Source organism: Mirounga leonina, unplaced genomic scaffold (genome assembly GCF_011800145.1).
Source record: "Mirounga leonina isolate KUSES-001 unplaced genomic scaffold, KU_Mleo_1.0 Mir_125, whole genome shotgun sequence".
Taxonomy (NCBI): domain Eukaryota; kingdom Metazoa; phylum Chordata; class Mammalia; order Carnivora; family Phocidae; genus Mirounga; species Mirounga leonina.
Genome location: NW_023270305.1, coordinates 26,969,170 through 27,107,901, shown reverse-complemented (window position 1 = coordinate 27,107,901; position 138,732 = coordinate 26,969,170). Strand labels below are relative to the sequence as shown.

Sequence of the window (138,732 nt, the reverse complement as noted above, 5' to 3'; positions counted from 1 at the left end):
GAAGGAAGGAAGGAAGGAAGGAAGGAAGGAAGGAAGGAAGGAAGGAAAGAAAAAGAAAGAAGGAAGGAAATCCCAGCTGTCTAAGGCCTCATGTGTTTTGGAGGATGAGGTCACCCAGCCCTAGAAAATTCTTTTCAGGGGGTGCCTGGGTGGCTCAGTTGTTTAAATGTCTGCCTTCAGGTCATGATCCCAGGACCCTGGGGTCTAGCCCTGCCTTGGGCTCCCTGCTCTGTGGGCAGTCTGCTTCTCCCTCTGCTCCTCCCATGACCCCTCAGAAAACTCGTTTCAGGGAAGAGCAAATAAAGATTTTGGGGCTCCTAGGAGAACTGGCTATATAAGTTTAAGAACTTGAAAGAGGTGGTTATTCAGGCCTGAGACTTCCAGATGATGGGAACTTGCAGATTTTTAAGGACCTAGAATGATCCAAACTTGAGAAATCTGAGGATCTGATGACTGAGGTTGCCCAGGCCTTTGAAAAATTAACTGAAGAGTTACAAATGGCAAACTACAACAATTTTTTAAAAAAGGTAAACAGGGGCACCTGGCTGGCTTAGTCGGTAGAGCATGTGACTCTTGATCTCAGGGTCATGAGTTCAAGCCTTATGTATAGAGATCACTAAATAAATAAATAAGTAAAATTTAAAAATGTAAAGAAGCAACTTGAGAAGAAATGCTGGCTAAGAATTGACCAAAATTTATAGACTCCCAAAGATATGGTCCTCTGTTCCTTCTGCCATCTATCTCTGGCCTTACGTGTCTAAGAAATTAAGGAAAATACTGACTTCCCCCCTAGAAAGCTACAAAATATGAGTGAAAAAAACAAGCTGATTAAAACGCATATGGTACAACTGCATTAAAAAAAACCCCAAGAACAACAAAATTGGGGGTGCCTAGGTGGCTCAGTCAGTTAGGTGTCCAACGCTCGATCTTAGCTCAGGTCTTGATATCAGGGTCCCGAGTTCAAGCCCCATGTTGGAGCCTACTTAAAAAACAAACAAAAAGAACCCCAAATTAGATATATGTAGTGTAAATATATATGCAAAAAAAATGTATTCAAGATTGGCTGGGAAGATCGACATCCAACAGTACTTACCTCTGGCTCTGGGGGCAGGGAGCGGGAGACATGTGAAAAATAACTCAATTTTCTTCTGTGTACTTCCATATTGCTCGAAGTTTTTTTTTTTTACAATGGGAATGTAATACATTTTCATCAAAAACATTTTTTAGGGGTGCCTGGGTGGCTCAGTCGTTGGGTATCTGCCTTCAGCTCAAGTCATGATCCCAGAGTCCTGGGATCAAGCCCCCGCATCGGGCTCCTTGCTCAGCGGGAAGCCTGCTTCTCCCTCTCACACTCCCCCTGCTTCTCCCTCTCACACTCCCCCTGCTTGTGTTCCCTCTCTCGCTGTCTCTCTCTCTGTCAAATAAATAAATAAAAGCTTTAAAAAAATTTTTTTTGGGCACCTGGGTGGCTCAGTCGTTGGGTATCTGCCTTCGGCTCAGGTCATGATCCCAGGGTCCTGGGATTGAGCCCCGCATCAGGCTCCCCGCCCAGCGGGAAGCCTGCTTCTCCCTCTCCCACTCCCCCTGCTTGTGTTCCTTCTCTCGCTGTGTCTCTCTCTGTCAAATGAATAAATAAAATCTTTAAAAGATAAATAAATAAAAATAATAAAAAAATTTTTTTTAATTAAGAGAAAAGAAAAAAATGAATAACATAGACACAAAATGTTAGAGTAGAACTTCTGAAGTCAAGTTTATCTGTCCAGAAATTGTCACTTCTTTTGGGTGTGGGGACTGCACCCCTTTCCCTTGCGTCCATCCAGGAGCCAAGCAGGCTGCTCGGCAGAGAGGTGGGGGAAGACACTGAGCCAGAGGGGAAAGGCAGAAAACCTCCCCAACCTTCCAGGGCACCCCAGATTTCTGTGACTTTCTGAGGTACAGCCTCATTCAACCCCTGGGCTCGTGAGACAATCCTCTCCTTAATAACACATTTCCTTTTTTTTTTTTTCTCTTAAAGTAACTATATTAGCTTACATAAAACAAAAAACAAAAAAACAACCAAAATGAAACCAAACCAAACCAAACCAAAGCAAACCCAAATCAAATAAACAAACAAAACAAAAAAGTAATATAGCTAAGAAGATATCAGATCACAAATGCCTGTGTACACCAGGCTAAGATGAAAATTTTTTTTTAAGATTTTATTTATTTATTTGACAGAGAGAGACACAGCGAGAGAGGGAACACAAGCAGGGGGAGCAGCAGGCTGAGGAAGAAGCAGGCTTTCCACAGAGCAGGGAGCCCAATGCGGGGCTCGATCCCAGAACCCTGGGGTCATGACCTGAGCCGAAGGCACACGCTCAACGACTGAGCCACCCAGGCGCCCCTAAGATGAAACTTTTTTAAAAGATTTTTTTATTCATTTGAGAGAGAGCATGAGTGGAGGGGCAGAGGGAGAGGGAGAAGCAGACTGCCTACTGATCAGAGAGCCCAATGCGGGACCTGATCCCAGGACCCTGGGATCACGACCTGAGCCGAAGGCAGATGCTTAACCAACTGAGCCACCCAGGTGCTCCTAAGATGAAAACTTTTTTCTGTGGAGACCACAGGGAGCCTCTGAAGGTTTTTTTGTTTTGTTTTGTCTTTAAGTTTTATTTATTTAAGTGATCTCTACGCCTAGCGTGGGACTCACACTCAAACCCTGAGATCAAGAGTCTCATGTTTTTCTGACTGAGCCAGCCAGGCGCCCTGTCTCTGAAGGGTTTTAAGCAAGGAAGGGTGTGACAAGCATGTTAGAAATACCTCTCAGGAGGGTGCCTGGGTGGCTCAGTCAGTTAAGCGTCTGCCTTCGGCTCAGGTCATGATCCCAGGGTCCTGGGATCGAGCCCCGCATCGGGCTCCCTGCTCAGTGGGAAGCCTGCTTCTCCCTCTCCTGCTCCCCCTGCTTGTGTTCCCTCTCTCGCTGTGTCTCTCTCTGTCAAATAAATAAATAAAATCTTTAAAAAAAAAAAAGTTAAAAAAAAAAAAAAAGAAATACCTCTCAGGAGCAGCAAGGAGGACAAATCTGAGAAAGACTAATGCAAGCTAGACAGGGAAGCTGAAGGGACTCCGGTTTTGTTTTTATTTATTTATTTTTTAAGATTTTATTTATTTATTTATTTATTTATTTATTTATTTATTTATTTATTTCAGAGAGAGAGAGAGCAGGGGGGAGGGAGGACAAGCAGACTACCTGCTGAGAGGGAGCTCAAAGCGGGGGGGGGGGGGGGGGGGGGGGGGGGGCTTGACCTGACCCTGAGATCGTGACCTGACCCGAAGTCAAGGGTCAGATGCTTAACCGACTGAGTGGTCCAGGTGCCCTGGGACTTCATTTTTAGAAAGGCTCCGTCCCGATTGTTTTTCTGCTAGGCCCCATTTACTCATGTTCTATATTTCACCTTGCATCTGAAGAAACCATATTAGCTATGTTCCCACTCCAAGGGGAAGGCAAGAAGGTTAGTCATTCTCTGAGTTTCAACCTAGGCCCCCAAACACCTGACAACATCTAAAAAAAAAAAAAACTGACTTGGGACGCCTGAGTGGCTCAGTCGTTAAACATCTGCCTTCGGCTCAGGTCATGATCCCAGGACCCTGGGATCCCAGGACCCTGGGATCGAGCCCCACATCGGGCTCCCTGCTCAGCAGGAAGCCTGCTGCTCTCTCTCCCACTCCCCCTGCTTGTGTTCCCTCTCTTGCTGTGTCTCTCTCTGTCAAATAAATAAAATCTTTAAAAAAAAAAACACAAACAAAAACTGACTCTTGGGGCGCCTGGGTGGCTCAGTCGTTAAACGTCTGCCTTCAGCTCAGGTCATGATCCCAGGACCCTGGGATCCCAGGACCCTGGGATCGAACCCCACCTCGGGCTCCCTGCTCTGCGGGAAGCCTGCTTCTCCCTCTCCCACTCCCCGTGCTTGTGTTCCCTCTCTCGCTGTGTCTCTCTCTGTCAAAGAAATAAATAAATTAAAAAAAAAAAAAAAAGAACTGAATCTCAGACATGTTCCAGGACGATAGGCTCAAACAAATCTCAGTGGATGCTGGCATCAATAACCCCCACCTTTGGTAATTTATAGAGTAACACCTGCTGTTCACTTGCTCTTGATCAGACCCTACCCCGGATTCCTGAAGGAACACATACAGTGGACCTCCTTCCAGTATTAATCCCCAGTCCCAAGTGATGAAGAAATTCATTCTCTTCTCCTTTCTGAGTCTCCCAGAGACACTCTGCTATACTCTTATCACTCACACTCTACCATAAACTTTCACTTCCTCCTGGCTCAGGTTTGATTTCTATCCTGTGCAAAGCCAAGGACTCTCTTGGCTGGTCCTGTGGGGTTCCTATGGGTCTTTGGACCTGGCCTGCCTACATCCAGTTACAGAAAGCTTTTTTAATAGTCCAGTTATTACAGAAAGCTTTTTATTTTTTTATTTTTTTATTTTTAAGTGATCTCCATACCCAATGTGGGGTTCAAACTCACCACCCTGAGATCAAGAGTCTCATCCTCTGCTGACTTAGCCAGCTAGGCGCCCCACAGAAAGCTTTTTCAATAGTCCAAGTGAGAGATGGTTTTAAGATAGCCTCTTCTTATTCTGCTCTAAACTTGCTGATTGACTTAGATTCACTTGCTTTCTGAATTATTCATTAATTTACCCAAGAGAGAGAAGGAAGGAATAACCGAATCCCAGAATCCCTACAATGGTACAGGATCCTATACCTCTGATTTATACCTCTGCCTTCTTTCTCTGCTATGTTCTTTTTTCTTCTCTCCCAGCTCACTGGAGCTCAGCCACACTGGTCTCCTGGTCATTCCCTGGCCTTTCCAGACACTCACCAACCTCAGGGCCTTTGTAACACTGCCTCATCCCAAACTTCCTCCCTCACCTGCTAACATCTTAGCTCAAATACTACCTTCTTGGTTCAGCCTTCCCTGCCCATACTATTAAAATTGTAACTTCTGCTCATCTCCCCAGCTCCCCATATTGCCTTCTCCTGCTTTGTTGTCATCTGAAATACCACATATTTCACTTATTTATTATCCATTCCTTCCCTTAAAATGTAAGCTCTTTTTTTTTTTAAGAGTTTATTTGTTTATTTGACAGAGAGAGATAGCGAGAGCAGGAACACAAGCAGGGGGAGTGGGAGAGGGAGAAGCAGGCTTCCCGCTGAGTAGGGAGCCCGATGTGAGGCTAGATCCCAGGACCTTGGGATCATGACCTGAGTCGGAGGCAGATGCTTAACGACTGAGCCACCCAGGCACCCCAAAATGTAAGCTCTTCGAGGACAGGTATGTCCATCTGTCTGTTGAATCGACTGATGTCTCCTCAAGGCCCAAAATAGCACCTGGCAGGCACAAGATAATCTAGAAATACTCATTGATTTAATGAGTGAGTCAAACTTCTCATCCACTATTCCATCAAGGTATCAAAAATAACCACCAGGGGCGCTTGGGTGGCTCATTTGGTTAAGGGCCCGACTCTTGATCTCAGCTCAGGGTGGTGAGTTCAAGCCCTGCATTGGGCTCCACACTGGGCGTGGAGCCTACTTAAAAACCAAAAACCTTCATTAGTTCTTCGGTATCTCTGCAATGAGGTCCAGATTCCTTAGCACAATATTCAACGCTAGTCCTTTAAAATCAGTCCCTGGGGCACCTGGCTGGCTCAGTTGGTAGAGCATGTGACTCTTGATCTTGCGGTTGTTGAGTTCCAGCCCCATATTGGTATAGAGATTACTTAAAAAAAAAAAAAATCCTTTTTAAAAATTAAAAATCTTTAAGAATAAACAAACAAATAAATAAATAAAATCTGTCCCCAGTTTCCCCTTCCCAATCTCATGGCCTACACTTCTTCATGTACCCAACCCACCAGCTCCTTGAGCAAGGCATGGGCTTTGACTCAGTCTTGACCTCCACGCCCACGTTCTCAGGACTTGGCCTTCCCTCTCTTCCGCTGCAGGGCATGAAGCTCACACCATTGTATTACCACGGTTTTTTGGCCTGTCCCTCCACTGTTCCAAAGGTCTCCAAACCTGGCTAATTATCAGAACCACGGGGCAATTTGTTTTCTTGTTGGTTTTCTTTTTTACTGGACTTCCAGGCCCCACCCTAGATCTACAAAATCAGAGTCTCTTTTTGGTTTGACTGGGAAAACAGATAATCAAAGTCTGGTGGCCAGGTTAGACTGCAGGCGGTTGCTACCCCTAGACTTGATTATATACATTTTATTAAAAAACAAAACAAAACAAAACAAAACCCACAGAGGTCCAGGGAAGTGCAGGGTCTTGCTTCAGGTTTCACAAAGCCAAGTAGGAGGGAGGAAGACATTCTAAAGCAGGGCCTACACCGCCAGCAACCCACACAGCCTTCTCCCCCAGTGTGGGACCAGGCCACACCCTCCACTAATCTCCCCGCTGCCTTTGTGAGAGCGGAGCCCCTTCATTAGCATGTAACAATGGAGACATCCAAGGTGTCCTCCTGATTTCCGTTCACAATTTAAGTGCCCGCAATCCCCGGGCGCTTCAATTGTCATTGCTATTAGCTGAACTTAATGGTTTTTTATGAAAACTATAAGGCCTTCCTTCTCTCCCTGCCTCCCTCCCCCCACCAGGTTCTCTGCAGAATGAATTCCGGAATTCACCAATCACCTTCTCAGGAATGGCTCAGGGAAGCTTCTTTTAAGTAGCACGATAATCATTGTGATTAGCAGGATACTCACCCCTTCCTCTCATTTCTTGGAATTTTTCTGGGGAAGCAAGGTCTAGACACTCTGCTTAAAAGAATCTTGATAGGGACGGCTGGGTGGCTCAGTCGTTAAACGTCCGCCTTCAGCTCGGGTCATGATCTCAGGGCCCTGGGATCGAGCCCCGCGTCGGGCTCCCTGCTCCATGGGAAGCCTTCTTCTCCCTTTCTCACTTCCCCTGCTTGTGTTCCCTTTCTCGCTGTGTTTCTCTGTCAAATAAATAGAATCTTAAAAAAAAAAAAAAAGAATTTTGATAACCAGAATTTTTGGTTGGAAGTCCTCCCAACTGCCGTGAGACAGTGAAGACGCAAGGTCTCAGGTCCCAAGGCCTGATCTGGAATCTCAACTCCACCCCCCTCGCTGACTTGGGGAGCTGAAACCCCAGGGCTTCCATCTTCACAGCTGTAAACTATCTGCTCTTGTGTCCCAAACTTCTGAGGATCACATGCAGTCTATTGAAAATGGTTTGTAAACTTTAAACCCTCTGAAAAACCTGCCAGGCACCAGACACAAAGCTTTACGTGTTTTATCTAATAGGCATTATGCTCTAAAATTTTACGCATAAGAATCCTCCTTGACATCCCTCCCTGTGTGCACACGTCCCCACCTCCCCTTTATGAACTCCCAACACGTCGACTGTCTGGGTATCCCCTGCCCTCCCCTCCATCCCAGGAGCAGGGCCTTCATTGCTCAGGTTATCCCCCAGAGTATTTCTCTCCTGAATTAGTGACAAAGCCTGGCATTTTCTTAGGTTCTTTCTACCTTCCGGATGGATCTCTTTGTCCTGCAAATCTCTTGGGAGCCACTCCCCTAACATGCTCTGCTGCCTACCCCCACAGTGTAAACTGGGCTGGAACAACCCCCAGTCCCTGGTCTCCCTCCCTCAACTCTGCAAGCTCTGCTACCTCACAGTGCGATCCTAAACACCATCAAAGCTGCCCCCATGTTCCTTCCATCTCCTAGCCTTTGTATCTGCGGATCCTCACCCCTTTGGCTCCACCTGGCAATTCCTACTTGGGGCTAGAAGTGACTCTTCCCCAAGTGCCGTAGGCTGATGGATACTCCTCTGGGCTCCCTCGGCATGTGCGCATAGCTTCATTACTGCACATTACATTTCTGTTCATGGTTCTGGAATGTACCTTCTGGCAGCTAGGTCGGCAAATACTTGTACTGGGAATGGTGAGAAATTGACATTAATATCGTGCAAGGAGATGAGGTTGTAATGCCTGGTGCCTAATGGGAGATGAAGCTGGACAAGCAAAAACTAGAAAATCAAGAGTCTTGAGTGCCAAGAAACTTTGGGTTTTACTCTGTAGGTGATCCTACTCTGTAGGAGTTTTTATGCAGAGAGCAATAGTGGGTTTATGTTTTTAATGAGGTAGTCTGATTCTAGCATGGAAAATGAACTGGAGGACAGAGAACAAGGAAGGAAGTTAGTGAGGAGGCCACTGCAATTGTCCAGGCAAGACATAACAGTGCTTAACCAAAGGGGGCATTTGTGGGGTTAGAGATACGGGCCAGAGGAGAGCATACACGGAAGCTGGGCAATAGTTAGAGGAAAATGCCATTAAGTGCTTGTTTGGTTGTGTGGTAAACATGAATTTGGAGGGGAAGATGGTTTTTTTTGGTCATAATGAATTTGGAGTATTTATGGCACTGTCTAGCTTGGCTGCAAATAGATACCTAGAACTGAGTGTAGCGGAGAGAGCTGAATAAAGATTTATGAGTCTTTTCAACAGAGGTGACAGTTAAAACTATAGATGTAGAGAGGATCACTAAGGGGAATATTGTAGAATGAGGTAAGAATCTAGCATTTTTTCATATGTGTCTCTTCTTGTTACAATGTCACAAATCCATAAATCAAGTGACATTAGTTAATCCACTTGAGAATTCACTTAAGGATAACTCTTTGGAATTAAAACTCTTGATCACATGACCAAGCTGTTTTCTGCGGTGATCATCACCTCGACCTGGGGTGCTAGAGGCTTCTACTGTCCATGAGACCTAAACAAACCATTATGTTGATCAAAGGATGCGCTGCTCAAGGTTAGATATCAGTTGGTTGTCATCTACGGGCTATTACCAAGTAGCCAGGCAAGAAACAGACAGGGTGATCTTTGGTGTTCAGTATCACTCTCTTCACATTTGAGAATCTGTAACAGAAGTTCTCAAGAAAATTCTAACAACATAAGCCCATGACCCACATTTTCGAAGAATTCACCCACACTCCCACCCCCTGCCCTGCAGAGAGAGCTGGGACCAGGGCCATGTTTGTCATTGACAGGGGAAGAAGGGAAAGACCCCTGACTCAATTACTCAAGAATGTGGGAGTATGACAGGTACTTGTGAGTCTGTAGTTGATCTAGGAGCACACACACATTTTGGAATTTTGGCAGGGGGAGTTCAGCTATCTCTCCTGCGAGCAGAGAGGAAGCTCATCTGCAGAGAAAGCGGAATAAAGCTGGGAACATCAACATAACCCCAAAGAGAGAGACAGACAGAGATAGAGAGAAAACATACACCCCAAAATGGAGAAAATGGCTGCCCTGGCTCCTCATAGCCCTCTGTTTCCAGATTTCCCTCCCAAGGTCTGTTTTTTGGCTTCTGTCTTCCTTTTTACCTAAGCCAATCTGAGCAGGCTGGGGTCATTTACAACCACAGAGGGATCGACAGTAGCCATCCAGGTAAGGGCCTGGAGGGGAGAAGTGGTTAGAACAGGTATTACTGAGAAGACTGGGGAATGCCTAAATCCTATCAAGAGGCTGAAGTATATCCTGAGGACTGAAATGGATTTAGTGAACACTATAAATTTACCAACTGTTACAATGACTGAAGAAAGGATACTGAAGGGTACAGGAGTTTAGTACAAAATGGGTGCTTTGTAGTATTTATCAAATGGCTAAAACTAAAATGCCCACACCAAACTGGGCAGGGGAGATTTCACAATGAAGGGAAAATACTTGTTCTGCTTACATCATTTTCACTTCTCATTTCGGCAAAAGCTTCTACGATGGTAATGCCCACCATTGGCTGTAATGGGCATTCTTTTGTCCATCCCCAGTTGAACTCTTTCTCCTCCTTCACCCCACTCGATCCCTGTGACTGACTGGACAGGACATGTGATGCACGCTGGACCATCCTGAGTCCTTCTCTGGCACTTTTTTTTTTTTTTTAAAGATTTTATTTATTTGACAGAGAGAGACAGAGCGTGAGAGGGAACACAAACAGGGGGAGTGGGAGAGGGAGAAGCAGGCTTCCCGCGGAGCAGGGAGCCCGATGTGGGCTTGATCCCAGGACCCTGGGATCATGAGCTGAGCCGAAGGCAGACACTTAACTGACTGAGCCACCCAGGCGCCCCTTCTCTGGCATTTTAAAATTGCCAGCCAGAGAGAGGAAGTTGTAGCTCTTTTCCAGCGGTAGATGTGAGCTCTGAGGCTGATTGGGCCGGCAAATCCGCAGCGGAGCAGCAAGTCAGGCAGCATGCAGATGATGCAGAAAGAGGGTGGCATTTGAGTGTCTTGAGTCCGGCCGTCCCTGAGGCCCGCTGCCCGTGCCCTTCTTGCAGTTTGGTTACCTGAGCCAATAAAGCCACTGAGTGGGATCCCTGTGCTGTGCTCACATGTGAGGCACGAGGGACCACTACACGAATCATCCGATTGCCAGTGAGGCAGGATTGCCTTTGAGATAGATGGTCTTCGGCCTGTCTCTCTGCATAGACTTGATTTGCTGGTATGCCCTCTCCATTCTGGGGAGGCAGAGGGGGAGATCTTTGGAGGGTTGGGACTCTATATGGCCTTTTATCTATGTGCCCATGCTGGAAACTGCAGGACCATTCTGTGGATCTCTTCAGGATGATGCAATTCATCAACATGTCCCCAAGGGGTACAAATGTGTTGCTTACTCCAGTATTCATTTTCCTCTTCTTAGTGACAGAACCTTGATTTTATTCAAGGCAAGTCACCTTTCTCAAAGGGCATTTCCCATTCTCTCTCTTTTTTAAGTAAGCTCCACACCCAGCGTGGAGCCCAATGCGGGGCAAATCCACGACCCCGAGATCAAGACCTGAATGGAGATCAAGAGTCAGATGCTTAACTGACTGACTCACCCAGGCTCCCCTCCCATTCTCTTTTGAAGTTGGTGTACCATGTGACAGTCTGACTAATGAAATGCAGGTAGAAGTATTGTATGGTACTTTTGAGGAATCTCCCTAAAAAGAAAGAAAAGATCTTATTCCCTCGCCTTTTCACCTTTCTTCTGCCTGGAACTTGGAATTCTAAGAGCCTTCTTGAACCCCGTGACAATAAACCAGAGATAACTCCATTGTCATTCAAGACCTGGGTTCCTTCTTATCTTGCTGCTCTATCTTCATTAGCTCATGGCCTTGTGGTCCAGGAGAGCTGTTAGAAATCCATGTAACACTTCTCATTAGGTTCAGTTACCTATAACAGACTAAGTCCCCCCAAAAGTAGCAAAACAAGCCAGAAGTTTATGTCTCCCCAAAAAACTTTTGTTTTTGCAGTGCCTGGTTGGCTCAGTTAGGAGAGCATGGGACTCTTGATCTTGGGGTCTTGAGTTCAATCCCCAGGTTGTGTGTAGAGATTACTTAAATAAACTTAAAAAAAAATTTTTTTTTTCCTTAAGAAAGAAAGAAAGTTCTGTCTTATTTATACTACTGTTATTTGGGTTTTTTGTCTTACATGCAACTGAACCTAATCATCTATCAACTAACATAGAGTGGGCACTGGTGTATATTGGAGGAGTCAATGATGGGGCCAGTTCCAGCCCATGGTGAGTAAAGGGTACTTTCTCATGGGAATCTGCTCCCCACCTTCGGAATCTTCCCAAACTTGTTAGGGCCTTCCACCAAGCAAACTAGTAGAGTGACTCTATCTGAGCTACTTCTGAGAGGAGGGAGGCTGAGAGGGTGTTACTCTTAACTGTTGCCTCTTCATTGAGGACAAGACTTCAGGTTCCATATGGAAAGTTCCCTGCTTCTTTGTTTCCTCACCTGAGGAGGTCTCTCTAGGGCCTAGAGTCTATTTTTTTTTTTTTTAAGATTTTATTTATTTATTTGACAGAGAGAGACACAGCGAGAGAGGGAACACAAGCAGGGGGAGTGGGAGAGGGAGAAGCAGGCTTCCCGCTGGGCGGGGAGCCTGATGCGGGGCTCAATCCCAGGACCCCGGGATCATGACCTGAGCCGAAGGCAGACACTTAATGACTAAGTCACCAGGCGCCCCATCTAGGGCCTAGAGTCTAGACTACCACAATCCAATAATGTGAGCCACATATGCAATTTATTTATTTATTTATTTTTAAAGATTTTATTTATTTATTTGACAGAGACACAGCGAGAGAGGGAACACAAGCAGGGGGAGTGGGAGAGGGAGAAGCAGGCTCCCTGTGGAGCAGGGAGCCTGATGCAGGGATCGATCCCAGGACCCTGAGATCATGACCTGAGCCGAAGGCAGATGCCTAACGACTGAGCCACCCAGGCGCTCCCACATATGCAATTTAAAATTTTCTAGTAGCCACATTAAATAAAGTAAAAAGAGATTGGTAAAGTTAATTTTTATAATATAGTTTACTTAACCCAAAATATACAAAATATTATCACTTTCAACATAGTCAATGTAACCAATAAAAACAGAATCATTATAAATTGCATTTGATCAAACGTAATCAATATAAAAATTATTAATAAAATGCTTTATACTTGGGGCACCTGGCTGGCTCAGTCATTAGAGCATGTGACTCTTGATCTTGGGCATATGAATTTGAGCCCCACATCGGGCAAAGAGTTTACTTTAAAAAAAAAAAGATTTTTAAAAAGATATTTTACAGTCTTTTTTTGTTCCAAGTCTTTGAAATCCAGTGTATATTTTATACTTACAGTGCATCTCAGTTTGAGCTGGCTATATTTAAGTGTTCCACACGGCTAGTGACTACCATATTGGATGGAGCAATTGGACAGGAATTGCTGGTTGTAATCTCATCATGAGGTTTTTGCCTCTCTGCCCGACTCTTTTGGATTGATGCATTTTTTTTTTTTTTTTAAGATTTTGTTTATTTGACAGAGAGAGACACAGCAAGAGAGGGAACACAAGCAGGGGGAGTGGGAGAGGGAGAAGTAGACTCCCCGCTGAGCAGGGAGTCCGATGTGGGGCTCGATCCCAGGACCTGGGGTCATGACCTGAGCCGAAGGCAGACGCCCAATGACTGAGCCACCCAGGCGCCCCTGGATTGATGCATTTTTTTGGAGTGCTCTTGGATCTTTTAGATCTTTACGTCTTGGTCCGTATAATCATGGTCCGTCCCCATCTCTCTTCTGTACCTAGCCTTGACAACCCCCAGAAGTCTGAAAGGGAGGTTCAGATGTACGAAGTTCCTCTAGTGCTTCTCAGATACATGGCTGATCCCTCACACTGGCAGTCTCACATCACTACTACCCAGATGCCAAGAGTTAAGATCTTGCAAAGGAAACAGAAAGCGTTGGAGGCAGAATCACCTGATAAGTGAGGTTACTCTTGATGTTAATTACTTGGGAAACTGGCAAGTCCTCAGTTTGGAAATAAAAACTGGAGCACAGGGTAAGATCAGGTGCAGAAGAGCTTTCCCTCTTGGCTCTCAGTTGCCCAAAGGGTATATGAGGTCATCATATGGCTCTTGGCACCTAAGGACAGACAAGGACCTGGAGCAGGAGGGATCGAGGCTCGGGGCTGGTACAGTTGTACCAATTCCTGTGGATAGAGCTCTGATTTTCAAACAGCCCTCTCTGAAGCTCCTAGTTTATGGAGATAATCAGGGGGCTGCCTGGACTAGGATGTAAGGGGTGTAGACGGGATGCCTAATGGATAGAACTCTATGCTCCTCAAGCCCCCCTCAACCTGAGCAGGGCCTCTTTTACCTATTCTTACATTAAGATTTTGCCTAGTAATTAATTTTTTAGATGGCTCCACTACTTAAAAAGAAAAAACCAGAAACCTGAAAATGACAGATGATAAAAAAAACTGATGCTCAGAGAGGGTAGGTGATTTTCCTAAGATCACACAGTTAGTCACTGGTAAAGCAAGATTCAAATGACCAGGTCTATCTCATAAAGCTAAGCTCCTTTTACAAGAGAAATAGGTAATTTCCTTGGCTTAGTACAAAGATATGTGCTGCCTGGAAAATCATGAGGCCAAGGAAGAATGAATCTTTAACATGTAGTGATGAGACCAGGGCATAATGAACTCCAGCTGAGAATGTGCCCTAACAAGCAAAGAAGAGGAAGTCTTGGGACTCTACAGAATTCTGACATGTTTATTTATTAAGAAATAATATATAGATATATATTTTTTTATGGAAAAGAAAAATTGGGGAGGGCCCTGGCTGGCTCAGTTGGTTAAGTGTCTGACTCTTTTGGGGCCCCTGGGTGGCTCAGTCGTTAAGCGTCTGCCTTCGGCTCAGGTCATGATCCCAGGGTCCTGGGATCGAGCCCCGCATCTGGCTCCCTGCTCCGCAGGAAGCCTGCTTCCCCCTCCCCCACTCCCCCTGCTTGTGTTCCCTCTCTCTCTGTGTCTCTGTCAAATAAAAAAATAAAAAATCTTAAAAAAAAAAGCGTCTGACTCTTTTGACTTTAGCTCAGGTTATGATCTCAGGGTTGTGAGATCAAGCCCTGTGTTGGGCTCTGTGCTGGGTGTGGGGCCTGCTTAAGATTTTCTCTCTCTCCCTCTGCTCCTCCCCCTGCTCCTCCTGCTCTCTGTCGCTTAAAAAAAAAAAAAAAGGTTTGAAATATGTAAGAATACTGAAGCTTGAGTCAACATGGCTTCCCTGGGCTCTTCAAGCGTGTATTATCTTTGTCTATTTGTAACACCATGGAGGTCAAGAGGACTTACGCCTTACGGGGGGGGCTCATAGCTGCATATAAGCATATTCTCAGGACCACATCCAGCTGTTCTTCTTTTTTTTTTTTTTTAAAGATTTTATTTATTTATTTGACAGAGACAGAGATAGCGAGAGCAGGAACACAAGCAGAGGGAGTGGGAGAGGAAGAAGCAGGCTTCTCACAGAGCCGGGAGCCCGACGCGGGGCTCGATCCCAGGACCCTGGGATCATGACCTGAGCCGAAGGCAGATGCTTAACGACTGAGCCACTCAGGCGACCCTCCAGCTGTTCTTCTAAACTGAACATTCAACATACTTTTTCAGTAAAAAAGAGAAGGAAGAAAGGGAGGGAGAGAGAGAAGAAGGGAGGGAGGAAATGGAATGTCTGACAGGTGACAAAGACACTCAGGCCTCCTCAGTGTTCCTCCAACACACTCAGCATGTTGCTGCCTCAGGGCCTTTGCACTCCTCTTTTCTTCGTCTCCAAAATCCTCACACCTAACCCCTTTCCTTCACTGAGGTCTCTGTTGAATGCAGAGGGCTTCCTTGACCACCCTATCTAAAAGAGCACTCCAACCCTACTTTCTCTTCATAGCATTCTTCGGCACCCAACATATATTTTACCTACTTTTTTTTTTAACTTTTGAAAGTATTTATTTATTTTGTCAGAGAGAGCACAAGCAGGAGGAGCGGCAGGCAGAGGGAGAAGCAGGACCCCGTTGAGCAGGGACCGTGACACTGGGCTCAATCCCAGGACACTGAGATCATGACCTGAGGCGAAGGCAGACGTCCAACAGACTGAGCCACCCAGGTGTCCCATTTTTTAACTTTTCTTAAAGTTTGCTCGTTTATTTACTTATTTATTTATTTACCTCAGAGAGACAGAGAGCACGAATGGGGGGGGAGGGCAGAGGGAGAGGGAGAAGCGGACTCCCTGCCGGACCCTGGGATCATAACCTGAGCAGAAGGCAGATGCTTACTAGGCATCCTTATTATATACCTACTTAAAAAATATATAAATATATCATTAAACTTTATTTCACAGTTTTGAGGAGTACTGGTCAGGTATAGAATGTTTATATTTACTTTTTTTTTTTTAAGTAGGCTCCTTGCCCAATGTGGGGCTTGAACTCACAACCCTGAGATCAAGAGTGGCATGCTCTACCGACTGAGCCAGCCAGGCACCCCTATATTTACTTTTTATGTATCATTTCCATTTCCCCATTAAAATGTAAGCTCCCAAAGCACAGAGACTTCAGTTTTGTTCACTGCTATACTCTCAGATAATAGAACAATGCCTATCACATACGAATTTCTCAGTAAATGTTGAATGGAAGAATAACAAAATAAATCATGGTCCAGACCTAGGGGTTGTTCAGAAACACAGACCATCTTCCAAGGGGTCCAGAGATGAGGGTGAGTCAGCTGCCCTCAGGGTGCCTGTCATTTGTCTGGGTTCACACGGCAGAGCACAGTTGAGTGTTGGCAGGGCCAAGAGAAGTTCCAAGAAAGCATTAATCATCTTGGCAGGACTCTGGAGGCCTAGGGAAGTGCAGGACACAGGCAGAGCCACGAATCGTGGCCTCACCCAAGATTTTTTTTTTTAAAGTAAGCACCTGGGTGGCTCAGTCGTTAAGCGTCTGCCTTCGGCTCAGGTCATGATCACAGGGTCCTGGGATCGAGCCCCGCATCTGGCTCCCTGCTCCACAGGAAGCCTGCTTCTCCCTCCCCCACTCCCCCTGCTTGTGTTCCCTCTTTGGCTGTGTCTCTCTCTGTCAAATAAATAAATAAATATCTTAAAAAAAAAAAGATAGATAGCTTAGTCTAAACACCTGAATAAGGTCTATACTGAATGTGGAGCTTGAACTCTCGACCAGGAGATCAAGAGTCACATGCTCTACCAACTGAGCCAGCCAGGAGCCCCAAGATTTTTTTTTTTTAATCCAGGCACCTGCAATCATTTATTTAATCAGTGCAGTTTTAGCGAGGCCCCACAATTAGCATAACCATGTGCCTGTTGGTTCACCTTCAAAAGAACAGTGTCTTAGGGAGTATTTGAAAAATCCAAGGAGGGGCGCCTGGGTGGCTCAGTTGGTTAAGCGACTGCCTTCGGCTCAGGTCATGATCCTGGAGTCCCAGGATCGAGTCCCGCATCGGGCTCCCTGCTCGGTGGGGAGTCTGCTTCTCCCTCTGACCCTCCTCCCTCTCATGCTCTCTGTCTCATTCTCTCTCTCTCAAATAAATAAATAAAATCTTAAAAAAAAAAAAAAAAGAAAAAGAAAAATCCAAGGAGAGGGCAAACAACCAGCTTCAGAGGCAGATAGCCACCCTTGTACCTGCTTTCCTCTGAGACTGTGTCTGGGTGACAGAGCTCCTGGATAGCAGATTGGTGTTCGTGTTGGTTCTGGGCAATGATTTCTAGGTCTAGATGAGGTGCTATGGACCCTAGGTGGTACTGGAGTCCCTGAGTACCCTGGTTCCCTGGGAGAGCCGTGACAGGGCAGTTCTTTCTCTGTGGCAAAAGAGAGGTTGAAATTGAAATGCATTAGTAACAGGACTAGATGAAGCCATGATGCTTCACCTTCAAGAGACCCACAGGTGCTTCAGGCTTTGGTAACTCAGTATGATGTCATACAGCATTGGTTCTCCCCAAGTTGGCCTTCAGGCCGGGAAGGTGGCCTTACCACAGGTGCCTTTTTTTTTTTTTAATCTTTAAAAAATTTATTTTACATTTTATTTCTGTCTTTCACCAATGCCCAAATACAAGTTGTTTTGTTTTTTAAAGATTTTATTTATTTATTTGAGAGGAAGAGAAAGAGGGAGCAGAGGAGAGGGTGAAGGACAAGCAGACTCTGTGCTTAGCGTGGAACCTGACGAGGGGCTTGATCTCATGACCCTGAGCCAAAATCAAGATTCAGAGGCTTCACTGACTGAGTCACCCAGGCACCCCCCTCCCCAACAAAATACAAGTGTTTAGGGCCTAGTGCTTCCAGATTCTGAGACAAGATAGCACCACCCAAAGATTGGAGACATCCATCTCTAGCATAAATCTAGATCAGGGTATGTGAAGACAGCTACAGGGATGAAGAGGGTTGTAAACTTTCCACAACAATGGCTGCAACCATTTCAGGTGAATATAAAGCTTTTTTTCAGGAGGCCAACCAAAGGGGACTTGTAGGGAAAGCGGAATTAGACTACAGGAATGACCCACAAACCCCAAGAACTGTTCTGTGTCTTTGATGGCTTGAAGAGTTTCAAGTCTAGGACCATGGTCACCTTTATTAGTGTCAGCACGTCCTGGCTGAAGAGATACTCTGGGAGGGCCACCTCAGGCCATAACACAGTGTCCCTGCTTCTGGAGAGGTGATTGTATTCGTTGTGGGGAGAGGTGGTTTCTGAGTTACTGTTCCAAAGAGAATCCCCAAATCCAGTGACTTAAAGAACAAAGAAGCTGATTTCTCTCTTGCATAACATCTGAGATGAGTGTCTAGGCCAATAGGTAACATTGCTTCTTGAGGTTATTTAGGGGCTAGGTTCATTCTTCTTTTTTATTTATTTATTTATTTGAGTGAGAGAGAATGAGAGATAGCATGAGAAGTAAGAGGGTCAGAGGGAGAAGCAGACTCCCTGCTGAGCAGGGAGCCCAATGTGGGACTCGATCCCAGGACTCCAGGATTATGACCTGAGCCGAAGGCAGTCGCCTAACCAACTGAGCCACCCAGGCGCCCTAGGTTCATTCTTCTTATGGCTCCTTCGTCTCCTATGGTCTTCTCTCCTTGGCTAAAGCTGGGCCATCACCTTGTCCAGATTCCAGCAGTGGGGAGGTATGAAGAGACCCTGTGTCAGCCCACATTTAGAAATTTGAGGCCAAGTTCAAGGAATACAGATTGAACGATGAATCCTTTTAGGATAAAGATTGCCTAAAAATTCATCTCTGTGGGGGCACCTGGCTGGCTCTGTTGGTACAGCATGCGACTCTTGATTTTGGGGTTGTGAGTTCGAGCCCCATGTTGGGTGTAGGGATTACATAAAAATAAAATCTTAAAAAAATTTTCACCTTTGCATCTTAAATCCCCAGAACCTAGCACAGTAGCTATACATAAATGTTGCCAATAAATACACGTTGAAGTTTGTGTTAGTTATGTTTCTTTTAGTTGCAAGAAAACGTTATTGAGAGCTTAGCAGGAAGCTTCTCTGGGTGACTCCTAGAATTTACAAAAAGGAGCTAAGTAGGAAGTCTCGGGAAAAACAGGAACTAGCACAGCTGCAGGGAACTCAGCAGCTGGTTCATGGACATTTTCTGTAGGGCAATACTCTGGATTCAGCTCCCAAGACCCTCAGGCTTGGTTGTTATTGATTCATTGAACGCTCCAGATCGACAGGCAAGAGAATGTGACTGTCCCAGGCTGGGCCAGCTGTTATCTCCTATCAGTCAGCCCCAGCCAGGAACAGGGAGGAAAAACACAGACAAGACCCCTGGGTGCCAGCCCTGTGTTTGGACATTTCTAGAGAGGGGAAAATTTCCCATGACTTAACCAAATGCCTGACCACACCCTTGTTCGGGAAGTCTTACAAGCTTTAGTTTGTTAGGTGCTGGAACCCAGCAGGGCAGATGTAGCTGCCAAGGAATAGGACAGGCTATTCAAAGTAGCTGGGCCTTGGAGGTGGTTTTGAAAATGTGTATAGCTTGGAACACACGCTAGGCAGTGGTAATCTTGGCAAGATCCCAGCTTATTTTCAGGCTTTACAAACTTCCTAGGAGACTCTGGCAGGTACCTTGAAGGTCTGATGAACCCCCACCATGAGTGTGGGTCTATGTGCTTCTAGAGAACCTGGATCTTCTGCCTTCCCCTGCCTGTGCTTGGACCCGAGAGATGAGGAGCAGCTCAGTCCAATCTTTATTCTACCACTAAGACCACCCCTTGGCTTCTTGCCCTTCCCTGAACCAGTTCTGCTAAGCAGTTTGCCTAGATGTCTTATTCCAGAGAGGCTGACCACCTGAAAGTGGGTGGAAAGAACAACATTATTCCAGAGCAAACCCCATAGCAAGAGCCACAACTCACCTGTCCCAACCTTCCTGGACATGCCACTGCACTCTGACTATACTCTTGACACGAACTGGAGACACAGATACCTTACATTCTGCAGTGAGTAACCCCACATCATCCTCTCGCATGTCGAAGTGAGGAAGGGAGGAAGGTTGTTAACTGTCTCTCTGTCTCCCCATTTGGGTCTAAAATTAGGAAGACTGCTCAGTCAGCTTCTATCACACAGCTGGAAAGATTAGGAAATTATTTGCATGAGAACTTGGACAGCTTGACTCAGCTGCCTTAGAAGGAATCAGATACAACTATCTGGCAACTAGCCAGCCTAGATTAGCCAGTCTGACAAAGGGACGCCCAAACTGGCTTGAATTAATGAGAAGGAAAGGGTTCTGCCTACTCTTGAGCACCATTCATTCCTTTTGAACTCTCATTCATCTCCCTGCATAATGATACCTGGTTTCCAAGTGGGACATTGGGTTCACCCAGTTTGAGTTACCCACGAAGGTGGTACAAGGGTTTAGGAGGTTTATTGGTTATTGATTGCTGTGTAACAGATTACCCTAAAACTTAGCAAGATAAAACAGCATTTATTATCTCAGTTTCTGTCGTCAGGAATCTGGGCACCGCTTTGCTGGGTATCTCTGGTTCAGGATCTCTCACAAGGCTGCAGTCAGTTTGCCGGCTGGGATTGCAGTCATCCCAAGGCTCAGGGGTAGGATCTGCCTCCAAGTTCACTCATGTGGTTGTGGGCAGGCCTGGGTCCTCTTTATTTGTTGACCACAGACATCATCTCCTTGCCATATGTGCCTCTCTGTAAAGCAGCTCACAACATGGCAGCTGGCTTCCCTCAGAGTGAGCAAACAAGAGAGCTAGAGAGAATGCCCAAGATGGAAGCTGCAGGCTTTTTGTAACCTAATCTTGAAAATGGCATCGTATCACCTTTGCTGTGTTTTATTTGTTAGAAGTGAGTGACTTGGTCCAGTCCATGCGCAAGGGGAGGTGATTATCCAGGAAACCACTGGGGGTCATCTTACAGGCTGCCTACCACAGGAACTCTCAGAGATACGATGCCAGCAAGGGGTTTGTCAGTTCTAGGAGATGCCAGGACAGAGGAGTGAGGTGTTTATCAAAGTCACGGACTTGCGGCCAGAGCTAAGAAGCTGGGATGTTAGAGTAGAAAGTCCAGGCAGAAGAAGAGCCAGGTTGGGGAAGATTGGGGGAAAAAGACCAGAGAGGTAAAGTGCCATTCTCATTACCTCATATCATATCAAAAGGTGCTTACTATTAACATGGTATCATTGGTGAGGTTGACCATTTTGCTCAAATCGTTCCAGTTTTCACCACTGGAAACCCTTTTAGGTGACTTTTCTGTCGGTTTGACATACTGACATCATGGCGGTGGTTTTGTTTTATTAGCACTTGCTAACTTTCTGACACTACAAGATACTCCAAGTTCACTGTGTATATTTCTTGCCTGGTCCTAGACTCAGACATTCCTCCAAGGAGCCTTGGTTCCTTTTACTAGAGAATGGTATTAGAAACCAAGATCTGGGGACATCTGGGTGGCTCAGTCGGTTAGGCATCTGCCTTCATCTCGGGTCATGATCCCAGGTTCCTGGGATGGAGCCCCACATCGGGCTCCCTGCTCAGCGGGGAGTCTGCTTCTCTATCTGCCTGCCGCTCCCCTTGCTTGTGCTCTCTCTCTCTCTGTGACAAATAAATAAAATCTTTAAATTTAAAAAAAAAAAGAGAAAGAGAGAAACACAGATCTGGGCACTGGGTGTGCTCAACTCAACTGTATTTTCAACTTTTATTTTTTCCTCACCTAAGATAAAGTGTGGTATACTTTTGCAAAGGCCTACTTTGGTTTCCATTATGGCTTCCTAATTTCTTTGTAGACTTTGATATGCATTCTCTCTTCTGCTTTCTCTCTACATTTAAAGGTGCTTAAATGGCTGTTTGGACTAATGTCCATGGGTTGTCACTGCTAGATTCCTCAGTCACATTTACTGTTTCAATTCTAGACTTAAGGTCCTGCAGCCATTTCCTTCCTTCCTAATCTAAGGGTATTGATTGCCATTTTGCAAAATAAAACTATAACATTTGCCTTGAGTTTGTAAGCCTGTAAAAATTAGAATTCTGTAAAACCATTGTTGGGGAAGGAGAGAGGGAGTCAGCTGGACACCCAGGGAGCTAGGTTGAGCTGGGACCTTAAACCTGAAAAGGCTTGAGTTTCATGAACACGTGTCCATTTTTTGAGCTTAATAAAAAGCCTGTGGGTGCCCGGGTGGCTCAGCCGTTAATCATCTGCCTTCGGCTCAGGTCATGATCCCAGGGTCCTGGGATCGAGCCCCACATCGGGCTCCCTACTCGGCGGGGAGTCTGCTTCTCCCTCTCCCACTCCCCCTGCTGTGTTCCCTCTCTTGCTGTGTCTCTCTCTGTCAAATAAATAAATAAAATCTTTAAAAAATAAAAAAATAAAAAGCCTGGATCAAAGAAAGAGGGAGGAATATTTATGGTTTTTGTTTTTGTTTTTTTAAGATTTTATTTATTTATTTGACAGAGAGAGAGAGCACAAGCAGGGTGAGTGGCAGGCAGAGGCAGAGGGAGAAGCAGGCTCCCCGCAAAGCAGGGGGAGCCCGACACGGGACTCGATCCCAGGACCCTGGGATCATGACCCGAGCCGAAGGCAGTCGCTTAACCGACTGAGCCACCCAGGCGCCCATGTTTTTGTTTTTTTAAAATAATTTATCTCTGTGGCTACTACCCTGAAACCCAAATATGGCCCCAAATCCCTTTCCCTTCAGTTTAACAAACACAAACCGAACTTTTTCAGAAAGAGCTTTCAAAATAAACACACACATGCATATATAAATGAAAATGTGAAAGTACAGATTTTTTACAAACAGCATAAAAATGGTGAGCTAACAGCACAATTTTCTTGTCTTGAGATAACCATGATTTCCCCAACTTTCATTATTGCAGATCTGGGATTCTTCAAACCCTCACTTCTATCAATGAACCTGAGCGGGGGAGGGAGGAGGCCAGCATTGCTGGTCTGATGGGAGTCTGAGCTCTTTCCCTGGCCTTCCTGGGAATGAGCTCCCATTTGCCTCTCAGACCAGCCTGGGAAGCCTGGCTGTCCTGGCACTTCTCTGGCCCTCTCAGATTCTCCCTGATTCCCAGCTTACTGATTCCAGCACTCATGGTCTGGCCTTCAAGTTAGCTAGGCCTAACTTTCCAAATATCCCTTCTTTTCCTTTTTTTTTTGGGGGGGGAGGGGGTGGTCCCTCTTTATTTGCCCTGGAAATTCTACTCTTTTCTCCATTCAATATGGCTATCCAAAGAACATTCCTGAGGGTCCTGATAAGTCTGGTTATACTCTTTCATGGAGTTCAGTCCCTTGACAGCTTTAGGTGCAGTTAGCTTTGACTAGGTGGTCTCCGGAGGCCACTGCCTCCTTAGCTTAGAGCCCATAGCTTTTCCAGTGTGTGGTCACTGCTCTTTCCCTTCTAGGCCTCCTAGTGATCTTCAGGAAGGTTCTTTTCTTAGCCTCTGAAATGTTCAGTTCTAAGGATGCCTATTAAGCCAAGAAGATTGACCTACTGAAGCTCAATGACTGCAAAATCCTTTCTCAGTCAAATTCTCTACAGGGACCTGATATTCCAAGTAGTTCTCATTTTGTCCTTAAAGTCCCTCTGACCTGCATTGGTTTTTGCCATATAAATCACTACAGTTTAACATCTAAAAAATACCTTAAACATCTACCAAGGTACTTGCTAAGGCAGAGATAAAATGGGGTGCCCCCTGAGGGGGGTAACTGGAGATGCCAGTCTCTCCTATGTGCCTAGTTGATTATTTAGCAGGTTAGAAGTGAGGGCAAAGTGAACATTCCTCTAGGGGATCCCATGGTGACTAAATCAAATGAAATCGCAATGTTACTTGCATACCTTGCATTTTCACAGTTTGGGAGAATTGATTGAGTGGCACCATTCAAACTGGTTTCCTTGAGGGTCCTAGAAGTAAGGGGATGTCTCAGCAATATTTAATCTATATAGTATATAAATATCACTCTTGACTTGGTTACTAGGGAGAAATCACGGTGAACTGGAAATTGAAAGTCCTGACTAATGCTGATTCAATGGAAGTTAAACTCGCATTTTCTCCCTTTCTGTAAGTATCTGTCGCTGTTGAGATAGACCACTGGTATAGTCATTGAGCGTTTTGCTAATCCCTTGACACAAAGTTAAATACACACTACATCTAGAGAAGAGAATGCCTTGGCATCGTCAAAGGAAACTTGGTAAGCCTATTTTCTTCTTTCTTTGGAGATTTACACTTATATTTACTCTAATTGTTCCTGCAGTTTCATCCATCACAATAGAAGCTAGTGGAAGGGTATAAAAAGCTTCTCAGTATTCCTTTGCTACATAGATTTTTATTTGTGATTACTTTCCTCTGGAAAGGAAAAATCCTCCTTGGAAGACTGGAAGTACTAGCAAATGTTAAGCAGAGGGCAAGTTCCCTTGCAGGCATAGGAAGAGCCTATCTGAAGATAGGATCTGATGTCACTTGGCCACGTGGCGTTATAGCTGGCCATTCATTTTAGCATTTTTTGCTGAGCCATAGCCTCTGTTCTCTGACCCAGGCCTTGGACAGGCTTATACCAACCTAATTGCATCTGCTCTAAACCTCCTTTAAAAACTGTAAATCTTCCAGATTGCTGTATTTTGCAGCTTTCCACTAAAAGCACACTTTTTGCTCACCTGTGAGAACATGTGCCTCAGGGATAAACGAGGCTGGGGTTTTGCCACAGAATGGTATGGGATCACACAAACCAGAATTGGATGATTTTTATCTCCAAGTAAGAACTGGAGAAAAATAGTCCATATTTTAAATCCTGTACCTTAGAGAAAAATGCAATTGCTGTTGAGTGTATCAATTATTAAGCGTAGAGCCAATGCTATTTTGGTTGCATCTACAATGAGAAGATCATTTCCAGGAATACCATACACTTCGTTTCAGTCAACCCCAGCCCCAATCTTTCCTCTGAGGCAGAAATAATAGCACTGGGCATGAGGGGGAGGAGGGCTGGGATTGTGGGTCAGGGAAATAAGATTGTTACAGGGACAGAAGGGTAAGAACAGCAGGTGTTTTTCAAAGCAGACTCCTAAACTAGTTAATTTTGGTTCATTAATGTTCATAAAGACAGACCTCTTCTTTGCAGAATGGATAAAACACAGCGGGGAATTTTCATTCATTTTGAAAACGTCTTTGATTTTTCTTGTGTGTAGAATCCTTTCTTGGGCTGTATGAATATGCCCTGTGATGTGGTAAGGGGCAGAGTGGGGGAATCCCTCTTTCTCTGCTTGGCTCCCCCACGTCCTTCCTGTCTGGGCTCAAAGCCTGCTTTGCTGGAAAGCTTCTCTTGCTGATCTGGACCATCCAATCCGGCAGTGGGGTCTCTGAAATGTCAGTCTACCATCAGGGCAATAGCCTTTTACATTTCTTTCCATATTTTCTATAGTTCCCTGAGCCAAGACACATAGAACCTCCTGGATCCACATCCAATCCTTTCTGGACAGTTTTATTTTTTTGGTAACAATTTTGAAGTGTTTAATTCAATCGTGGCCCCTTTTTTTTTTCCTTGAAGCCTCTGGTCTGATTCCACAATATCTCCTTCCTCTAGGGACAGGTACCAGTGGATGATGGCATCTGGACACAAGTAGAGCCGATTCCAAGAATTTTTCTAACGAAAGTACCTGCTAGGGAAGGACTCCGGGGCTAGGGCCTCACCCAGGGTTGGGGCCTGCTAAATGAGTAGGGCTTCTGCAGTGTTTTTAAATGCTAGGAAGCTGGCATACACTATAGGTCCAGGGAAAACCAGGTCAAGATCTTCTCTGCCAGTATGCCAACCATTTAACAAAATTGAAGTGGTTTTTCAGAAAGAGCCTGGGTTTTTCAAGTTGGTCACTTCTTTTTTTTTTTTAAGATTTTATTTATTTATTTGACAGAGACAGAGATAGTGAGAGCAGGAACACAAGCAGCGGGAGTGGGAGAGGGAGAAGCAGGCTTCCCACTGAGCAGGGACCCCGATGCGGGACCCGATCCCAGGACCCCGGGATCATGACCCAAGCCGAAGGCAGACGCCTGACGACTGAGCCACCCAGGCGCCCTCAAGTTGGTCATTTCTAACTTCACTCTTACCTATACATGGATACTTCCAGTTTAGTACTCTATTTAGAACACTATTTTAACCGACAGTAATAGTCATTAATTCCCTCACTCAATAAATAGTTATTGAGCTTCAACAAGGAGCCCGGTACTGTTCTAGATGCTGGGGACATTGCTGTGAACCAGTCCCAGGGTTCCTATTCTCAGAGGGAGTGAGCAGAGTCTGGTGGCGGAGACAGATGATAAACAAGTAACAGGTGGATGAACAAGATGATTTTTTTTTTAATAGTGATAACGGAATTAAAAAGTAGGTTGATATGCTAGCATGGGTGGTCAGGGAAGGCCTCTCCAAGGAAGTGACCTTTGAACTGAGACTTGAGAAACAACGAGTCAGCCACATAATGCTCCAGAGTGTTCCAGGCAGAGGGAGCAGCAGGTGCATGACCCCAGATGTAACTGAGCAGAGGAGGCAGGACACAGCAAGAACTGGCCTGAGGGAAAAGAGAATTTGGTAGGAGGCTATGTGCTGAGATTTTTTTTTAACAAAATTTTTTTTAAACTATAAACATAATCCTTGAACTCAGTTAAAAAAAAAAAAAGACAAGGGGCGCCTGGGTGGCTCAGTTGGTTGGGCGGCTGCCTTCGGCTCGGGTCATGATCCTGGAGTCCCAGGATCGAGTCCCGCATCGGGCTCCCTGCTCGGCGGGGAGCCTGCTTCTCCCTCTGACCCTCCCCCCTCTCATGTGCTCTCTGTCTCTCTCATTCTCTCTGTCTCAAATAAATAAATAAAATCTTTAAAAAAAAAAAAAAAGACAAAAGGTTATAACCAATAACAAATAGGTCTCATATTTACTCTAACCTTCCCAGTTCCTTGAGCAGGAAAGAATCACCCATAACTGTATTTTATGTATCTTTTCAGAAGCCTTATCATCTATCTGTATTTATATCCATGTATCTTACATATAAAGAAGGAATAATTTAACCCATAGTGCAGGACCTAGACTTTGTTTAGCAATTTGACTTAGTAACTTTTTTTCAAAGATTTTTAAAGTATTTTAAGTAAGCTCTACACCCAACGTGGGGTTCAAACTCACAACCCTGAGACCAAGAGTTGTAGGACTGAGCCAGCCAGGGGCCCTGACTCAGTTCCTTAATTATGGACATTTAGATAATTTCTAGACTTTTGCTATTGAAAACAATGCAATAATCCTTAAATGTACATCTTTATGAAATATGTAAATCTATTTGTAGGATAAATTCCTGATGTTAAAATTGTGGGACCATTAGGTGTGTACATTTAAAATTTTAATAGACATGGTCAAATGTGTGCTGAGCTTTTTTATACTCTGGAGAAACGAGAGGGCCTCTTTATGACAGGCATTGTGAAAAAGTGCATTCTGGTCCGGTCTGAAGGAGTAATTGTCAACATTCAAAAATAAGCTTAGGGGCACCTGAGTGGCTCAGTTGGTTAAGCATCTGCCTTCGGCTCAGGTCATGATCCCAGGGTCCTGGGATCGAGTCCCACATCGGGCTCCTGGCTCAGCGGGGAGCCTGCTTCTCCCTCTGACCCTCTCCCCTCATGCTGTTTCTCTCTCGCTCGCTCTCTAAAAAATAAATAAAATCTTTAAAAAAAAAAAAAAAGAAAGAAAGGGCTCTTAGTTACTGTAAGGAGCAAGGGACACAGAGTGGTGGTGGGGAGGAGAGGCCATTACATCACAATCCAACATAGTGCGCGGGAGTGAGGGCTGGGTGGGGATAAAGAAGGGCCATTCTGTAAATGGCACCACAAAGGTTTTTGCTGTTAATGATGAAGGGCAGCAGAATATGCCACCCCAAAATATGCCACTTTGGCATAAGGATTATTTTGAGCTAAAAGCACTTACAGAAACATCAGGTACAAGAAGGATGCTCTGACCCTGCCCCCTTTTCTTCCTAAAAGCAGGAGATGAAACCCCCACATGGAAGATATTCTCCCCATACCAGGAGGTTAAGTACCATTTTTATCATCTCTCAGAAGTTGAGGCTGAGAGAATTCCATACAAGCCGACTTTGTCAAAAGAATTCCTCTCTTCCTTTTGCCTCCCCATATATTTTAGTAACTTTTCTGCAACTGCCTTTCTTTGTTCCACGTAGTATAAAAGCATTTAGGTTCTGCCACTTCTTTCGGTCTTCATTTCCTCAGGAGGGCTCCTGGGTCACATAAAACTTAAATAAATTTGTATGCCTTTCTCTGTTAATCTGTCATATCAACCTAATTCTCAGGCCCAGTTGAAAAACCTAAGAGGTTAGAGGTAAAATTTTGCCTCCCCTGTAATGATTACACAGTGACCCTCTCAAAGCTGGAAATTTAAAGACGATAGTGTTCCTTTTGCTTTCATAAGACTACAAAGTGCCCTGGAGCAGAGAATAAGGCAAAGGCACTGGTGTTCAGATAGGGGTGAATGATCCCTCTGCTGGGTTCTGACTTAAGAATGGGGTCTATTTGGTGGGATGGTTGTGAGGGCAGGTTATTAAAAGTTGCAGCTTTACCTTCTACTTGGGTAATTGTGCATAGTAGGTGAAGTCATTTGAGTCATTTATATAAAATCAGAGACATTGGAAGGCTACATTTCCATTTTTAAAAAAAGCTGACTTTTTAAAGCATCCACTGGTTTTGCAGATGCTGAGAAATAAGCTGGTCTAACCATAAACACTTGGAAATACGAATTAACAGCAGAGTTAGAGCTTTTTATTTTTGTTATTAATTATTTACTTATTTTTAAGTAGGCTCCATACCCAGCGTGGAACCCACTGCGGGGCTTGAACTCACGATCCTGAGATCAAGACCCAAGCTGAAATCAAGAGTTGGACGGCTAACCGACTGAGCCACCCAGGTGCCCCAAGAGTGAGGGCTTTTTAAAGCAGAGTCGATAAGTAAGCAGCAAAGATGGATAGTGCCCACAAGGTATTTCAACTTATAAAGCTTTGGGGCAGGGTGTTCAAGAGTCCCTGAGCTCAACCAGTCGTACAATGCAAAGTAATGGAAGAATGTGTGTTCCATCCAGACTCGGCATTCTGAGGGTCACAACTTTTCACTGAATTTTTTATGCTAATTTAGGTTACTATTTGTGATCGGTCACATTTTCAGATGCATTGATTTGTATTTATTTAGAACCCAGGAATGAGAATGAGCATCGCTTGATTGGGCTAGGGAAAGCACACCCGGAGTATGATTTTGCCAGGATCATGCACTGAGCTGTAGACCTGTCGCATCACCTCATTCAACCCTCATATCATCGTGTGCTATACTTCTGATTACCTCCATTCTATGGATTAGAAAACTGAGGCTCAAAGAATTTGTTCCAGGTCACTTAGCGAGTAAGTTGTGCAGCCAGAATCTGAATCTAGGGAGGGCCCTAATAACCCATTTGGACTCCATTATACAGACAGTTTGTAATTCTACAGTTTTACAGTCCTTTTAGGTTCTGAACTGGGGAACGGCTTGATGAGAATGAACAGAAGGAAGAGCTGCCTGGTGGCTTAGTACAGGATTCACAGAGGGAGGAAAGAACGGGAGTGCCGCCAAGACATCAGATGGAAGGTTGTGGCAGCAAGGCCTGCCCTGGAGATGGAGGGACCAGAGTCTGGAACTAGAAAACTTGGTTCCAGCCTAGTCTCTACCATGATGCTGCTAAGGGGAACCGAACCACCTCTCCCAAGTTACAGCCACATCTCAGTAAGGAAAACTTGTTACTCCTCCCTAAATAAAGCTTGATAAGTTGAGACTAGAAAATCTCTCAGTTCTTTCAAATTCTAAAATTCTGCCTGCTGCCTTTAAATTTTAATGCATTCTAAAGATTTATATATGAAGGCCCCAAATGTCATCCAGAATCCAGAAAAGAATTTAGATGAAATGATTCTCAACATAATCTTCTCAAAGTACAAAGGAATAGAATTTTTAATAATTCTAAGAACGGTTTCTAAGCATACTTTCTAAACCTGATTATATTGAGACAAACCAATCATTTCTGCATCTCACTGTGTAAGAATATGATTTTTTGGGGGAAAAAACATGATTTGGGTATTGCTACTGCAGCAGTGGTTGATGATATTAAAATCAAATAAATATATTACTCTTGAAACAAATGAAGTTATTTAAACCTATCTCTCTAAGAAATTTATGAAAATATACCTAGGAGGCACAAATTATCATCAAATTAATTTGTTTTCTAAGCTCAAATTTAATTTAAAATGTGATATTTCTTCAACTGGTTTAATCAACAGACTTTAAAGGGATTTTAGATAGAGAACACAGGAAATAAATATAATAACGTTGGAGCAAATAATCAATGAAATAGTTGTTCTGTGTTCTGTTACTGTGATGCTTCTAGAAAGTATTTTTAACAACTCCCTGAAGAACTGGCTCTTGCTGGTGTGAAGCCAGGCTCTTCTCTCCGCTCATATCTGCAAACTTTTCTCCATCCTCATATCCAATAACAAATCCATTTTCAAGTCCTGCTGAGTCCTTGGTCTCAGTGTTTCTCAAAACTGACCCTTTCTCAAAAAAAAAAAAAAAAAAGGAGAGAAATAAAGAAAGAACTGACCCTTCCTCATGTACAAAGATTTGGGGGTGGGGTTCCCAGTCCTGCGTTGCAAAAATGGTCTTCTGCATAGAATAAACTAAAGGGCAAAAGAATCTTTCTGATTAGAGCTTTCATCAAGCCATTTCTATTATTAAAATCTCCAGGCATCCCGTTACTTAGTCTTTGAAATCTAAATTCTGCTCTCGAGATCCGGGTCCTCTGAGCCAAGCAAATGCATTAGCTTTCTTGAGAGACTTTAATCCTTTACATCTGAGATTCGGCTATTTGGAATGCTTTCTGCTCTTTCTCTCTGCCAGCTCATGACCATCACCTCCTTCCATTCTATCTTGAAACTCATTTCCTTGAGGATGTTTTCCTGGTTTAGTAGCTACTTTGCAAATAAACAACTTTTGTTTTTGAGCTTTTAATCACATTAAGTGCTTTTAAGATAAGTTATCCAAGTCAAGGGATAAACAACATATAGAGATTTCCATTCTTTAAGAAACCACCCAGAGTGATTTTACTTTGAGAGGAAGGACAGCACTTCAATTTTTAGGTGTCTGCTTTTTAGCTAGGAATCCGCAATAGAATCAAAGCAAAATGACTCTTTATGGTGACCTCTAGTGGGCACGGGACAATCCTACAAAATTATGAAAAGTGAAGGGCAAAGTAAAACCCTCCCCAGTAACCAGCTGGGTTACTCTGAGGTCAGATGACCGCATCCCATCCCACCCCACCCCTATTTTTCCTTCCAGCATTTGTTTTGCATTTAACATAATTTGCCTTACAACTCACCTGTTTCGTCCCTGGCGGGCACCGCGCGGGCTGGGCTGCCGGTGTCGGATGTCGTGTGAATTGATGGTAGCAGTTTAAAATAATCCCTGCCAACGGAACCCACTCCCTGGGCATCGACCGGAGCTCAGGGCAGTTCGCCCTGAGAAGCCTTAAAGGGCTTTTCGAGCTCCGAGAGCCAGTGCTGCAGTCGGCTCTGGGGTGCATCGGGGAAATCAAGACATAATGAAAAGGAGGACGCAGACGAAGGCTACGGGAAAATTCTGTTCTTGCCAGTGGCAGAGCGATTCTCCCCGCTTTCACCCACTCTACAGGAAGCGTCACGGCGGGGGGGGGGGGTCCAGGCGCGCTACACGAAGGCGCCCTTTTAGGACCCGCGCCCCAGAAAGCAGGGGCTGGGGCCGCTCCACCCCCCCGCCCCCGGGAGGACAGGCGGGAGGGCGACACCGAGCCTGGGTGCTGGGGTGTGTGGCCGCCTTCGGAGCACGCGGTACGTGGGTCTCCGCGCCGCGGGAGGAGAAGCAAGTCGGCAAGAAAAGCAATTGCTGGGGTGCCTTCTCTGAGAAATTCCTTAGGGCGGTCTCAGAAACCGAGCTAGGTTCCGGATAGTTTCTGGAAAAAGCTCTCCAAACGCCGTCTGTCCCCGCCCCTCAAATCCTGCACCCCAGTCCTCACCCCTCCTTACTCTTCGGTCGCTTCCCTTTTGGGGGGCTGTTAAATAAAGGGCCCCTGGGAGCTGCCCAAGTCACCCCTGATGGCCCGGGGCGGCACGCGGGAACAGGCACCCTGGCCGCGGGGCTTTGCCCCCGCCCCAGGGCTCCCCATTGCTCCCTTCCCCTCCCCGCGGACCCCTCCTGGCCGCGGCGGGCGGGAGCGGAGGGGGAGGGCGGCGTCACGGGGCGGGGAGCCCGAGGTCCAGGGCGGGGCGCCGGGGAATCCCAGCCGAGCGAGCCCGGGAGGTGCGGGCGCGGGTGGGAAGAGGAGGGCGGCGCGGGGAGGGAGGTGAGCCGTGCGGAGCTGGGCGGCGAGGAGGGGGAACCGCGAGGAGGCCCCGCCCCCGCCTCGCGGAGCCGGCTCTCCGCCGCCTCCGAACCCGCTCACTTTGCCTCTCGCCTCTGGACGGCGGCGGGGCGGTTGCCGGAGCGGCGGCCAGAGGGAGCGCCGGGGACGGGGAGCCATCCCGCACCCGCGCCTCCTCCCGGCGCCCGCGCCCCTCGGGGGGGGGGGCCGCGCCACCGTTTGAAAGGACACCCCGGCCTCACAGGGGGCATCCCCGGGCGCTGACAGCCTCGTTCCCGGCCAGTGGGCGCGCAGCGTTGGCGCCTGAGGGGACTCCCCGGCCACCTGCAGGTGCCACCGCGCCGAGGGAGCGTCGCTAGCAGCAACGCTGGGCCGCCGAGGACGCTAGAGCCGAGGGGGGTCTCCGGGCCAGCGAAGGGCAGGAGCAGAGCCCGCAGCCAGAGCCGGCCCGCCAGCCCGCTGGCCCCGACGGCGCGCTCCCCCATCGGCCAACGGCAGCCAGGCCCCGCGCGGCGGCCGGGGGTGGGGGGCGGCGGCGGCGGCGGCGGCCTCGGGCCTCGGGGCTTCGGGGCGGCCAGCCATGACCTTCGGGCGCAGCGGGGCGGCCTCGGTGGTGCTGAACGTGGGCGGCGCCCGGTACTCGCTGTCCCGGGAGCTGCTGAAGGACTTCCCGCTGCGCCGCGTGAGCCGGCTGCACGGCTGCCGCTCGGAGCGCGACGTGCTCGAGGTGTGCGACGACTACGACCGCGAGCGCAACGAGTACTTCTTCGACCGGCACTCGGAGGCCTTCGGCTTCATCCTGCTCTACGTGCGCGGCCACGGCAAGCTGCGCTTCGCGCCGCGGATGTGCGAGCTCTCCTTCTACAACGAGATGATCTACTGGGGCCTGGAGGGCGCGCACCTAGAGTACTGCTGCCAGCGCCGCCTCGACGACCGCATGTCCGACACCTACACCTTCTACTCGGCCGAGGAGCCGGGCGCGCTGGGCCGCGACGGGGCGCGACCCGGCGGTGCCGAGGCGGCCCCCTCCAGGCGCTGGCTCGAGCGCATGCGGCGGACCTTCGAGGAGCCTACGTCGTCGCTGGCCGCGCAGATCCTGGCCACCGTGTCGGTCGTGTTCGTGATCGTGTCCATGGTGGTGCTGTGCGCCAGCACGCTGCCCGACTGGCGAGCCGCGGCGGCCGACAACCGCAGCCTGGATGACCGGAGCAGGTACTCCGCCGGCCCTGGGAGGGAGCCCTCCGGGTAGGACGCACTGCTTCTCTGCCCGTCCCGTCCGTCCTGTCGCGTCTGTCCGTTCCGTCCGTCGGTCGCGTCTCCGTCCTGTTTGCCTCCGGGCTGCCGGGCCAGGCCGGGTTCCGGGCCCAGCGAGGCCAGCCAGGGGACGGGTTGGCCCTCACTTCGCACTCCTATTTTCCTGGCACCAGGCGGCTGGGGTCGGTACAGTAGGCTCTCCTCTTGAGGGCGAATCGCCAGGCATGGGGAGGGGCAGGTAGAGAGAAACGAGCCTCCCATCTTTTAGTTTACTTTTGAGCAAATAGAAACCAGTTAACTAGATGTCCCTAAACTTTTATTGTTCGTATTCAACAATTTAACCTTGGGCTAAGAGCAGCTTGAATTGTTTGCCAATTTTTGGTGGTGTTTGAAAAGATGAAGTTGGTTATAGTGAAATATGGCCTACTATATGCAGGCCACACATTGTATACACTTTGCATAATATGCACTTTAATGGAATTATTAGATTCTAAAGGAGATTAACTTAACGATAGACTCTAAATAATGGATGTCTGTGCCCTTTTCTCTTTTCTTTTCCAATGGAGTTAGCAAAGCACCTGTCCATCGTTTGGTACGAAAGATACACACTGTGACTTTCAGAAGGATCTTCAGTATGGGGAGGGAAAAAATCACTACCTTGGAAAAGAAGAAACATTTAAACTGCCTCAAATCCTGAAACAGTATTAGTTAATAGTTTTTTCTTTTCAGTTTATTTAGGATGAAAGGAAAATATTTTATTTTTTTTATTTTTATTATTATTTTTTAAAGGTTTTATTTATGTATTTGACAGAGCGAGACAGAGAGAGAGGGGACACAAACAGGGGGAGTGGGAGAGGAAGAAGCAGGCCTCCCGCAGAGCAGGGAGCCCGATGCGGGGCTGGATCCCAGGACCCTGGGATCATGACCTGGGCCACCCAGGCGCCCCGAAAGGAAAATATTTTAATCTTTACTTCTATTGTGTTTACCCTTCGATAGAGATAATATACTTCTGTTTTTAGTACTGGTGAGTTTATTTTGCATGTTTGGTAGGAAGAATAAACAGTAAAGTTGGATTTCAAGGGAGACAGTCTCTTTGAGCCCAAACACAAAATTGTATATTGTTTTACTTTTGATGCTGTTTTTTAAATTTTTTATTCACTTAAAAATTTTTTTATTTATCTGAGGGAGAGAGAGAGCACAAGTGTGGGGAGAGGCAGAGGGAGAGGGACAAGCAGATTCTCGGCTGAGCAGGGAGCCCCATGTGGGCCTCCATCCCACAACACTGAGATACCACGACCTGAGCCGAAGGCAGACACTTAACCAACAGAGCCACCCAGGTGCCCCTTGGATACTGTTTTAAGAGGCCCCCCTCCATTCATTTTTATTGGTTTTATTTATTTATTTTTCCTCCATTCATTTTTTTTTTAAGATTTTTTATTTATTCATTTGAGACAGAGAGAGAGAGAGAGAGAGTAGGAGCAGTGGGGAGAGGTGGAGGGAGAGGGAGAAGCAGACTCCCCACTGAGCAGGGAGCCTGATGCGGGGCTCGATCCCAGGACCTGGAGATCATGACCTGAGCTGAAGGCAGACGCTTAACGACTGAGCCACCCAGGCGCCCCTCCTCCATTCATTTTTAAAATTAGGTTGTGCCTGATAATCTTTTCCTGATAGACATGTGCATCTTTCCAATGATACTATGTGTCTTGAGGTTGCAGTGCATTACTTACACATAATATTCTTCCTTTGGAGAGTGAAGATTGTTTTTTAATCTAAGAGGTAAATAAAATTGTCTAGTTCCACAGAGTCCATTACTAATATATTGATATCTTGGCATGAAATCCAAGATACATGCTTTAAAAGGAAATTCATTAGTAAAGTAATTTTGTTTAATGTATTATGTTCTGAGTTTTTGATTTACAGATAAGAATTACTTATTTAGTATTCCATCAGTACAATGAAATGAATTTATTTATCTAAATACATAAGTGCCCTTGATTCTTTTAGAGGACCATAGGAAAATGAGCCATAACTCGCCTTGAAATGATTCACTAGTAATTGTGGAATTCTAAGGTTAGTGAAAGTTCAAGCTACATTAGCAAAGGAAACAGGAGAATTGAGTTAGACTTCCCGGGACTGCAAAAGAAGTGAAGGAAGAAGAGGAATGCTTGATTTGTGTGTATGTATTTTACATATGCATGTAATTATCCAAGTCAGAACTGTTTCCTAGATACCCAGATATTTCAGGCAAAAGCACATTTTTCTTGGCTTAAAGGTCCTGTTTTAAGGTTTACTCTCCAAGTGTAGGTATATGAAAACCAACCTCTGTAATCCCAAACAGATAAGATGGATGGGTGAGCAGCTGAGGAGGCTGGAAGTCACAGAGGGAGCCTCCCGTAGGCCTCCTCCAGCTGATAGGGCCTCTGCACTGGCACTTTGGCAATAGTCTCTCAAACCCTGCTTGCTTGTGGTTGCTGAAATTAGTCTTTTTAAAACATCATTCTGATCATCTGACCATATTTGGCATCTACCAGATAAAGCCAAAACTTTTTTCTTGGCTTTTAAGGCTCTTTATGGTTTCCCCCCAGTCTGCCTTTCTTTTTTTCCCTCTTTTCTTTTTTAAAAAAGATTTTATTTATTTATTTGACACACAGAGAGAGAACAAGCAGAGGGAGCAGCAGAGGGAAAGGGAGAAGCAGGCTCCATGTTGAGCAGGGAGCCAGATGTGGGCTCGATCCCAGGACCCTGGGATCATGAGCTGAGCTGAAGGCAGACGCTTAACTGACTGAGCCACCCAGGTGCCCCCACAATCTGCCTTTCTTGACTTATCCTGTCATCATTTGCAAGCATCTTTTTTGAGTATCTGCTGTGTTCAAGGCACTGTTGGTATTCCAAATACTGTAACTTTTTTTTTTTTTAAATAAAGAAATGGTGTTAAGTTGGTGATACAGGAATCAGAGGCACAACTGATCAACAAATGAGTTGTTCTGGGACACAATTTGGCCTTGAAAGTGGAGGAGGAGGCGGATGGAAACAAGTCATCTTTGGAAGGTTGCAGAGGTTGTATACTGCCCAACAGTGGTGGTGGTGGGGTGTCATTTATATGAACTGTAGTGTTCACAATCTTTACAACTATGTGTGCCCCGCCTGAGAACATAATAAGGAATATTTTCCAGGTAAAAGGAAGAGCAAGGGCATAGGCATGAAATTAGCATATTAGAGAGCGTGAGTCCAGTGATGGAGTGAGAGGTGGATAGAGAGCAGATGTTAGAAGGCCTCGAATGAGAAAGAGAATGATTTTATTTGTAGGCAGTAGTTAGCTGTTGGCACATTTGAGGTGAGTGGGTTATGCATATAAAATAACAAATGTCATGAGTTCTGTACTGTGAATTGGGATGGTGAAGATGGGAAACAGGAGGATGAGTTTGGAGATCTTTGCAGAGGGAGGGAATGAGGGTGTGGGTTGTATTGAGGTGGTTAGAATGGAGAAGAAATGACCACTCTGGGAAATATTAGGAAGACTCATAATTAATCCAGGGCATTGGAAGGATACAGGCAGGCGTCAGGGACTGATTACCTGGGCTTCCAGGAGCTAGGAACACTGCCGACCACTTGCAGCCTCTGTTTGTCCAGACTGGTCTGCTCATTTGTTCCTGAACCACTCCAGTGTTCCTTACTGTGCAGTCCCTTGCCTATTGAAATTGGATCATCCATCAAGCCCAACTGAGATTCTGTTTCTTTTTTGAAGCTTTTCCTGCCTACCTTAGTAGATGTGATGTTTTCTTTGAATTTCTTGAGGGATTGCTTATTTGTACTATGTATTTACTGTCTATAATATCCTTCCTAGCATGATAGTTATTTTTTCATATAAACATGTCCTAGCTCCTAAACTAGATGAGACGAAAAGCCCTAGAAGGCAGCTAAATTCTCCTATACTATTTATTATGACAGCATCTTTTAGAAAAAAATTATTATTCTGGCACAATAAATTGTACTGTTTATATTACAATTTAGAATATAACCTTCCAGGAATATATCTTCTGTTGCATAAATTGAAGAGCTGTGTGACGTAAGGCCTTGGACTTCAGCTGGTGGAACTCTTAGTTGAGGAGGATGGGATCTTGTGCTAGAAATGAGGAAAAAAAGTCTTTTAAATCAAAGAATGATTATCAGGTACTGATTGTGGAAAAGGAATAAAGACAAGCATAGCATTTTTTTCATTAAACTTTGAAATTTTAGAATAGCACAGAATCTCAAGTTTGGAAGAAATCTTGAGAGGTCTTCCAGATCAATAATTTGAAAGCTTTTTGTGTAGGAATATGACCCTTTTAAATTGGTATGTTCTGAGGGTTAATAATCATATAAATAACGGTTTAAAGTCCAAAAGCTACACAAGCAAGCCTTTCTCCATCTCCTGCGTATTTAGTTCTTTTCCCTAGATGTAACCAAAGTTGTTTGTATTTTGTGTGTCATTTTAGAGACATGCAATGTATTTGCAAGCATATCATATATATTTACAGAACCACAACAACAAAACCAGTGTAATAATACTGTCCTGAAACTGGCTTTTAAACTAACCAACATGCCATGGAGCTTGTTCTGTATGAGTCTATAAAGAGCTACCAAATTCTTTTATGCAGCTGCATAATAGTCCACTGTATGAATGTCCCATAGCTTTTGGACATTTATGTTGTCTCATCTATAGAAATGCTTTAGTGAATATCCTGTATGTGTACATTATTTTTGCCTTTGCCCATAGGATAAATTCCTGAAAGTTAAGACATAGGCTCAAAGGGCTTGTGCATTTGTAATTTGCATAGATAATTCCAAATTGTTCTCCAAAAAGATGTCATTTTATGCTCCTGCCAGCAATGTGTGGGAGGACATGCTTTTTCAAATGCCATAAGTGTTGTGATACTTCTGATTTTTTTTTTTTTTTTTGATACTTCTGATCTTTACCATGCCATACTGGAGAAATATCTATCTAGTAGCTTTAATTTATTTTTGCCTTACTATTTTTTAAACATATACTGGAATGGAATATAAACACACAATCCTGTAATATTTGATGTCAGAAAATACGTTAGGGACAACTTTCAAGTCATCCCAGCTTTTGTACATTTGGACCTTCTACCATAAGCAGATTTTAGTTATTTTTTTATTCTGGTGACTGTGCCCAGCAGTGTGGCTGCAGGGGCACATGAGATGAGGTTCCTCCTCATGCAGTCGGTGGGCTGGTGGTGATAGTAGGAAGGGAGGACAGACCGCAAAGGAAGCAAATAAACAAGAATTTCAGATCGTGAAGGGAAATCAAATAGGGTATACAGGTATAGAATGCAGCAGGAGTGTCGTTTGCATAGGATGTGAGGAGGTGACATGAGTGGAGACCTGAATGATGAGGAAGACCCAGCCTTGGAGGAAGGAGGGAAGAATGTTCTTGACAGAGGGAACAGCAGAAACTCTGGGATGACAGTGAGCTTGGCTTGTCACCAGAATGGAAGGAAAGCCCATGTGGGCTAGCAGTTAGTCCAAGGGCAAGAGAGGGTTAGATGAGATTCCAGGCGAGGCAGAGACCTATCAGGCTCGGCCTGTGTGCCACGGGAAGGAGTTTGGATTTTCTTCCAAGTGGGGCAGGAAAGCCTTTGGAAGGTTTTAAAGCAGAGGAAAGATATGATCTGATGTGGTTTCAAAGCACCAGCGACCACTGGGTGGAGAATGAAGCAGGGGCAACAGCAGATGCAGCAAGACCTGACAGGTCAGAGAATATGGGGCTTGATTAGGGGAGTAGCAGTGGAGATGGTGAGAAGTCATTGGATTCAGGTAGATATGTGGGTCTTTATCATGTTCCTAATGGTGATTCGTCCACTGGTACTAGGAGAAGTGTGAGATCTTAATGAAGCAGTTAGAGCTACTGGCCGTTGGGGTCTCTCCTGCGTAACTGGCTTGGCCCACATGTCATGAACTAGGAATCCAGTTGTTTTCTACAGGGTCTGCTTCTCATTTTGGGGGGTATTGTGAGGAGAAGGATCTGGAGAAGGGATCTTTCGAGAGTCAGTGGGAGAGGAGAGGGCTCATTTGCCATTTTCCTTTCTGTACAACCCAAACCATCTCATCAAGAGGACTTCTGGTAAAGATCTTTGGTAAATGCATTCACAACCTCCACTAATGAACAGTTCTGGTAATCTTAGAATGCTGATGGTCTTACTGTTTTATCTGACTGGTAAGACAAACTACAGATTTTTCAGGCAGTTCGCCTTCCAGGACCATTGAGTATCATTCTGACACTGCCAAGGAGATGAATGTTGTTTTGGCATTTTAACATACAGGCATACTCATCTTTTTTTTTTTAACTTTATTTATTTATTTATTTATTTATTCATTCATTCATTCATTCATTCATTCATTCATTCATTTATTTTCTCTACACCCAGCAGTGGGGCTTGAACTCAAAACCCCCGAGATCAAGTCGCACGCTCTTGTGACTGAGCCAGCCAGGCACCCCGACATACTCATCTTTTAAAATCACTCAGTACTGCTAGCCTGTATCATAAAAAGAGGCTCTTTGCTAGTCAAAACTTTGAGAAAGATGGGTCAGATACAAAGTACTTATCCCTTTTACTTTTTGGTCCCTTTTGCCTCTGAACTTCTGTCCCCTCAGCCAGTCTCAGCTGTAGTGTTCTCTTTTGAGTTTTAAATCTCTTTATTGTGCAAAGTCCTGCTGTAACTTTAATTTGTTCTTTAGAAATTCTAGAAGTTGCTTCATGTTGGAATTTTGATCTTTAATTTGTATTGCTTTGTGTTGTGGTAGTGAGACTCTGAGATGTAAAGATGTTCAAGTTTTTTGCAGTGTTATTTTTAGCCCAAGTTTAAAAAATGAAATACATAATCAAAATGAAACACCAGGTGATGGCAATTTAAAAATCAGTTGTATTACTTCTGTTGCCTATTAGGTCAATATTAAATAAATTCAGTAGGTTTTTAAGTACTTTAAAAAGCAATATTTGAAACCGAAGGTGAAAGTCTCAGTGCTTTTACTTTGCAGATAAGGTGGATATTTTCAGAAGCTGGTAATTAATAGATCTCTGATAGGATTGAACATAACCGTGAATCTCAGTTAAATTCTGTTCTTACACAGTGGACTGTTTCTTTTAATATGTGTACAGGGTTTTTCTATCTGCTGCCAATTTTAGAATTCAGTGGAAACTTTCGTCAGTACCCCTTTTTTTAATCAAGGTGCCTTTTTTCTCCCTTAGTAAGCAAGTAATTTTCAATGTTATTCTTTTTTTTTTTTTTATGAAAACTTTGCTCACTGGAAAAAAGTATGGTTCTAAGTATTATGAAGTGAAGAGTAAATATGCCCTTTTCTCCTCAATCCCATTACCCCATTTCTGGGTATTCTTTCCAGAAATGCACATATAAACATACACACACACACATTTGTGTGTGTATAAATTATATATACATATTATATAGAACTTTTTAAAGATTTATTTATTTTAGAGAGAGAGAGCGCGCGGGTGTGCACAAGCAGGGGGAGGGGCATAGGGAGAGGGAGAAGGAGCCGGGAAGCAGATTCCCCGCTGAGCAGGGAGCCCATAGCAGGCCGATCTCAACACCCTGAGATCATGACCCTCGTGGAACCAAGAGTCCAAGGCTCAACTGACTTGAGCCACCCAGGCTCCCCTTATATTATATAAATATTTTTAAAAATTTATAACTGGGATTGTTCTATAATCTTGTTTAACAATTTGCTTTTTTCTCAACATCTTGGAACTCTTTATCAGTTGATACCAATCTTCCTCATTCTTTTGAAAATCTGTAGAGTGTTCCATTGTATGGATGGGCCACAATTCAGTTCAACAAGCATCTGTCCTGTCAATAACAGTGATGGCTTTCATAGTAGTATTTATTTAATACTTAATATATGCTAGCCGCTTGTTAAGTTTTTGCATGTATTTTGTCATCTGAGTCTCCTAACAATCCTGTGAGGCGGCACTGTTACTATCCCCATTTTATGACTGAGATTTGGGTAGGTGGGGGGCTACGTCAGTTCACAGAGTGGGTAAGTGGTGACCTGGTGTTTGATTTCCACATCCTTGCTCCACACTGCTGTGCAATGTTTGGTTTGACTCCTGCTTTTCAAAAATGCAAACAATGGGGGCACCTGGGTGTCTCAGTTGTTAAGGGTCTGCCTTTGGCTCAGGTCATGATCCCAGGGTCCTGTGTTCGAGCCCTGCGCTGGACTCCCTGCTCAGCAGGGAGTCTGCATCTCCCTCTGCCTCTCCCCCTGCTTGTGTTCCCTCTCTCACTGTCAAATAAATAAATAAATAAATCTTTAAAAAATATATATACAGTGGTACAGAACTATCTTTTTCATATATCTTTGCAAATTGGTGTGAGTATATATGTTTGATAAACTCTAAGGTGGAAAAATAGCTGGATCAAGAGGATTGTGTTTAAAGAAATTTTTTTGACAGATATTACCCAATTTCCCCCTAAACTATGAAATTCAGCATTACTCTTTATTCATAATAGTGACTATAATAATAAGCAATTAGTAATCAATAGAATGCTATAATTAATAACATTTAATAGCAAAGATTTGGAAATCACTGCCTTTTAAAAATATAATGGCTTTATCGAGATATAACTCAGATACTGTTGAACTCTCCTTTAAAGGGTACAGTTCAGTGAACTTTAGTATATTCACAGGATGGTACAAGTATCATCATCGATACCACTTTAAGCATTATGTCTTTTTTTTTTTAAGATTTTATTTATTTATTTGAGAGAGAATGAGAAAGAGAGCACATGAGAGGGGGGAGGGTCAGAGGGAGAAGCAGACTCCCCGCTGAGCAGGGAGCCCGATGCGGGACTCGATCCCGGGACTCCAGGATCATGACCTGAGCCGAAGGCAGTCGCTCAACCAACTGAGCCACCCAGGCGCCCCTAAGCATTATGTCTTGATGGTGTGTTTGAAGGAGTATAAAATGTGTTAGAAAGCTGGAGCCCGTAAATGGCTAAGAAAGAAACCCAGGCATTTTGGCTGAGCAGATGAATCAGATGAAGCAATAGGCAAGACATTTCTGTTTGAATGAATTCATTCATTCATGAACTGGTGGGTTCTTTTGGAGTGTTTGGAAAAGTTATACATACTTAAGTGATTTTCTTAGCCTGTGAGCAAGGACTCCTCAGCTTTTACTCCACTGGTGAAGAGAAGTGTGTAATTGAGGCAATCATCTGACTTTCTCAGGCAAAAAAAAAAAATGTCAAAAGGAAAACATTATGGTGGAAAGAATCCAGGACTCCCAAGTCAGGAGGCCTCCCTTGAGTTAATTCATTACCTTTCTCTGGGCCTGTACCCTCATCAAGGAAGAGTCAATGAGAGAATGAAGACCGAGCCCTCAGCAGGAATCCAAACTTCCTTAGTTCTTTATCTTTCCCTGTACTGGGCCTCTTCTCACCGTCTCTCTTTACTTGAGGTTGCTTGTGAATGTCTTAGCTCCTTTTTAGTCTACAAGTTCTTTGAGAACAGAAATTCTGTGCTTCACCACATGTAGTTCAATGCCTTGCACATGGGTAGTCACTCAGCATGTATTTTAAATGAATTATACATGTGGAAGAACCATGCAAATATAATAACATTTAATTTATTTTATTTTAAGATTTTATTTATTTATTTGAGAGAGAGAATGACAGCATTCCTGTTGACAGCAGGGAGCCCGATGCGGGACTCGATCCTGGGACTCCAGGATCATGACCTGAGCCGAAGGCAGTCGCTTAACCAACTGAGCCACCCAGGCGCCCCGCGTTTTATTTTTTTTTTTAAGATTTTATTTTCACGTAATCTCTACACCCAACATAGGGCTTCAGCTCACAATCCCGAGATCAAGAGCTGCACACTCTACTGACTGAGCCAGCCAGGTGCCCCACATTTTCATTTTTGATTGGAAAGTGTGTATTTATAAGTTGCCTTCAACCTATGAGCAGGTTATATTTTAAGAAATCAATTGCAAAATGGTTTTATGGCATCCCATTCATTGATTCATTAAATTCGACAAATATTTATTGATACCCATTTATTATTATTCTGGGTGCTGGGGATAAGGCAGGGAGCAAAACAGAGTCCCTGTCCTCAAGAACCATCTACTCTCATAAATAAATATATAGCAGATAGTGATAAGTGCTATGAAGAAACAAAGCAGAATGAGGGGTTTATAGAGTGTGAGCCATGGGTCCTGAAAGTTCTGTTTGATCAGGTGATGGATGTCTGAACGAGGCCTGGGAGGGATGCAGGAGGCAGCCATGAAAGTATCTGGCCGAGAGAGTTCCAAGCATAGGGCATGTAAGTGTAAACCTTTGAGGCGGGTGTGCCCTTGGTCTCCTGGAGGAACAGCAAGGAAGCAGAGTGGTAGGGAATTGGGGGTGATGGTGACAGTGACAATGGGAGAATGTAGTTCATTCATTCGTTTATTTACTTGTTTATTTATTTATTTAAAAGAGAGAGAGATAGCAAGAGAGAGCGAGCACAAGCAGGGGGAGCGGCAGTCAGAGGGAGAAGCAGGCTACCTGCTGAGCAAGGAGGCTGATTTGGGGCTCAATCCCAGGACCCTGGGATCATGACCCATGCCAAAGGCAAGATGCTTAACTGACTGAGCCACCCATAAGAATGTAGTTCTTGTAGAGCCTTACAGGTACACCAGCTAAAAGAATTGGGGCACCTGGGTGGCTCAGTCGGTTAAGCGTCTGCCTTCCGCTCAGGTCATGATCCCAGGGTCCTGGGATCGAGCCCCGCATCGGGCTCCCTGCTTGGCGAGGAGCCTGCTTCTCCCTCTCCCACTCCCCCTGCCTGTGTTCCCTCTCTCACTATCTCTCTCTCTGTCAAATAAATAAATAAAATCTTAAAAAAAAAAAAAAAAAGAATGTATTTATTTATTTATTTTTAGAGAGAGAAGGAGAGGTGTGGGGAGGGGCAGAGGGAGAGTGAGAGAGAATCTTAAGCAGGCTCCATGCCCAGCTTGGAGCCCAACGTGGGGCTTGATCTCACGACACTGAGATCATGACCTGAGCCGAAATCAAGAGTTGGATGCTTAACCTACGGAGCCACCCAGGCGCCCTAGGCACCCCTGATTTAATTTTAGATTTTAAAAGCTCACTCTGGCTCCTCTAGGAGGCAGGGGGGGAGCCAGTGAGGCCAGTTAGGACCACCATTACACCTAATACTCAAAGCGCTGCCTAGAGTCCTGCATCCAGGCTGCTAGCTGCCATGTTGATCTGGGTTGTGGTGGCAGGGTTTCCTTTTTCATTTTCTGGGTAAATAAATTATTGTAATCGGTCCGGTTTGCCTCTGACATCATCATAGGACCAGGGTGTCTGCTGTCCCTCACACTCCGTGGCAGGACTGGTGGTCTGGAGCGATGGTGAGCAGACTGAGGCCCGCAGACGGCTCAGGCCCACTGCCTGTTTTGTACAGCCCCTGAGCTAAGAATGGTTTTTACACTTTCACCTTTTATTTTTATTACTATTTTTAAAGATTTCATTTTTAAGTGATCGCCACACCCAATGTGGGGCTCGAACCCATAACCCGGAGATCAAGAGTTGCATGCTCTTCTGACTGAGCCTGCCAGGTGCCCCGCTTGTTACACCTTTAAAATGGTGGAAAAATAATCAAAGGAAGCATACTGTTTTATGACTCGTGAAAAGTACCTGACATGCGAATTTCAGTGTCCATAAGTAGAGTTTTATTGGAGCACAGCCACGCTCATTTGTTTACATGTTATCCGTGCGGCCTTCTTGCTGCTTCCCGTGGAGTTGAAGGGTTGCAGCAGAGACAGTGTGGCCTGCAAAGCCTGAAACAGTTACTCTCTGGCTCTTTACAGGAAAGGCTTGCCAATCCTTGGTCTAGAATGGTCTTGTCATGGGTTTGGGCCTGTCCAGCTGTATGCCCTCAAGCACATTCCTTCTCTGAGCCTTGGTGCATCCCCCTTTGTAAAGTAAGGGTAGCAGATAGAGAGGGTCGAGGGTGGGTTCCTCTAAACCAGCTGGATGCCAGATGCTGCCCTCGGATCTCAGGGAGGCCCACCCTGACTCACGGATTATTCTGTTTCCCCAAGATACTTCCCCCAACCAGAGCTCATTATTCCATCATAAGAGCTCTGTACAGCAGGGACTTTTATGAGTATTTACGGCTGGTGTGGGAAATCAAGTATTTAGAAGTTAGGGACTGTGTGTGAATTTCAGGTTAAAGATCTAGATTTACCAGCGTACTCTGCACTGATGCATGTGAGAAGCGGCTGGGGATGGGCGGATGACCAAAACTGGGATTCGCAAGGTGTAGGTCCTATTAAATCAGGGACTGTGTTGGTGTAACAGATTAAAAGGTTACGATTGTGTAGGAAATAGAATGGGAAAGACATTTCAAAAAAGGAAGTGAGTCATATCCGTTAATACTCAGTTGGCCTTGAGGCCTAATCAGCTCGGTGTTCAGTAGCTTCCTGTATAGTGAGGTGAGGCCAGAAGGTGAAACGGTCCTGCTATAGAAGGGACACTGATTTGGCAGCAGAACCAGAGCTGCCTGGGGTGTCGTGCAAGGGCCTCCGGTGCAGCGTCATTGAAGTCTAGGGAAGACCGTGTTCCCCGAATGCCAGGCGCAAGAACACGGTGGAGGGGGGCATTGGCACCAAATATTCTCCGCCACCATGTACTCACAGCTAAAAAAAAAAAGTTAACCAGGAATGCCTTTGACGTTGCAGTCAAAATTATTGCTTTTATCACAGCTGATCCTTAAGTGTGTATTTTTAAGTATCTTACGGGATGAAATGGGAAGTTGCAGAAGGCAATTCTGCCGCATACGGAAATACTGGCTGTCTTGAGGGAGAGTACATGTACAGTTGGATGAGTTGCAAGCTGTACTAGCAGCTTTTTTCAAGAAACAACATTTTTATTTGAAAGAACGACTGACAAACGGTGGCTATTCAGGCTTGAGTATATAGTGTACCAGACATTTTCTCATACCTGAGCAAGGTGAGTCTTTCACTTCAAGGAAAACAACAGGACAGTATTTGTTGCCAATGATAAAATTTAGAGCTTTTTTTTTTTTTAAAGATTTTATTTGGGGCGCCTCGGTGGCTCAGTCATTAAACATCTGCCTTCGGCTCAGGTCATGATCCTGGGGTCCTGGGATGGAGCCCCGTATCGGGCTCCCTGCTCAGCCAGGAGCCTGTTTCTCCCTCTCCCACTCCCCCTGCTTGTGTTCCCTCTCTCACTGTGCCTCTCTCTGTCAAATAAATAAATAAAATCTTAAAAAAAAAGATTTTATTTATTTATTAGAGAGAGAGAGAGAGCTAGGGGAGGAGGGAGGGACAGAGGCAGAGGGAGAAGCAGACGCCCTGCTGAGCGTGGAGCCCAACTCGGGCCTCCATTCCAGGACCCTGAGATCATGACCTGAGCCGAAGTTGGGGGCTTAACCAACTGAGCTGCCCAGGTGCCCTTAAAATTAGAGCTTTCAAGTAAAAATTAGGCACTCGGAAAGCTCGGATTTGCCACTGTGCACTTGCTGGCTTCCTGGCTCATAACTTTTCTGATGAGATTGGTAGTGATATTAATAACTGTGACTTTTAAAATATAGAATGAGATGTGTTAACATTTGGAAGATCTGCATAATTCAGTAACCAATACATCCTAAATGACCCAACACCTGATGTTACAACACCATGCAAAAGATCCATCCCGGGTATCTGAGGGACAAGGGGTTTTGATGTTACTGAATACCAAAAGTTCAGTGACAAGAGTTGTTTCCATGTTGCAGCTAACCTTGAAAAAACTCCCACTTTTCTCGAGTTTTGGGGTGGTATCAAAGAAGCATATTATAATTATCAGAAAAGGTTATTAAAATACTCTTTCTTTTTCCAACGACATATTTTTGTAAGGCTAAATTCTCTTTATATTCTTTAAAACAACATAGCACAACATATTGAATGCAGAAACAGATACGAAAATTTAGCTGTCCTATATATATTTTTCAATTCTCTCTCTCCTTCCTTCTCTCTCTTCCTTCTTTTTCCTTTCTTTTTGTCTTAGAATTCAAAAGTGGAGAAGGTTGTCAATGCATTTACATATAATTTGAATTGAAAAAAATAAATCCATCTGTTCCTTAAGAAAGTACATCTGATTTGAATGATTGGTTTAACAGTGAAGATTGACTTTGTGGATTCAATTACATGATGGGCATGTTCCAAAAGCTGAATGAGACAAGTTTGCAGTTCCTAGGTTTTGATGAAAATATACTTAAAGCACATAAGATATAAATATTTAATTTAAAGTGTTGTATTGTCGGGGTGCCTGGCTGGCTCAGTTGGAAAAGCATGCAACTTTTGATCTCTGGGGTCATGAGTTTGAGTCCCACATTGGGAGTAGAGAGTACTAAAATAAATAAATAAATAAAAATAAAATAAAATGTTGTATTGACAAAGATGTATTGAAATATTTTAATATCCCAACCTTCTCTGATATTACCAGATTTAGGGCTGGTTTCTGAAAGTAGAGGAGTAATTGCTATATTTGGCATAAGTCTTGGTCTAAGTGCTTTTTTTAATGCAGTACCTCCCAGGAAGTAAGTAAGTGAGTGAGTGATTCTAATGATGGGCAACAAATCCTTTTGCAGGTTAAGTGGTTGTCAATTTTGCTTTCAGCAAATTTGAAGAACATAATTGATTCCATAGTAGATTATTATTATTATTATTATTTTTTAAAGATTTTTATTTATTTATTTGACAGAGAGAGAGAGAGCGAGAGCAGGAATACAAGCAGGGGGAGTGGGAGAGGGAGAAGCAGGCCTCCCACCGAGCAGGGAGCCCGATGTGGGACTCGATCCCAGGACCCTGGGATCATGACCTGAGCCGAAGGCAGACGCTTAACAACTGAGCCACCCAGGCGACCTATTATTATTATTTTTTAAAGATTTTATTTACTTATTAGAGAGAGAGAATGAGAGAGAGAGAAGAGCACAAGAGGGGGGAGGGTCAGAGGGAGAAGCAGACTCCCAGCTGATCAGGGAGCCTGATGCGGGACTCGATCCTGGGACTCCAGGATCATGACCTGAGCCGAAGGCCGTCACTTAACCTACTGAGCCACCCAGGCACCCTATTACTATTATTTTTAAAAATTTTATTTATTTATTTGACAGAAAGAGACACAGCAAGAAAGGGAACACAAGAAGGGGGAGTGGGAGAGGGAGAAGCAGGCTTCCCGCAGAGCAGGGAGCCCGATGTGTGGGGCTCTATCCCAGGACCCTGGGATCCTGACCTGAGCCGAAGGCAGACACTTAACGACTGAGCCACCCAGGCACCCCCACAGTAGATTATTAAAAACAGTTTTTTCCAGGGGCGCCTGGGTGGCTCAGTTGGTTAAGCGACTGCCTTCGGCTCAGGTCATGATTCCGGGGTCCTGGGATCGAGTCCCGCATCGGGCTCCCTGCTCTGCGGGGAGCCTGCTTCTCCCCTCTCCCACTCGCCCTGCTTGTGTTCCCTCTCTCGCTGTGTCTCTCTCTGTCAAATAAATAAATAAAATCTTAAAAAAAAAAAAAAAATAAATAAATAAAAATAAAAATAAAAACAGTTTTTTCCAATTTTTAATTTTACAAATATCAAACCTACAGGAAAGTTGCAAGAATAAGACAAAGATCAGCCTCTCTCTATCTATAATTACTATTAATTTGAGAGTTGGTTGCAAACATCTTGACACTTCGTCCTTAAATACTTAAGCATGTATCTTCTAAAAACAAGGACAGGTGCCTGGGTGCCTTAGTTGGTTAAGCGACTGCCTTCAGCTCAGGTTATGATCCTGGAGTCCCGGGATCAAGTCCCATGTCGGGCTTCCTGCTTGGCGGGGAGTCTGCTTCTCCCTCTGACCCTCCCCCCTCTCATGCTCTCTCTCTCTCTCATTCTCTCTCTCTAATAAATAAATATTTTAAAAAATAATAAAAATAAAAAAATAAAAACAAGAACATTTTCCCATCTAACAATACAGTGATCACACAGGATATTATTATTTTTTTTAAAGATTTTATTTATTTATTTATTTGAGAGAGAGAGAGAAACAGCATGAGAGGGGATAGGATAGGGTCAGAGGGAGAAGCAGGCTCCCCGCTGAGCCGGGAGCCTGATGTGGGACTCGATCCCAGGACTCTGGGATCATGACCTGAGCTGAAGGCAGTCGCTTAACCGACTGAGCCACCCAGGCGCCCACACTCAGGATATTATTTAACATTGAAGTTTTTGGAGACTCTAGGCCAGTTATTTTATAGATGTCCCTTAATTTGAACTTGCCTGACGGTCTCATAATTTTTTTTAAGATTTTTTTTTTTTAAGATTTTATTTATTTGACAGAGAGAGACACAGCGAAGAGAGGGAACACAAGCAGGGGGAATGGGAGAGGGAGAAGCAGGCTTCCTGCTGAGCAGGGAGCCCGACACTGGGCTCGATCCCAGGACCCTGGGATCATGACCTGAGCCGAAGGCAAACGCTTAACGACTGAGCCACCCAGGTGCCCTAAAGGTCTTATTTATTAGAGAGAGATAGTGCACACGCTAGCATGAGTGCATGCACTCTCGCGCAAGTGGGGGTTAGGGCAGAGGGACAAGCAGACTCCCTACTGAGCCTGGGGCCCAACTTGGGACTTCATTCCAGGACCCTGAGATCATGACCTGAACTGAGCCACCCAGATGCCCCTGATGGTCTCATAATTATATTCAAGTCAAACCTTCCCTCTAGAAATACTATGTAGATGTAAAAATAATTTTTTTTTAAAGATTTCATTTTTAAGTCATCTCTATAGCCAGCGTGGGGCTTGAACTCACAACCCTGAGATCAAGAATTGCATGCTCTGCCGACTGAGCCAGCCAGATGCCCCTGTAAAAAGAATTTTTGGTGATAGATGATAATAGATCAAAATGTGATATTTTTTGCATACACTTGGAAGGAGGTAAAAGAATCAAATAACATTCCTATAATACAACTTTTTCCATTTTCCTCTACTTGTTTAAATAAGAATCCTCAGGGGCACCTGAGTGGCTCAGTTAAGCGTCTGCCTTCGGCTTGGGTCATAATCCCAGGGTTCCGGGATCAGGCCCCATGTTGGTCTTCCTGCTCAGCGGGGAGTCGGCTTCTCCCTCTCCCTCTGCCCCTCTCCATGCTCATGCTCACTCTCGCTCACTCTCTCTCAAGTAAATAAATAAAATCTTAAAAAAAAAAAAAGAATTCTCAGCCCGTTTATGTGTAAAAACAAAAATAGGAACAGAAATGATGCTGATTCTGGGCGCCTGGGTGGCTCAGTTGGTTAAGCGACTGCCTTCGGCTCAGGTCATGATCCTGGAGTCCCTGGATCGAGTCCCGCATCGGGCTCCCTGCTCGGCAGGGAGTCTGCTTCTCCCTCTGGCCCTCCCCCCTCTCATGTACTCTCTCTCATTCTCTCTCTCTCAAATAAATAAATAAAATCTTTAAAAAAAAAAAAAGAAATGATGCTGATCTGTCATTCTACCATGACATGATTAGAAATACTCATTTATTAATTTGGATTAAATTATCCACCTGCTACAAAGACATGAACTAAGTGAAAAGAAACCTATCAATTTCATTAAAAGATACAGTTCAAATAAAATTTTACTTTTTGTTATATGTTGAACTTTGTATTGACAATGAAAAAAATTAACACAAATTACAGGAAATTAAATTACAGATTCAATAGAAATTAAGAAAATTAAGATATAAGCATTTTTTGTTATCTCAGAGATGTATGATATGATGTTTAAATTTTTTTCAAGCATTAGAAATATCATCAGAGCAAAATTATGTGAGAGAAGGAGAATGGAAATATAAGTTTTATGAGAAAAAGTAACAATGTAAACTTTCTGTTAAAGGAGAGCTTGTTAGTGTATTTTTTTAATGAGAGTTGGTGGGTTGTATCAAAACACTACAGTATTTAGATTCATTGGATAATTTTTTAAAGTGAGGTAACCATTTCATTTTAAAAATGACAGTATTTGCAACATGCCAGAATTTGCATGCTTTGTAACTATTTTAACTTAAAAATTATTGTGTCAACATAAAAATGTCCCAGGAAGATAATATAGGTTTTCTAAATTCTTTCCGGAGTCACATGAGCAAAAGATTTAGGAACCCCTGTGCTCGAGTGAGTTAGAGGCAGGGTGAGAGCTGCCGGGATGGTTTTGGGGGACCACGTTGCTAGAGGTCAGTAAGTCAAGACAGCATCATGAAGTGTCAGGAAATGAGGGTGGTTGCAGATGGGGCATCATGTTAAGTAACTTTATAGGAAGGGGACAGGATGCCAAGGAGCATTTAAATCTTAAATAACAGGGGTGCCTGGGTGGCTCAGTCGTTAAGCGTCTGTCTGCCTTCGGCTCAGGTCATGATCCCAGGGTCCTGGGATCGAGCCCCGCATCGGGCTACCTGCTTCTCCCTCTTCCCCTCCCTCTGCTTGTGTTCCCTCTCTCACTGTGTCTCTCTCTGTCGAATAAATAAAGTTTAAAAAAAAAAAATTATTTTTTATTTTTTATTTTTTATTTTTTTAAAGATTTTATTTATTTATTTGACAGAGAGAGATAGAGCAGGAACACAAGCAGGGGGAGTGGGAGAGGGAGAAGCAGGCTTCCCACTGAGCAGGGAGCCCGATGCGGGGCTCGATCCCAGGACCCTGGGATCCTGACCTGAGCCGAAGGCAGACGCTTAACGACTGAGCCACCCAGGCGCCCCAAAATAAATAAATTTTAAATAACAATACTGAAACACCTGGAAGACAACACTAAGCTTTTGGATTTTATATAATCCCTCTTCATAGAACACTTCATGACAGGGTTTTACCTACCCCTTTACTCATTTGCTAACAATGTGCATTAACTTCTAATCACCAAAGATATAGTTGTATGATATGATGTAATACGTTTTGAAGAGAAACAGAAACACTTTCTTTTTTGTCGCTTTAAAGCAAAAACTCTGAGGCAGCATGGATAGTCTGCATGTCATCTTGTGAGCACCTTCGCATATGTTCAAGGTGGGAGTCGGTGAAATAAATATTACAGAGCTTCCCAATATATGCCCAGCAACATGTGACTTGCTTTATTTTAATTTTTAAAAAAGATTTTTAAGTAATCTCTACATCCAACATGAGGCTCAAACATAAAGCCCCGAGATCGAGAGTTGCGTGCTCTACCGACTGAGCCGGCCACGCGCCCCATGAATTGCTTTATTTAGAGAAAAGACTCCGAGGTTATTAGTATGTCAGGTTACAGGTTAGGCGATCGAGCAGTCAAGTGACTAACTGCAGCTGCAGGTCACAAGAATGTGAACGCATTGGGAGTCACCCGAGTCTGATTCCAGAGCTCGTGTGCTTGGGGGAAACTCCACCGCGTTCTGTGCCGTGGCAGCTCTGCGTCTGGGAATGTAGGTGAGGTGTAGAGACCTTTGACTCATGTCTCAGGAACCAAACTAAGGACCATGTTGAATTTAATTGATAGTTATTTATATATGTCATTTAAATAAATGGAAGTAAGCAAAAAAGCAGAATATTTCAGTCTCTATAAAGATAAAAATTAAGTTTTACTAGCTAATAGTACAATATACAACGGGCTTTTATTATTTTATTATTATTTTTTAAAGATTTTTTATATATTCATTTGGGAGAGAGAGAGAGCCAGCAAGAGCACGAGCAGGGTGGAGGGGGCAGAGGCAGAGGGAGAAGCAGATTGCCTGCTGAGCAGGGAGCCCCACATGGGGCTGGATCCCAGGACCCTGAGATCATGACCTGAGCCGAAGGCAGACGCTTAACAACTGAGCCACCCAGGCGTCCCTACAGTGGGCTTTTAAACACATGGTCCCTCTTTCTCAATTAATCTGTGTAATTTATTTAAATTTTGTTGCTTTAGGGCATTACAACAAATGCTCTGAGGATTTTTTTTTTTAATATAAGAGACCATTGAAAATAAAGCAAAATTTAAGCATTAAAAATATATAGAATTCCTGGGGCGCCTGAGTGGCTTGGGCAGTTGGGTGTCTGACTTTTTTTTTTTTTTTTTTGACAGAGACACAGCAAGAGAGGGAACACAAGCAGGGGGAGTGGGAGAGGGAGAAGCAGGCTTCCCATGGAGCAGGGAGCCCAATGCAGGGCTCGATCCCAGGACCCTGGGATCATGACCTGAGCTAAAGGCAGACGCTTAACGACTGAGCCACCCAGGTGTCTGAGTCTTGATTTTTTGCTCAGGTCATGATCAGGGTGGTAAGATCCAGCCCCAAGGGAGGCAGGCTCCGTGTTCAGCAAGGAGTCTGCTTGAAGAGTCTCTCCCTCTGCCCTTCCCCCCCCCACACATTTGAGTGCACGCACTCTCTCTCTCTAATAAATAAATAAATCGTTTAAAAAAAGGTAGAATTCTGGGGCACCTGGGTGGCTCAGTTGTTAAGTGTCTGCCTTCGGCTCAGGTCATGATACCAGGATCCTGGGATCGAGCCCCGCATCGGGCTCCCTGCTCGGCTGGAAGCCTGCTTCTCCCTCTCCCACTCCCCCTGCTTGGGTTCCCTCTCTTGCTGTGTCTCTGTCAAATAAATAAATAAAATCTTTAAAAAAAATAAAAAAGTAAAAATAAAATAAAATAAAATAAAAAACAAATAAAAAAGTAAAAAAAGGTAGAACTCCTTATGCCAATCAAAATGTGTTTTCCTGGAACACAACTACCAATAACTTAAGCAGAACAAATCAATCTGAAATAAAAGAAACACATGTTTTATGCAAAGGTAGAAGAGGAAATTATACATAAAACAATGATCAAGTCTTTCAAGCATGTAAAAAAGTAGAGAAGGTAGAACACCCAACACCTGTGTACCTACCACCCAACTTAAGAATAAAGCATAAAAAGTACCACTGAAGTCCACTGGGTGCCCCTTTGCTGCTGGAATCCCTTCCTCCTCCACAGAAGTAGCCACTTCCCTGACTTTGGTGTTATTGTTTCCACACATTTAAAAATACTATTTCCATGTTGGTACATACATGTATGTAGCTACACATGAAATATAGTGTTGTTTTGCACACTTAAAACCATTTTTCTGAATGGTACCATCAGTGGAATCTGCAGCTTGCCTTTTGAGCTCACGTTTACATTTTTGGGGTTTGGGCATGTTGATATCTACGGCTGTAGCCCTTGCATTTTAACTACAGTGTTGCAAGCATTGATGTATTTGTTCTTCTCTCAGTGGAAAGTTAGCCTTTAACTGTAGTGCCGCAGTGAGTAGTTTTGTTTGTCTCCGTACACGTATAGGAGAATTGCTGTAATGTGTCTACCTAGGACTGGAGTTTCTATATTGAAAGGTATGCACATCTCCCCTATATGTTGCTAATAGCTCTCCAGAGTATTTGCACTGATTTATTCCCTTACTGGTAGGGAATATGAATCTTTTTGCTCAGTCCTTGCCATATCCACCATATCAGATTGCTATAAAATAATCTCTCATGTTTAATTCTTTTTTTTTTTTAAAGATTTTATTTATTTATTTGACAGAGAGAGACATAGCGAGAGAGGGAACACAAGCAGGGGGAGTGGGAGAGGGAGAAGCAGGCTTCCCGCAGAACAGGGAGCCTGATGCGGGGCTCAATCCCAGGACCCCGGGATCATGACCTGAGCCGAAGGCAGACGCTTAACGACTGAGCCACCCAGGTGCCCCTAATTCTTTTTTAGATCAATTTTATTGAAGTATAATTTACATAAAATGAAGTGCATCCATTTTTAAGTATACAGTTTGATTGACATTTGACAGATGTATGTATCTGTGTGCTTCCCATCCCAGTCAGGATACAGAACATTTTTTTCACCCTAAAATTCCTCTCTGCCTGATTGCCTTAGGCAAGCACTGATTTCTGTCACTGTACTTAGAATTTAACACGACTGGAGTTGTATAAGTTGTACTCTCTTGTGTGTGGCTTCTTTTCATCGGCATAATGTTGTTACTGTTGTTTTAAAGCTATTTGTTTAAGTAAATTCTGCAGCCAACGTGGGGCTTGAACTCACCACCCTGAGATCAAGAGTCACATGCTCTGCCGACAGCCAGCCAGGTGTCTCATCAGCATAATGTTTTCAAACATTCATCCATGTGTTATTTATATCAGTAGTTCATTACTTAAACAAATTTTTAGATGTAATTCACATAAAATTCACCATTTTCAAGTGTACGGTTCGGTGGTTTTTACTATAGTCACGGTATTGTGCAGCCATCACCACGGTTCCAGAACATTTCATCACTCCAGAAAGAAACCTCTTACCTGTTAGCAGTCGCTCTCCCCTTTCCCCCCTTCGTCTTATCCCCTGACAACCACTAATCTATTTTCTGTCTCTATGGATTTGCCTGTTCTGAACACATCCTATAAATGCAGTTATACAATAATGGAGCCTTTTGTGTCTGGCTTCTTTCACTCAGCATATGTTTTCAAGGTTCATCCATGTTGTAGCATGAATCAGTACCTCGTTCCTCTCTGTGGCTGAATATGAATCTGTTGTATGGTTATGCCCCATTTTGTTTATCAGTTGATGAGCCATTTGGATTGTTTCCACTTTTTACTTTTACGAATAATGCTGCTGTGAATGTTCGTATATGCAAGTTTTTGCATGAATGTGTTTTCATTTCTTTGGGGTAGATACTTAGAAATGGAATTGCTGGTCATATGATAATTCTAGGTAATTTTTTGAGAAAAGCTCATTCCTTTTTGTAGTATTCCATTGTATGAATATACCACATTTTGTTGATCAATTCCTCAATTGATGGGCATTTGCAGTGCTTCGTTTTTATTCTTTAATTTTTTTTTAAGATTTTATTTTTAAGTAATCTCTACATCCAATGTGGGGCTGGAACTCACAACCCCGGGGTGAAAAGTCACATGCTCCACCAACTGAGCCAAACAGCCGCCCCTGCTTCTTGTTTTTAGTAATGAATAAATCTGTTTTGGACATTCGTGTACAAGAATTTGCATGGGCATACTTTTTTTTTCGTCTTGGACAAATACCTAGGAGTGAGTTTTTGGACCATAGAGTAGATGTATATTTAACTTTTAAGATACTGACAAACTGTTTTCCAAAGTGGTTGTACTATTTTATACTCCCACCAGCAGCGTATGAGCATTCCACTTGCTTTGTGTCCTCACTAACGCTAGGTCTTGTCAGTCGCTAATTTTGGCTATTCTAGTGGGAGTGTATGGTATGTTGTGGTGGTTAATTTGCATTTTCCTGAATACTAGTGAAGTTGGGCATCTTTTCATATCATTTTTTTACCATATACATTTCCTCTTTGTGAAGTATGAGTTCCTATCCTTTGCTCATTTTTCTGCCCTTTTTTTTCCTTAATAATTAATTATACATCCTTGGTACTGATTTCTGTCAATTATGTGCATTGCAAATATCTTCTTCCTGACTGTGGCTTGTCTTTTGACTTTGTTTATAGTGTGTTTTGATGTACAGAGGTTGTATATTTTAACATAGATTTATCAATATAGTCCTTTATAGTTTGTTTTATTATTCTTAAGAAAACATCTGATATCTTCAACATCATAAGGATTCTTACATATTTTTTAATATTTTCTTAAAATTTAAAAGCTGTATTTAGAAAAAAATTACTTAACTTTTATTTTTCAAATTTGGTCTTTAATCTCCCTAAAATTATTTATGATGTTAGGGATCTAATTTTTTTCGTGTGGATAACAGTCCCCGTAGCACTGTAGAACAGCCCAGTATGTACCCCGCTGATCTAGAGAGCCTTGTCTGCCATGTATCCCATTTCTGTGAGTATATGGACCTCTGGGTTTACTGCTCTCTCCATTGCTTTTTGCTGCCTTTGTTTTTTTGTTTTTGTTTTTTTCTTTTCTTTTTTGCTAAATCTTGCCAGGGGCAAGCTGTAATTAATCTCTTCGTGGAACCAGCTTTTGGTTTTATTCTTCTCTTTTTTGTATCTTTGTGTCCTTATATTTTTGTGGTTTTGATCTTTATTATTCTCTCAATTCTTCTTTCTTCTCCCTTCTGCCCTCCAGTTGTTCTGTTTCTGAGTCATACAACATTTGCTTTAATGAAAACTCATTTCAGAAAATCATTAACTCTCTTGATTGTGTCATAGGTTTTAGTCCGTCAGAAGTCCATCTAGGCCACTGGGGCCACTGCCACACTGTTTCCCAGAGTTGTGCCATTCCCTACCACCACCCACGATATATAAGAGTTTTAGTTGTTTCACGTCCTTGCCAATATTTGGTGTTACCGATTTCGTTAAATTTAGTTATTCTGTTGGGTGAATGGTAATATCTCATTGTGGTTTTAATTTTCGTTTTCCTGATGATGAGAGTATTGATCATCTTGTTTATGTGCTTATTGGCCATTTATATATTTTATTATGTGAAGTGTTCAAATATTTAGCCTATTTTTTTAATTGGTCTTTTGGTCTTTGTTATTGAATTATAGGAGTTCTTTACGCATTCTGGATGCCAGTTAATAATGTTTTGTATGTATTTTCCTCTAGTCTCTGGCTTTCCTATCATTTTCTTAGTGATGTCTTTTGTTGTACAGTAGTCCCCCCTCCATCTGCAGTTTTGCTTCCCACGGTTTCCGTTACCTGCAGTCAACCATGGTCCTGAAGTAGATGATCCTCCTTCTGACGTCAGAAGGTGGATAGTAGTCTAACACTGTGTCACGGTGCCTACGTCATACATCTCACTTCATCTCATCACACAGGCCTTTTATTACCTCACATCATCACAAGAAGTGTGAGTATGGGGCAGTAAAATATCTTGAGACAGAAAGGGGGTGAGAAACCACAATCACATAACTTTTATTAGAGTATATTGTAAAAATTGTTTTATAATTAGTTATTGTTGTTAATCTCTTACTGTACCTGATTTGTAAATTAAACTTTATCAGAGGTATGTATGTATAGGAAAAAAACAGTATATATAGGGTTTGGTACTGTCCATGATTTCAGGCATCCAGTCCACTGGGGGTCTTGGGATGTACCCCCATGGATAAAAGGGGACTAATATACCAGCGTTTTTAATTTTGATGAAATCTAACTTGTCAGTATTTTCTTTTATGGTAACTACTTTGTGTGTCCTGCATATGAAAGTTTGCCCACTGCCAAATCACAAAGATGATTCCTGCGTTTTTCTTATAAAATCGTCATGGTTTTAGCTTTTATACTCCATCTCATTAATTTTTGTGTGTGATATGAAGTTAGGATTGTAATACATTATCTTTGGTTTTTTACTTTTATTTTTATTTATTTATTTAATTAAAAAATATTTTAAGTAATCTCCATACCCAACATGGGGTTCAAACTCACAACCTCAAGACCAAGAGTTGCATGCTCTACCAACTGAGCCAGCCAGGTGCCCCATCTTTGTTTTTTTTTTTTTTTAAATCAACACAACAGATACATCCTTTTGTCCTAAATATTTCATGAGCCTCATAAAGGAGCTGAATTCACTAATGATGAACTTTATTATACCTTTTGTTTGTTCAAACATTTACTGAATACTTCACGATTAGGCACTATAGTGATTTTTTATTTTTTAATTTTTTTAAAGATTTTATTTATTTATTTATCAGAGAGATAGAGAGCACAAGCAGGCGAAGCGGCAGAGGGAGAGGGAGAAGCAGGCTCCCCATTGAGCAGGGAGCCCGAAGTGGGACTCAATCCCAGGACCCTGGGATCATGACCTGAGCCTAAGGCAGTCGCTTAACTGACTGAGCCACCCAGGCGCCCCTATAGTGATTCTTTAAAAGACATAATCCCCATTGCCCCTTAGCTGGGGAAACATAGATAAATGTACAATCACATCACAGTGTGATATGTGCTATGTTAGAGGTCAGCACTGGCTGTTTCAGGGGGCATGGGAGAAACCCAGTCATGCTAGGAATCGAAGGCGAGGCTCTCCAAGGGTGTGATACTTGAGCTCAGACTCGAAGGCCTGGTTGCTGTTAGCCAAGATGGTGGGGGGGTTAGATGTGCAAAGGAAGACGCATGAGAATACTTCACATTGCTTGGAACAGATGGTGCAAGGCGGTGAGTGGCATGATCTGGAGCCTTGTATGGTGTGAGCATGAATTCAGCTTTTATCTGATGATAGTTGGGAGTCAGTAACTCATTACTGGGAGTTGAACATTGCTGCTTTTAGCGCTGCAAATGTTTTGTATCCTTGACTGTAGAAGAAAACATTTAACTTGTTGTTTCAATAAGACCTAACTTGTGCATATATTTTTTTAAGATTTTATTTATTTTTTCAGTAATCTCTACATCGAACGTGGGGCTCGGACTTATAAGCCCGGAGATCTAGAGTCCCATGCTCCACTGACTGGGCCAGCCAGGTGCCCCTAACTTGTGTATATTTTAAAATAGCCCTATAATTGGTTAGAAAGACAGAAATCATCTTTTGTTTATATGTGTATGTTGGAAGCTTTGTGTGACGAAGTATCATTTATGTCAGATGTTTGCATGTGAGAACCTGGTACACAGTAATCAAGCAAAAATAACTCAACTTGAGCTCTGGACCTATTATTTACCTGTGGTTAGAAAATAGTAAATAATGATATTAACATGAAATACCTCACTTCTGAAAATATCATTCTTTTGAAATTCATTTTGAGTGGCTTTGTAGGTAGAAACTATTTTTGACATCAAAATGATAAAATGGTATTAAAGAATTGATACCAGTTTTTATAAGATGATCTTGTCTGAAGAAGAGGATGGCCTCCTGATACCGCTTCTTGTTTCTTAATTCTTTTACTAATGAATTGCCAATTAAATAAAAAGGGAGTAGAACTCATCTGGGTTGTTATATATGGAATGGGAACAGAACAGATTAATTCTTGTGGCGAAATTGATTTTCTTATAGTATTTAGATGGACCTGTGTCTGTTTGGGGTGGTGGTAAAAGTGCTGGGAGAGATCACTGTGCCCACCTGGAGTGGAGAATCAGATGGCCTGGGAGGGTGGGTGCTGATGGGTCTGGATTTCTGTTGCTCTCATCTCCTGGAAGCTTTTTAGTAATGAGACTCGGAGCCACGGATTTTGGGTCTCTTCACTCGTATGTGTATGTCCACTGAGAACATGGTAGTCTTCTAAAACACGTTCCTTGGCAGCTGAGGAAGAGAAGCTACCCCGATGTCCCTGACTTTGAGAGCCTCAGCCCACACCGCAATGCCCGATGGTTCTACACAGTCACCCCAGAGCCAAGGTCTTCAATTAGAAGGTAATGAACATGGGGCGCCTGGGTGGCTCAGTTGGTTGAGTGTTGGACTCTTGGTTTCGGCTCAAGTCATGATCTCAGGGTCATGAGATCGAGCCCCACCTTGGGCTCCGAGCTTAGCAGGGAGTCTGCTTGAGATTCTCTATCTCCTTCTCCCTCTGCCCCTCCCCCTGCTCCCACGCACTCTCTCTAAAATAAATAAATAAAATCTTTAAAAAGAGAAGGAAATGAACATGAACATTGAAGCAAGACGTTGATGAAATTCTTCTTTTTTAAAAAAAAAAAAGATTATTTGAGGGGCACCTGGGTGGCTCAGTTGTTAAGCGTCTGCCTTCGGCTCAGATCATGATTCCAGGGTCCTGGGATCGAGCCCCTCATCAGGCTCCCTGCTCGGCAGGAAGCCTGCTTCTCCCTCTTCCACTCTTCCTGCTTGTGTTCCCTCTCTCGCTGTGTTTCTCTCTGTCAAAGAAATAAAATCTTAAAAAAAAAAAAAAGATTATTTGAGAGAGAGAGAGAGAGAGCATGAGTGGGGGGTGGGGCAGAAGCAGAGGGGGAGAGAATCCTCAAGCAGACTTCCCGCTGAGAACAGAGCCGTCTCGGGACTGGATCCCAGGACCTTGAGATAACGACCTGAGCTGAAATCAAGAGTCGGATGCTTAACTGACAGCCACCTAGGCACCCCAAGATGTTGATAAAATTCTTTACAGAATTTCACTCTAGAAAGATGATTTCTGTCTTTCCATCTGTTAAGAAAATGAAGAAGATGGTTCAGAGTGGCTGCTTTCTCTTGTAGTGAGATTTTTCTGGGTGGTTTCCCTTTCTTTACTTGCCTTTCAGTTTAGGGACAGCCTGGTTCCCTCTGCCTCCTACATCTCGCCGGGAGGTCTGGGACAGTGACGAATGTCTGCCGAGTGCCGGGCGTCTGCTCACATCCTTGTAGCTGGAGTCTCTACCTCGCCATAGCCTGCCAGTGGCAGGGTTCTGCTGAAGGCTTCTGACATCCATCTCCCATCATTTCATTTCATTCCTGTCATCTCCTGCTAGTTTGGGCCTCCCATTTGTCTTGCCTGTGTCAGAGCCTCCTGACTGTTCACACCCTCCAGCCATCCCATACACTCCTGCCCGGTGCATATTCCCACAGTCCACTTGGCCTCTTCCGAGCTCAGGGGTCTGGCAGCATGCCCGGCACGTAATAACCTCTTAAGAAATGCTTATTAAATGAATGAATCTACCTGTTGCCAAATCTTTACTGGGTTTCCTTTGCCGTAACTTGACTTTCATAATTCACCAGCTTCACTGTCAGGCTTCTCTGTACACACCCAGCCATAATTTCCCACAGTCACCCCCTCTTCCACTGCACATCTCTCTTTGCAACCAAGTGAGGCCCCTGTTCTCTGAGCACCACAGTACTTTTCTGCTGTGCTTTTTCTGACTTGGCCCCTCTGCTCCTTTTCCTACTGTCACTGCATGGTTTTTGGCCTTTATTTTTGCTTTTGAATATTTTGTGGTCCTCTAACCAGACCTCCTGTTTTCAGTCTCTCCTCTAGCAGAAATGTCCATGTTGCAGACTTAGCACCCTAGCTAGCCACCAACTTAGCCTGGTGCTTGTTTCCTCAACTATAAGATAGGGATAATGCAATAGTGATGACCAACTTACGGGCTCTGAAGAATAATAATATATAGTTCAAAGTTATTTTTTTTTTTTAAAGATTTTATTTATTTATTTGACAGAGAGAGAGAGAGCAAGAGAGGGAACACAAGCAGGGGGAGAGGGAGAGGGAGAAGCAGGCTTCCAGCCGAGCAGGGAGCCTGATGCGGGACTCGATCCCAAGACCCTGGGATCATGACCCGAGCCGAAGGCAGATGCTCAACCACTGAGCCACTCAGGTGCCCCAATCTCCCTCATTCTCTTGGGATAACCACTGTTAATAATTTGATCACTTGGCCCCATTCCTGGGTACATTTGTACCTATAAAAATGACCTGGTATATTTAAAGCACCAACCTCCTAGTCATTTTAATAAATGGTACCTGTGATCATTGCCATCAGATAAACTTCCATTTTTGTCACCTGCTGCCTCCATTAGGCTTTTTTTTTTTAAAAAAAGCTTAAGTGTAGCTGCTTTCACATCTCCAAATTTACCCAATACTTTCCTGCCTTTGCTTGTGCTGGTCTTACCATGACAAATTAAATTGCCACTTTTTTTTTTTAAGAGATTTTATTCATTTATTTGACAGAGAGAGCATATCAAGGGGAGCAGCCGGCAGAGGGAGAGGGAGAAGCAGGCTCCCCACTGAGCAGGGAGCTGGATGTGGGACTCGATCCCAGGACCCTGGAATCATGAACTGAGCCAAAGGCAGATGCCCAACTGACTGAAACACCCAGATGCCCCGAAATTGCCACTTTTTCAAAGAAGCCTTCCATAATCCCTTAGGTGAAGGAAAACTTACCTTTTTCTAAACTTCATGCATGTTGATTACAGCATTTATCACTTTCTGTGTTTTATATTTGAGTGTATATGGGTAGGTTGTTGTTGGAGAGGGGATGTCTTAACTTTTCACTAAGTTTTAAATTTGGGGGGTACTAAGTTATAGTTTGTCTTTCTCCTCCTCCTCGTCTCCCATTAACCAGTTTTTTAAAGGATATGATAAAGGATACAAAACAACAGCCAGATGAAGAAATACATAGGGCAAGGTATCGAGAGAGGGTGTGGAGCTTCCATGCCCTCTCCAGGTGCACCATTCTCCCCAGATCTCCATGTGTTCACAAACCCAGAGGCTCAAAACTTGAAATTGTATTTTTTTTTTTTTTTTAAGTAACACCTGTGCCCAACGTGGGGCTTGAACTCATGACCCTGAGGTCAAGAGTCATATACTCTACTGACTGAGCCAGCTAGGCATCCCCAAAATTGTATCTTTTATTTATTTATTTTTTATTTTTTTTTAAAGATTTTATTTATTTATTTATTTGAGAGAGAGAGAGAGAGAAACAGCATGAGAGGGGAGAGGGTCAGAGGGAGAAGCAGGCTCCCCGCTGAGCCGGGAGCCCGATGTGGGACTCGATCCCAGGACTCTGGGACCATGACCTGAGCCGAAGGCAGTCACTTAACCAACTGAGCCACCCAGGCGCCCCAAAATTGTATCTTTTAAAAAAAACTTCTTATTTGAAATAAGTTTATACTCATAAGAGGTTGCAGAAATAGTGTAGAGAGTTCCAGTTACCCTTCATTCGGCTTCCTCCAGTGATAACATCTTACATAACTATAGTTAAATGCTATCTGTAATTCATCTTTGTAGACCTCTCTGTGGCTCTGTAGAGTCTGGTATACAGTAGGTACTCATTAGCCTTATTGCGTGATGAATGAATTAATGTGCTCCATGGGCTTAGAACCACAGCCAAGTAATAGATTGTCATCCCATCCTTATTACTCCAGGACATTGGCTTGCCCTGGCTAGTACTGACCTATCTCAGGAGACTCAGACCAAAGCCATGGACATTTCCTGACTCTCTTCATGAACATTTAGTTGACCCACCAGGCAGGGAGGACGAGAAAGGGTTCTAGAACTTATTTCAAAATAATACCTGAGGAGGGATATGGGTGCGTGTGTGTGTGTGTATGTGTGTGTGTATGGAGGAATTAGCTATGAGCTGATGGTTGATGGGACTGGATATTTGGGAGTTCATAATACCATTCTGTCTTCTTTTGCATATTGAATGGGTCTCAGTTTTTCATCTCAAAAGTTACACACACACACACTGCCACATTGCCAAAGCATTATAACCATTTCTTAGGTTTTAGAATCCATCTCTATTAAGTCACACTAGCAAGACAGATCTCCTAGCAAGATACATACTACCTCAGGTTCTACCACAGTGCACTTAATTCATGTATTTGGGTTGAAAATGGAACTGATTATTATGCCTAAAGGAGAAGGGAAGGGTTATGGAAACATTCTGAAGTTTGATGGAGATCCACATAGGATGAGCCGCTCCCTGTCCTAGCAGAGCAGGTGGTGTGGTCCTTGGATGTACAGTCAAGATCTTGGTTGTTCCTTTGTAGAAGGTCACTGGTCCCACTTTATCTATAAAGAGAGAATGTGGATCTGGTGCCTGGATTGCTAAAACAGAACAGAGAGATGACAGAGAGAAGTGGTACTGTGCAGTTAGGAGGTGGAGCCCCATTTTACTCAGGCAGGGAGAGAACCACATGCTCCTCTTTGCTACTCTGGGAGTAAGTGGTCAGGGGGGGAATAGATCTGGCAGAATTACAGCAGCCCCTTAACTCCCAAGTAGGGAGGCCAGTCTTGCATAGCCAATCCTCAACTCCCGGTGGCCTTTCTGTTTATCACTCTCCTTCTCCTGCCAGTATTCTAAAGAAATGGCCATCCAAACACAGACATGAGTAAACACATAGTATCAAGTGGGGAACATAAAATAACAAGTATAGGGGCACCTGGGTGGCTCAGTTGGTTAAGCGTCTGCCTTCTGCTTGGGTCATGATCCCAGGGTCCTGGGATCGAGCCCTGCATCGGGCTCCCTGCTCAGTGGAAAGCATGCTTCTCCCTCATTCTCCCTCTGTGCTCTCTCTCTTTCTCTCTCATATAAATAAATAAGTCTTAAAAAATAAAATAACAAGTATACAATGATTACAGCAATAAGGAAATACATAAATCCCAGCCAAGATTCAGTGTAGTACATAACCAATGAGTATGTATTATCAATCTGCCATTTGTGAGCTGTGGGGCATGAGCAAATGACTTGTCTTTACTTCAGTTTCCTCTGTCATAAGTGGTGAAAATAACAAAACCTATTACATTTCATTGTGAGAACTAAATTAATACATGTGAATTTAGAGAAAGATGCTTGGTACTTGAGTGGGTACAGAATCTGTATTCTCATTATTGTTCTAGGTTGGAAGATAAAAAGATGTGAATGATACAGATTTTTTTTTGAAGGTAATTAAAGTGCACAAGAAAAGTCAAGATTTGTTTTTAAAATTCTATTTTCCCCATTCAACTTACTATTTTTTTTTAAAGATTTTATTTATTTATTTGACAGAGAGAGAGAGACACAGTGAGAGAGGGAATGCAAGCAGGGGGAGTGGGAGAGGGAGAAGCAGGCTCCCACTGAGCAGGGAGCCCGATGCGGGGCTCGATCCTAGGACCCTGAGATCATGACCTGAGCCGAAGGCAGTCGCTTAACGACTGAGCCACCCAGGTGCCCCTCAACTTACTATTTATGGAGAAAACTCTTGTAAGGACATAAAAGACACTCTAGGTAATGTGGTGACATTGACGTGCAGTGTGTTGGAAATTTTTATTCCACCGTGTTATTCTTACACTGTATGTGCCCGTTAGAAATGTGATTGGAAAAAAAAAGAGATGTGATTGGAAATGCCTTGTACATTTAGGCCTGAAAGCCTGGGGTAGGAAGCGTGTGACTTTTCCTTTTGTGGCATTCCTGGGGTTGTGCTGGTTGGTTCAAGCTGCTGGCAGCTCCATCATGGTGATTGCTCTTCTATTTGGGCATGCTTTATACTTTTTCTTTTTTCTTTTTTTAAGATTTTATCTATTTATTTGACAGAGAAAGACACAGCGAGAGAGGGAACACAAACGGGGAGCGGGAGAGGGAGAAGCAGACTCCCCGCCGAGCAGGGAGCCCGATGCGGGACTCGATCCCGGGATTCTAGGACCACGACCTGAGCCGAAGGCAGTTGCCTAACCGACTGAGCCACCCAGGCGCCCGCTTTATACTTTTTCTTAAATTTGTTATTAAATTGGGCAAATAATACACGCTCGTGGTAAAGCATTTAACGATACAAAAGGGAATGAAGTAAAAAGTGAGTTTCTGTCCTGCATCAGGTTCCCAGGTTCCCTCCCTAGAGGCAGCTACCAGTGTTAATGGTTTCTTGAGTATTCTTCCAGAACATGTGTGTGCACACAAACACGTTCAATCATAGCATAATTTATGTATGTTCTGCACCTGTACGTCTTGAAGAATGTTTCACATCAAAACACAGTAATGCACCTTATTCCTTTTCTTACCCACATAGTATAAGGTAGAGTCATAAAGTTGCCGATATCAATTTCATATGATTCAACCTAATAACCTTGGGAAATATATTTATATAGTCAATCTCCTATGCATAGACGTTTCTCTATCTTTTTTTATCCTTGTGTATTACAAGCAGTGGATCTCATTGTACAGTTCTTGCGTGAATATGAGGGTAAGTGTGTGGGATAAACTCTTGCAGTGGATGGCTGGGTCTCGTGCTGTATTAAGCTTGATATATCCTGCCAATTACTCTTTTAAATGGCTTTACCAATTTATGCTGCAGCCAGGAGTGTATAAGAATACAGGCAGAATTCTTGGGGGGCCTGGGTGGCTCAGTCGTTAAGCGTCTGCCTTCGGCTCAGGTCGTGATCCCAGGGTCCTGGGATCGAGCCCTGCATCAGGCTCCCTGCTCCGCGGGAGGCCTGCTTCTCCTTCTCCCACTCCCCCCGCTTGTGTTCCTGCTCTCGCTGTGTCTCTCTCCGTCAAATAAATAAATAAAATCTTAAAAAAAAAAAAAAAAAGAATACAGGCAGAATTCTTGAAAGAAGAGTGGAAGGCTAGAGCGTTCATCCTTGCCTTCTCTTTCTACTCAGGAAGGCACTGAACTGATCTCCTTTTGAGTGTGAAGGGAGGACTGTGAGCCCAGAGATGGTCTGTAACAACAGTAATTATAGCCACAATCTGTTAAGAACTCATTATTATTTTTTTCACTTACTATTATTTTATATTATTTCATTTAATTCTTATGACAACCTAAGAGATAAGTTCTATTATTGTCACCATTTAACTGATGAAGAAAATTCAGGAGGAGAAATTAAATAGCTTATCCAAAGTTCCATGGTGAGTTACTAGTGGAAAGGGGTGGCCTGCCTCAAGATCCTGCTATCTTCCTCCCTGTGCTGTATAGTTTCATGTACAAAAAAAGGATATAGTATTTTTATTTTGGCTGAAAAATGACCAAAGTTTATTATCTTTACACACACACACACACACACACAGAGTTGTCTTTAAGGAACTTATATTTCCTCTTTCCCCACCAAAACAATAAGGTTGATTTTTAAAATCCTATTCCAATTTAAAGATAATTTGAAGCTATTATATCAAAAATATACCTGTACTTCCGTGTTTGTTGCAGCATTATTTACAATAACCAAGACTTGGAAACCATGTAAGTGTCCGTCGACAGATGAGTGAATGAGAATGTGGCGTGTATGTAATGGAATATTATTCATCCATATAAAGAAGGAAATCTTGCCACTTATGACAATATGAATGGACCTTGAGGGCATTTTGCTAAGTGAAATAGGTCAGACAAAGAAAGATAAATACTGTATAGTCTTACTTACAAGTGGAATCTAAAAAGAACCAAACTCAAAGATAAAACAGTTGCCAGAGGAGGGCCCTAGGGATGGGAGAAATGTGGGTGAAGGTGTCAAAAGGTACAGACTTCCAGTTACAAGGTCAATTGTTCTGTGGGGATGTAATGTACAGCATGGTGATTATAGCCAACCATCCTGTATTGTATATTTGAAAGTTGCTGATAAGTAGATCTTAAAAGTTCTCATCACAAGGAAAAATATTTGTAACTATGTGAAGTGATGAATGTTAACTAAACTTATTGTGGCAATTACAGTATATACATATATCTAATCATTGTGTTGTATATCTAAAACTAATACAGTGTTATATATCAGTAACATCACAATAAAACTGGAAGAAATAGAATACAAAACAAATTTCATTTTATTTAATTAATTAATTTATTTATTTTAGAGATTTTATTTATTCATTAGAGGGAGCGAGAGAGCGCACACAAGCAGGGGGAGAGGCAAAGGGAGAGGGAGAAGCAGACTCCCCGCTGAGCTGGGGGCCTGACATGGGGCTCAATCCCAGGACCTGGAGATCATGACATAAGTTGAAGTCAGACACTTAACCATCTGAGCCACCCAGGAGCCCCTAGAAAACAAATTTTAAAGATAATTTAATAGGAATAGTTATTGGGATTTGAATTAATATAAGCATTTTCTTATGTCATATTCTTTTTCATTTCATTTTATTTTATTATCATTTAAAAAAAAATTTTGGAGAGGGAGGGCAGTGGGACAGAGCAGAGGGAGAGGGAGAGAGAATTTTAAGCAGGCTCCAGGCCCAGTGCAGAGCCCCTTGTGGGGCTCGATCTCATGACCCTGAGATCATGACCTCAGCTGAAATCAGGAGTCGGACCCTTAACTGACTGAGCCACCCAGGTGTCCCTATGCTATATTCTTATACATTGTGATATACTTATTTTTTAATAAAGATTTTATTTATTTATTTATTTGACAGAGAGAGAGTGACAGTGAGAGAGGGAACACAAGCAGGGAGAGCGGGAGAGGGAGAAGCAGGCTTCCCGTGGAGCAGGGAGCCCGATGCGGGGCTTGATCCCAGGACCCTGGGATCATGACCTGAGCCGAAGGCAGACGCTTAACGACTGAGCCACCCAGGCGCCCCTATACTTATTTTTAATATAGTTTTGTTATTATTACATATGTATATATGTACATATATAGGTACAAATGTGTTTACATGTATAAAATTTATAACTTGCATGTAATAACTATTTCAGATGGTTTTCTGTTCTGTTGTATGTTTGTGTAGTTCATTCAGCTTCATCAGATCAACTATCTGGTAAAAATATTCGGTCTTTGGGGGCGCCTGGGTGGCTAAGTCATTAAGCGTCTGCCTTCGGCTCAGGTCATGATCCCAGGGTCCTGGGATCGAGCCCCGCATCAGGCTCCCTGCTTAGCAGGAAGCCTGCTTCTCCCTCTCCCGCTCCCCCTGCTTGTGCTCCTGCTCTCGCTATCTCTCTTTCAAATAAATAAAATCTTTAAAAAAAGAAAATTCAGTCTTTGACTGTTTTTATATTTCTTAATTGTCCCTGTTGTATCAAATTTTTTTTTAAATCTTTTTTTTTTTTTAAGATTTTATTTATTTATTTGAGAGAGAGAATGAGAGACAGCACGAGAGGGAAGAGGGCAGAGAGAGAAGCAGACTCCCCGCCGAGCAGGGAGCCCGATGTGGGACTCGATCCCGGGACTCCAGGATCACGACCTGAGCTGAAGGCAGTCGCTTAACCAACTGAGCCACCCAGGCGCCCCTCAAATTTTTTTTTTAAAGATTTTATTTATTTATTTGACAGAGAGAAGGAGACAGACAGCAAGAGAGGGAACACAAGCAGGGGGAGTGGGAGAGGGAGAAGCAGGCTCCCACCGAGCAAGGAGCCCAATGTGGGGTTCGATCCCAGGACCCTGGGATCATGACCTGAGCCGAAGGCAGATGCTTAACAACTGAACCACCCAGGCACCCCCCTGTTGTATCAAATTTGAATCAGGTTCTGCTTGGTGCAAATCCCAAGTGTTCTTGGGATTTATTCCCTATGCGTTCAACCTTAAATTCTTTTGAAGTAAAGCAGAATATGTGACTAAGTTAATTAATGACAAGGTCAGCACCATTTTTTTTCTCTTGTGCCAGCACAGCCCAGTGGTCTAAGGCTCTGGATTAAGGCTCCAGTCTTTGGTGGGTTTGAACCCCACCACAGCGTAACTTTTAAAATTCTGATTAAAAAAAATCATAAAGGGGCGCGTGGGTGGCTCAGTCGTTAAGCATCTGCCTTCGGCTCAGGTCAGGATCCCAGGGTCCTGGGATCGAGCCCCGCATCGGGCTCCCTGCTCGGCGGGAAGCCTGCTTCTCCCTCTCCCACTCCCCTCTGCTTGTGTTCCTGCTCTTGCTAACTCTCTCTCTCTCAAATAAATAAATAAAATCTTAAAAAAAAAAAAAACATAAAATTTATCATTTTAACCATTAAAATTTTTTTTAAGATTTATTTATTGTCGAGGGGCGTCTGTGGCTCAGTCGTTAAGCATCTGCCTTCGGCTTAGGTCATGATCCCAGGGTCCTGGGATCGAGCCCTGCATCAGGCTCCCTGCTCGGCGGGAAGCCTGCTTCTCCCTCTCCCAATCCCCCTGTTTGTGTTCCCTCTCTCGCTGTGTCTCTCTCTGTCAAATAAATAAATAAAATCTTAAAAAAAAAAAGTATATCAATAAAAAAAGTTTTATTTATTGTAAAGAGAGAGCACATGAGTGGGAGGGGCAGAAGGAGGGGGAGAGAGAATCTCAAGCAGACCCCACCCTAAGCGTGAAGCCCAACCTAAGGCTGGATCCCCAGACCCAGAGATCATGACCTGAGCCAAAACCAAGAGTCAGATGTTCAACCGACTGTGCCACACAGGCAACTCCCCCATTTTAACCTTTTTTTTTTTTTTTTAAGATTTTATTTATTTATTTGACAGAGAGAGACACAGCGAGAGAAGGAACACAAGCAGGGGGAGTGGGAGAGGGAGAAGCAGGCTTCCCGCTGAGCAGGGAGCCCGATGTGGGGCTCGATCCCAGGACTCTGGGATCATGACCTGAGCCGAAGGCAGACGCTTAACGACTGAGCCACCCAGGCGCCCCCATTTTAACCATTTTTAAGGGTACACTTCAGTAACATTATAGGTATATTCACATCGTTATGAAATGGATCTCCAGAACATTTTCATCCTGCGAATCTGTAACTATCTGCCTATTAAAAAACAACTCCTGTTTCTCCTCCCCTGCTAGTCCCCGGTAACCACCATTCTACTTTTTATTTCTATGAATTTGACTACTTTAGATAATCTCATAAAAGTGAAATCATACAGTATTTGTCTTTTTGTGGCTGGATTATTTCACTTAGCATAATGTACTCAAGGTTCATCTATTTTATAGCATGTGACAGATTTCCTTCCTTTGTAAGGCTGAATAATACTCCATTGTATGTATATACCACAGTTGTTTATCCACTCATTGTTGATGGACCTTTGGGTTGCTTCCATCTCTTGGCTGTTATGAATAGCACTGCTATGAACACAGGTGTGCAAATATCGCTTCTAGACCCTGCTTTCAAGTCTTTGGATATGTACCCTGAAGCAAGATTGCTGGATCATATGGTAGTTCTATTTTTAATTTTTTTGAGGAGCCCCCCCTAATGATTTCCTTAGTGACTGCACCATTTTGTAATCCCACCAACAGTGGCCAAAGGGTCCGATTTCACCATACCTCCACCAACACTTGTTTTTTTTTTTTTTTTTTTTTTAATAGTAGTCATCCTAGTGGGTGTGAGGATACATCCTCATGGTTTTGATTTGCATTTCTCAGATGATTAGTGATGTTGAGCCTCTTTTCATATGCTTGTTGGCCATTATATACCATTTTTGAGAAATGTTTATCGAGCCCTTTGCTAAGTTTTTAATTAGGTTATTTGATTTTTTTTGTTGAGTTTTAGGAATTCTTCATATATCTTGGATGTTGACCCTTGACCCTTTATCAGATATATGATTTGCAAATAACTTCCCCCTTTCTATAGATTGCCTTTTCTGATTAAAAAAAATAAAATTAAAAAATTTTTAAAAGATTTATTTATTGTAGAGAGAGAGCGCATGAGTGGGAAGGGCAGGAGAGAGAGAAAGAATCTCAAACAGACACTGCATTGAGCATGCAGTGATTTAAAGATTTATTTAGGGGCACCTGGGTGGCTCAGTCTGTTGAGCTTCTGCCTTTGGCTCAGGTCATGATCCCAGGGTCCTGGGATAGAGTCCCACATCAGGCTCCTTGCTCAGCAGGGAGCCTGCTTCTCCCTCTGCCTGCCACTCCCCATTTGTGTGCGCGCTCTCTCTCTGACAAATAAATTAGAGTAAATAAAAATCTTAACAAAAAAAGAAACATCATTTAAAAAAGATTTATTTATTTGAGAGAGAGAGAGCGAGAGTGTGGGGGGTCGGGCGGTGGGGAGGAGCAGAGGGAGAAAGCAACCCCAGCAGATTCTGAGCTTAGCTTGGAGTCCATTGTGCGGTTCAATCTCACAACCCTGAGATCAGACCCAAGCAGAGACCAAGAGTTGGTGGATCAACAAAGTGGGCCACCCAGGCGCCCCTGTAGATTGCCCTTTCACTCTGCTCAGAGATTGAATCCTTTGACACACAAAAATGTTTGAGTTTATAAAATCTTTAAAAAAAAAAAAAAAAAAAAAGGGCGCCTGGGTGGCTCAGTTGGTTAAGCGACTGCCTTCGGCTCAGGTCATGATCCTGGAGTCCCGGGATCGAGTCCCGCATCGGGCTCTCTGCTCAGCAGGGAGTCTGCTTCTCCCTCTGACCCTCCCCCTTCTCATGTGCTTGCTCTCGCTCATTCTCTCTCTCTCAAATAAATAAATAAATAAATAAAATCTTTAAAAAAAAAAAAAAAATGTTTGAGTTTGATGTAGTCCCATTTGTCTATTTTTGCTTTTGGGGTCATACCCAAGAAATCACTGCCAAGTCCAATGTCATGAAGTTTTTTCCCTGTTTTCTTCAAGGAGTTTTATGGTTTGAGGTCTGTAATCCATTTTGAGTTAATTTTTGTATAAGGTTTCAGAAAAGGGTCCAACTGAATTTGATACCCTTTTGGATGGTGTGCCTCGGTAATCCCTTGAAGGTCCCAGAAGAACCTAAAAGCTTCTTGTGGCTGTGGAGTGGCCATCCCAGGCCCTTGAGTTCTTTCAAAGTCATTTACATTGTACTGGACAGACATCTGTGGGCACTTGCTCAGTGTCTAATGGGTCTGGGAAATGAGAGAAGGTAACAGAAATAAGGCGGGGAACTCTCTGGGGTGATGTGAATGCTGTATATCTTGATAGGAGTTTGGATGATAGAGGTTATGCCTTTATCAAAACTCAGTGAATGCACACTTAAGGTTTGTGTATTTCATTGCATGTAAAGTTTACATCAAAAGAAAAAAATGAAAAAAATATTGAACTGTAGTTAATGATATGCACTTTGAAGTTTTTAGAGGCAAGTGCACTTTGTTCTTAAAAAAGAAAGATAGATTGGGGCGCCTGGGTGGTTCAGTCCGTTAAGCATCTGACTCTTGGTTTTGGCTCAGGTCATGATCTCAGGGTTGTGGGATCAAGCCCTGCATTGGACTCCATGCTCTGCCCTTCTCTCCACTCGCACACGTGCATGCGCTCTCTCTCTCTCTCTACAATAAATATATAAATAAAATCTTTAAAAAAAAATGAAACAAATACTGAACTCTAGTTAATGATATGCACTTTGAAGTTCTTAGAGGGAAGTGCACTTCCCTCTTTTAAAAAAAAAAAAGATTAATAGATGGGTAGATAGATGAATAGGTGATAAACAAGTATAAAATATAAATGTAAATGAATTTGGGGCGCTTGGGTGGCTCAGTTGGTTAAGCGACTGCCTTTGGCTCAGGTCATGATCCTGGAGTCCTGGGATCAAGTCCTGCATCGGGCTCCCTGCTTAGCAGGGAGTCTGCTTCTCTCTCTGACCCTCACCCCTCTCATTCTCTCTCTCTCAAAAATAAATAAAAAATAAATTAAAAAAATGTAAATGAGGGCGCCTGGGTGGCTCAGTTGGTTAAGCGACTGCCTTCGGCTCAGGTCATGATCCTGGAGTCCCTGGATCGAGTCCCGCATCGGGCTCCCTGCTCTGCAGAGAGTCTGCTTCTCCCTCCGACCCTCCCCCCTCTCATGTGCTCTCTCTCATTCTCGCTCTGTCAAATAAATAAATAAAATCTTTAAAAAAAAAATGTAAATGAATTTGCTCCATGTTTGAAATTTTTCATAATAAAATGTTGATGGAAAAAGATGAGAAGATAGTACACAGGAGACTTACCTTTACCTCACACACCATAGTTACTGGCCTTGTATGTTTTGTCTAGCCTTTGTCCGGGTGGGAGGGCGAGGGGTAGAACTGTTTAGTACTAAAGGCATCTGCTCCCCCTTCGGAGACTCTGGAAACCTCTGAGTCATTCCCGGATGTGCCTTCTATCACGAGGGATCCGTCGAGTGACCAATGGTAGCCAGCAATTGTGGTGGTCCTCCAGTACCTACAGGAAGGAGCACATTTTCCGGCATACCTCAGGGTACAATTATATGTAACCGAAACAAAAGTTTCATCAAGCTATACTCTGCACTCTGATATTTTCTATTCCAATTTCTGAAACGAATGTCAGTTTGATCTGTTAATAGGTTAAGAACTGACATTGGAAAAATGCTCCTCCAGCACATAAACCATGGAGACCAAAAGATTGACATCTATCACTTAACATTCACAGCGAACATTGCCATAAAAACCTTTAGCATTTTCGGATATTCCGTAGAACTTCAAAGCCCAAGAGACCCGGGTTTCGTTATACGTGCCACCGCCATCTCTCAGTTGTGTGACCTTGGCAAAGATGTTTAACTTCTTAACCTCAGCTCCATCATCTGGAAAATGGGCCTATCAGGAGAAATACACACTTCATAGAGTTCTAGAAAAGGACTAAATGAAGCGATATCTGTAAAGTGCTTTGCACAGTGCCCAATGGAAAGGCTTCAGGAAGTGGTAACTATTTTTATTAGCCAGGAATTCATAGGCTTCTGTGTTTGGGCCTCGAAAGATATCAGAATGGGCTTCCAAGGAATATGGTGTCTCTCCTATCTTCTCCTTTTTTTTGAAGATTTTATTTATTTATTTGACAGAGAGAGACACAGCGAGAGAGGGAACACAAGCAGGGGGAGTGGGAGAGGGAGAAGCAGGCTTCCCGCCGAGCAGGGAGCCCGATGTGGGGCTCGATCCCAGGACCTGAGCTGAAGGCAGACGCTTCACAACTGAGCCACCCAGGCGCCCCCCTCAGTATCTTCTTTCCTTCTCTTTTCCTGTTTGTTTTTGATAGAAGTAACCTTGGGGAGCCCCCGACTGTTGGCTATAGCCCTGAGTAAAACAGTACTCAGTTTTCTAGCAGTTGTCGGTGGTGGCTTTGGCAAGAATGCCATTTGGAAACCTGGGGCGTTTTGGCAGCCTTTGTCGTGTTTGTTGTCGGAGACTGCCTTGGCATAGTCCTAGGTGAAAGAGGGATGCCTGGGGTGTCTCACTGATTCATCCCTTTGGCATGGAATTCTGGATAAACTGCATCTGACTTGGGGAGGGGGGTGGGCAGGAAGAGCCCAGAGGGCCTCATTACAGAGGTGTTTACCTCTTTGAAATTCCCTTACTGAGGGATTATTTGGATTTCCTCCTTTTTAATCTGAACAACTTTGGCTGCTGGTGGAAATAATTAGAACGTGTTCTGGTATTTCTGGCACCCTTAGAATTTTTGCTCTTCTTAACTGAATAGAGTCTTCGGGCTTTATTGCTGGGAGAGCCCTTACAGGGTCAGCGCGGGTGTGCTGCCCGGCAGGCCCCTTCGAGGGGCAGGCCTTGGGCACCGGTGGGCTGCGGGGCTCTGTCTCCAGGCTGGCTGGGGAGGAGACACGGCACTCTAGCTGGAGAAGGGCGCACTTTAACCACAGCCAATCTAAGAAAATGAGGACCCTCACTACTGTGTCCTGCTGCAATCCCTTTGGAGTGTGCATCGTACTGCTTACCATACAGACCCGTTTATTACCTAGGGTAGCATCCAGTTTAGCGGGCTCGGCAGCTTAATGCAACAAAGATGGATTTGTTGCTCACATATCTTGTCCAGTCTGAGTCAGGGTGGGGAACGTCTGTCTCTCTGTACGGACACGCAAGGGCTTGGGCTGGTAGGGGCCCCAGCCATCTTGTAGCCGTCTAGGACACCTGCCTTCCAGGTTGCCAGGGCAGGGAAGAGAATTAGCACTCACCCTTCTGTGCTTTTGCCCAGAAGTGATAGAGGTCATTTTGCTCATGGCTCATTGGTCTAAACTGGTCATATGACCCTGCCTACCTGCAGGGGGCGCTGAAAATATGGGGGTACCTATGGAATAGTTGATGAGCGTTACCAAGGAGAAGTCATATGTGGTATTCTATTTGCTAAAACTATATATTGGGGAAAAATGCATCTTCTATTCTCTAGAACTACCAAGTTTCTTTACCCGCCCACTTTCCTAAGCCTCCAGATTCAAAGAGGCCATCATGGCGGCCGCTTTTACTGATGGCCTGGTGGGGACAGGGCAGCCGTGGCCAACCACAGGGTAATGGCATTTGTGAGCAGAGCAGCAGATAATACAGTAGAGGAATAGTGGGGGCAGCGTGGCTTCATGCTGACTTGGTGTGGTTACTTTGTGTGGTAGGCTGAAAAACACTCCCCGTTTTGCCCCAAACATATCAGGTCCTAATCCCTGGAACTAGCGGGTGTTACTTATATGGCAGAAGGGGTTTTGCAGATGTGATTAAATTAAGGATCTTAAGATGAGGGGGTTATCCTCGCTTAGTCCAGTGGGCCCTAAATGCTATCACATGTATCCTCATAAGAAGGAAGCAGAGGGATCTGACACTGTGACGGAAGAGGAGGCGGAGACTGGAGTGATAGAGTGACAAGCCAAAGAATGCCCACAGCCCCAGAAACTGGAAGAGGCAAGGAGTGGATTCTCCCCTGGAGCCTCTGAAGGGATTGTGGCCCAGGAACTGGGGAACAGGGCAAGAGCGAGAATTTTCTTTCTATACTCTCTTTTCATCTTTTAAATTTAAACCGTGTGAATGTACTAGCTATTCAGTAAATAAAATTAACCTTTACAGCCCTGCCAACCCTATAGTAGGGGAACATGGTTCAATTTATTTATTCAAGGCTTTATTTATATCAAGGCTTCCAAAACAGTGTGCTGAGATTTAATTTCCTCAGCCTTGGGGAGTGCAGGCAAGGGCCAGGGGAGCCAGAGCCCCCCGGGTTGCTGTCTTTGACTTCAAGAATACTACCCCTTGCTGCCAGTGTGCTATGTAAATATGCTTATTTCCAACGCATGCAGTGATGTGGAAAGGTTGGTCAATACAGCTCTAGGTGAAATGTGGCCTTATATTTTAAAATACATGTCACATAAAAATAGCTATGGAAAACAAACCAACCAACCGGTTGGGTCCTTGGGGAAGAATCTAGTGATTATTTCACTCCAGTGCAGGAGCCCTCAGCCTTTTTTCCACAGTGACCCTTGCGATGAGGATGGTCATGACCTGGCACAGTCCCGGTGAGGCTACTGGCGCTCCTGCCAAACCCCAAACTAGCTCAGCTTCCGTGTTTCCCATAGGAGCCCACAGGAAAAGAAAGCAGTGTAACATGTTAGGAAATGATCTTGAGTTCACTCTTATTTACCAAGAACTAAATCATTGAAAACTTGGGTATGTCCACCATCAGTCAGAACAGTCATTCTGACCTGCCCCATAACTGACATCACAGTGGGGACCGCTGTCCTCACAGTGTAAGTAACATTTCATATTGTGGCTAGCTGCATGGAAGGTCACTTTAAAGATTTTATTTATTTATTTATTTATTTATTTATTTATTTATTTATTTATTTATTTGAGAGAGAGAGAATGAGACAGAGAGAGCATGAGAGGGAGGAGGGTCAGAGGGAGAAGCAGACTCCCCGCCGAGCGGGGAGCCCGATACGGGACTCGATCCCAGGACTCCGGGATCATGACCTGAGCTGAAGGCAGTCCCTTAACCATCTGAGCCACCCAGGCGCCCCCATGGAAGGTCATTTTAAAACACCAAGTAAGAGATCAATTTTCTAAAAGATTAGTGACAGGCAAAAAAAAAAAATACTTGGTGGTATTACATGCAGTATATAAATAGAAACTTGATCAATTCAATTTTCATTTGAACTGTAATCTTTGTTGTTCTGTTGTGTCCTGGTGGGTCTGATGATGTTGGTAATGCTGTCTGTTCTTTATGTTTTCTGGAAAAAGTAACTGAAGTCGTTTGTCAGTGTAGTACTATCTGAAGATATCTAAGAGCTATTAAAATGCTTAAAAATAAAATGATCAATTCTTCTTTTGTTCTCTTGACAGGATAATTGAAGCTATCTGCATAGGTTGGTTCACTGCAGAGTGCATCGTGAGGTTCATCGTCTCCAAAAACAAGTGTGAGTTTGTCAAGAGACCCCTGAACATCATTGATTTACTGGCAATCACACCGTATTACATCTCCGTGTTAATGACAGTGTTTACGGGCGAGAACTCTCAACTCCAGAGGGCTGGAGTCACCTTGAGGGTGCTTAGAATGATGAGGATTTTTTGGGTGATTAAGCTTGCCCGTCACTTCATTGGTCTCCAGACACTTGGTTTGACTCTCAAACGATGTTACCGAGAGATGGTTATGTTACTCGTCTTTATTTGTGTTGCCATGGCAATCTTTAGTGCACTTTCTCAGCTTCTTGAACATGGGTTGGACCTGGAAACATCCAACAAGGACTTCGCCAGCATCCCTGCTGCCTGCTGGTGGGTGATTATCTCTATGACTACAGTTGGCTATGGAGATATGTATCCTATCACCATGCCTGGAAGAATTCTTGGAGGAGTTTGTGTTGTCAGTGGGATTGTTCTCTTGGCGTTACCTATCACTTTTATCTACCATAGCTTCGTGCAGTGTTATCATGAGCTCAAGTTTAGATCAGCTAGATATAGTAGAAGCCTCTCTGCTGAGTTCCTCAATTAATGCATTGCAAATCGATTCTTAGGTACACTTTGATAGAAAGAGTTGATGCTACTTCCTATTCATCATGCGTTTCTTGCTGGGTGAGCACGACAGTGGTACTGTCGTCATGTTGGTAAAAATGATCCTTCCCAGCTAAAGGGATGCACAAATTTCCTTATAGTGGAGTAAATAGGATTGACACTTCAAAGGAAAAGTAATAACTCCTAGAATAAATTTTAGGATCTTATTTTATTTAGGCTTGTCTCCTCCTTGCCTTGAACAATTACACTTTTTGTGTTTGTCTTAAAGTATATTATTTGAACATTTTAAAACTGAAAGGTACTATTTTCCAAATGTTTTTCCATCTTACGAATTCAGAAGAAGCTTGGAAGTTACAGTGTTTTTTGTTGGAGAGTAACATTTTCATTTCTAAATGTTTTATAATCTCTCATATCAATGTCAGAAGTATCCTGGAAACATATGTCACACGCAGGAACTGTTTAACAAATACTTTAAAAATTTGGCCAAATTTTAAACTGTATAATGGAGCTAGATAACAAGCAAGGATAGTATTTGAAAAACTTTTCCAGCATATTTCTCAATTCCCTGATTTATTTTTGTTTCTATTATTCACCTTATCATACAGCTTCATGGAAGCTTGAGCATGTTTTCTTTTTTCCATTTTGGTTTTCTTTTATCTCTTTACTGAAATGACTCAACAGACTATTTCAGAATGAGGAGAGCTTGTATTATTTAGCATTTTATTGGAGTTCATTTTACTTGAATTCATTGCTGTTACTAGGTGATAATTGTCCTAACATTCAGATGTCCAAACAAGAATATTTCCAACATAAAAATGATAATAGAGATAGTTTGATATTACAACCCATATTTATCTTCTTCTGCTCTTAATTTTTTTCCATGGGTTTAGTAAGACTTACCAGATGAAAGGATGTTTATGTAGCCTTTTTATACCAAAGTCATACTTAGATGTTTCACTAGATTATCATCAAAAGAGAAATTAAATATTTCCTTACTCTTGGTTGCTATGTAGCTAAGCCAATTTTAAGCCAGCTAAAAACAATGAATATAGGGGCGCCTGGGTGGCTCAGTCGTTGGGCGTCTGCCTTCGGCTCAGGTCATGATCCCAAGGTCCTGGGATCAAGCCCCTCATCGGGCTCCCTGCTCTGTGGGAAGCCTGCTTCTCCCTCTCCCACTCCCCCTGCTTGTGTTCCCTCTCTTGCTGTGTCGCTCTCTGTCAAATAAATAAATAAAAATCTTAAAAAAAAAAAACCCAACAATGAATATATAATTGTTTGATCTGAGCTTCACCATTTTGAATTGCAGCTACACCAAAACTTCTTATATCAATATTGAACAATATGCCACATTAATCTGGGTAGATTATTAGGACTAGATAATATAAAACTGATGACTATTTAGTACTAAATTTTAGCAATATGAATTAAGATTTTGCTTTGTTAACCAGTTGCCATAAAGAAATCGGTAGATAAACACAAAAAATTAAAGTTATAGATTCACAAATAGTTTAATGTTGTACACTGTAATTTAATGGGAGTGTAGAGGGTCGATAGAGAAGGGATGGGACCTGGATATATTTATTGAAGAACAGAAGTGTTCCTTTGAAGAATAATAGCCATCATCTAGTTCAGACCTCAGTTAGTACAGGTAGACAATCAGGGTAAGAGAGGATATGACTGTGGAGGAATTAGGGCCAAAACCTGGGTCACTAGAAACCTACCTACCTGGCCCAGCAGCTTTCTTTTCTTTTTTTTTTTTTTTTTTTTTAAGATTATTTATTTGAGGGCGCCTGGGTGGCTCAGTTGGTTGAGCGACTGCCTTCGGCTCAGGTCATGATCCTGGAGTCCCTGGATCGAGTCCCGCATCGGGCTCCCTGCTCGGCAGGGAGTCTGCTTCTGCCTCTGACCCTCCCCCCTCTCATGTGCTCTCTCTCTCTCTCTCAAATAAAAAAAAAAAGATTATTTGAGAGAGAGAGAGAGAGGGAGCACGAGTGTGGGGGGGTGGAGGTGGGGTTGGGAGGGGCTGAGGGAGAGGGAGAGAGAGAATCTTAAGCAGACTCTGTGCTGAGCCTGGAGCCTCTCACAGCCCTGAGATCAGGACCTGAGCCGAAACCAAGAGTCAGAAACTTAACTGACTCAACCACCCAGGCACCCCACCCAGCAGCTTATTCTCAACACACATCTGGGGTTTGAGAAAAGCCTCGAGAAGCCAAACTTCTTTGCCATTGCCATTGCTGGGGTAATAATAGCAAAACTGTTCCTTTTCCGTGATATTTTGGCCATTAAAAGAATCTCACCTCATCTTTTTTACTACTCTACACTGGTATGCTACTTCTTATATGCTCAAAATAAATTCTGTTATTTATTGTATATTTATTGTATTTTAATATATTTGAAATAAATGGCATGGATTTATTTTTTCTTACCTGTTTTGATTAAGGCTTTGAGATTCATGCAAATAATATGCAGATGTTAGCATCCCCACATTACTAATAAAAATATGGTAGCCATCCATTTTGCTGGCACTGGGAAGCCTCCATGGGAATATGTCTTATGTTCCCAAGTAAATTATAACTATCTCGAGGGCTGAGACCCACTTTTCTTGCCCACACCTTCGTATCCCCACAATGTCTGTGACAGATTTGAGCACAGGCTATTGTTGACTGATGTGGGGGGAGAAATTTCTGTGTGAAGAGGCAAGGAGAAGCACACAGCCAAATGTATACCTGTGGAACCACACGTGTGAACACGCACAGACTTCGAGGCTGCCCTTAAGTGACAAGAAATGTCTTGTTGGTGATGCCAGACTAAGGACTTCTAATGACTAATTCTAATGACAGCTCTGCTACCCATTTACTAAGAATGATGATGAGAAATGATAGAATAGTTCATTCATGAGTTAAAAAAATATACTGTGGATGTTGTCATTTTCTAGGAACAGAGGCATTTTTCTTACAACTTTCCCTGAATGTTACTGCCTTAAAAAAGTCACTTAGTTGGACTTTTTTTTTTTTTTTCTTTTGAAAGAGAGAGAACGAGAACGCGAGGTGAGGAGAGGCAGAGGGAGAGGGAGAGAGAATCTTAAGCAGCCCGACACAGGGCTCGATCTCACGACCGTGAGATCATGACCTGAGCTGAAATCAAGAATTGGATGCTTAACTGACTGCCCTAGGACTACTTTTTTAGTTGCGCTTTTAGACATTTCTCATAATTCCATCTTCATGGCACAGACACTTTCATCAGGATCTCTATGAGTACCAGTGAGTCAGATATCATCCTAAATTATTAGGATCCCCAGTGAGGAAAGAGGAAGCCCAAACCTTTGTTCTGATTTTACCACACATGAGATTCTGACTAAATCTTCCATATAACTTGTCTTGTATCCTCTAAATTGGTGTTTTTTCAGATTAAAGATATAAATTACAGCATACATTTAAAAGTGAACATTCTCTTAAAAACTCAAGGCCTTACTTATCTCTTTCTTTTATGGTTCTATTGTTATTGTGGGTTGCTAGTTGAAACTAGCGTTTGCATTTGCTTTGCTTTTGGGTTTTGTAGTTACTTGTAACCACACATTTGTAAGTTCTCCCTTTCTTAAAAATGTAGAAATATATTCTTCCACAGTGGCTGTCAGCAAATCAAAGTAATATTCTGTTTTTAAATTTTTGTCCAGATGTCCTGCCTAGGTCTCTGGTGACCTGGGAGGCAGGGAAGATTGGATACATTGGATATTGGTGTTGGAAGGATTTCCCTTATTGGCTTGGTATTTTCTTTTCTTTTCTTTTTTCTTAAGATTTTATTTATTTTTTTATTTTATTTTATTTTTAATTTTTTTAAAGATTTTATTTATTTATTTGAGAGAGAGAGAATGAGAGAGAGCACATGAGAGGGGGGAGGGCCAGAGGGAGAAGCAGACTCCCCGCCGAGCAGGGAACCCGATGCGGGACTCGATCCAGGGACTCCAGGATCATGACCTGAGCCGAAGGCAGTCACTTAACCAACTGAGCCACCCAGGCGCCCTTGATTTTATTTATTTATTTATTTGACAGAGAGAGACAGCCAGAGAGGGAACACAAGCTGGAGGAGTGCGAGAGGGAGAAGCAGGCTTCCCGCTGAGCAGGGAGCCCAATGTGGGGCTTGATCCCAGGACCTTGGGATCATGACCTGAGCTGAAGGCAGGCACCTAACGACTGCGCTGCCCAGGCGCCCCTGTTGGCTTGTTATTTTCTAAAAGCAGCTGATTTTTTTCTCTTTGCTAAAGAAATGAAAAATAAAAACGGAAACCTCCTGGTTATGCTTCACTCTTTTTTTTTTTTAAAGATTTTATTTATTTATTTGAGACAGAATGAGAGACAGAGAGCATGAGAGGGAGGAGGGTCAGAGGGAGAAGCAGACTCCCTGCCGAGCAGGGAGCCCGATGCGGGACTCGATCCCGGGACTCCAGGATCATGACCTGAGCTGAAGGCAGTCGCTTAACCAACTGAGCCACCCAGGCACCCGTTATGCTTCACTCTTAAGCTTCTCCAACTCCAAACTTAACCCATAGCTTCACAAAATATTTCCAGAGTTCTCTGATCCTATGAAAGTGTACATTCACTTATGGTGTACAATATACAGTCCAAACAAATATGATGTAAATATGTCATAGGGCCACAGTAAGTTAAAACTAAAGGGCCCTGGAGACCTCTGGTCTACTTGCCCCCTTCCTTCACCTTTTCTCTTGTCCATATGTCAGCAGCCAGGGAAGTGTGCTCCCCCTGGCTTGTGATTTAGCTCTCATCCCCATTTGCCTGTGACTTTCTTCGTTTTTAGCACTGAAAGTCCCCCATCCAGGGAAGTCCCTTCATCTCAGGTGAACTGGGACAGTTGGTCACTGTAGTGTCAGGTCAGGCCCCAGAAACCTGGTTTCCAGACTTTTAGTTCAGTAGTCTTTGACGTACTTCTGTTTAAGAACATCAGAAAGCATGAAGGATTTCTTGTTTAAATATTTTCTTTGGGGCTTTGGAGCCCTTTCTTATACACTTGATCTTAGCCAAAAGGCCGAGAAATTATTAGAGCCCTTTCTTATAGGTATAAAGAGCAAATGCTCCTTTTAGACACCCTCGATGTCAGGGAGGGTGTCTTGGGACCAGTGTATAGGGAACTCAGACTTCTGGTAAAGTTTTTCAGTTGCAGAACTTCATAGTTGCACACCCATTCACATATATACAAATAAGTGCAATTCATAGTTATCATTGCATTATTTAGGGGTATAGATTGAGAAGTGTCATAGCTGAATAGGGAGTAACATGGGTTGACACTTTCATGGAATTTTTTTTTTTTTTTTAAGTAAGCTCTAGGCCCAATGTGGGGCTTGAACTCACGACCCTGAGGTCACGAGTCGCCTGCTCTACCAACTGAACCAGCAGGGCACCCCTTTCATGGAATGTTCTGTAAAAATTCCATTTTGGTCAGGGAAGGTGGCCTACACTTCTGTCTTTATTCAGCATGCTTTTACGTGGTGTTTTGCTTCCTGCTTTCAGACCCATCTACACTCAGAGAACTGGGCCTATCAGCTCTGCCTCATGCTATGGAGCCTTCCAAAGACTTGTGAAAGAAATGTCATCTGCCAGTGTGATTACATTGTCCCGTTCTGTGATTAACTTTTTTTTTTTTCTTTCAGCAGTTCCCCACTTAGGCCTCAACTTCCAGATTTTTCCAGTTTTTTATCAGACACTCCCAATAAGTACTTGAACTTTGGACCATTAGCTTAATTGTCAGTTGATTAATGACTGGAACTTGAAAACCTGCATTTATGCTATAACTTAAACAAGTCAATTTTAAGTAGCTTTGGTGAGAATCCTTTGATTGAACACTCAACTGAGTACAGTGAAAGCAAAATGACATTTAGTGGATGAAAGCCTGAGGGAGTAAATATTTGGATCTCACCTACCAGAACTAAGAAATGCTGTGTCACTTATATCTGAAGAAGTGATCTTGTTTTATTTATGCAACGTTGTATTAAAACTGAAATTAAAATTTCACATACTTTTGTTAGGTAGTTTTTCCTCTTCTTAGACGTCAATTATTTCATTTGTTTTGAAATAATCCTGTAATTCTGCCCATGACAGAGTAGAGGCCACATACATACAGAATATGTGCTATTGTAAGGTGTTTTGTTTTTAAAGAAAGGACACATAAGTAATGACAGGCGTTTTTGCTGTATTAATATAGAATGATTTGTTAAACTTACATACTGCTTTTTAGCTATGCTATAAGCTTGATCTTGTAGCTCTGATGGAATTCCATGCTTTCCTTCTCTACAGCATAGAGGACAGGAGAATTTCACGTTTTGGGGGGAGAGCAGCATTTGAGTTATAAATCCTGAACTCTGATATAAGAGGGTGTGTGTGTGTGTGTGTATGTGGCCATACCTATACATATATTTATTTTGTCTTATTGTTTCAGCCATAGCCAATCTTATATGAAACACTTAGAGGTAAAAAGGCAAAGTCATGAAATAGATGAAGGCTTAGCTTTCAGATTCAAGTGAAGGGCTGTTTTTGTTCGTAGGACGGAATTGGACAAGTTGCGATTTTTGCTTTGAGATAAACTGCCTAACTTCTTATCTGTATTTTTATTCAGTTTTTCTTATCCTTTGGAAGGTTTTAAAATAAATAGTATCAATCATAGTTGTAAATTAGAATAATGGGTCATGATCCCCTTCTTGATAAGACTCATTTTAGAATAATTTAAGGAAAATCACCTTTTATTAACTCTTCCAACCAACTTAGTTGAAAAAGATCGTGTGGAAGTTGAGCAACATATGTATGTTTGTGTCTTTTTCTTTTTCTTTTTTTGTTTATGTCTTTTTCTTTAATACATTTTTTTTTAAATCTATGCACCTTTATGTGCTTCCGTGCAAGGCAGAGATAGGAACATTGTAGCATGCAAGAAATAATTAGATGTGTCCCGCTTTTTGTAATAAATAGGTTTCCCAACATTTGTATGGGAAAAAAGTTGGTAAACTTCATATTTCACATACACAATAATGGATGTGTACAGGTACTCAACTAGGGAATCCTTTTAACCTGTGAGTCAACCATCTTTTGTGTTATTATCTCCTAACATATATATATATATTTTAATGAAAGAACATCAATTTTTTTTTTTTTTAGATTTTATTCATTTATTTGACAGAGACACAGTGAGAGAGGGAACACAAGCAGAGGGAGTGGGAGAGGGAGAAGCAGGCTTCCCGCAGAGCAGGGAGCCCAGTACGGGGCTCAATCCCGGGACCCCAGGATCCTGACCTGAGCCGAAGGCAGATGCTTAACGACTGAGCCGAAGGCAGACGCTTAACGACTGAGCCACCCAGGTGCCCCACATAGGTTTTTTAGATTTGATTTTTCGTGTGTATAAGAATGAGGTCTCTTGAGAAGGGCATGCCTGCATAGGAATCAGAATCAGATCAAATTACTGAAAAGCTACCACGTGTGAAATCAGAGTCGAGGAATTACATTTGACTTAACAAGGAGGATTTTTGTCAGCTAATGAAATATGAGGTGGTCCTAACAATGCATATTTTACAAATTGAGATATAATTCACACAGCATAAAAGTTATCATTTCGAAGTGTACGATTCTGTAATTTTAGTATACTCACAGAGCTATGCAACCATCACCACTCTCTAACTCCGGAACATTTTCATGTACTCCATACTCGTTAGCACCTATCCCCTGGTAAGCACTAATCTACTTTCTGTCTTTATATAGGTTTGCCTATTCTGAACACTTCACATAAATGGAAATGTGGCCTTTTGTGTCTGGCTTCTTTCACTCAGTGTAATGTTCTCAGGGTTCATCCATGTTGTAGCGTGAATCAGTCCTTCAGTTGTTTATTGTTAAGCAAAGTTCTTTCCTGTGGGTACACCACATTTTATTCACCCATTTCTCTGTTGATGAATATGTGGGTTATTTACATTTTGGGGATGAAATGGACAATGCTGCTGTGAACATTCACATACTGGTTACTGTGTGAGCATATGATTTTCCCTCCCTCCCATATATACCTAGGAATGGCATTACTGGGTGGTCATGGTGACACTATGTATAACTTTTTGAGGAACAGCTACAGTTTTCCAGAGCAGCTGAGCCATTAAACATTCCCACTAGCAATGTATGAGGGTTTCAGTTTCCCCACATCCTCCCCAACACTTATTTTCCTTTTTTTTTTTTTTATAATTGCCATCCTAATGGGTGTGAAGTATCTTATTGTGACTTTTTAAAAAGTGATCTCCACATGCAACGTAGGGTTCAAACTAATGACCCCAAGATCAAAAGTCAGATGCTCTACTGCCTAGGCCAGCCAGGCGCCCCTCATTGTGATTTTGATTTGCATTTCCCTAACGACTAATGATATTGAGCCTATTTTCATGTACTTATTGATTATTTACATATCCTTTGGGACAAATGTCTATTCAAATAATTTTCCGTTTAAAAAATGGGTTGTCAAAAAAAAATGGGTTATCTTTTTATTGTTGAATTATAAGATCTCTTTATATATTCTGGATACCAGATCCTTAACAGATACATGATTTGCAAATATTTTTTCTCAGTTTGAAGATTGTCTTCACTTTCTTAATGGTATCATTTGTAGCACAGAAGTTTTAATTTTTGATGTAGTCCAGTTTATCTTTTCTTTTGTCTCTTGTGCTTTTGGTGATGTATCTAAGAAACTGAGGGTCATGAAGATTTACTCCTGTGTTTCCTTCTAAAAATTTTATAGTACGAGGCCTTACTTTCAGGTATCTGATCCATTTTGAGTTAATTTTTGTATATGGTATGATGTAGGGGTCCAACATCATTTTTTGGGAGGCAGTATCCAGTATCCTCTACGTTTGTTGAAGAGACTATTTTTCCCACCATTGAGTGGTATTGGCATAACTGTCAAAAGTCAGATTACCATAGATATATGGGTTTATTTATGGATGCTCAGTTCTCTTCCATTGATCTATATGTCTGTTATGCTAGAAGTATAGAGTAGACTCAGTAGTAAGTTTGGAAACCAGGAAGTGTGAGTTCTTCTTTTATAGGATTGTTTTGGCTATTATGGATCCCTTGCATTTCCATATGAATTTAGTTTCAGCTTGTCCATTTCTGCAAAAAAGGCAGTTGGAATTTTGATAGGGATTGCATTGAATTTTGATTGAGAATGTCAGTCAATTAAGGTAGTACTGCCATCTTAACAATATTGAGTCTTCCGATCCATGAACATAGTATGTCCTAACATTTACTGAAGTCTTTAATTTTTTTCCCAGTGTTCTATAGTTTCCAGTATAGAAGCCTTGCACTTCTTTGGTTTAATTTATTCTTAAGTATTTATTATTTTTGATGCTATTGTTAATGCAATTTCTTTCTTTCTTTCTTTCTTTTTTTTTAAAGATTTTATTTATTTGACAGAGAGAGACACAAGCAGGGGGAGTGGGAGAGGGAGAAGCAGGCTGCCCCCTGAGCAGGGAGCCCGATGCAGGGCTCGATCCCAGGACCCTGGGATCATGACCTGAGCCGAAGGCAGACGCTTAACGACTGAGCCACCCAGGCACCCCTGCAATTTCTTTCTTAATTGCATTTTCAGATTATTCATTGCTAGTGTATAAATACATAAGTAATTTTTGTATATTGATCTTGTGTCCTGGAACCTTGCTGAACTTAATAGCTCTAATAGTGTTTTGAGGATTCTTTACAGTTTTCTCTACATAAGGTCATATCATCTGCAAAGAGAGAAAATTTTACTTCTTCCTTTTATCTCTTTGTCTTACTGAAATACCCCAGCTAGGACTTCTAGTACAGTGTCAAATAGATGTGGTAAGAGTGGACATTCTTTTTTTTTTTTTTTTTAAGATTTTATTTATTTATTTGAGAGAGAGAAATTGAGAGACAGAGAGCATGAGAGGGAGGAGGGTCAGAGGGAGAAGCAAACTCCCTGCCGAGCAGGGAGCCCGATGCGGGACTCGATCCTGTGACTCCAGGATCATGACCTGAGCCGAAGGCAGTCGCTTAACCAACTGAGCCAACCAGGCGCCCAAGAGTGGACATTCTTGTCTTATTCCTGATCTTAGGGAGAAAACTTTCAGTCTTTCACCATTGAGTGTGATGCTTGCTGTGGGTTTTTTGTAGTTACCCTTGAATGGGTTGAGAAAGTTTCCTTGTATTTCTAGTTTGTTCAGTGCTTTTATCTTGAAAGGTTTTTGGATTCTAGAAATGTGTTTTAATGAAGAGATGGGTAGATTTTGTTGTGAGTTGAGTTGAACTATCTGTGTCAGGAAATAAATTTTGTTGAAGCGAGTTTCTAAATCTATACAGGATAACTAATCAGGTTGAAGCCATAGAAGTGCTTGTTGGTAGTTTTTACGGTTCGTCAATTGATGTACATTTAATGGTTTCTAAGACTATTAAACTGATTCTCTTCATTAACTCAAGTTAATTTGAGTTTGTGTTCACTTGCCTAAAGATACAGAGATGCATAGATACAAAAAAGATAATGTGTTTCTGTCGGTTGGGTTTGTTTTTTTTTTTAAGATTTATTTATTTATTTTGGAGAGAGAGAGAGAGAGCACGGGTGCACACGCGCACAGGGGAGAGGGGCAGAGGGAGAGGGTGAGAGAGAATTCTAAACAGGCTCCATACCCAGCGTGGAGCCCAGTGCAGGGGCTTCATGACCCTGAGACCATGACCTGAGCCAAAATCAAGGGTCGGATGCTTAGCTGACTGACCCACCCAGGCGCCCCTGTTGTTTTGTTTTGTTTTTTTTAATGCCTCTTTATTACCTGACCTTGCACTTCTTATACTCAGCTAGTACAGGAATACTGGCAGGAGGCTGGAGGGTGGATAGAGGCTGGCTCCATCTCTGTGAACAGTCCATGTTAGAGCTGTTGCATGCAGTTCTCTCCTTCTGCCTGTCTTGGGGGTGCTTGGTAGAAATCTCGAGAAGCAGGGAGCCTGTCTGTGCTTCCTGGAACAGGGTTTCTGAGCGTGTGTAAGACTGCCTCTTCCCATAATAGTAGTTACAGGAAGGGCAAGAATCACTGAATTACTGGGAGGGGGAAGGAGTCATCTCCAAAACAAGACTTGATAGTTAATTACCTGTGGCATTGCTGTAGGAAATGGTTTTTGTTTGTTTGTTTGTTTGTTTGTTAGTTAGTCCTTTGTGTGCACATAGTAGGAGTGTTTGCCTAACAAGTATCCATGCTGTGCTGGGCCCTGTGGTGTACACAGAAATAACTATCAGCTGGCCTCACCCTGGCAGATACCCTTTGAAAAACTCTTCTGTTCTGTGCAAAAGATCCATCCTTTGGTTTAACCTGAGGGTCCTTTACACAAATGCTAAGCACCAACTTTTTTTTTTTTTTTTAAGATTTATTTATTTTAGAGAGAGAGTGCGAGTGCACGTGAGAGAGAGTGCGAGTGCACGTGAGAGAGGAAGCACGGGGAGGGGGAGAGGGAGAGAGAAACTTTAGCAGACTGTGCTCTGAGCGGGGAGCCTGACCTTGGGCTTGATCCCACAACCCTGAGATCATGACCCAAGCTGAACCCAAGAATCAGATGCTTATCCGACTGCTCCACCCAGGGGCCCTGCTAAGCCCATTTTTTAAAATATAATCCCTCACCATGAATATAATCATTCTGAAATTCCTCTAGGAGATTATGTCAGTAAAATAATTGGAGAAAAGTTCAATATTATCTGTAAACAACACTTCCCCAAATGGTTTGGAAGATCACTTGCAAGGTCGTGTTTTGCAGTCTAATTTTTAGTGGATAGAGAACCCCCTTGGCATATTTTTTTATGAGTAATATTGCTAATGTAGTATTTGACTGCATACTTAGCGTTCTCTAATTTTGTACATATGCCCCAAAGGCCTTTGGTTAATGGCTATGTTTTTAATAAATCTCATGAGTATGCTGGGTGAATGTTAATAATCTTCGGTGCAAATGTGGATATCAAACCCAGTGGAATTATGACCCAGGATTTTGGTCAAGCTACTTTTGTCATGTTACACATTTACTAAAAATATTTAGGAAAAAAAGTTTCAAATAGAGGTATACTTTGCTACAAATGTATTCAGTACTATTCATAACAGCCATTCTTAGGAATAGTGGGAATCCCAATTACTAGTCATCAAATGCTTTGAATAATGGCTATGATTCCTCATATTTATAGGGGAATGAAAATTATGGCAACTTTTTCATAAAAATAATGTACTAATGTTTTATAATTCTTTTATTTTTACTTACTACTTTTATTAAGTATTTTGAAAGAAAATCTCTAACCCTAGTTGGTCATCCTAAAAAACAAAATTTGCTGAGAGAAAAAAAAATTTACAGCTAGCAATAACTCACAAATCTATCCCTCTCCCTGTATTTATAGGTCCCTGAGTTATAGGAACAAGTCGAGCAGAGTGCCGGAGGTAATGGGTGTTTATTGTAAAAGGCAGAGCGCCTGCGTCTAGCAGTTCTAACTTCTCTTCTGCCTTTCAGAGATGGCGTCCCTCTCCGCAGCGCACCTCTCCCAGTGTCTTCTTTACTACCTGGGACACACTGGTTGATTCTTTTCTTCCCTGTTCACATTCCAGAGTAGCATTAGCTTAGCCCCACTGTCACCAGGGTTAGGGAGTGGTTTGCCAAGCCAGGCCTCCTGACTTGGGGAGAGCAATCTTTTAGAGGTGGGGTATTGCTGCGGGCAGGGCAGCCTCCCTTAAAAGGAGCCATGGGCAGTGCCGTAACTGGTCTGCGGAGACACGGCACGGAACCACACCCTGGCCACCATGCTCACGGTGCTGTGCCGATGGGACACGATGAACAGGCAGAGTCGTAGCAAGTACTTCGTGACTGGCCTTGTCTGGTGTAGTCGAAGTAGAAAACCGATCTCACCCAGAGTTCAGGTTGCTGCTGGGATTAGCCATGTTCCCAAGAGTGAAGCATTCTGTGGGCAGAAGCTGGGCTGATTTGTGGCTATCTCTAGAAGTCTGAGTGTTTGAAGTCAGTGGCATAGTTTGGTGAATTACTAAATAAGCAGATTTCTAGATCCCTTCAAATGAATGAAGGAGCACTCAACATTTACACTTGCAGCTTCTTTCCTTTGCCCCCTACTATTAACCAGCGTCAGGACATTTTTGCAAAGGAGCGACTCTCTGAGTTTGGCACCAGTAGATCTTCTGGTTACTCTGTGTATGTCTGTTATAATGGAGATTTCCATTCATCCATCCACAATCTTAGATTCCTTTTGTTCGTATGCCATTAAGACTGTAGCTACTAAAATGTTGAATTTTCCAAAATATTTTTCAAGTTTTTTTTTTTTTTTTTTAATTTCAGTAGTCTCTCCATCCAACATGGGGCTCAAACTTACAATCCTCAGATCAAGAGTCACATGCTCTTCTGGCTGAGCCAGCCAGGCGCCCCTCTAAGTTTTGGATATTATTTGTGTTTTTTTGTTATTATTATCCATTCCATTACATAGTCTAATTTTTTTAATTTTTTAAATTATTATTTTTTTAAGTAGGCTCCACACCCAGCTTGGAGCCCAGCATGGGCCTTGAACTCATGACCCCGACATCAAGACCTGGGCTAAAATCAAGAGTCAGACACTCAACCAACTGAGCCACCCAGGTACCCCTACGTAGTCTAATTTTTTGAACCCCTTTTTGTTTCCCTTGTTCCGATCTAATTTAGAAATATAATAAGCAATTCCTGTTGAACTTCCCCTTAGAACAGTATTTTTCTAAAGTACCTGATTAAATTGTTAGGTGAAAATAATTAGCCGTATTTTCTCTTAATATCACTGGGAATTTGGCAAAGGAAACAAGTGCAGTAATTATCAAACTTAAAAATTTACCTTTGTATTTTGTCATAGGTTTACTTTTGTATTTAGGCACAATAAGTACTATCTGGTTTCATTTTAAGGAAAACAATTTTAATGTGAGTACTGTTAGTAATCAGATTTCTTCACTGAATATCATTGCATCATACTATTCAATAATTAAAAAATACGTAGAGACTATGAGTTTTTGAACAAGAAGAAATCTGGGGTATATTTTTTTCCACTTTATGTAATATCTATCACTTTTTACTTTTAGGGCCCCAAACTGATGGCTTCCATGTTAATGTACTGAATGGCTTATGACTTAGATTTGTATTATCTCTCATTTTATACAGCCATTGACTGGAAATATCCAAAGGTAAATCTGTTATGCCATTTCTAACTTGAAAGTAAAGAATATATCTACTTTTGTAAAGGTCACAGAATGTAGATTTTTAAAATATATTATACATACCAACTTGCAGATTATATTCTATTTAAATTACTTAAGTAAAGGTATATATGTCCGTTTTGCACTAAATGGTACCTTATATACACTCAACCATTTTTATATCACAATAGTTCAGTTTTATGTTAAAAAATTATAGGAAAAGTTTTTATTTGATGTATTTTAAAATTTGCTTTTGCCTAAATTTAATTTTGCTCAATAAGCTTATCTCACTATCCCACATGAGACTAAGTCCTCTCTTCAGTTCAGAATCGCTTAAATTTTGGTGCACGTTTGCTATTTTCAGAAACCAAGATGAAGTAGCATTACATCAAAGGTAGCCTTATGTGGAGAGCCTTACTGCAGAGATTTTAGAGTATTTAATTTCTAGTATTTTTTCTAGAATTCAGAATCTTGGGTATTTCCGGACATACAAGAACTTTGAAAAGAGTTTTCTATTTAAGTATGGGTAAAATATGTTAATTGCATTGAGAATGTCTTTATACTTTCTGACATTTGTATTTATGTTAAGTAAGGTTATACCTCAGTTTTTTGTTGAAGTTTGTGCTGTCATATGATAAAGTTTACCAATGGATTCATTGCTGTGTATGTCTGATAAAGATACTTGCCTTAAAATAGAGCACTTCTGTTTTGCAAACAGCTGTGGTCACATTGTCTTTCTAGCCCCTCATCTTTCTGTTCACCTGCAGGCCTGATCAGGTCCGTGGAGGTAAGGAAGAAGATGAACATCTTTTCATTGTTTGTCATCTAAACCTAGATTAAAAAGCATTTTGACATGTAAAGATTTTATGGAAAAACACTGGTGTGCGTGGTGCAGCGTTCACTGCTAAAGATAGCAAGCGATTGAACAGATTAAACCTGTATTGGTTTTAACCATTATTTTTGTTGACCTTATTCTCAATGGGAATAGTGATTCATGTGTGTGTGTGTGGCCAATTCTATTACTTCCACTGTGTATGCATAACTACTGCTAGTTGTCATTATCAATGGCCACTGCACCTCTCATGGAGGAATTGGATGTACTGTATCAAACAAGAGGGAAAGTAATTTGGATAGTAAAGATTGTATTACAGATAGTTTGGAATTTAAGGTAATAATCTTATTGTTTGGTAGCTCTTTTAGGAATGATGGTTTAAATGGGCATAGTTTCTATCTTCTAATAAAAAGATTGTTAAAATTAGCTCAATTTATGTGGCACAATTTGGTTTTCTACTTTAATATGGGATTAGTAAAATATGTGATCATATGGGTCATAGCTTTTCTTACTCGGTGGTGTGATTTATGTATTTATGTTAGATCTTCAATAATACCTAAAATGTGCATCAAATACGTAATTAATTAGTGGTTGAAGCTTTTTAGCATCTTTAGTCCTTAAGGAAATATTTTATAATAACTTTGTTATGATATAAATATGTTGTATGTACATCTGAAAACAATCTGTACAGCTTGAACATATGAATAGTTAATAAATTTTGACTTTGAGAACCACCTACAGCTGATACTAAATCCATGTTACTGTCTGTTGAGTTGACTTCATTAATTAGTGTAATTTGTTCCTGGTGGACTTATTTCCATTTGTTCTGAACCAAAACTTCACTTTGCAATAAACTCACAGTGGATGAAGCACAAAAGATGTCTCCTGGCTGTGACAGTGCCTCTGATGACCCCGTGGCTTTGAATCAATCCTGTCATTTTCCTCTGACCTGCTTTCACATTCCCTTCTTCTCCCTTTTAACCGCTCCTCTTCTCTGTGATAAAAACATGAATAATCAACGTGAGGTAAGTTTCCGGGCTATGATGACAGGTGCCCAGAGGCACGTAATCCGTGCTGAATTGAGTCAAAAATTTTGGAAACTGTACTTTCTAAATGCTACGCGTGTTTACAGTACCTTATCAGTGACACAAATGCCTGCCAGACAGACCCTTTCGGTTTTCCTAGTGAAAAGGCCACGTGACCCTTCCCGCCTCCCCTTTATCCCCGGTGTCTCTCTCCTCCACAAGATCCCCGTCCATGCTCCCCACCCCGACTTCCTGGAGGAAGTGAGTTTAGATTAGACACTGTCGTACTCCAGTGGCCCCTTGCCTTGATGGTGCTTCAGCCCCACTCCCAGAAGCCCCTCACTCTGGTGCAGCCAACGGTGCGGCAGAGTCCTCTCTAGGGTGGAGGCCAGCAATGCGCCGGGCAGGCGTTTCCTGAGGGCAGAGGCCCTGCTTGTCCTGATTGTCCCAGCAGGGCCTGGCCATGGGCTTAATGGGGAACAGCACCCCTCCAGGAGTCGATGCGGGGACTGCTGAGGACAGAGAAGTAGGTACCTTCCTGGAAAGCTGTGGCGTCAGCGCCCAACTCGTCCCTCCAGGGCCCCTGCCCACCGAGGTGGGGAAATAGTCTAGTCGACCCAGGTGCTGAGGTGAGAGGTTTTCATTTATTGCCATTAAAGCTATTGTTTCAAGAGCTGGGCATAAACTATAAACACAGTGGGAACCACGAGGAATTCGGGATAATTGCATTTAAGACAGGAATCCATTCGTCGGGTAACACTTCTGTGCTGCTAATCAGAGTGATGGCTTCTAAACCACAGGGTTTGCCTCTCGACTGAGTTTTTCTTTATGTTTTATTTTTGGAACTAATCAGGTTTTTGTTTTCTTTTAGGGAAAAACAATAGCAAATGTCAGACTGAACATGATATGGTTGGATTATTTTTCACATATTTAAAAGAATTACGAGCCAGCATGCGTGGTTGAAGTTTTTGATGTCTGGGAAGATAATTAATGTTTTGGTAGAAAAAAAAAAAAAAAACAGGAAGAATTTTTGGAAGCTCCCCCTCCACCAAGCCCCCATCTCTCATTAATGTCTAAAGTTGACAAGGCAAGAGAGAGATCCCTCAGAAGTTCCACCATCTCCATCCTCTGTAACTCTTAGGGAGGTTCTGTGAATGTACCTCTTCGTCTGTGTTAGGCTGTGAATACAGTGAAGTTCTGACGAACGTGTGGCCAAAAATGGGTTTTGGCACTCAGCTAGTAGAGCAATGTAACCTTTTCAAGGCCAAGGAATTTGTGTGTGTGTGTGGGTGGTCCTTCTGTCTGCTGAAAATGTGAAAGTAATGTTTCTACTCTGCTCAGTTCTGAAGAATTTGTGGAGCTTGAGGTAGGGGTCCTGAGAAGCCAGAGGCATCTGAGGAGAAAGGAATTTGACTTTACTTAGGCAGTGAGTTCTTTTATTGGAACTATGTAGGAGAGATTGGACACATCTTAAAAATGAACTGATTTTCAAAGATGTATAAAAGTACTATAATACACATACTAGAAAATAGAGGGAATGAGAAGAGAAAAAAGAAGCACATACTTCCCCGTCAGTGTTACAAGCTCCTGCCATCACTTGGCTTTATGTATTCCTTTTTATTGCCCCATCTCTCTCTGTGGTGGACCCTGGACACGCACGTGGAAGACATGCTTGGTGTCCTTGATGAGCTCCCAGTGGGCAAAGAGACCAGTAATAAAACATGAAGAGCACGAGGGGTAGGGTAAAGTTTATGAAATGCCTGCTGTGGATCCCACAGGACGGTCACCTCATTCAGCTCAGGAATCAAGGAAGGCTTCCTTGATTTTAAGTGATTCTTAAATTCGGTGCAGGGAGACAGGCCCTTAAGGATTTGTAACACCTACAGGGTTCAGCATGCAGTGAAGCAAGAGAACGTGACTTACTCTAGCAATTGCGCCTGGTCGGCATGTACACGGAAAAGAGTGTGTGAGGGGTGCTCTTGGGTGAGGCAGAGGCCAGATTAGGAAGGGCCTCGTGTCAGCCAAGGAGGTGGGCTTTACCCTGCAGGGAGAAAGCCATTGAAAGACAGAATCCAGGAGAACGGCATGGCAAGATTTGTCCTTAAGGATGATCACTCTTTCAGCTAAGTCAAGCATGGAAGGAGACTGGGAACAGTGGGACCAACTAGGAAATTCGTGGCCATTACCCAGACAGGAGGAAGGGATGAGAGAGGATCCAGTAGCAAAGCCAAGAGACAGAAAGAGAAGTGAGTGGCTTTTGGTGGGAGTTAGTTCCATTTTAGACTTATTTAATCTGAAGGAGCCTGGACCGCATCCAAATGGAAATATCCAGCAGGCTAGTGACTCTGCGCCTGAAGCCCTGGGGAGAGGTCTAATCTAGAGTCATCCAAGCGGTCAGGAGTTGGGAATCCTTGGCACCTAGATGGAAATAGAGGCTGGTCTGGAATAGGATAAGAAAGAAATTCCTCTGAGAGAGAGTCTTGAGGGAAGAGAGGAAGTAACCTGGGTTGGCCTCCAGGAGGCTAGCAAAGGGGGCCAGAGGAGGAAGGGCGGGTGAGGGCCCCGCACGGAGGTGGGAGTGTTGAATGCCTCCCAACAGTCAGGAGAGCCTAAGACTGAAAAGTGATCATTGGACTCCACAACTAGGAGCTCTAGGCGGCTGGGCCGGAAGTTAAACCTCGCTCTTCCGACACTGAGTCCTCACCCCAGGCAGACGGCGCCGCGGGAGAGTGGGAATCTGGGGTGACAACCGACCACCAGCCGGGCTTCTCGTGAGTGGCGCTGGCCTGGGACCCGGGGCTGCCATCCAGCTGCTGGCTCACGGGGAGCGGCTCACCCCCACGGCGGCGGCCAGGGCCCAGCAGGCCGAGAACATGAACTCCAGGGCTGAAAGTTCACGTGGCTCTCATGGAGCGGAAAGTGGAGGGAGCTGAGTGGCACTGCCACGCTGTCCCCCACATCTGGCAAACCTTGCTGCTTCCTTGGGAGTAACCTTTTCCGTGGATATTAAGAAGCACCATTTGAACTTTCTTCAAGAGAGCATGAGCAGGGGGAGTGGGAGAGGGAGAAGCAGACTCCCGTGCTGAGCAGGGAGCCCGATGCAGGGCTTGATCCCAGAACCCTGGAATCATGACCTTAGCCAAAGGCAGACACTTAACTGATTGAGCCACCCAGGCGCCCCTATTTTATTTATTTTTTAAGATTTATTTATTTATTTTAGAGAGAGAGAGTGCAAGCAGGGGGAGGAGCAGAGGGAGAGGGAGTCACAAGCGGACTCCACGCTGATCACGGAGCTCAACCTCCTGACCCTGAGATCACGACCTGAGCTGAAACCAAGATTGGACACTTAACTGACTGTGCCACCCAGGCACCCCTACTGATAATTAAAAAAAAAAAAACACATTTGTAGGAAGTACCTGGCTGGCTCAGTCGGTAGAGCATGTGACTTTTGATCTTGGGGTTGTGAGTTCAAGTCCCACGTTGGGTGTAGAGTTTACTTAAAAAAAAAAAATACACATTTGCAGTGATTCATTATGTCTTTTGTTTGTCCCCCTACTGATCAAAAGGAAGCATTTATTTTTAAAACTTACTTTTTTTTTTTTTTAAAGATTTTATTTATTTATTTATTTGAGACAGAATGAGAGAGAGAGAGCACATGAGAGGGGGGAGGGTCAGAGGGAGAAGCAGACTCCCTGCCGAGCAGGGAGCCCGATGCGGGACTCGATCCAGGGACTCCAGGATCATGACCTGAGCCGAAGGCAGTCGCTTAACCAACTGAGCCACCCAGGCGCCCCTAAAACTTACTTTTAAAATTGCATAAAAATTATAACATTTAAATAACGTAAGAATATATAGAATGAAAAGTAAAAGTTTTCTCCATTCTAAATTGAACCCAATAGACACCCACTGGTAGTGGTTTCTTGTGTAATATTTTAGATCTTTTTCTATAATAGCATGTATATATTTGACTACTAATAGATTAAGAAAGTACAGTAACAATAGCCAGAAAGGTGGAAATAATTCATGTCCATTAACAGATGAATGGACAGACAAAACGGGGGGGTGTGGTACACATACACACACAGAGACGGGTAATACTCAGCCCTACAAAAGAATTAATTTCTGATTCATGCTACAGCACAGATGAACCTTGAAAACATACTAAGTGAAATAAGCCAGACACAAAAGGATGAATATTGTATGGTTCCACTTATGTGAGGTACCTAGAATATACAAGTTCATAGAGACAGAAAGCAGAAGAGAGGTTACCAGGAGCTTGGGGTGGTGGGACCGGAGAATTATCGTTCGATGGGCATAGAGTTTCTGTTTGGAATGATGAAAATTTCTGGAAATGGACGGTGAAGATGTTTGTACAACATTTTGAATGTACTTAATGCCACTGAATTGTACACTTAAAATGGTTAAAATGGTAAATTTTATGTATATTTTGCCATGATAAAAAAAGAAAAGCACAGCGGGTATATAATTTTCACATTTACTCCAAACACTTAGAAACGATATGATATGTGATAAAAATATTTTTAAAATGTAGTTACACTTGACAGCTTGAAGTTTGTTTCAGTCACCTTGGACTAAGTAATGCAGTGCCAACCAGCAATCCCCCAAATCTTAATTTCTTACAACCACAAAGGTTTGTTTTCTGCTCACATTACATGTCTTTCACAGGTTGGCTATGATCTGTGCCACATCCTCTTCATTCCAGAATCCAGGATGAAGAAGCTGCCTTCATGGAGATGTTGCTATTCTTGTGAGAGAGGAAAAAGAGAAGATGGTGGAAGCATGCAGGCTCTTAAGACTTCTATTGGGCGGGGCGCCTGCGTGGCTCAGTCGGTTGAGTCGATTTGACTCTTGGTTTCAGCTCAGGTCCTGATCTCATGGGTTGTGGGATTGAGCCACGCTGGGACTCCGTGCTCAGCGGGAGTCTGCTTGGGATTCTCTCCCTTTGCCCCTCCCCCTGCTTGTGCTCACACTGTCTCTCTCTCTGAAATAAAAAATAAAAAAGATTTCTACTGGGAAGTGGCACACTTCATTTTTATTAACATCTCATTGACAAAGCTAATTACTTGACCCACTTTTTTTAACACAAGAAGTAACTTCCAGATGATTTAAGAATCGGAGCGTGAAAACTATTAAAGGGAAAGCATTTTTTTTTAAATACAAAAAAGGAGAAAAACAGTAAGAAAAACAATAAATTTATTGCACCATCTGCAAACTAAAAGACAACAGTCTGAGTAAGAGAAATGAAATATTTGTAATAGATGTATCTTAGTATATTAGACAAGACTGACTTGTAAAATAATCCAAGACAACCTTTTCAATTTTTGCTCCAGCCTTCCTTTAAAAATTTCAATGGGGTGATCTATTTCTGCTCCTAGATTAAAAACTCTGGCAGGTCTAAGACTTTTCCATTCATTCTTAGATAACAAAAAGTCTTAGAGTCACTTTAAGGCATAAACCTAGTCTCAATTTATAAATATTACCCATTCAGGATCTTAATTAAAACTTTGAACTTGGGGCGCCTGGCTGGCTCAGTCGGTGGAGCATGTGACTCTTGATCTTGGGGTTGATCTCCACACTCTGGGTGTGGAAATTGTTTAAAAATAAAACCTTAAAAAAAATATCCAACTTTGAACTTGATTCAATGTAAAAAATTTTTCCTTCCTCCAACTTTGATCTGATTTGGGTGGGCAGCCTGCAGTAAGAAAGAAGGGGGCGGTTGGTGTTTTTGCCTTGGTCATTGTCTTGGGCTCTGTCAACACCTCCTGCCCCGTCCCCCTAGCCTAGGTTCTTACCTTTGCATAGCCAGGGGTAGGGGGGAGGGACTGGTAAGTGGATAGCACAGTCTGTCACACCTGGCCTTTAACAATGGGCTTGGCAGAGTTTAAAGCATGTTTTTTTCTCTCAGGGACACTTTCATGGCCTCTTAGGGGATTCTCTTTAGGGTCCTCTTCCCTGCAGGTCCTTCCACCCTGACAGATGTGTTCTGTTGTGAGTGGTTGCTTGTATGTCCTTCCAGCCCCTAGGGGTTCACCTCTAGCTTCTTGCTGCTGGGTCCCCTTTGCTCCTTCAAGTAGCCCCATTGAACAGGACCACAACCACCCATGCCTGCTCTCTCCACACTGCCCTCATTTTGTTCATGGAAACACTCATGCATCCTTTTTCCTGAGGAACTCAGAGAATAGGGAGCCAAAGCAGCAGCAGTCTCTTGGCCCTGCCATCTGAGCAACCTGAGCAATTCGTTCTCAGGCCTGCTCTCTGGGCTTCCTGGACAGGAGTCAGACGCTGGTTCACAGAGACCCCCAACTGTAGGAACATACACTGTAGGAACACACCCAGTGAGCTCCATGAGTGGTGTTATTATTTTTTTTTTAGTAATTTTTTTCTTTAAAGATTTTATTTATTTGAGAGAGGGAGAGAGAGACAGAGAGTATGAGTGGGGGCGGGGGGAGGGCAGAGGGAGAGGGACAAGCAGACTTCCCTCTGAGCGTGGAGCCTGACACGGGGCTCAATCCCAGGACCCTGAGATCATGACCTGAGCTAAAGGAAGACGTTTAACCGACTGAGCCACGCAGATGCCCCTCCATGAGTGATGTTATAATGAGAAGCCCATTCTCTTTAGGATTGAGGCAAAGGAGGAAGCAACCCTGTACCTCCTGCTGAGAGGAGACGGGGACTATCTGTTGTAGGGCAACAAGTCTTTAAAGAAATCAAGAGATTTCTGAAGACAGAAATTTCTCTTCTCTCTCCACACTCTGACCCTTCTATATTCTTGACTTGGCTGAGGGTTCTAGTTTTCTGAAATTTCCTTTGTAAATTCTGCATATGGAGAGCAAGTCTCGTGGCCACGTTGGTATTTGGTATGAAACACATCAGTAGTTCTGACTGAAGGTTAGAACTGAAGCAGGAAGAGCCTTATTTTAACATCCTGTGACACACAGAACTAGAGTAGAGAACTTCTACAAATCAAAAAGAAAGAGACAACCTAGACTTTTTTTAAATGGGCAAAGGATATGAACAGGCAATTCAAAAAGACGAACCTTACAAGGCAATGAGCATTGAAAAGCAGAGGGCAAGGCATTTCCCATCCTGCTCCCAGAGGTTAGGGCAGCCCTTGTCTCTCCTCTTTGGGGCAACGAGTATTGTTCATGGTGCCATGTGTCAGAAATTCCTTTCCCATTTCTCCTGCGAGCTCTGGGATCCTAGTGCAAGCAGGAGTCCTGTTGGCCCTGAGTCCTCAGAATGAGCCCTCTGTCCTGCCCCCTAGGACACACGGGAAGCTTCCTCCCCCATCTCCCATCCTTGTGTGCCACTCTGTATCTTGTTAGCATCTTGTGGATCCCCTCACCTGCAGAGAAGAAGGGATAAACCTACTTTTGCAAATTGTATCCATCCAAGGCCATGTCAGAATTAATAATCAGGTCACATGTGTCAAAAATATCCAGAGCTTTAAATTGTAATGGGGTTTCCTTTGGACACAGCTGCTACATTTCTTGGACTCTTCCTGTGTTTTTTGTCCCTAAAGGATTGGCTTCTGTTGGAGGATTTTTCTTTATTTAATTTGGAGGGTTATAATCATCATCAAAGCCATTCTGAGTCTTTCATAATGTTGTGTGTCTCAAAAACTCATGGTAAGCCTTAGGTTTGTCACAGTGGTTGAAACCAAACCCCGATTCCCAGGGCTTTTCCTAGGGGGCTGCTTTCTCACCTCTGAGCAAAATGAGGGCTGCCTGCCAGGATGATGCAGGCAGTCGTGGCCATGAGCACTGACCGCAGAGTCCAACTCCAAAGTGTTGTTCCTTGACTTGAGTTTAAAGACGATATCTGCCTCTTGGGGCTCTCATGAGAATTACATGACCGGATGTGCGTGAGGGTGAGTATAGGGGCTTACAAATGCGAGATTTCCTAATACAGAACCCAGTCAGCTGCGGCTTCTTAAAAGTAGATTCTCTCTCTCTTTTTTTTTTAAATCCATTATTAAATGAGTTCAGATTCATGAAAGAATTTTGAAAATATAAGCAAGTAAAAACAGGAAGATGCTTGGTCCCACCATTCAGAGCAACCACCTAAATCTGATTCACGCTCCCTTGTAGTCATTATTCCGTGCAAAGGCTTGGGCTATTTTTTCCCACTGTTGGAAGCATGTGAAACATAAGATGTTGTGTGTTGCATGTAAGCCTAATATCATAAAACCTTCTCACATTATTTCAGACTTTGTAAACCTAGGGTCTTCTTTTTTTTTTCTTTTCAGTTTAAGTTTTTGGTTATGAAACCATGGTTCCAAAGCTGAAACTGTGTCATAGCGGGGTGTGGATATGTAAGTGGCAAGCCCTTTCCTCCCCCACCTGGTTCCCTGCTTCTAACCATTTTATTCGTTGGTGATTTGCTTTCTGGTGCTTGCATAATGAGCATTTTCCCTTCCTTCCCACGTGAAAAGTAACACACTAGTATCTGTACCTTCCTGTGTTTTCATTAAACAGTATATCCTGGAGACCATTCCATATCAGCAGAGTTTTTCCTCATTGCTTTTTATGGCATATTGTGTGGCTGCATTTTAGTTCATTCAGCCAGTTTCCTAAACAATGGACATTTAGGTCCTTTTCAGTTTTGTACTATTACAAATAATGCCACAATGAATAACCTTGTGTGAACGTATTTTTTTTTACAAGATTTTATTCATTTTTTGAGAGAGAGAGCACACGCACGTGAAAGCTCGAGCAGAGGGGAGGGGTAGAGGGAGAGGGAGAAGCAGACCCCCCACTGAGCAGGGAGCCTGATGTGGGATCCATCCCAGGACCCTGGGATCATGACCTGAGCAGAAGGCAGTCGCTTAACCGACTGAGCCACCCAGGCGCCTGTAAACGTAATTTTTAATGGTTACAGAGCACACCTAACTTCACCAGTCTACCACTTTTCAAAGCTTGCCTCAAACCCCATCCTCTGCCTTCCTGCTCTGAATTCTCTCTGCCTCATCCTGAATTATAACTTGGTGACCCCCAACCTCAGTCTCCCCTACCCTGAACTTGAGGCCTAGACATGGGCTCTCCAGGATTAGAATCTCAGCTTCCCTGGGGTCTCAAACCAGTTCTTCCCCAGCTCTCATTACCCCACCCCGCCGTGGACCCAGATTGAAATGCCTGTGGGAACCCACCCATTTCCCCAACCCCTTGCCTAGCTTCTTTCTGGAGCAGTTTGAAGAGTTTATACCACAGTTTATTTTATCATTCCTTGATTGTTTTTGCTTGTTTGTTTGCTTGGTTTTACTTTTTATTATGAAAATTTCAAACAGGAAAAGAGAAGGAATCAGACAGTTAAAACCCAATAACTTCCCATCTAGATTAAAAATCCAAATCCCATTTAGATTTAAAAAATGCTAACATTTTGCCATATTTGATTAATCTATGTATATTTTTCCTGAGCTATTTTAATTTTTTTTTAGGTAGGCTCCATGCCCAACGTGGGGCTTGAACTCACAATCCTGAGATTGAGAGTCGCATGCTCTGCTGAGTCAGCCAGGCACCCCCTAAGCTATTTTAAAGAAAATTATAGACATCATGATGCCTCATATCTAAATACTTCTGCATACAATACAAAAAGTAAGGACATTCCCCAAAAAAACATCATTACACACCTTTCAATAATAACAGTAATTTTTAAAAAAGTAGACTAAGTCCCTAGTTTCTAACACCCAGTATTTATTCAAATCTCCTGGTTGTTTCAAAAATATCTTTTATAGGGGTGCCTGGGTGGCTCAGTCATTAAGCGTCTGCTTTCGGCTCAGGTCATGATCTCAGGGTCCTGGGATCGAGCCCCGCATCGGGCTCCCTGCTAGGCGGGAAGCCGGCTTCTCCCTCTCCCACTCCCCCTGCTCGTGTGTGTGTGTGTGTGTGTGTGTGTGTTCCCTCTCTTGCCATGTCTCTCTCTGTCAAATAAATAAATAAAATCTTTTAAAAAAAATATCTTTTGTAACTTATTTTCTAAACCAGGATCCAATCAAATACCACAGACTGCATATGGTTGGTATGTCTTTTTAAGGCAGGTCCCCCGTCGTTCCCCTTTTTATTTGTCATCAAATTGATTTGAAGAGACTTGGCCACTTGTCTTGTGACAATGTTCCACAACCTGGTGACCTTGTTCCTTTTATGCCCTATTTCTTTGTCTTTTTTTTTTTAAGTTTTGTTCACTCCGTGTAGTTTCTTTTGGTTTTGATCTCTTTCCCACAAGATGTTTTCCTCTAATGAATCCTAGGTTGATTGGAATCCCTGCCAATTGCTGATTGTTTACCTTACTGTGGGTCTCGTAATTATCAGCTGGATCCTATCCTTAGATGTCCCCTGATGTCAGTAAATCTCATTCCCTAAGAAGATGCATCCAATTTCCTGCCTGGAGGGTGTACACCTGAGAACCAGTGGGAAGAAGGACTTTGGACTTTAAACATTCAACACTTAAACATCCTTCAATTGCCCTATGTTCCAACTGAAAACCTGGGTCTTGTTTCTCAGACCAGAGGCCCTCTATTCTCTCCAGATAATAGACCTCTAGTGTTCAGCTGGGGAAGGTAGGGGGGAGACCACCACCCAGGAGAGGGGGTCTGAGGGTCTAAATGGTTTTTTTAAGATTTTATTTATTTGCGAGAGAGAGAATGAGAGACAAGAGAGCATGAGAGGGAGGAGGGTCAGAGGGAGAAGCAGACTCCCTGCTGAGCAGGGAGCCTGATGTGGGACTCGATCCCGGGACTCCAGGATCATGACCTGAGCCGAAGGCAGTCGCTTAACCAACTGAGCCAGCCAGGCGCCCCTCCAACTGCTGCTGCTGTTTCTTCCTCTTTAAGATTTTATTTATTTACCTGAGAGAAAGAGAGACAGAGCACAGAGAGAAAGGGAGAAGCAGACCCCTCTGAGCAGAGAGCCCAACGCAGGGCTCTATCCCAGGACCCCAGGATTACGACCTGAGCCGAAGACAGATGTCCACCCGACTGAGCCACCCAGGCGCCCCCCTCCAACTGCTTCTTATACAGCTTTTCCACCAATCCTGCTTTTGGCTTTACTTTCACCGTTATTATCCACCTGTACCTGTTGCTGCCAATCCCCGAGCCTTTGGGGTATACTGTAAAAGGGATTCCCGTTTGTTTGTTTTTTTCTACCTGCTGGCGTAATTTCGGCTTTCTTGGAACTGCCTAAGTCACTCAGCACTTCTCCATCTGCTTTCTGGCTTCCAAAATATTGTTGCTGCCATCCCCTCTTCTGTTTCCTCTTGGCCCTTGTGGGTTTGCGTCCTTTCCAAATCCCTTTACTGATGCTTTAGAGGCATGGAAGGGGGGAGCAGGAGTGAAAACTCTATCTATCCACCAGCTTTATCCAGTGTTTGATTTAGAAAAATGCTTGATCGGTCTGATGAGCATTTTGGTTGTGGAAGACTTGCCCCCAGCCACAGCAGATATAGACGAGGGCAATGCGAAGAAGCCAAATTGCCCAGCGTTGCACTGAGGAGAGTTTTGAGAGAATTCTGCAACAACTGGAGCAGTTATCTTGTGTTATGAAGTAACCTTGAGGAGGGCACAGAAAGAGAGGAGTCTGGGTCTAATAATACCATGACGCTCCCATACCAGTTCTGCACGATTTACCTCAGGACTTTTTTTTCCTTTTTTTTTTTAAGATTTTATTTATTTGACAGAGAAAGAGAGAGCGAGAGCAGGAACACAAGCAGAGAGGGTGGGAGAGGGAGAAGCAGGCTTCCGGCAGAGCAGGGAGCCCGACGCGGGGCCCGATCCCAGGACCCTGGGATCATGACCTGAGCCGAAGGCAGAAGCTTAACCGACTGAGCCCCCCAGGCGCCCCTTCATTTTCCTTTTTTAATGTACATAAGAAAATCCTTTGTGTTTTTCCCCCCCTCTATTTTATCATAATAGTTACTTATCACATGGCAAATACTCTTCAAAGTGCTTGGCTTATATACTATAATTTTTATACCACCAACCCTATGAAGTTGGTACAATTACTGTCCCCATTTGACGCATGAGCAATGAAGCACAAAGAGATGAACTAACCTGCCTAAGGCGACATAGCCAGTAAAGGCTAGAAAACGAGGCAGTTTGGGCTTGTAAGCACTGTGCTGTTATCTAACCCTGGCCAAACCCAATCCTCACTAACATCCCGGACTCTGCCACCCACCACGGTCATCCAGTATTGGTGAATTTTCGGTATTCCTGGTGAACGATTTGTAAGATACCAGGCCCACCCCTGGACCCCCACGTCACCTGTCCCCTGACACTGAAGTGAATGAAGGAGATTTCAGAGCTTCAGGGTGTGACCAACTGTGGTGCAAGCAAAGGCAGGGCCGGGAGGCATGGGCTGCAGCATGGGCAAAGAGCAAAGGGCAGACCAGGCCCCTTTCCCCAAATGAATGAGAGGAAGGTGACAGAGAGAGACCTTGTGTTCAAGCCTACGAAGCATTTCCAACATTTAGCATCATTTCCTCAGGACAGATTCCCAGGCGTGGGCTTTGGTACATCTTGACTGCCTTTGAATAGAACTGATGAAAGAATTCTTTAGCCAATTTCAGAGGCTTTACTTGTTATGAATAAAGAGATCTCCCTAGATTCTGCTAGATCCCTGGTAGGTAAAATTAGGAACCAAATTTTAAGATACTAATAAGAGCGCTTGGCGCCATAAAACTGTCTTTATTGGTTGAATTAATCAAAGACAAGAAATATAAAATGTTAAAAAGAGAGATGAGTGCGTGCTAGACGTTAACTCTTTCGATTAACGAGGAGGTCTGGAGGTACAGTCTTCTCAGGAAGTTATAGCGAGAAATTTGGGCTGTTCCTGTTATTGCCTAATCTCACTGAAACTTGCAATACTTAGGGATATAAATTCCAGTCCTTGGTCCCCAAGCTGATTGTAAATAAGCCAACCTCAAAGACACCTTTGCAAGCTAGAAGGTGCTCGAGGCAGAGTTGGAATTCATGTAATTAGCTGTGATTTGTGGGGGCTGTGAGTCAGTTTGCCCTGGGTCCTTAGGCAGCTCTCAGGGGCTTGCCTTCTGGTCACAGAAGTAAGGAGAGTGGAGGAGGGTGGGCTTCTTGGTGGACCCCATGAGCAGGGTATGGGATCAATAACACCATCTTAGACATGTACTTCTTTTCTTTTCTTTTATTTATTTGAAAGGGAGAGAGAGAGAGTGCCTGGGAGGGAGAGGGAGAGAGAATCTGAAGCAGACTCCGAGCTGAGTGCAGAGCTTAAGACAGGGCTCGATCCCACAACCCTGAGATCATGACCTGAGCCGAAATCAAGAGTTGGATCCTTAACTGACTGAGCCACGCATGTGCCCTTAGACATGTATTTCTGCTCTGATTTCCGCCCCCCTCCTTTTTTTTTTTTTAAGATTTATTTATTTTAGTGGGGAGAGAGAGAGCACGCACAGGAAAAGGGACAGAAGGGGAGGGAGAGAGAATCCTCAAGCTGACTCCCAGCTGAACATGCAGCCCGATGAGGGGCTCCATCTCACAACCCTGAGATCATGACCTGAGCCAAAACCAAGAGTCAGATGCTTAACCAGCTGAGCCACCCAGGTGCCCCTTCCCTCTTCTTAATACATTCACAAGATAATGAGGCACATGGGTCCTGCATTTGGAATGCAAATCTGCCTGCAGAACCACATCCTGGCTGAGCTGTCTGAGAGGAAACCGTTGTAGCAGCTCTCACCAGAAGACTCCTTCTAGAAGATTCCCGAGGAGAACCACAAGTTTGGCCCACAGCACTTCCCCTCTGAATAGGGGTGGGTGGTAATGGCCTGAGGAAGATCCTAAGCCAAAGCTAGACTGCCTGAAGAAAAAAATTGGTGTCCCCACAAACACTTGCAGAAAAGTGTCCAAATTGGACTCTCAGAGAAAATGCGAGAAAATGATAATATAAGCAAATCAATCCTGGTTTCGGATAGATTTGGAGCTTGGGAGAGAAGTCCTATGAATGCTGGTCTGAGAAGTGTTCTAATAGCTCACTAAATATTTGTTAAATTTTTGAATCACCTAAGAGCAACGCGCTTTCTGAGGAAAGAACAAAGACTTTCAAATAGACAGTTCTGAGAAAGCCACAGAACTGCTCCATAGGATCTAACCGGCCTTATTCAGGGGAGTTTGATAAACAACCCAGCAGCCTTTTCTTCTCAGCTTTCATTTTCTCCCTTCTGATCATTCCCGTATTTCATGACTTCTAGTTCCTTCATTCACTTTTACCCCTGAGGATAGGGTCATGGAGCAATCAGGGATACATTCAGGAACAGAATATTAAAGGTGCCATCCTTGTTCTGCATTAAAGAGAGAACATCATAGAGCCATGGAAAATGAAGCAAATCATTCACCTAGGACGGCTCAGAATAGATCATTCCCCCGGCTCTGCACCCATCATTCATAAATGAATCCAGTGCTTTTCTACAGGATTTTAAAAGATTTTATCCCTAATCCATTTTTCTCCCTAGATCTTTGGAAATATGGCTCTGTAATTTAATGATTACAGGAGATGAGCAAAAGAATGAACTAAATAAGATAGCATCAGCTTGCCTTGTAATGAAGGGCCAAATTTTCCAAATATAGAGCAAAATCCAATTGTGGTGCTCTTGTTTATGATTCCTGCCTAACAGTGATATGAGAGACCCTGTGGGAACACATGCAGGAACTTTCCCACATAAAGAGCCTTCTCCTTGGCTCGTTACAGAGTTTGGGGAGATAAACCATAACTACCAATTTCTCTAAATCATAACTACCAATTTCTCTAAATCACCTTCACTGCTCTGGATAGCAGTCACTTTGCTGATGGAATAAGACATCCCCCGAAGCAATGAACAATAACCACTAGTTAGCATTAGAGACAGCAAGCCCCCAAAACACCAGGGGATTTTCCTGTGGCTGATAAAAAGTAAGAGTTAAAAAGTGTATATATGGGGCGCCTGGGTGGCTCAGTTGTTAAGCGTCTGCCTTCGGCTCAGGTCATGATCCCAGGGTCCTGGGATCGAGCCCCACATCGGGCACCCTGCTCCGTGGGAAGCCTGCTTCTCCTTCTCCCGCTCCCCCTGCTTGTGTTCCCTCTCTTGCTGTGTCTCTCTCTGTGAAATAAATAAAATCTTAAAAAAAAAAGTGTATATATAGCACATCTTCTTTATCCATTCATCTATTGATGGACACTTGTGCTGCTTCCATAATTTGGCTGTTGTGGATAATGCTGGGTGATACCATACAAAACACAATGTGGTATCCTGGATTAAAACCCGGAAAAGTAAGGGACCCTTTACCAGAAAGACTGATGAAATGAGAATAAAGTCTGCAGTTAAGTGAATAGTAATGTACCAATGTTAATGTCTTAGATTGGACAGATGCACCATGGTTTGGTAATATGTTAGTTAACCTTAGGGGAAACTGGATGACGGGCATGTAGAACTCTGTTCTCTGTACTATTATTGCAACTTTTCTGTAGATAGAAATTTATTCCAAAATAAAAAGTTTATGTTAGGGGCGCCTGGGTGGCTCAGTCCGTTAAGCGTCTGCCTTTGGCTCAGGTCATGATCCCAGGGTCCTGGGCCTCGTATGGGCCTCGTGTGGGGCTCCCTGCTCAGCGGGGAGTCTGCTTCTCCCTCTCCCTCTTCCTCTGTCCCTCTGGTCCCCCAGCTGTGCTCTCTCTCTCCCTCTCTCTCAAGCGTGTTCTCTTTCTCTCTCAAATAAGTACATAAAATAAATACATAAAAAGTTTATGTTAAACAGAAGTGAGGGGGCACCTGGGTGGTTCAGTCGGTTAAGCGTCGGACTCTTGGTATCAGCTCAGGTCATGATCTCGGGGTCGTGAGACCGAGCCCCATGGGGCTCAGTGCTCAGCACAGAGTCTCCTTGTCCCTTTCTGTCCCCCTCTGCCTTCCCCCCCGCTTGCATGTGCCTCTCTCTCTAAAATAAATAAATAAAATCTTAAAAAAAAAAGTGAAGCCACATTTGCATTGGCTACTGGTGGGAGTATCAATGAGGGCAGGTATTCTGACGCTGCTCATCAAAGGCTTTAGAAGCGCACAGGCCCACTGACCTATACCTTCACTCCCAGGATTCTGTCTTAAGGAAACAGTCAAGGGTATTCATCTCAGCACTCTCTTGTAATGGGGAAAGCTGGCTGCAAGCTAAAAGGCTAAAATTAGGACCACAGGAACAATGATCTAGCAACATGGAGGAATATGCAAAGGTACCAAAAGCAATGTGGGAGAAGTAGATTTGATAATGTGGGAAGACTGTCACCATATATTGTTGAGTGAAAAAAGCCAGCCGCAAACTATTCTGTGTGATATCATGTCGCTCTCTCTTTTAATCTATGCCCGCTTAGGAGAATGGTAGGAGATACACCAACATATAAAGAGTGGTTTTCTCTAGGCAGATGAGATTGTGGGTGCTATGGACTAAATTGTGTTCCCTTTAAATTCATATGTTGAAGCTCTAAACTCCTGATGTGACTGACTGTATTTGGAGATAGGGCCTGCATGGAGGCAATTAGGGTTAAATGAGATCCTAAGGGTGGGGTCCTGATTCTACCTATGGAATCAGGCTTTTTTTTTTTTTTTTAAAGATTTTTAAATTTATTCGTTTGTGAGAGAGAGAGCACAAGCAGGTGGAGAGGCAGAGGGAGAGGGCGAAGCAGACTCTCCCCTGAAGAGCGATCTCTCCCTCCGGGCACATGCACAGAGTGAGCACAGAGCTGGAAGGCAGCTGCCTGCAGGCCAAGAAGAGAGCTCTCCCCGGAGCCCAGCCACGCTGGCACCCTGGTCTCCGACTTCCAGCCTCCAGAACTGTGAGAAAGTAAATATCTGTTGTTCCAGGCACCCAGTCTGTGGTATTTAGTTATGGCAGCCTGAGCTGACTAAGACAGTGGGTATCCTGAGTTTTCTTGTTTTTGCTCTCTTGCTTTTCTGCAGTGAGTATGAATTGCTTTATTCTTTGGAGAACAAAGAATGTGACAATTGTATTCTTAGGAGTTTCACTTTACCATTGACAGAAGGAAATGCAGCTCCCCAGGTCTCCTTCAGGAATAGTCTTGGCGATCATTTCCTTGTGGAGTCAACCTGCAGTTAGGCTCTTTATGCTTCACTCTTGATCTCGGGGTTGTGAGTTGGAACCCCATGTTGGGTGTAGAGAGTATTAAAAATAAAATCTTAAAAAAAAAAGCACATCTGTGTATATTAACTTAGTTGACTACCGTAGAAGCAAGCAAGCAGGTAATATACCTCACGGGTGAGGTTTGGGGAGGTTATGTACCTTGCCAAGGTCACGTGCCTAGTGGATGTGAAGCCAGGACCCAGACCTGGGCCTCTTGACTCCAAGCCCAGCGCCCATCTCTGTTGTCCGTTACTGCCTGTCTGGCTCTTTCTTTTGCAAGCAGTCCTGGATCATCTCTTGAGTAGGTCTCAGAGAGCTGACTCAGTCCTCCAGAGTTCTGCCCCAGGCAAATTCTGGTCCTCATAAATTTCATATTGGAGACCAAAAGATGTTATTTTCTTCCACTTCCATGCCAGCCATGACCTATTTCTGGGCCTTGTGTTTTCTGGCAACTCAAAGGCTGTGCAAGCTTTGATGGAGGCTCAAGCGGCAGCCTTGACTTCCCCTGTGCATCCATGTGACTGCAAAGGTGGAGCTGGACGCTGGGCTCTGGAAGCAAGGTGGCACTTTCTGAAAACGGCTCTGCTGGAGCTGGAAAAGTCAGGATCTGTCAGTGTTGGGATCTAGCTTCAGATCTCTTTATGTATTTGTTCCATATTGGCAAATATGAGCTTGGATAAACATCTTTAAATCCTCTTAGGGATTTTGAGTTTTTGTAGCAGTGAATGAGTAGTTGCAAACATAGGCACTGTTTTCTAGATTCTTTTTTTTTTTTTTTTTAGATTTTATTTATTTATTTTGAGAGAGAGAGTAAACAGGGAAAAGGGGAGAAGAAGAGAATATCCAAGCAGACTCCCACTGAGCACAGAGCCCATACATGAGGCTCAGTTTCACGACCCATGAGATCAGCACCTGAGCCGAAACCAAGAGTCAGATGCTCAACCGACTGAGCCACCCAGGCACCCCTATTTTCTAGATTCTTAATGTTCATAGAATTAAATAAAAATTTAGGGGAAAAAACGGAAGAACCAGGAAGAATTTGTATTGGTATGGGGTTTGGTACTTCTTTCTTTGACTATGGAAGTTAAAAAATCAGCTTACTTATAAAGTAAGAAAATGAGAAAAAAAAAACCCACCACCACCGTCCTCTACGTGCAATGGACATATCAGTGCTTGATATGTGCAAGGCATTGCGCTAGGCTTATAGGAGATGCAAAGCTGAACACAAAAAGAACACCAACTCTCAAGATATGAGTAGTCAGGGGCGCCTGGGTGGCTCAGTCGGTTAAGCGTCTGCCTTCGGCTCAGGTCATGATCCCAGGGTCATGGGATCGAGCCCCGCATCAGGCTCCCTGCTGGGCAGGAAGCCTGCTTCTCCCTCTCTCACTCCCCCTGCTTGTGTTCCCTCTCTCGCTGTGTCTCTCTCTGTCAAATAAATAAAATCTTAAAAAAAAAAAAAAGATATGAGTAGTCCACTGGGGGAGATAGACATGTACACACATTGTTACCCAAGGCGGTTAGGTTTCAATCCTGGATGGTGGTTAGAAATGCGAGGGAGATTATTTTAACTGTCATAATTGCTGGGGATTATCTCTGGCATTTGGGCAGGTCCAGGGATGCTGAATATCCTGCAGTCTTGGGCAGTGTTCCATATGACACAAACTTGTCTGGTTCAAAATGCTGAGTGTCTCAAGGGAGGATCCGGTGCAGGAAAAACCCTGGGTGGAGAAGCCGAAGCTTCCAGGGAGAGGACCCTGAACTAATGCCTACAGGTGTGTGTGGGCTGTTCTGATAGGCAGATGGGCACAGGGATAACTTAGGGGACAGGCCGAGGTGAGCCAATGCCAGAAGTGAGACCACACAGGCCACAGACTTAGAATGACACGTAATTCAAGGTTTGGGGACTGGAGGTAAGACTGGAAACATATAGCAGGTCTTGAAGTGCCATGCTAAGAAGTTTGGGTTCTATTTCCTGAATGGCGTGTAGGCCCTGGAAGAAAGTTCACACATAAGACAAAGAACAAGAGCAACACTGCCTAGGAAGGGTGACTCTGGGCACAGTGTGTGGGATGGGGCGGAGGCAGCTGCTCCCCCACTTCTGGGGTCTGTGATTTACTTTACTTCGCCTCTCTTAGCCTCGGATGTCTCATCTAGGAAATACCTAGCGCACAAATTGTTTCCAGGTTTAAATGAGACATTATGCAAACCCCCAGCGTACATTGCACGGCACGTGGCCATTTTTGTTTGTGGCTTCGGGTTTACTGGTTCCTGCGGCTACTACTACCAGCTGCTGGCTGCACATAGGTGTGCAGATTGGCGCGTCTTGGCACAAAGGTGTGTTAGCCACTGGTGAGAGGGATGGTTCTGGTCTTTCCCCCTCAGCCTTCCTTCCCACTGCGGAAATAGAGGAGGCACAATGGCAGCCCATACCACGTCCCTGTCCCCAGACGGACTGTCCCTAAACCACAGAGGAGCTCTTGGAGGTCAACTTGCACCTCTGAGTGAAATTCAGACCAGGGTGGGACTGGCCTGGTGTCACACAGCAGGGCAGTATGATCAGAGTTGGGACTGACCCAGATGTCAGGACCCCCAGCCCTTGCCTCCCTCCCACGGTCAGAGGGAGCAAGAACGTCTGAGAGAGACCCTCCCTTCTAAAACTCTCCGTGGCCACTCAATATGTGCAGACGCAGGTTCAGATTCTTCAGCATGGCCTCCAGCACCCCCACCCCCGGCCCCAGGGGCCTGTCCCGCCGACACAGCCCATCTCTCTGCTCCGCTGCACACTCCGGCTGGCTTTCCTTGGAACCTTCCTGGGACTTTCTGCCTCGTGTTCCCACATCACTTGCTCTGCCTACCGAAATCCTGTGCCTCTTTCTCCATCCAGCTCAGCTGCCTCGGCCTCCAGGAAGCCTTCCCCTGTCCCTGCCTCGGAGCACTTGGCCGTGGCCCGGCCCGGCTGGCCTTGTGTCGCCGTGGGTGGACCGGCGCCTGCCATTTGTCTCTGGGGCTGTATGTTCCTCAAAGGGGAGGACTGCTCTTTGGTCAGCATTTCAAAGGCAGCACTTTGGATCGTTCTGACACTCTCAGGGCCCACCTCAGTGCCTGCAGATCCTCGGCGATGACAAATACTTCTTCACCGGGATGAAATTTTTCTCTCCCCTACTGTTGGGCACTTAGTAACCGGCCCACAAATCTTTGTTGACTTGATTTGAGGACGCAATGAAGAAAGACTAGCACCGGGGAGACATTTGTACCCCCAATTATTTACAAGAAATTGCAGGGGCCTGAAGTTATAAACCATACACTGGCAGGGCAGCTGATGGCCCGTGTGTCCCAGCTTCCCGGAGTGGCAGTGGCGGTCTAGCTGACAACCACACTCAGGCTGGCAAGCCTGGCACCTTGCGGACCCCGGGGGGGCAGCCAGAGGAGCAGGAGAGGGGAAAGAAGGCTTGGAGAAACACCGGCTGTGGTATTTTTGGAAGGGAAGCCAGCATTTCAGCTTGAACTTTACAACACACTCTTCCAAGATTTTCTCTCATAAAGCCAGTAATGGAATCATTAATGTCACTTTTTAAATTTCACCTGAGCAGTTCTGAGGTTTGATGACCAGTAAGCTGATGGCTTGGGAGGTTGCTCTAATAACTTTATTTTCACGAAATGAAAGAAAATGGCCCCGTTGTTGTTGTTTGTTGTTAAACACACTAGGTGGTTTTTCTTTTCTTTCTTTATTTTTTTGAAGATTTATTTATTTGTTGGAGAGAGAGAGAGAGTGACAGAGCACAAGCGGGGGATGGTGGGGAGTAGCAGAGGGAGAGGGAGAGAAAGAGAGTCCTCAAGCAGACTCCGGGCTGAGCTCAGAACCCGACACAGGGCTAGATCCCAGGACCCTGAGACCATGACCTGAGCCCAAACCAAGAGTGGGCCACTTAACCGACTGAGCCCCCCAGGCACCTCATTAGGTGGCTTTTAGACAGTTGAACAGTAGGTTAAGAGTCAAACCAGAGCTGGAGATCCAACCCCAGCTCCTACTTAGAGCCAGCCTGCATGGGTGCTCCGGTTTGCAGGTCTAAACACTATTGACTGTATCTTCAAGAACATTTTGGCATGCCTTGTGCCAACCTCTCAGGCCTTTGCTCTTCTTCTCCGAGGCTGTCTCTAGAACGTGCCTGCGGAGGATGGGTTAGGAGAGTGGCTGACTGAGCCACGGTGGAACCCCGCCAGTGGTCCTTACCCAGGGTGTCAGGCCTGCAAACACTTTAGGTGGCGTTTCCATCCACAGCCCTTCAGTGGCTCTCCTGAGACCACCAGTGTGGCTGGCCAGAACTCCGGGTTTATGAAACCAAGGGAAGTTACCCAAGGCTCAGCCAGCTTAGGCTCCCTTTATCTGACCAATGGGCTCCTCACTGGCAGTGGGGAAAAGAAATATGTTTAGGTCATCAGAAACTGGCAGAGGTCACCAAGAGGTGACTAGAGGCCAGAGAAGGGGATTGAGGTCCGGGCGAGGACTTGGGGTAGGACTTCCAGTCTTGTTTCTCTAAGGACAAACCTGATGAAATTGACCTCCAAACACCACAACCTGATTTCCCAGCCAAACTGGCTTCTTCCCTCGTAACGCTCGCCATGGCCCGCAGCTGCATACCTCAAGGATGTTGGAAAAGTCATCTTTTCTTAAAAAATAATAATAAAAATAAAGAATCCCTTTTTGAAGACTGCAGTGCATCCCACGACCCAGGGCGAGTGTCAAGAACAAACACGGGTCTTTGGGCTCTGTTTCAAGCCATTAACTTAATGGCTCTGGTGCTTGGAAGCTCTGCCGAGGACAAGAGTTACCCTGTTATATAAACATATTCATCTGGCTGAAAACATGTTATTGTTTTCTGAATAATGGTCGTTTGAAGTAATGTGTGTGTGTGTTTTTCCCTTCTGATCGTTGTGAGTATTATTTAGGCTCCTTTGGAAAAGCGGTAACAGCCCCATGAAGCTCAAAGGATGACAGCATTTCCTTTCCTCCCAATCAGATCGGGTATTAGAATCATTTTGCACAAGCTGAGGGCTGGTACCCGGCCATCACTGCTGAGAAGATAATTAGGAGATAATGTCAGTGGCAGAGAAAGTTGTCAGAGCAGAGTGGTCTCCTGCCACTCTCGGAGTGCTGAGTGTGGATGTGGGGAGGGCAGGGGGAGCAGAATCCTTAGGGCGAATGAATGTGGAGGAAGAGCCCAACAATCCTTTCGCTGCTAAGGAGATGATCGTCTGGCGGCAATATTCTGCCGACAGCGAATCCTACCGAATGCCCATCTTGTTCCCCGCTCCCCGAACTCCCGTCCACAGATGTGGGCAGAGGCGGATGTCACTGATTACTACAATGCACAGCTGAGATAAGGAGGCAGCTAATTGAATTTAATTCACTGAGGAGGCAACCAATTTTGTGCCGACGCTTAACTTCTGGATGGTAAATGTTTTGCACTTGGTGCTCATCTCCTGCAAACCGAATGCCAATTCCTTTTGCAAGACATTGTTCCGTCGAAGGGCAGAATGGTGGGCAGTCAGGGAACAGCCCGCAGGGGACCCGGGGCCTGGCCTTTAGCCCGTGTTGGTGGGTTGGCCTGCTGCCCAAGGGACGCATGCACGACAGGGACCAGGGTCTGCGAGGCAGGCTCTGTGATGAGACTGGTCCAAATTTAGACTGCCCAAAGTAAACAAAAATGCAACTCTCCCTCTCCACTGTGTGACAGCTAGTAGAACGTTTGGAATATATATGCGTGCATGCGATTGCAGTGTTTATTTTTGGAAAAACTGTTCCTTGAGGCTTTAGATAGTAGGTGATACCATGTATTTCTAAACTTTGTCTGTCACCAGCGGTCAGCAGTCGGCTGTCTTGCTTGTGTTTCTCTTGGGTGCAGTCTTTGTTCCCTGGTCCCTTTTCTCTCTCTTTCCTTTCCACCCTTATCTGTTTTATTTCAGAGCTGACCTGGGATGCCATCACACATTTTCCTCCTGGGAAAAGTAATTCACATTTAATCTCCAGCTGAGTACTTAGCACTGTACTTGGCCCATCGTAGATACTCAACAAGAATTCGTGGGATGAATAAGTGAAAAAAACCAACTGTTCTATGTTTGTCTTTTTGCCAAGGAACTAGACAGGAGAGGTGGTGACTCCAGTGCTTTTGGGTTGTGATGGGGATGGTTTGGTCCATGAAAACATTATCCACCCGAACTGGGGTGTCTCAAGGAAGGTTATCATTCTTCATTTGCACTTGGGAGTGGCTGTCTAAACATCGTGGGCCAAGGGGGGGCATCCACTGCCACAGAGCCTAGAAGTTCACTTGGGTTCTTCATACCCAGAAGGGTCCTGTCGCTTATGACAATGAGTTTGGTGGCATTTTTCTTTGTAGCTCACACTCAAGAACCAAGGAATGAATGCAGATACTAACATAGACCAGTCCCAGTGTGGAAGAGTCACTGTCTGAAAACAGTCAGATAAAACAAAATTAATTATATCAAGAAAAGGAAAAAAAAAAAAAGGAGTTCAATGAACTCGATGGATTTATAATTACTGAGATTTATTTTCCTTTGAGAAGAAACACTTATCAGAGATGGACTTTGATGAACCAAGGCTGGAAAGTGATAACTGCATAGTGAATGTGGCAAAGCCAGGAGGTGGGAGAAAGAGGAGAATTGTTAGCTAAAGTCAGAAATGCCAGTGGGATGTTTCCTGTACATACATCAGCCTTGGGGCTGAAAACCAGTCGTTCTCCAGGGGTTCAATGTGGACCTTGAGGGGTGGAGAATGTATATATATTTTCTACAATTATTTATATTTTTTACAAAATGGGAACATTCTTTTTTTTTAATAAAACTTTATAGAATTTTAAAATGTTAAAAAAAGTAAATAAAATCAAAGACGTACATCCATGTAATCTTACCTTGTAGTAGTGACCACATTGAGAGGACATTGGTCCTGTTTTATCCCCGTGGGGGTCCCCTCAGGTCACCTGAAAACAGGTCTCATATGCACAGCCCAAGCAAGGGGAAGTGAATGTCCCCATAGATCCATCCGTGTGGGGCAATTCTGAGGGCCCTCAGGAGGTGATGCCCCAGGGGACCCCACAACACCCAACACACCCTTGGTTGGCTCTGTTCCTTCCAGTCTCATTATTCTTTCTTTTTTTTTTTTTTTAAGATTTTATTTATTTATTTGAGAGAGAGAGAATGAGAGAGAACACATGAGAGGGGATAGGGTCAGAGGGCAAAGCAGACTCCCTGCTGAGCAGGGAGCCCAATGCGGGACTCGATCCTGGGACTCCAGGATCATGACCTGAGCCGAAGGCAGTCGCTTAACCAACTGAGCCACCCAGGTGCCCTCATTATTCTTTCTAAGGTCATCTCCCAGATAAAGTTCTTGCACCCAAATGCTTGCCTTACGGTGTGCTTGGGGAGCCCTACTGCATTCATAACCACCTCCTCGATTTACACCATCTGCACCCAGGATCAGGGAAGGGCCATGGCTTGGAGGCGTTCCTGCCTTTCTGCCTCATTCTTTTCTCTCCTATCCAAGCCTCTCTGGTCCTCATCTCTGTGTTCCTTTTGCTGCTCAGCTCTCTGGTCCAGAGCCCATCTCTCGTCTCACGGAATTACATTCCCACCCAACACACCTTTCCTTTCTTTCTTTTTTTTTTTTTAAGATTTTATTTATTTATTTGAGAGAGAGAGAAAGAGATAGCAAGAGAGGGAACACAAACAGGGGGAAGGGCAGAGGGAGAGGGAGAAGCAGACTCCCCGCTGAGCAAGGAGACCGATGTGGGGCTCGATCCCAGGACCCTGAGCCGAAGGCAGATGCTGAACCGACTGAGTCACCCAAGTGCCCCCCTTTTCTTATTTATTTTGGTAATATAAGTACACTTTAGAGGCATACCCTAATTTCCAGCTCAATACGCACATATTCAGTCCTCATTTGCTCAAGCACACATGTGAATCATCATTGTGTCAAGCGCAGGACAGATGAGAGGAATAGGTCTTGTGTCTACCATCAAAGCAGGGGAGTAGGAAGACAGAGACAGACATTTGTGAAATAGGTACAGTATAATATGCTAACTGCTATTATATACATTGGGGAAGAGAGTTGGTTATTGGAGTTAGGAACTCAGAATGCGATAGAAACAATGTAATGTTTGCTGGTGGCCACCCAGGTGTAATAGGTTGAATGATGGCACCCCAAAGATGTCCACATCCTAATCCCCAACACCTGTGAACATATTACTTTACATGGTAAAAGAGACTGTAGATATAATTAAATTACACATCTTGAGAAGGGGAGATTAACCTGGATTATCCAAGAAATAATCCCAAGAGCCCTTGTAAGAGGGAGGTAGAAATGTCAGACTCAGAGAGAGAAAGATTTAAAGATGCTACACTGTTATCTTTGAAGACGGAGGAAGGGGCCATGAGGCAAAGAATGAAGGCATCCTCGAGAATCTGGAAAAGGAACCAGCCCTGCCAATGCTTTGACCTTAGTCCAGTGGAACTGATTTTGGATTTCTGGCCTCCAGAATTATGAGTAGATTTATATTATGTTAAGTCACTAAATATATGGTAATTTGCTATAGCACTAATAAGAAACTAATACAGCAGGTGAATAAAAAAACCTGTTACCAGGGGTTCCTGGGTGGCTTAGTTGGTTAAGCATCTGACTCTTGATTTCAGCTCAGGTCTTGATCTCAGGGTCGTAAGTTCAAGCCCTGCGTTAAAAAAAATGAAGCAAAAGAAAAGAAAAGAAACCTGTTACTAGATAAAATACAAGACACTCAGTTAAATTTGAATTTTAGATAAAAGATGAGTAGTTTTTTTAGTACAATTCTTTTTGGTATAAGTATGTCTCATGCAATATTTGGGACGTACCTATACTGAAAAATAATTTGTTGTTTATCTGAACTTCAGATTTAACAGTGTTTCATATTACTATTAGTTAAACCTGGCCACCCTACCAGTAGCTGAATTGGGCAGCAGCCCCCTCGAGGGTAGGTCTGGGTGCCCAGGCCTCTGGGGACCCACCATCTGTTTCCTAGTCCCTTGCAAAACTGAGCCCTTCTTATTCCCAACTACCTCCAGTGTCCTGGTCCTCGAGCCCAGCCACAGGACGGCCCTGAGGATGAAGAAAGGGAGGTCTGGATGGTAAGCAAGACCCCCTAGAGCTGTGGCAAGTAGTGGTCCTTCCCGCACCAGCCCTGGGGAGCAGGCAATTGTAGGAGACCCGGCAGGGCACTGCGACTAGATCCACGCGCGACCTTCACAATTCCCTGGCACTGAGAGGCTAGCAAAGCTGCTAGGAGGAATTGTCATCATCATCTCTGTGTTTTAAGAAATGCAAATCAAAGCAACAAAATATCATTTTTGCGAATGAGAATTATCATTCTCATTCGCAATGAGAAAGATCATGACCTGAGAGCCAAAGGTAGCATCTTTAAATCTTTCTCTCTCTGAGTCTGACATTTCTACCTCCCTCTTACAAGGGCTCTTGGGATTATTTCTTGGATAATCCAGGTTAATCTCCCCTTCTCAAGATGTGTAATTTAATTATATCTACAGTCTCTTTTACCATGTAAAGTAATATGTTCACAGGTGTTGGGGATTAGGATGTGGACAGAGACAGCTAAATTATTATAAGTTAGCTAAAATTTGAAAGATAAGAGTGGCAGCTAACTTTGTGGGGTGCTCAGGTCATCCCGGGCGCTTTGAGAGGGATTCCCTGATGTAGCACCCACAGAGACCTTTGCTGCTGGTTCCGTCATCCTCATTCTTATAGGGAGTGAGGCTTAGTGAAGCAAGCAGGCGGTGTGGACATGAGGCAGAGCAGGGCTGGGGCTCCCCCGCTCAGCCTGCTCTTTTCCCACACACCCCTGGGGTAAAGGGGATAGAGGAATGGCTGCAGTCTGTGAGGTAACTTGACAATACCTAACAAAATTTAGATGCATACCCTCATCGACGCCAAATTGCTCATCAATAGGGGCCTATTTTTTTTTTTTTTTTAAGATTTTATTTATTTGACAGAGAAAGAGAGAGTACAAGGAGGCAGAGCGGCAGGCAGAGGGAGAACCAGGCTCCTGGCTGAGCAGGGAGCCCGATTCAGGACACAACCCCAGGACCCCAGGATCATGACCTCGGACACTAAACTGAACCACCCAGGCACCCCAATAGGAGCCTATTAAAATAAATTATGGCACATTCATACACATGGGGTGTATTGATAAGGGTGAGTGTGTGCGTGTGTTGTGTAAAGAGAGGTTTTGACAACATAGGAGCATGTTGAGAAAATAGAAAGTTGTAGAATAGTCTAACATCATTTTATTTTGGTGAAAAAAATCTATATCTATACTACATTTATATCTTTCTACCTATATTTATCTATCTATATTATCTATACATTTATATTTATATCTCTGTCTACATTTAATCACAAAATCTTTAATGAACAGGTATTATTTTTGAAGTCAAGGCAAAAAAACATTACCATATTTGAGTTTCTCTGAACTTCTGCTCATTCCCCGCCAGGCAGAGTCCTTGTCAGGCCGCATAGCCCTGGCTCAGATGGCCTCAGGGCCTTGAACCCTGCTGTCCTCAAGGCGTGGAGTGCTGCCTGCCCTCCTGCCCCAACATACCCATTGAATTCTCCTCTTCCTTCAAGGTCGGCTCAGCATCCATCCACCACTGCTGCCACTCCTCCAGGAGCGGACTCTGGGCAGTCTTGTCTCAAAACCACCTAGATCACATCCACACACACGATTTTGCACTTTTGCGATGCCCTCTGTGGTACCTTCACCATGTCCTGGGTAAGCATCAACAGACTGTAAATGTCTCGACAGCAGATGTAGATCTTACTCTCCTCTGGTCTTCCCTTCAGCCTCCTAGCAAACCCCAGGACAGGTGCTGGCTGTTGCCGAACAGAGAGGCAGAGACATAACCAAGAGTCACCTCTACTGTGCCCTTGCCAGATAGGATGCAATAGAGTGGTAGAAAGGTTTCCCTGCAAACATTTATGGTTTGCATCTCTTGGTCTGTATTCCTTGAATCTGTTGACTTATGAAGTTAAAGATAATCGCAAATGTTACCGAGGATTTTATTTATTTATTTATTTAATTTTACTTTTTAAAGATTTTTTTTAAAGATTTTATTTATTTATTTGAGAGAGAGAGCACACATGCAGGGGTGGGGCAGAGGGAGAGGGAGAAGCAGACTCCCCACTGAGCCAGGAGCCTGATGCAGGTCTCAATCCCAGGACCTTGAGATCATGACCTGAGAGCCAAAGGCAGATGCTTAACCGACTGAGCCACCCAGGTGCCCCTATTTATTTATTTTAAATATTCATTTATTTATCTTAGGAGGGGAGGGGAGGAGGAGAGGGAGAGTCCCAAGCAAACTCCACACTGAGTGCAGAGCCTGACACAGGGCTGGATCCCAGGACCCCCAGACCACAACCCTAGCTGAAACCAAGAGTCAGATGTCCCTCAACTGACTGCACCACCTGAACCAAGTGCCCCTAAAACACCTATAATTCTACCCCCTTATTCTCCCTTTTCATAAAACATGTAAAGTAAAATAGGAACAGAAAATAATCCTCTCGCTATCCCAGAGTTAAACCCTGTGAGTTAATGATTAGGCACAAACCAAGCTAGACTTTTGTTTCTATGTATATATTAAATGTAATATCTTTCCATATTCTTCTATATCTATTATCCATCTGTCTGTCTGTCTATCTATCTATAGCAGTCTATCTATCTATCGCTATCTATCATCTTGATAGAAACAGAAGTTTGTGTTCCCGTACTCTCAGCAGTTGTCATGTCCAGAACCCAAGAAGTTTCTACCATGCTCTCCCCTTTGTATCTGCGATCAGAAAATTCCATGGAGCACCAAAAGATGCTCCGCATCACTGGTCATTAGGGGAATGCAAATGGCAACCATGAGATACCACTTCATTCTGATTCGGATGGCTATTAAAAACCAGACAATAATGAGTGTTGGGTGAGGATGTGAAGAAATGGAACCCCTGTACACTGCTGGGGGGAACGTAGAACAGAACAGTCCCTGTGGAAAGTGGTATGATGGCTCCCCAAAAAAGGAAACAGGGTGACATGTGATCCAGCAATTCTACTTCTGGGTAAATACCTCAAAGAAATGAAATCAGGAACTCAGACAATTATTTGTACCCTCCCGTTCACAGTGGTGTTATTCACAGTAGTCAAAAGATGGCAGCAACCTAAGTGTCCATTGACCAATGAATGGATAAACTAAGTATGGTATGTACATAGGATGGAATATCAGTCAGTCTTAAAAAGGGAGGACCTTTGGACACATGTTACAACATGGATGAACCTTGAAGATGTAATGCTAAGTGAATGAAGCCTGTCGCAAAGGACGAATATTGTAGGATTCCTGTTAGATGAGGTTCCCAGAGTAGTCAAATTCAGAAGCAGAAAGTAGAATGGTGGTTACCAAGGGCTGTCAGGAGGGGTGGGGGAACGGGGAGTTAGTGTTTAATGACTACAGAATTTCAGTTGGGAAGATGAAAAGGTTCCAGAGATGGATGCTGGTGATGGTTGCACAAAAATGTAAGTACTTAATGCCACAGCCCTGTGCACTTAAAAATGGTCAAAACAGTAGATTTCCTGTTATGTATATTTTACCACACACACACACAAAATAGCTTTGTGAAGGAGTCAATGGTGGTTGGTGTTCTGTCCCACAAAGAAGTGTACTCTTCTAGTAATAAAGCCTACTGGTTTGGAGTCTTCAGCAGGTGCCAGGCACCAAGCCAACGGTTTGTATGCATTATTTTGTTTTCTTCTCTCAGTCACCCTGAGGTCGGTACTCCTACTCCTACTACCATCTTCACTGTGCAGAGCAGAAAACGGGCAGGAAGAGGTTTGGGTGACTTGCCGAAGTCTCCAGCTGAGGAGCAGTCAGGACTGGAAGTCATGGTGGCTGGCTTCAGAGCCCAACAACCTTCAGCCCTCATCCTGGACCCTCTTTCTCCTAAAACACAAATCCAGCGACCGGGCAGGCCGCAACTCTAGGTAAGGGGCTGAGTGCAGGTTCTGAAAAAGAGAGCACCAGCGGAGCCTTGCATTCCCGGACGTGATCAATGCCATGCGCTTTGACCAGTCCTGTGTTCCCAGGCCCTTCGAAGGTTCCAGCAGCGATGACAGAGGTTCCCTGTACTTTGCAAAGCACACTACCCCAACTGCACCTGCCGTCTCTTCTCCCCCGCGGCGCCCCCCCTCCTTCCCTCAGAATCCGCTGCCTTTTTGACATGAAAAATGTACTATAATGAGTCTACCAGCTAATTAATTAAAAGGGAAAAAAATCCCAATCTTCAAATATGAGATGATTAATTACATAAGCATTAACGCCTCTGCACACTCAGAACGGCATGTCTTTAATGTAAAACTTTTCCAGCACATTATTTTCTGCCGACGTGGATGTTTTCTGCCCATACAAGGCCGACTTCTCCATACACGCCGGTCCATTTCACAGCAAATGGCCCCAAATGGTGTTTACCCCGCTCATTAGGAGCCTGTATCAAGGAAGCAGGCCCGGCTGAGCGGCCTGTGCGGGCCTGGCCCTCCTGGGCTGGCGCAACTGTGTTCCCCGCACCCATGAGCCGCCTGGGACACCCCCACGCCCCCCGCACCGCTTAGGGGCCCCGGCGCTTTCCGCAAGACCAGGCCGGAGCCCTGACATCAGACAGCATCGTCGGGGGGTGCTTGCCCTTCGTGGCTTTTTAACAGCCTGTTGTCTGGCGCACAGACTCGCGACTTCCAAGCCCTGCAGCTTTTAGGTTTTGTTTTGTTTTTAACCAGAAGAACCTCACCGCTCTCTTCCTCCCCTGCTTCCCAGCCTTCTCGTGCCCCCTCTGCCTGACCTTTGGCCCTTGCAGGAAGCGGGGTCAGGGCTCCCAGGCCTGCTCTGCAGGGTCTGCTGGGGTCTCGCGTCTGGGTGGGCAGCAGGGAGGCCTGGGGACTGCCCCTTCCCTGGTTCCTGTTGTCCCTGGGTGGAGGCCACTTGTCCTCAGGGGACTCACCGGGGCCCAAGGGTGGCGCCCAGATCAGCTGATGTGAGCACGTGACACGTTTCTCAGAGGAATTAGCTGGAATGTTGCCGGGCACCGCATGACCGGATGGAGTGGTTGTCTCGATCGGGGTGGGCAACCTCACCTGGCATCAGCAAGAGAAGAGCTTGTTTATGCTTCTGACTGTAAAAATCATAACCTGACAGGAGCAGCCTACAGAGGCAAAGCTCTACGTGCCTCAGAGATGGACATACTAATGGAGGGCACATGCTGAGAATGACACTTCCATTTTCCAGAAGCATAAAATGGTATTTTTTTTCCCCATAGAAATTGTGAAAAAGAGAAGCTATTATGGTTCAACATTTAGACAGGCGTTAAAGCACTTTTGATACAAAGTGAAATTATTATTTTTTTCTTACTCCTGTGGCCTGAACTCATTAGCAAATAAGTTGGATTTCCTACTTCTGGGATTTGGACACACAGGAAGGCTGTTCTAGGGTCTCCTCTCTCTTTCGCACTTTGATCCCCATAAATTTGTGCTGTCCAGTACCATAGCCATCAGCTGTAGGTGGCTATCCAAAGAAAAAAATACTGTAAAATTACAAATTAAATTCTTCAATTGTGCAGCCACATTTCAAGTGCTCGACAGCCGCATGTGGTTGGCACAGACATAGAACATTACCATCTTCACAGAATGTTCTTTTTTTTTTAAGTTTCTTTCTTTCTTTTTTTTTTAAAGATTTTATTTATTTATTTATTTGTCAGAGAGAAAGAGAGAGAGAGAGAGCACAAGCAGGGGGAGCGGCAGGCAGAGGGAGAAGCAGGCTCCCCACTGAGCGAGGAGCCCAATGTGGGACTCGATCCCAGGACCCCGGGATCATGACCTAAGCCAAAGGCAGTCACTTAACCACCTGAGCCACCCAGGTGTCCCTAAGTTTATTTCTTTTAGTAATTTCTACACCCAATGTGGGGCTTGAACTCACAACCCCGAGATCAAGAGTCCTGTGCTTTACTGACTGAGACAGCCAGGTGCCCCCAGAGTATTCTATGGTACTGCTAATCTACCTTTATTATCAAAGTTAACTGTGTGTTTTGGGATAGTATTTATTTATTTATTTATTTTTAAAGATTTTATGTCTTTATTTTGGGGGGGAGAGGGAGAGAGAATCTGAAGCAGATTCCCCGCTGAGCACAGGGCCCGATGTGGGGCTCGATCTCCCCACCCTGAGATCATGATCTGTACCGAAACAAGAGTTGGCCACTCAACTGGCTAAGCCACCCAGGCACCCCTGGGGTAGTATTTATTAAACAGCATTTTTGGATCCTATATGTAATTTAGATAACAAGTCACTGAAACAATTAATAGTTTTCCCTCCTAAATCTCTTCTTTTTTTTTTAAGATTTTATTTATTTGAGAGAGAGAGAGAGCACAAGAGGGGGGAGTGGGAGAGGGAGAAGCAGACTCCCTGCTGAGCAGGGAGCCCGATGCGGAACTTGATCCCGGGACTCCAGGATCATGACCTGAGCTGAAGGCAGTCGCTTAACCAACTGAGCCACCCAGGCACCCCTAAATCTCTTCTTCCCCAGACCCCGCCACACACACAGACCCCACTGCCTCAATGCCCCAGCTACATGACTACATGAGGTTGTTTCTTATGTGGTTCTTCTTAGAAATGAAAAGTTCTCCATGATTTTCTAGATCAGAGGCCTGCAAGCCCAGGAGAGGGTACAAATGTCTGCTGGGTCAGCCAATGGCCTCACTGTGGCAGGCCCCCTGCTGCTGCCCTCCTTCCAGAAGCCACCTCACATCTTAACCGGCCTGACTCCACCCATTTCCACCGGGGACCATCCTCTTACAGGAGGGACAGTGTCGCTGTGGCAAAAATGTGACCTGAGGTCATAAGGACAAAACTCCCTGGTGCCTGTAAGGTGCTGCTAAATAACTGTGGGCCCCAGTGGCCGTCAACTCAGGTTACATGTGGCTTTCTCGAGGGAATTTAATGGAAGGTGATTTCTTTGCTACAATATTTGCAATCAGTGTAAAAGTAGGTTTGGGCTTTTTTGCTTTGTTTTTAATTCTGAAGCACAAAATCCTTACTGGGAGCAGTTATTCTTGCATCATTTAACTCAGAATCCTGTGCTAATCGCCCCAAAGCTTGCAGGATAAATGGCACTTTTACAACCCACCGGAAATTAAGTGCTATTTGACTGGCAGCATTACAGCTCTCTTGGAAAAGTCTGTGGCCCACCGCTCTCAGTTCTCAAATCTGATCAGCCCTCAGCCCTCCCAGAACTTGCCGGAAGTCAGGCAGCTGGCCTGGTTAGCATTCCTGTGGTTAAACCTCATCCTGGGTACTGAATGTTATTGGCTGGACAGGCTTTCAGATCTGAAGGCAGGTACCTCCGTGGAGCCTCATCAGGCCCTCCCAGGGATGGAATGATTTGGAGGCCCATGGCGCCCAAGAGGCCTTGTAGACCTTCTCCAGGACTGGCCCTGGAACTGCTGCTCCCCTTATCCACTTCTGAGCTGGGGAGGCTTCCCTGTCCCTGTCCGTATTGTGGTTAAAGTCTGAAAGGCCCTCCTGTGGTTGGAAGGCCCTCTGCAAATGCAGTCTCCGCAGCCTATTGGAAAACAGTAATACTCCATTGTTTCTGAAAGAATCCTTCCAATTAGAGGAGGCAGAGGAGAAATTATTACAGAGCTAAGTTATTAGATCTGTTCCATGGAACATTTTTTAAAAACCAAGCTCATTTTCCTGAGAGAAAATGTAATGCAATCGCTCTCTCTTTTAAAGCACCTGATGCCACCAGGCTGCCTTTAGCAGCAAGCTGGCGACCGAAAACAAGGGGACGTCGCTGTGATGAGAACATGGCTGGGGGTGGGTGCCAGGCAGGACAATGCCAAGAAGCCAAAAACAACAAGAGGGAAAAAAATGAAGTGAGATCCCCCCAGATGGTAAACACAGCACCAGAGCTCCACAAACACACACACAGGCCCCTCCTACGGTGGGGGTGTGCGGGGGAGGAGTGGGGGTAGCAGCCGGCGGGTCAGTCTAGAGACAAACAGAAACTGCTGGGGGTCTGAAAAGACTGGGCACTAACTGGGGTTGTTATCACCATGGTAAGTCTGGGAGCCCCCGTGTGTTGGATGTCTGCTCTGGCCAAAGCTGGGGGATGGGTGGGTCAGAGCAAAGGGTTCATAGGATCTGGCAAAGCCATCCTGTCTGCCCGGTTGCTGCAACTATCAGCAAGAGTAATAGGGGCTACAGTTTCATGAGGGCTTACAATGTTTTAGGCACTCAGTCTTCACAAAGTAGATATTATGCCCATTTTATAGATAAAGAAACTGAGGGACAGTGAAGTTAAGTGAAACATCCTGTGGGAGGTGCCTAAACCACTAATTAAACCACTGGGTTCAAAGGTCCTCATGGCACAAGGTGGAACAAGGAAGGTGAATTTTATGATTTGGGAGCAGTTGTTACGAGCTTTTTATTTTTTAAAAAATTTTTTTTCTTTAAAGATTTTATTTATTTATTTGGGAGAGAGAGCAGGAGAGAGAGAGAGGGCACGAGCAGGGAGGGGGCAGAGGGAGAAGCAGAGAGCCCAACATGGGGCTTGATCCCAGGACCCTGGGATCACGACCTGAGCCAAAGGCAGATGCTTAATCGATTCAGCCACCCAGGCGCCCCAGTTATGAGCTTTTTAAACTATACACCATGTTCAACTGTTACCTGTGTTATTCACATTACTAAATCATTTATTTTGACTGAATAAAAGGAATTGGTTTAGAGAGACACTTAATGTAATCTGTTCTTCAAATTTGTGGAGATTTTTGTAACGCTCTCTATGTTTCTTTTTAGTGGGTGTGGGAGAGCTGGGGATAGGAAGGAAGGTGGGGTGTTAAAAGGCAAACATAGAAAAGATTCTTCATAAAAAAAGAAAACACGTCTAGAAATGATTGCTCCATAAACAAAACATGAGTGCACACAGCAATTTCATGTTCTCGTTCCACCCACTCGGTTGTTCTTAATGATTCAAGAACAGAACTGCCTGGGCAGATTTACAGGCTCTGTGTTCCTGACATCTGTGCTGAAACAAGGCTACGTGTGTGTGTGCGTGTGCGTGTGCGTGTGCGTGTGTGTGTTCACAGAGCGCATGCTTCTGTTGGGGGGAGGCAGAAAATACAGATATCTTGATTTGAATTTTACCTTTACCATGATTTAAATGAAAATAGATGCAGTTATTTCCCCACATGCATCCATGGGCTGTTAGGATAGGTGCCAGGAAAGAGGACAGGGTAGCCTTAGAGTCTAAGGGTTGAATGAGATGTGATGATCACACAATCATGTGCTATAAAAAAGGTCTTCTCCATCTCTCTTCACTGTTAGAAAGCCAGGCCTCAACAGAAGTCTCTTGCTGGAAATCTTTGGGTTGCTGGGATCAGCGCTTTAGCAAATTCTTCTCCTGGATCAGAGTCAGTGGAGGGCGGGGTAGTGGCTGGGGGTTCCAGGCCCAGGGCAAGTGGTGCTTGACTTGGGCTTCCCAAGTTTCTCAGTTGTGGTTTTGAGAATGTCATACTCTCTCCAGTCCCTTTTCTTTCAAGGGGGATATTTGTTTTCCATTAGACACTTTTCCTAGATGTACAACTTCCTCCAAACTTTTTCTTCTGTGGCCTCACTTCCCAGACTATCGTGGTGATAGTCAGAAGCCTGACCATTTCTTGGAAGACCTCCAGGCCGACCTCCCCATCTCTCCACCCCAACTCGGCCATTTAGAATCACCTGGCAAGCTGTGCCCAGGTATTAGTGAACACAAACGATCCTGTGATTATAATCCTTCATTTCACCTTGAGACTCAAGAGTGGAGAAGTCACTTTCCCAAGGGAACTGAACTTGTCAGTAGGAATAGCTGGGATTCACACCCAGGCTGGTCTGATGTTCTAGCCAAGTACCTGTCACTCTCTTCCAGAAGGTGATGTGAAGTTAGACCTGTGATTTTGTGTTTCTTTGTAGCAGAAACTTTAGAAATGCCAAATCTCCACTGTTTGAGTCTGAGGTGGAAGGAGAGGCAAGTAACATTATGGATTTGGTATTTGAAAATGATGTGATTTTTTACTTTCACACTGATCCTGAAAGATGGGCTATTGTTTTAGTGGGATACTTGTCTCTTTGGCCTTCAAACTTTCAAGATAGATTCCACATCTTTGGGGGCTGTTTTATACTGGGTTCTACCTGACAGCTCTGGTCTGTTGTCCCATGGTCTTAACTAATATTTACCGCTCTTGAAGAAAGGAGAAAGGAAGAGAGAAAAACAAGAGAGACATGTATGGTTTGAAGAAATGGAAAGATTTTTAGGTTACAAATTTTATTGTAACCAGCTAACTTTATACAAACACAAAATCCAGTGGACTTAAAATTCTAATGCTTTATGTCATGCTAAATTCATTTTTGGTTCATATCAGTGACTAGATTCAGTTTTACAATTTTTGCTCAATATTATTTTCCATACAGACTTCCATATATTTACATATTTTCTTCTAATTTTTTTCAGCACATATAATCTTATTTATTTTATTTATTTATTTATTTATTTATTTATTTATTTATTTATTTATTTATTTATTTATTTTTGAGAGAGAGAGAGCCAGGGGCAGGGGCAAAGGGAGAGGGAGAGAGAGAATCTTAAGCAGGCTCCATGCCCAGTGTGGAACCTGACATGGGGCTCAATCTCACAACCCTGAGATCATGACCTGAGCCCAAATCAAGAGTCAGATGCTTAACCGACTGAGCCACCCAGGTGCCTCTAATCTTATTTAATTCTTGCCATCACCCTCTTAAATTTCAAATTAACTTATTTTGTGGCCTAGAGAGGTTAAGGAACTAGCTTAAGGTCACAAGTCTAGTGCAGAGCTGGGATCTGGACATATTAACTTTCAATGGCTATGGAGCTCCCCATGTTTTGATATTGGCTAGAGTCACAAAGATTTTTCTAAAGTCAAAAAGTTCTCCTACCTGAAAAGAAAATGATCCATCAACATTTGCCTTCTTGAGACCCAGGTTTTTCATCTCTATTTTTACTTGATCACCAGTTTCCACGGCCATTAGGGTGCTCATGTAAATAACTACCCAGGATGGTCACTCGTTTCTCACAGCAATGTGTGGAGATGATGTTTGTTCTTGCGTTCGTTTGTTCATCATTCACTCTTTCATTCATTCACTCATTTCTCCAATAGCCCTGTGAAGAAGAACCACTATAGTGTTAACCCTAATGGGCAGAACAATCCTCAAGTGACCCCTCCTGCGGCTTAATACTTGGAGACCGTCACTCACTAGGCTCCTCACCTCTATGCAACGATTAAAGAGTATTCTAAATTAATTGGTAGTTTGGGGTAAAAGTGCATGGAAACATTTTACAATTCTAATTTTTGGGACTTCTTGGTGGCTCAGTCAGTTAAGCATCTGCCTTCAGCTTAGGTCAGGATCTCAGGGTCCTGGAATCGAGCCCCACGTCGGGTTCCCTGCTCCTTGGGAGTTCTGCTTCTTCCTCTCCCTCTGTGTGTGCTCGCTCACTCTCTCTCAAATAAATACATAAATCTTTAAAAAAAATAAAATTCTAATTTTTATGTCTTTTGGGGGCTTCGTATGATTTGTCTGTGTCTATATGGACTTACAAAAGGTTATGTGTGCTCCTTGTAAAATATTGGAACACTGCAGACATACATGATGCAGAGAGTGAGGATCCCAGTAGTTAGGAACCACCCTCTGACCCACGCTGGAGAAGGTGAATCCTTCCATTCTGTGGACAGGAACAACATCATGTTATCTGTACTAAATGTGTATAGATGATGTTAATGTAAAGTTGCAGGAATCTTGTTTTGGATTTCAACTTCTTTTTTATGCATAATTAAGTGTATTTAAAATGCTTTAAAATAAATTATGAGTCACACCTCAGCCTTTCTTCACCAGTGAGATGAAATGGGATGTGTCAAAATTGAGTTAAATCCATAATCTCTGTGGATGTGCTTTTGACTTGCACATAATGAAAAGCAGGCAGACAAAAGTGAGGCGGCTTCGCACACCATATTGACATTCACCAAGGAGAAGGTCAGAGCAGGGAGCTGATGTCAATATGTTCAGCCTGTACTGCAATAAAGCTGTCCCAGCAACTGCAAGCCCAGCTGCCATTTCCCCTCCTCTGGGTGAGAAATGTGCCATTCAGACCCTCAACTCCTTCTGTGAAAATTACCACGCCTTAACAAAGCTTTAATTGTTTTTCAGTAACATCGATATAATCTAGATTTCAGCTTTTAAAGACAAATTTGCACACCAGATAGGGCTCTATTGGACACAAAGTCTAAGAGATGACAGCTGAGATTTCTAGTCTGCCCCATGTAAATTACCAAATAATTGCACGCCAGGTGTCATGGTTCTGAAAAATCATAACATGTGTGTAGCTTTCCATTTTGTTTTCCAATATTTTACCGGGGGGTGCTTGTCTTGGGGATATCACTAGCAGTTTTAAATGTTGGGAAAATATTTCTCCTCTGCCTTCCTTTTTGCCAAAGAGAGGATAGACAAAAGCCACAATAAAAAACACATGACACTATTATAGTCCATTTTCCACCAGGCAAACTACCTTAGAATGGGCAAAATCCATGTGCACAAACATGCTCCCCCAGAGGAGAAACGTTCTTCAGTTTGCAGATCTGGCAGCAAAGAAACAGTAAAGTGGGAGAAAGCAGGGCTTCCTGGAGGCCTGTATTGTGGAGATGCCCTCCCCATGGTAAATCAGCCCAGAACGAATGCTCATTACTTATATTTCTGCTCCCCACTGGCGACACCAAAGCCAGGTGACATATGAGCCCTTCTGAAGACACGGAAGGATGGAAGGAACCAGAAAGAGGAGCCCACAATGACCTCAACGACTACAGGGCCCACATGCTTTAACTTGGCCAGACCCACCCCGTGTCAATTTTTAAAAGGCCAATTCTTGGGAAATTAGAGAATTAAAAAAAATTAAGAACTATTTCACATGGAGGCAGTTCCTATTTATATTCAGTACAAACCAATTTAAAATTTATATTGGTTCTTCCATCCACTCCCGAGTGCTCTCAGAGAGCCGACTGCCAGAGCCCATTAGCACACAGTCCTCACAAATGGAGACGTGCGGCCGCAGTCTGGTTCACCCAGAGCCAGACCAGCGTTTGCACTCCCTCAAAATCACTTGGCGATTGACAAGCTTCTCTGCACTGGGAACTGTGGTCACTTCCCCTCAGAATAGGAGAGCGAACAACCCGAAGGGATCACGATATAAAGAAAGATCATGCTTTGATGTTCGGTGGGATATGCAAATAAGAATGAGAATAGCTGGCTTCAGGGCTGTCAGAGCGCTGTGTTTTATTTGAGAAATGAGACAAAATCTTCCTGTGATCAGCCACTCCATGTGACATCCCAACCCACACTCTGCTACTGACATTTTACCTCCCACTGAACAGCCCGGCTGTTGTAACATTTTCAGGATTCTTAATTTATGTCTTGCAGGATCTAAAATCAGATGGCAGGAACTTTAGGAAAATAACCAATGTTGACAGGCACCTTTATACTTCAAGAAGCTGGTACACCTCAATGCTGCTAAAAGTTGGGGAATGTTCTCTACTTTCTTTTCCCAATATATGTCCAGAAGACAGTAGAATGGAAGTGAAGAGCTGTCCTAAATCATTTAATTTCTCTTTTCAATCTAAACTCTGTGAAAGCCCTTTCCTTCCACCTAATATCTGTTAGCAAGCTTACAACCCTTTCTCAGTACGAGTGATTCCAGCATTTAAAAAATTAATTAATTAAAAATGTTAATTAATTAATTGATGAATTTAAATTAGAGTAATCAAGAAAAGACCTATACATATCATCAAGAGCTATGGAAGAGTAAAATGACTAAAAGGTAAGATCAGCAAGTTAACATTTGTGTAAGCTTTATAACTTACTGAACTGGATTCTCAGAACACTAGTGAGGGAAAATATGATGATGATGATGACTCCTACTTTACAGAAGAGGCAAGTGAAGCTCAGAAAATGGAAATGACGAGTTGCAAATTGCTCAGCCTTGAAGAAACTGCAACTCAAACCCAAACTGCATTTTCTTTCCATTATATGGCAATGTTGCTTTGTAAAAGCAGCGACTTTGGATGGGCTGATCATATGAATATGCCTGAAACCTTTGCTCTTCAGAGTATTGGCAGTGCTGAGCATCTGGGGCTCTTGGACTTACACCTGGCAAAGTCAGGACGCTGGTGTAGACCCTAGTTCTGGGACACTCAGCCTTCATCCACCTCAGAATGGATTTATGTCTATTTCTCTATAATGTAGTGCTTAAGAGTACAGACTTTGAACCAGATGACTAGCTCTGCTACTGACCTGGGCAAGTGACTTTTCTGCGCCTTTTCCAGTACTATAAGATGAAGCCAATAATAGCATTTACCCCATAGGATTGTTGTAAAGATGAAATGAGTTTATTTGTGGGAAATGCTATGTAAAGTTTAGTTAATATCATCTATCAGTTTTCCACATACTTTCATAAATGCATCATAATATGCTTGTGAAAACCTGTAGTTTGATGATAAATCTAAGAAAAGTCGTGCTTCGGGGCGCCTGGGTGGCTCAGTCGTTAAGCGTCTGCCTTCGGCTCAGGTCATGATCCCAGGGTCCTGGGATCGAGCCCCACATCGGGCTCCCTACTCAGCGGGAAGCCTGCTTCTCCCACTCCCCCTGCTTGTGTTCCCTCTCTCACTGTGTAGCTCTCTGTCAAATAAATAAATAAAATCTTTGAAAAAAAAAAAAAAAAGAAAAGTCGTGCTTCATCCCTGGAGGTACGAAACTGGTATACTCCTTTCATACAGTACCTTGCACATAATGGAGGCTTAAAAAACATCTTTATTATTATTATTTTTTATTATTTGAGTATAGTTGACACACAATATTACATTAGTTTCAGGTGCACAACATAGCGATTGGAGAAGTTAATTTATTATGCTATGTTTACTGCAAGTGTAGCTACTGTCTGTTTTAAAAAAATCAATATTATAATATCATTGCTATATTCCTTATGCTGTGCCTTTTATTACTGTGACGTATTCATTCTGTAACTAGAAGCCTGTATCTTCCACTCCCCTTCACCCATTACCCCAATCCCCGCACCCCTCTCCCCTCTGGCAAGCATCAGTTTGTTCTCTGTCTTTACAGGTCTGATTCTGTTTTTTGTTTGCTTATTCAATTTTATTTATTTCATTTTTTTTAAAGATTTTCTTTATTTATTTGAGAGAGAGAGTGAGAGAGAGAGAGAGAGCACAAGACGGGGGAGCGGGAGAGGGAGAAGCAGACTCCCTGCCGAGCAGGGAGCCCGACGCGGGACTCGATCCCGGGACTCCAGGATCATGACCTGAGCCGAAGGCAGTCGCCCAACCAACTGAGCCACCCAGGCGCCCCTATTTATTTCATTTTTTAAAAGATTTTATTCAGGGGCGCCTGGGTGGCTCAGTCGTTAAGCGTCTGCCTTCGGCTCAGGTCATGATCTCAGGGTCCTGGGATCGAGCCCCGCATCGGGCTCCCTGCTTTGTGGGAAGCCTGCTTCTCCCTCGCCCACTCCCCCTGCTTGTGTTCCCTCTCTTGCTGTGTCTCTCTCTGTCAAATAAATAAATAAAATCTTTAAAAAAATATTTTATTCATTTATTTGAAAGAAACAAAGAGAGAGAGCGAGCGCAGGAGCAGGGGGAGCGAGAGGCAAAAGGAGAAGCAGACTCCTTGCTGAGCAGGGAGCCTGATACAGGACTCAATCCCAGGACCCTGAGATCATGACCTGAGCTGAAGGCAAACGCTTAACTGACTGAGCTACGGAGGCGCCCTCAATTTTTTTTAGATGCCACTTATGAACGAAATCATATGGCATTTGTCTTTCTCAGTCTGACTTATTTCACTTAACATAATACCTTCTGGGTCCATCCATGAGGTCACAAATAGCAAGATCTCATTCTTTTTTATGGTTCTGTAATATTCCATTATATCTATTTATTTACACACAACATACACACCACATCTTCCTTATTAATTTGTCTACTGATGGAAACTTAGGTTGCTTCCATATCTTGCCTACTGTAAATAATGCTGCCGTAAACAGGGGTGCACATATATCTTTGTGAATTAGTGTTTTCACTTTCTTTGGCTAAATACTACTGGAATTATTGGATCATATGGTATTTCTATTTTTAAAAAGATCTTATTTAGGGGCGCCTGGGTGGCTCAGTCATTAAGCGACTGCCTTCGGCTCAGGTCATGATCTCAGGTCCTGGGATTGAGCCCCACATCAGGCTCCCTGCTTGGCGGGAAGCCTGCTTCTCCCTTTCCCACTCCCCCTGCTTGTGTTCCCTCTCTCGCTGTGTCTCTGTCAAATAAATAAATAAAATCTTAAAAAAAAATAAAAGATCTTATTTATTTATTTGAGAGAGAGAGAGAGGGAAAGAGTGCACGCACAAGCGCGCGCACATGAGTGTGGGGAGGGAGGGGCAGAGGGAGGGAAGGAGAGGGAGAAGCAGACTCCCTGTTGAGCAGGGAGTCTAATGCCAGGATCCATTCCAGGACTGTGGGATCATGACCTGAGCTGAAGGCAGTCGCTTAACTGACTGAGCCACCCAGGAGCCCTGTATTTCTATTTTAAATTAAAGAACATCTTTAAATTGAACTAAAGGAACACTACTGGAACTTAAAGTGGTAGTCCTGGCTCTTCCAGGCTCAAGGTCCAAATTTTTCAAGTGTTTCTAGTATACCTCCTCTCCATTTCCCACCTCATTTACCTCAAAGGGCAGAGGCCTGGCAAAGAAGGAATAACCAACCACTTCCCATAAAACTCAGGTAAGAGTAAAAACCAGTTCTGAGAAACTGCAAAATTTACATCCTGGTGTCTGAAGTTTAGGTCACAATGTATTTCTTTTGCACAAAACCTAAGAGCTTATATTTACTGGGGTGAAACCACTAACAACACTCTGTACTAAAAAGCTCTCAGCAGACGAGCCCACATTTTCTTATTTGCTCCCCCACTCCCAGGTTGCTGCAGAAGCCTGGCCAATGGGTCCATACTCCGACTGAGTGACAGCAGGGC

General features: G+C 43.8%; 1 protein-coding gene across 2 annotated transcripts; it reads left to right on the top strand.

Moving 5' to 3' along the window:
- Window positions 1-32,806: 32,806 nt before the first annotated feature.
- Window positions 32,807-79,826, top strand: KCNG3 (potassium voltage-gated channel modifier subfamily G member 3). Of its 2 annotated transcripts, none has more exons than XM_035000991.1 (2): window positions 32,807-33,438; window positions 78,640-79,826. In XM_035000991.1, exons 1-2 carry the CDS (start codon window positions 32,807-32,809, stop codon window positions 79,283-79,285), a joined length of 1,278 nt encoding a protein of 425 aa, XP_034856882.1. In that variant the 3' UTR covers window positions 79,286-79,826. The 2 variants fall into 2 exon arrangements, with proteins under 2 accessions (XP_034856882.1, XP_034856883.1); XM_035000992.1 differs by having other exon boundaries at window positions 32,807-33,471.
- The last annotated feature ends 58,906 nt before the right edge of the window (window positions 79,827-138,732 follow it).

What these genes read in the sequence shown, in the direction of transcription:
- KCNG3 (XM_035000992.1), top strand. Translation starts at nt 32,807, where the DNA reads ATGACCTTCGGGCGCAGCGGGGCGGCCTCGGTGGTGCTGAACGTGGGC. An exon ending in CCTGGGAGGGAGCCCTCCGG is followed by an intron (nt 33,472 to 78,639) that starts GTAGGACGCACT and finishes TTCTCTTGACAG; the next exon opens with GATAATTGAAGCTATCTGCA.